The following is a 144,179-nucleotide window of genomic DNA, read 5'->3' as shown; positions in this document are numbered from 1 at the left end:
GCCCATCCATCCTAAAGACTCGGTATCCCCCTTGTGCTACAGTGCAGTTGTGGAAACCATTAAACTGTGTCCCCATGGTCCAAACAGGAGCTCAGGCCTGCAGCTCTACCAAGATTTCTAGCTTCTTGTGTGTTGGTGTTTGCATTAGTGCAAAAGCACAGAAGTAAATATCCTAATTGAAAAGCATCACTGGACATTGCCTGACTAGATAGCTAATCTATGGTATCAGTGTGCAGAAGGTGGCACACAAACATTAGACCGATCGTGGGTCTTGGAGGTGACGTAGCAGCACGGACACACCATGGGCATGGCTTTCCTGAAGGCCCTGTGCTGCTCTTGTAGCTGTGAGTGAATTCACCGGACAGCCGGTGCTATCCCCTCTCTGGCCCTCAGCTGATGCCCAGGAAGGAGGTGTCTATCTCAGGGATTTCCCACACGGTTTACAAGCACTTGCAAACATCAGGAGCAGCCCAGGCACCTTGGGCATCACCCAGTGTCTGTGTGTGAGCTGCTGCCTCCCAGCTGAAGGACCGAGGACTCAGAGCAGGAGCTCACATGCAGGCAACTCCTTGTGCACTTTTGAACTGAACCAGAGAAATCCCAGCTCCTGTGGTTCTGTGGGGAGCCGAATCCCATTTCAGCTCCAGGATTTCTGTCAAGGGATGAGACTCCTGCGCTGCCTCAGCTGGATCACTGCCCTGCACAGGGAAAGTCCAAACCTCGCCTTCCTTGTCTGGTTGCCCTTATTATTTCATCAAACGATCTCTGGGAGCACTCCCCATATGTCTCCAATCAGTCACTGACCACTGGACATGTGGTGGTTAATTGAGTGGATTTCAAAGCACAGTCATGATGCTGTTGTCTTTCAGGAGCTGTTGGCCATGAGGACCCAGGGACATGTCAGGGGAAATGAGTGGGAAGGATAAAAATGACATAATCTGCTGCTTGCTTGTCCAGGTTCCTGGGACACAGGGAGCTCATAAAAGTGGGCAGAGCTGCAGAGAGACAGCTGTGCCCAGGAGCAGATCTCGTGCACAGCACAGCCTGCAGGTGACAGAAGGAGAGGAGAGAAATTGGAGAGAGCTTGCAGGATGTGTGTGGTGTGAGCGGGCTGTGAACTCACTGCAGGAGCATTGCTCACAGACCATGACAAGGTAAGTCTCACAGCTGACCATGAGCTGCTTTTAATTAAGGGGTAACTATAACTGGGACATCCCATAGGAGATCTGACTGCAGGCACTGCATGTTTCTTTACTGTGGAAAAAGCTTTCTGCTCCAGCTGAGACGGGTGCCCAGGGCTGTCCTGCAGAGCAGGGTCCCTGCTGTGCCCCAGGGGCTGTGTGCCGGGTATGGGACTCTGCCGCCTGCCAGGCTCAGCACTCAGCCTGCCCGGGGAGCTGCCCAGGGCGCTGCGGGGAGACGTGTGGGGTAAGGAGCCCCCGGCAGGGTTTGTGCTGCCACAGCTGCTGCCTGGGGCAGGGGATCACAGCTCCACTGCACAACTGAATGTTTCTGAGGGCACTTTGCAAGAGGAGAGCCAAGGCAGGGGGTTTCCATTTCCTGTTCTGAGGCAAAGAGGTTTGGAGTCAGAAATCTAAAAGGGGCAATAAGAGTTCTGAGAATTTTTCATCAATCAATTGCTTGTTTTGTGAACACTCACACATGATGTGCTTTCAGTCTCCCCTTTCTCGAAGGATGGAATTATCTTCATTTTCTGTAGGCATGAATAATTCACTTATCCTACAAACAGGCAGCATTTTCTAACTGAAACTGAATGCCACAGAAGCTCGGGTAGGGGGCTCTAAGAGCACTTGGGGTAAAGATATGAGACATGAAACAGATGAAAATATCCAGGGAGAAGGGATAAGAAAATAAGAGGAAGGTTAGAGCTCCATATGCTGCTTCTGCTTAAGGAATGCTGATCTACATGAAATTAAATGCAAGTAATGGTGCTAAATGTACACTGTTGTAGGAGAATTAAAACATTTCATAGTATAGCAGGAGTAGTGCCTCTGAGAATGGTCTGGACTTGTCATTATCTTCTGCACTCTGAGCAGGACTCCAAGCCCAACAACAGCAGATGCCCAACAGCAGCTCCATCAGTGAGTTCCTCCTGCTGCCGTTGGCAGACACGCGGCAGCTGCAGCTCCTGCACTTCTGGCTCTTCCTGGGCATCTACCTGGCTGCCCTCCTGGGCAACGGCCTCATCAGCACAGCCGTAGCCTGCGACCGCCGCCTGCACACCCCCATGTACTTCTTCCTCCTCAACCTGGCCCTCCTCGACCTGGGCAGCATCTCCACCACTCTCCCCAAAGCCATGGCCAACGCCCTCTGGGACACCAGGGCCATCTCCTACACAGGATGTGCTGCACAGCTCTTTTTCTTTACCTTCTTCATGTCAGCAGAGTATTCCCTTCTCACCATCATGTCCTATGACCGCTATGTTGCCATCTGCAAGCCCCTGCACTACGGGACCTTGATGGACAGCAGAGCTTGTGCCACCATGGCAGCAGCTGCCTGGGGTACTGGGGTTCTCTATTCCCTGCTGCACACTGCCAGTACGTTTTCACTGCCTCTCTGCCAAGGCAATGTTGTCAACCAGTTTTTCTGTGAAATTCCCCAGATCCTCAAGCTCTCCTGCTCAGAATCAAATCTCAGGGAAGTTGTGTTTCTCATTTTTACTATCAGTTTAGACGTAGGCTGCTATGTTTTCATAGTTGTGTCCTATGTGCAGATCTTCGTGGCTGTGCTGAGGATGCCCTCTGAGCAGGGACGGCGCAAAGCCTTCTCCACGTGCCTCCCTCACCTGGCCGTGGTCTCCCTGTTTCTCAGCACTGGTGCTTTTGCCTACCTGAAGCCCCCCTCCATTCCCTCCCCACTCCTGGATCTGACAGTGGCACTTCTGTACTCAGTGGTTCCTCCAACACTGAACCCTATTATCTACAGCATGAGGAACAGGGAGATCAAGCACGCTCTCAGGAAGGTGTTGCAATACTCACTATTCCCGCTTCAATAAAGTGCACATCTTCATCGCATGATTCCCAGTGATGGTTCTTCATCTTTTATGCATCTTTGATTGATTGATTATGTGAGATATAGCAACGTGCAAAAAAATGTTATTGAACTTATAAATAAAAATTTGTTTCACTTCTTTCACACCTACTATCCATTTTCTCACTCCAAGAGCTCATGTAAACATGGAACCAGATTCCCCGAATAGGTTAAGAGATAAATAAATAGCATTCAAAATACGCTTTTCCTTAGCTCTTCTCTTATCCAACTTTGTCTGGATTTGGGGAAGGTACAGCCACAGATAGAAGCACATCTAGTTCTTTTCATTCCTCCTCTCTTTACACTGATACAGTGCACAGAGGATTCGAGTCCTCTCATTTCTACAGGCCTGAAGGTCTTGTGTGTCTCACAGCAGTCCCGTCGTCTCTACAGCAGCACTCAGTGGTTTGCTTAATTTTCTTATCTCAATACTTGGAACAGCTACAGGACCTGTAGCATAAGTGACCGCAGAGCTCCTTATGAGGGGTGGAGTGACAGTGGGATCTGTCCAGAGCTTGGAGCAACTGCAGGATGTGTAGCAAAAACTTGGAGCTATTGCAGGGACTGTGCCAGGAGTTGCAGAGGCTGCAGCAATGTCAGCAGATCCAGCTCTCTTCCCCTTGAAGATGCTGAATAGTGTTGAACACAGCTCAGTAGGTGTGGGCCAGGCCCTGGCACACTGCAGTCATTTGGGCCTTTTTAGGATTACCAGTGCCACAGCAGACCTGTCTCCAATATTCTACCAGTTTCTCAGGATCCTGCAGTTGCTCGGAGATGAAGTTCCAAAGCCCTGGGGGTGCCCACCACTCCAGGCAGCTGCCCAGACTGTCCCACACCCCCTGCCATGCAGAGCCTTCTCACCTTGGGGCAGATCTCTCACTGATATTCCTGAATAATTGTTTAACCTCAATCCTAGAATCATAGAATCACCAAGGCTGGAAAAGGCCTGAAAGATCATCCAATCCAACCGTTCACCTATTACCAATAGCTCCCACTTAACCATGTCCCTCAACACAATATCCAGTCTCTCCTTGAATACCCCTGGTCTCCCAGAGACGACAGTGTAAAATGTGTAATTCCTAATCATACCAACAATATTACTTCCAAAACCCAAAGATGTCCAAAGAGCTGAATGTGCACAAAACTTCACTTTGCCAATTTTATCGTGGTACAAACCAAGGTCAAACAGCATAGCAAAATAAATACCCTAATCCAGCATCCAGAGTTGACAAATGATGCAGCAGGGAAAACAAGCAGCAAGCAAGGAGCTGTGAAATGCAGCTTCATGAGAAGACTCAGCAAGCTTCACAAATAGGGAAACTATCAGCACCATGGCCTGCACATCTCCAACTCCCACAAAGCCCTGTCCACTCTGGACAGATGTGCTGTTACCACAACCCTTGGAGCCTCACATCAGGCACCAAAATGACTGTGGTTGTTGAACCCAACATGTGGCTCAGCAGCTCACAGTGCTTTGTGCACTGCCCCATTCCCAGTGGGATGGGGATGAGAACTGGGAAAAAGAGTACAACTTCTGGGTTGTAACAAAGCAGTTTACTAAGAGAGATAAAAGGAGAGGAGTAATAGTAATCACTATATATCCGTTGATATAGAATCGTATGTAACAACTGATGCACAAGCACTTGCTCAGCACCACCAGACTGATGCTCAGCTGGGCCCTGAGCAGTGAAGAGACTGAGATGAACTCCCACCCCTTTCAATACAATTTCTGCTTGCTGTCAGCTGATAGAGAACGTCCCTTTGGCCACTATCAGTCAGCTGTCCTCACTCTGTTCCCTCCCAGCTCCATGTGCCCTCCACTGACCATGGCCTTGGCTCTGTACAACACTGCTTAGCAGCAGCTGTAAACATCAGAGTGTTATCAATGGTTTTCTCCTAGAACCAAAACACTGCACCACAGCAGACAGTCTGAAGAAAACAATTCCATCCCAGCTGTAACTCAGATTCCTGCCTGTCCCCTCTTCTTGTTCTTCCTGATCAGGAAGCAAGGAACAGAATCTGCCGCTCTCCTCTCTGAGCCCTTTCCATCAGTTCTCAGCTGGCTCCTCTGCCATCCCCAGGCAGAGCTCAGTGCCCTCTCATGGATGGCAGCAGCCTTTTCTCTTCTTCCTTGCCCATCCGTCATGCAGAATCTGTACCCCATTTGCTACAGTACAGAGCTGAGAATCAACCCACCGTGTCTCTGTGAACCAAACAAGACCCTAGGCCTGCAAAGGCACAGAGATTTGGAGTTCGCTGAGTGAATGTTTGTGGTCCTCTCATTAGTGTAAGGATTCTTCAGAAAGCATCCCCTTCCAGAAGCATGCTTTGATTTAGCCTGTCTGGGTCTTGCATCTACACTGTGGTACTGATGTTCAGGGCCTTGCTCAGAATCAGCAGCCTGCATGAAAGGAAAAGCTCTGTGGTTTTCTCTTGATTTGTCCCGTTTATTTCCCATGCTACCCGCACTGGTCTACAGGCACTTTAGGGCAGCAGTAGGTTGGGGTTACCCCCAGAGGGTACACAGTAAGATTTAGGACGGGGTATTGGCAACAAGACTTTCTCTGAGGAATCCTCACACAATCCTATAGAACAACTCAGAGGCTTTCCATTCAATCTCCAACAGCAACAATATCCCTCAGCCCTTCTCTGTCACATCCAATTCCCCACCCTTCCCCATTTGGACCTGGTTTAAAGCCCTATAATCAATCAGTGCAGGAGCATTTCAGATGGGGTCATGGAGGAGGCAGACTGCCATTCTTGGGGTGGCCATTTTCCCAGGAGGGCATGGTGGGAGGGCTTTGTCCCATCTGGTTCCACCAACACTTGCATCCACCCAGCAGAAGGCTGTGCCCTCTGTGTCCCACTTGAACTCTGCATGGAGCTTACAGTTGGCAGTGACATGGCTGAGAAGCTCTGGGCATGGATTAAGGGACAGGGAATTAATGTGCCTTCCTAACTTCCTCCCTGCATGCCTTAGCAACTTCCTTGTAATCTCCCCAAGTACCCAGCCCCTTCTTCCAGAGGACGGAGATTCTCTTTTTCTTCCTGAGTCTCAATAGTTTTCCCCAGTTCATCTGCACTGGTCTTCTTCCCCTGTGGCTCACCTTATGGCATTCAGGGACAGCCTGATCTCGTGCCTTTAAGATTTCCATCTTGAGGAGTGTCCAGGCTTCCTGGACCCCTTTACCCATAAGGAGCGACTCCCAAGGGACCTGTGCTACAAGTGTCCTGAACAGGTCAAAGTCCGCCCTCTAGAAGTTCAGGATAGTAGTTTTGCTAGTCACCCTTCTGACATCTCCAAGAATAGAGAATTCTACCATTTCATGGCCACTCTGCCCAAGACAGTCCCCAACCTTCTCAACTCCTACCAGTCCTTCACTGTTAGTGAAGAGCAGGTCTAGCAAGGAACCACCCCTGGTAGGACTTCATACCAGCTGTGTAAGGAAGCTGTCTTGCATGCAATCTATAAACCTCTTGGACTCATTCCTCTGCTATTTATTATATTCCCAGCATATATCAGAGAAGTTGTAGTCTCCCAAGAAAATGAGTGCTGGCAATCTTGCGACTTCAGTAAGCTGCTCATAGAATGCCTCACCCATCAATTAGGCGGTCTATAAGAAACCTTTAGCAAGATGTCACACTTACAGGCCTTTCCCCCGATCCTTACAAACATGCACTTCATTCTGAAGCACAAGCTCTTCAACATCAAAACTCTCTTTAATATAAAGGGCCACACCACCACCCTTCCTTCCTCCTCTATCCCTTCTGAAGAGCTTGTAACCATCCATCACAGCACTCCAGTCATGGCAGTGGTCCCACCATGGGTCGGTAATAGCAACTAGGTCATGGTTTGTCAGATGCACAGTTGCTTCCAGCTCCTCTTGCTTGTTGACCAAGCTGCGTGCGTTGGTGTAGACGCACTTCAGCTGAGGCATCTGCCTCTCTCCCAGCTCAAACAGCATTTCCCTAGGCTTATCTCTGGTAAGCCCTGTTTTGTCCACTCCCCCATCGTAGCTAGTTTAAAGCTCTTTCGATAAGCCCCGCTACCGTCTATGCTAGGATTCACTTCCCTCTTTGAGACAGTTGGGTTCCATTCATGGATAACAGACCGTGGGCCAAGTAAACTGTCCTGTGATCAAAGAACTCAAAGTTTCTGGCTCAGTACCAACCTCTGAGACAATTGTTCATTGCTTTGCTTTCCAAGCCTGCTCTGTGTCCCTCACTGCCACTGAAGGTATAGAACAAAAAATCACTTGATCTCCCACTTTGTGAACTAAATGGCCTAAATTCCTGAAATCTCTTTTTATAGTTTGTAGTCTTATCTAAGAAATTTCATCACTGCCCACCTAAACTATGAGTAGTGGAAAATAATCAGTGGACCTAACCAGCATTGGGAGTTTCCTCATTATGTCCCTGACCTGAAACCAAGAAGGCAGCAGACTTACTGACAACTGGGGTCCAGTCTGCAAATGGGGCCCTCTATTCCTCTGAGAAGGGAGTCACCCACCACGGCCACCCTTCTTTCTTTCATGGCAGAGGAAGTCACAAGGCTTGGTAGTGACTGCCTTGCATTAGGTTTCCTCCTAGGCAGATCCTCCATTGCCTCCCCATTCTTATCTCCTTCAGATTTCAGAGTGTCAAACCTGTTGCTTAGACGGATCAGGGGTCGAGGGCTAGGCAGGCATGGGGGGGCTCCTGTGATGTTGAGTTGGGACTCTCTTCCAACCCTTCTCATCAGTCAGGTCTGTCTGACTGTGACAGGGCAGGGAGTCAACCACTTTTCTGGGGGTATCTGCCTGGCAGCCTTCCCTCGGGGATGCCAGCAAGTCTCTCCACCAGCCCATCTCCCGATCACACTCCCTGATGGTAAACTGTGAGTAAAACCTTGAGTAAAGTGAGAGTTCACCTAGACAAAAGTATGACTAGGTATGAAACATGGACTGACGTGAGGGTAAACCCAGAGTAAACCCAGGATCCCATCCATTGGGCATGCACAGCCTCTGAGGGCAACTTTTTCCAGTGTTGCTGTGTAAAAATATAGGTTCCTCACATCTAACCTATGTCTCCCCTTTTTAATTTAAATCCGTTTCCATTTGTCCTGTTATCAACAGACCATCCCATCCTTATTCTAGCGTTAGGCATCTCATCCTCAGATGGAAACCCTGGGGCTGAATTGGGATCAGTTTTTCAAAGAACCACAGGAGCTACAAGTTCACCTAGCTGAGTTCAGATGTGCACAGTGAGGTGTCTGTGTGTGAGTCCCTCATCTGAATCCTTGGTTTTTATTCCACAGGGACTGCACTACTCATACACAGTCTCTCAGTGATGCCCAAGATGCCTTGGGTGATCCTAGTTTTGTGCTAGTGCTTGTAAACTGTGACGGAAAATCTATGAGATAGACACCTCCTTCTGGAGCATCAGCTGAGGGCCAGAAGGGAGGTATTCTTGGCCATCCTAAATACCACCTCAGCCACGTGCTTAGGGCACCCATTGTGTCTTTTGCACCTGACCCCATGGAGTATGTAGTGATATTCAGCTTATCAAAAGGATGAGCTCAGAACAGAAGAGGCAGATCTTCCTCTCTGCTCCATCTGTGGCATAGTCTGGATTTCAAGGCATTGCAAAGCTATGGCACATCTACGTTCTTGCACTGATGACACTTTAGCATGCTCTGGGCTCGCATTTCAATGGCATCTAATAAATCTAGGGTCATACCTGTTGACAGGAAGCTGGCAAATGTTGTCTCATTGTAAGGAAGAGCAAGAAAGATGACACGGGCAACTATGGACCTGTCAGTCTCACTACAGTGCTTGGTAAAATTATGGAGAAAATGATGGTGGGAGTTATGGAAAAACAACTGAAGGACAGGTCACAGACAACACAAGATACAGAGGGGAAGGTCCTATTTAATTTCAGGTCTTTTTATGACACCTTTATCCATTGAGCTGAACAAGGGAAGGCAGTTGATGTAATCCTTGAGGATTTCAGTAGAGCTTTTGATACTATTTCTCCAGCACCCTTCTGGACAGAAATTCCTGCATACAGCTAGACAGAAACAGAACGTGGTGTGTTGTAATACAAGAAGAATTTTACAGAGCAGCAGCCATGGATTGAGATAAGGAGTTCACAGAGCAGCAGCTGCGGAGCAGGATAAACAGCATGAGAACAAAGGACATCTCTAGGAAAAGAATGAATGGCTCGTGGCTTTGAAGGGGTGTTATAGGGTTGTTATTGCAGTAGCTTTCCTCCAATTAGCGTGTGTGATTTTTGGACACCCTTGTCTGTCTCCTATAAAAGTCTGGCTTTCGGGCAATAAATTGATGCAGCTATATGTAACTATATTGGTGTTTCTCTGTTTGACCCAGCACGCTGACATTTTGCCTTTCAGGTTCACCAGCAGTGGTGGGTGAGCAGTTGGCCAGTAGTTCTGTCCCAAAGGATTATAGTCAGTGGGTTCCATTGGGCTGGTAGATGGTCACTGTCAGAGCTCCCCAGGGTTCCATTTTAGGGCCACTTTCCTTTCATGTTTATGCAGATGACTTGCATGCAGGACTAGAAGATGTTCTGAGCAAGTTTGCTGATGAGACCAGATGAGGAGGTGTTGTTGCCTCCACTTAGGGTGGAGAGGACTTGCAGAGAGATGTGGACAAGTCAGAGAAGTGGGTACCAGTTGGTACTAAGCACCAAGTGCATAAAGTATAACAAGAACAAGTGCCTGATTGTGCACCTGGGTATGGGCAACCCTGGACATAGACACTGTCTGTATATTGGACACATGAGAGACGTCTGACTGAAAAGGATTGGGGGTCCTGCTCAACATAAAATTTTAAGTGAGTCAGCAGTGTGCCCAGCCAGCCAAGAAGGCCAACAGTCCCCTAAAGTGCATCAAGCAATTTATTGCCAGCTGGGTGGGAGAAAGGTTTGTCCCTCTTTGCTCTGCATTGCTACTGCCTCACCTGGAGCACTGGGTGCACTTCTGGGCAATGCAGAACATAAAGAACATCAAACTATGGGAGAGTGTGCACAGGAGGGCACTGGAACTGAGAGATCTGAAGTTCAGAGTTTCACTGGGATTGACTGCTTGTTCAGACTGGGCCCTTCTCACACCCCACATCCTGTGATGAGACACAGGGCACATGTGGGATATGAACTTTAACAGCATCCTTGCACCACATGCAAATGCTTTTCCCAGTGCTTCAGTGTTCCACCACCCATTGCTTTCAACATAGTTTTCAACACCCCATTGTATCTTTTAATTTTACCAGAAGCTGGTGCATGGTAGGGGATATGATAAATCCACTCAATGCCATGAACTTTGGCCCAAGTATTTATTAAGGGAATTTTTGAAATGTGTCCCATTATGAGACTCAGTTCTTTCTGAGGTGTCATGTCTCTATAGGACTTGTTTCAAACAACCCAATATTGTGTTTCTGGCAGTAGCATGGGGTACTGCGTATGTTTCAAGCCACCCAGTGGTTGCTTCCACCATGGTAAGCACAAAACGCTTATCATTATGAGATCCTGGCAAGGTAACATCATTCACCTGTCACTCCTCCCCATATTTATACTTTTGCCTTGGCCTTCCCCCCAGAGAGGCTTCATATTCTTGGCTTGTTTAATTATGGCACATGATTCACAGTCATGAATAACCAGTGCAATAGCATCCATAGTTAAGTCCACCCCTCAGTCTCTAGCCCAATTATATGTTATGTCCATTCCTTGATGGCCTGAGGTCTCATGGAACCATCAAGCTTGAAATAATTCACTCTTGTTCTGCCAGTCCAAGTCTATTTGAGCCACCTCAATTCTGGCAGCTCGACCTACCTGATGGTTGTTTTGTTGTTCTGCAATAGCCCGACTCTTGGGCAAGTGTGCATCCACGTGACACACCTTTACAATCATATCTTTTTTTTGAGCAGTTATGTTTTTCTACAGTTCAGCAGCCCAAATAGGTTTACACCTCCGTTGCCAGTTATTTTGTTCCCACTGCTGTAACAACCCCCATAAGGCATTTGCCACCATCCATGAGTCAGTATAAAGATAAAGCATTGGCCACCTCTCCCGTTCAGCCACATCTAAGGTCAGCTGGACAGCTTTTACCTCTGCAAACTGACTTGATTCTCCTTTACCTTCAGTGGCCTCTGCGACCTGTCGTGTGGGGCTCCAAACAGCAGCTTTCCATCTCCGATGCTTCCCTACAATATGAAATGATCCATCAGTGAAAAGAGCATATTTCTTTTCATTTTCTGGTAGTTCGATGTATGGTGGGGCCGCTTTAGCACATGACACCTCTTCTCCTGGTGATGTTCCAAACTTTTTATCTTCAGTCCAGTTCATGATCACTTCTAAAATTCCTGGACGATTGAGGTTCCCCATCCGCGCTTGTTGTCTAATCAGTGCAATCCACTTGCTCCAGGTGGCATCGGTAGCATGATGGGTGGAGAGAACCTCCCCTTTCAACATCCGGTTCATCATTGACAGTCGAGGTGCCAGAAAGAGCTGCATTTCAGTACCAGCTACTTCGGAAGCAGCCCGAGCCCCCTCATACGCGGCTAAGATCTCCTTCTCAGTTGGAGTGTAGCACTCTTCAGACCCCTTGTACGCTCAGCTCCAGAATCCCAGGGGTCGGCCTTGGGTCCCTCCTGAGGCTCTTTGCCACAAACTCCAAGTGGGACCTTTCTCTCCAGCAGCAGTATAGAGGATGTTCTTTACATCCTGTCCAGTCCGTACTGGCCCCAGGTCCATGGCACAGGCTATCTCCTGTTTAATCTGTTCAAAAGCCTGCTGCTGCTCTGGGCCCTATGCAAAATCATTCTTCTTCTGCATCACCTGATAAAGGGGGCTTACAATGAGGCTGTAGTTTGGAATGTGCATCCTCCAAAAGCCCACTGCACCCAGGAAAGATTGTGTCTCTTTCTTGCTAGTTGGTGGAGACATGGCAGTGATTTTGTCAATCACTGTTGGGATGTGATGACATCCATCCTGCCACTTTATACCTAAGAACTGAATTTCCTGGGCAGGCCCTTTTACTTTGCTTCACTTAATAGCAAAACTGGCTCATAGAAGAATTTGAATTATTTGCTCTCCAGCACAGCAGCACTCAGTGGGGGTGTGACCTCATTCAGGCCACGGTAGTCTACTGTCAGCCTCCATTCTCCACTGGCTTTACGCACTGGCCATATGGAGCTGTTAAAAGGTGAGTGAGTTTTACTGATCACTCCCTGATTCTCCAACTGGCGAATCAAATCATGAATGGGGAGCAAGGAATCCCTATTGGTGCGATACTGCCGTCTGTGCACTGTCTTTGTAGCAATCGGTACCTGCTGCTCTTTTATTTTTACTCGTAGCAGCCTCACAACAGACGGGTCCTCTGACAGGCCAGGCAAAACAGACAGCTGCTTAATGTTGTCCATATCTACAGCAGCGATTCCAAAGGCCCAGTGATACCCCTTAGTATCCTTGAAATGCCCTCTTCTGAGGTATCCTCAATACCAAGTATGAACGGAAACCCTGGACCACTCACATAGGATGTTTTTTCCAGTCTTTACCAGTGAGGCTTATTTCAGCCTCCAACACAGTCAATTCTTGAGAGATATCCAGAAATATGGATTGATTCTGTCCCTTCATGACTGGAGGGCATTAGGGTGCACTGTGCACCAGTATCCACCAGTGCCTTATATTTCTGTGGTTCTGATGTGCTAGGCCATCAAATCCACACAGTCCAATAAACTCTATTATCCCTTCCACTCCCTTGAATGAGGGCAGGGCCCCTCTATTGGTTACCTGTGATAACTGGAGCAGCCGTACTGGTGGTTGGACTGTTTTGTAGTTCCCTCACCCGTGCTCATAGTACAGGAGTAGGCTGGTCATGCCACTTCCTCGTGTCTTCTCTGTGGTCACGTAGGTAACACCACAAGGAAACACACAGTGCAATTTACTGTTGTTCCTTGCTCAATCTGGAAAGCACTTGTGTCTAATAGCTGAGAATTTTAATGATACACATGAAGGCTTTATGGTCGTTAATTTCTTTACGATCTCTCGCCTTCAACTGAAGCAGCAGCTAGGCCAATTACCAAGTGACACCAAGGAGATGAAGTGGCAAAATGGCGATTTATTGAAACAGACACATCCTTATATAACCTACGCCTTTTTGTCTACACCCACTGTATTACACTAAGATTCTTCCAGAATATGGGGAAGGGCCTGTCACATCACAACAAGCTACCGTCCCAGCTGTCCCAACAGCGAAGCAACCAGGTAACAAGAGATTCATTCTGGTGCCGTGTGAACTCCTTTCTTACGCCTTCGATTTCAGTCATCTTCAGGGATCGACAAACAGTAACAGAGATTTCCTCCTCATCACTCTCTTCTTCATGACACTTTTCCTTTTTCCTTTCTCGGTACTTATCCAGACCTGTCACCTGGATCTTCTGTTGCCTCCTCCTCCACTTCTTTTTTCCGTTCTAGACGTGAGGACACCCATTTCCATTTCTTGCCTTCCACAAGGGCAACTGATATTGTTACTGGTGCCTCCTGTGACTGATCAAAATTGACTTGGGGATTTCCCTTTTTGGCTAGAACCTCAGCTCGGAAATTCTCTCTTTTCGGAACAGTGTTATATAGAGCACGGTAAGCACAAGCCAAGCCCCAAATAAGTCATACCCCCTTAGATCTATCTAGGCTGCGCCATCCCTGACTCAAATACTGGCTTAGTTTCTCGGGATCCCACAGGTGTTCAAGAGTTAAATCCCATGACATTGCGGGCCCCCATGTGTTGGCGAACCTGAAGGCAAAAGTCAGCGTTCTAGGACAAACAACCACACACCAATATAGTTAAATATAGCTGTGTCCATCTATTGCCTGAAGAGCCGTACTTTTATAGCAAACAAACAAGGGTGTTCAAAAATCACACGTACTAATTGGAAGAAAGCTTCTGCAATAAGAACCCTAAAACCCCGCTTCAAAGCCACGAGCCTTTCACTCTTTTGCTAGAGGTGTCCTTGGTTCTCATGCTGTTTATCCTGCTCTGCAGCTGCTGCTCTGTAAAGTGCTTATCTTGATCCATGGCTGCTGCTCTGTAAAATTCTTCTTGTATTACAACAGAATGGCAGTTCCCTGGGGTCTCCAGCACACCCCCAGCCAGCTGGCAAATGCCACTGAGGACCTTTAGGAAAGACATGCCCTGGGTAGTGACAATGTTCACTGGACAACTGTGAGCCCCACAATGGGTCTCGTACCTGTGTGCCATCTTCTGAACACCAGTAGCACGGTGTAGATGCAAGGCCCAGCCAGGCAAAATCAAAACATGCTTCTGGAAGGGGATCCTTTCTGAAGAGTCGTTACACTAATGAGAGGACCACAAACATTCACTCAGCGAACTCCAAATCTCTGTGCCTTTGCAGGCCTAGGGTCTTGTTTGGTTCACAGAGACATGGTGGGTTGATTCTCAGCTCTGTACTGTAGCAAATGGGGTACAGATTCTGCATGACGGATGGGCAAGGAAGAAGAGAAAAGGCTGCTGCCATCCATGAGAGGGCACTGAGCTCTGCCTGGGGATGGCAGAGGAGCCAGCTGAGAACTGATGGAAAGGGCTCAGAGAGGAGAGCGGCAGATTCTGTTCCTTGCTTCCTGATCAGGAAGAACAAGAAGAGGGGACAGGCAGGAATCTGAGTTACAGCTGGAATGGAATTGTTTTCTTCAGACTGTCTGCTGTGGTGCAGTGTTTTGGTTCTAGGAGAAAACCATTGATAACACTCTGATGTTTACAGCTGCTGCTAAGCAGTATTGTACAGAGCCAAGGCCATGGTCAGTGGAGGGCACATGGAGCTGGGAGGGAACAGAGTGAGGACAGCTGACTGATAGTGGCCAAAGGGACGTTCTCTATCAGCTGACAGCAAGCAGAAATTGTATTGAAAGGGGTGGGAGTTCATCTCAGTCTCTTCACTGCCCAGGGTCCAGCTGAGCATCAGTCTGGTGGTGCTGAGCAAGTGCTTGTGCATCAGTTGTTACATACAATTCCATATCAACGGATATATAGTGATAACTATTACTCCACTTCTTTTATCTCTCTTAGTAAACTGCTTTGTTACATCCCAGAAGTTGTACTCTTTTTCCCAGTTCTCATCCCCATCCCACTGGGAATTGGGCAGTGCACAAAGCACTGTGTGCTGCTGAGCCACATGTTGGGTTCAACAACCACTGTCATTTTGGTGCCTGATGTGAGGCTCCAAGGGTTGAGATAGCAGCACATCTGTCCAGAGCGGACAGGGCTTTGTGGGAGCTGGAGAAGTGCAGGCCATGGTGCTGATATGTGTGGATGTGCTCCCTATGTGTGGAGCTTGTTGAGTCTTCTCATGAAGCTTCACTGCACAGCTCCTTACTTGGTGCTTGGATGCTGCATTAGGGTATTTATTTTGCTATGCTGTTTGACCTCAGTTTGTACCACGATAAAATTGGCAGCTGACAAAGTGAAGTTTTGTGCACATTCAGCTCTGCGGTCATCTTTGGGTTTTGGAAGTAATATTGTCCATATGATTAGGAATTACACAATTTACATTGTCGCCTCTGTGAGTCCTGGGGTGTACTGGATATTGTGTTGAGGGACATGGTTTAGTGGGAGCTATAGGTAATAGGTGAACGGTTGGACTGGATGATCTTTTAGGCCTTTTCCAACCTTGGTGATTCTATGAATCTATGATTGAGGTTAAACAATTATTCAGGAATATCAGTGAGAGATCTGCCCCAAGGTGAGAAGGCTCTGCATGGCAGAGGGTGTGGGACGGTCTGGGCAGCTGCCTGGAGTGGTGGGCACCCCCAGGGCTTTGGAACTTCATCTCCGAGCAACTGCAGGATCCTGATAAACTGGTAGAATATTGGGGGCAGGTCTGCTGTGGCACTGGTAACCCCCAAGAGGCACAAATGACTGCAGTGTGCCAGATCCAGAGAGCTGGATCTGCTGACAGTGCTGCAGCCTCTGCAACTCCTGGCACAGACCATGCAGCAGCTCCAAGGTTTTGCTACACGTCCTGCAGTTGCTCCAAGCTCTGGGCAGATCCCTCTGTCACTCCACCCCTCATAATGAGCTCTGCAGTTACTCCTGCTACGGGTCCTGTAGCTGTTCCAAGTATGGTAATAAGAAAATGGTACAAATTCCTCCCAAGGGAGGAAGTACAGCCCTGCGGTGGCTCCAACCCCTCCAATGAGCCCAGTGGCTGCTCCAACATAGTCACAGGTCCTGTGGTGGTTCCAGCTCTGGCAATGAACTCTGAGGTCACTTCAACTCCTGCAACAGCCCAACAGCCACTTCAGCTCCTACAGTGAACCCTGTGGCTGTTAAAACCCCTGCAACTAATCCTGGACTTGCAGACAGATGCGCATAGGGATTAGTTCATATATGTTTGCAACTGCATATGTTGTATATGTGTGAAAATACACTAAATATATTATATATGTATAAATACATTTGTCATAATTATTATCCTTTTCTTTTTCTCTTTGTCTCAACCCATAAACCTTAAACCACAGCACTGCCTTGAGATGCTTACGGATCTCCTTGGGACTATTCAATCTGATCTGGTCACACAGTGAAGAGCACCTGAAGATCTCAAGGTTTTCTCAGGGAGCAGCTCCTGAGGTATATTCCTTACACCAGCTTTGGAAGAGGCCTCCCTCCAGTTCTCTGGTCCTGCTCTAAAGGGGCCCTCTTGTTATGGCAGTGCCAGCAAGGAGACCAGCTCTGACAGACCTGTTCATATTGCCGGCTACTGACTGCAGCCCTGGATTGCTGCTGTAGAGGCAACAGGACTGTTGTGAGACACACAAGACCTTCAGGACTGCACAAATGAGAGGACTCAAGAGCACTGCAGCACTGGTAAGAGCACATGAATGAAAAGAGCACGTTGAGCTGCTGTCTGTGGCTGTACCTCCCCAAATCCAGGCAAAGTAGGAAGAAAGAAAATCTAAGTAAGTCTATTTTGAAAGCTTTTTAGGTATCTTATAACATATTCAGGGAATCTGGTTCCATGTTTACATGAGTTCTTGGAGTGAGAAAATGGAAATTAGGTAGGAAAGAATTTAAATACATTTTTATTTATAAGTTCAATAACATTTTTTTTTTGCACATTCCTATATCTCACATAATCAAACAGACAAAGATGCATAAAACATAAAGAAACACCACTGGGAATCCTATTGAGGAAGTTGTGCATTTTATTGTAGCTGGAATAGTGCTTATTGCAACACCTTCCTGAAAGCGTGCTTGATCTCCCTGTTCCTCATGCTGTAGATAATAGGGTTTAGTGTTGGAGGAACCACTGCATACAGAAGTGCCACTGTCAGATCCAGGAGTGGGGAGGAAATGGACGGGGGCTTCAGGTAGGCAAAAGCACCAGTGCTGAGAAACAGGGAGACCACAGCCAGGTGAGGGAGGCACATGGAGAAGGCTTTGTGCCGTCCCTGCTCAGAGGGCATCCTCAGCACAGCCATGAAGATGTGCACATAGGACACAACTATGAAAACAAAGCAACCAAAGCCTAAACTGACACCAAAAAAGAGAAATACAAATTCCATGAGGTAGGAGCCAGAGCAGGAGAGCTTGAGGATCTGTGGGATTTCACAGAAAAACTGGTTGACAACATTGCCTTGGCAGAGAGGCAGTGAAAACGTACTGGCAGTGTGCAGCAGGGAATAGAGAACCCCAGTGCCCCAGGCAGCTGCTGCCATGGTGGCACAAGCTCTGCTGTCCATCAAGGTCCCGTAGTGCAGGGGCTTGCAGATGGCAACGTAGCGGTCATAGGACATGATGGTGAGAAGGGAATACTCTGCTGAGAGGAAGAAGGAAAAGAAAAAGAGCTGTGCAGCACATCCTGTGTAGGAGATGGCCCTGGTGTCCCAGAGGGCGTTGGCCATGGCTTTGGGGAGAGTGGTGGAGATGCAGCCCAGGTCGAGGAGGGCCAGGTTGAGGAGGAAGAAGTACATGGGGGTGTGCAGGTGGCGGTCGCAGGCTACGGCTGTGCTGATGAGGCCGTTGCCCAGGAGGGCAGCCAGGTAGATGCCCAGGAAGAGCCAGAAGTGCAGGAGCTGCAGCTGCCGCGTGTCTGCCAACGGCAGCAGGAGGAACTCGCTGATGGAGCTGCTGTTGGACATCTGCTGTTGTTGGGCTTGGAGTCCTGCTCAGAGTGCAGAAGATAATGACAAGTCCAGACCATTCTCAGACACACTCCTCCTGCTATAATATGAAATGTTTTTATTCTCTTACAACAGTGTACATTTAGCACCATTACTTGCATTTAATTTCATGTATTTCAGCATTCCTTAAGCAGAAGCAGCATATGGAGCTCTAACCTTCCTTTTATTTTCTTATGCCTTCTCCCTGGATATTTTCATCTGTTTCATGTCTCATATCTTTACCCCAAGTGCTCTTAGAGCCCCCTACCCGAGCTTCTGTGGCATTCAGTTTCAGTTAGAAAATGCTGCCTGTTTGTAGGATAAGTGAATTATTCATGCCTACAGAAAATGATGATAATTCCATCCTTCGAGAAAGGGGAGACTGAAAGCACATCATGTGTGAGTGTTCACAAAACAAGCAATTGATTGATGAAAAATTCTCAGAACTCTTATTGCCCCTTTTAGATTTCTGACTCCAAACCTCTTTGCCTCAGAACAGGAAATGGAAACCCCCTGCCTTGGCTCTCCTCTTGCAAAGTGCCCTCAGAAACATTCCGTTGTGCAGTGGAGTTGTGATCCCCTGCCCCAGGCAGCAGCTGTGGCAGCACAAGTCCTGCCGGGGGGCTCCTTCCCCCCACCCGTCTCCCTGCAGCACCCTGGGCAGCTCCCCGGGCAGGCTGAGTGCTGAGCCTGGCAGGCGGCAGAGTCCCATACCCGGCACACAGCCCCTGGGGCACAGCAGGGACCCTGCTCTGCAGGACAGCCCTGGGCACCCGCCTGCAGCCCCGGCTGCACAGCCTGCAGCCGTGCTGGGACATGCAGCCCTCAGGGCTGTGATTTCATACTGCAGTATGGAAGCCCTCAGCTGGAGCAGAAGGCTTTTTCCACAGTAAAGAAACATGCAGTGCCTGCATCCAGATCTCCTATGGGATGTCCCAAATTAAGTTGACCCTCTATGAAAAGCAGCTCATGGTCTGCAGTGAGACTTACCCTGTCATGGTCTGTGAGCAATGCTCCTGCAGTGAGCTCACAGCCCGCTCACACCACACACATCCTGCAAGCTCTCTTCAGTTTCTCTCCTCTCCTTCTGTCACCTGCAGGCTGTGCTGTGCACAAAAGCTGCTCCTGGGCACAGCTGTCTCTCTGCAGCTCTGCCCACTTTTATGAGCTCCCTGTGTCCCAGGAGCCTGGACAGATTAAGCAGCAGATTATGTCATTTTTATCTTTCCGACTTGTCTCCCCTGACATGTCCCTGGGTCCTCATGGCCAACAGCTCCTGAAAGACAACAGCATCATGACTGTGCTTTGAAATTCGCTCAATTAACCACCACATGTCCAGTGGTCAGTGACTGATTGGAGACATATGGGGAGTGCTCCCAGAGATCGTTTGATGAAACAATAAGGGCAACCAGACAAGGAAGGCAAGGTTTGGACTTTCCCTGTGCAGGGCAGTGATCCAGCTGAGGCAGTGCAGGAGTCTCATCCCTTGACAGAAATCCTGGAGCTGAAATGGGATTCAGCTCCCTACACACCCACAGGAGCTGGGATTCCTCTGGTTCAGTTCAGAAGAGCACAAGGAGTTGCCTGCATGTGAGCTCCTGCTCTGAGTCCTCGGACCTTCAGCTGGGAGGCAGCTGCTCACACACAGACACTGGGTGATGCCCAAGGTGCCTGGGCTGCTCCTGATGTGTGCCAGTGCTTGTAAACCATGTGGGAAATCCCTGAGATAGACAGCTCCTTCCTGGGCATCAGCCGAGGGCCAGAGAGGGGATAGCACTGGCTGTCTGGTGAATTCACTCACAGCTGCAAGAGCAGCACAGGGCCTTCAGGAAAGCCATGCCCATGGTGTGACCATGTTGCTGTGTCAACTCCAAGGCCCACGATCAGTCTAATGTTTGTGTGCCACCTTCTGCACACTGATACCATAGATTAGCTATCCAGTCAGGCTATGTCCAGTGATGCTTTCCAATTAGGATGTTTACTTCTGTGGTTTTGCACTAATGCAAACACCAACACACAAGAAGCTAGAAATCTTGATAGAGCTGCAGGCCTGAGCTCCTGTTTGGACCATGGGGACACAGTTTAATGGCTTCCACAACTGCACTGTAGCACAAGGGGGATACCGAGTCTTTAGGATGGATGGGCGAGGAGATAAAGAAGGGTGAATGCCCTCTGTGAGAGTGCACTGAGCTCTGCCTGGGGATGGAAGAGCAGACAGGTCAGAGCTAATGGAAATGGCAAACAGAGGAGACCATCAGTGTCTTTTCCTGTCTTCCTGATCAGGGAGAGTAAATGGAAGGTGCCCTCTGCAGACAGATGGGAATCTGATGTTGTCTGTCCCTTGTCCCATTTGGTGGCCTTTGTCACTCCATTATCTGCAGCAGGGACAGCACAGCAGGGCATGTGGCATCCAGCAGATCCCTGGAGAGCACAGATGGCAGCTTCTTGACCAAGCAGTGGAGGAACCAAAGAGGAGAGGTGCTCTGCTGGATCTCATACTCTCCGGCATGGAAGGACTTGTGGGAACTGAGAAGGTGAAAGGGGCATCAGGCCACGTGCAAGATGCAAATGTATCTCTTTTTATTTATTTTGAGGCTGTAAGCTTAATAGTTGATCATAAATGTCAATAAAACTGAAACAAATAATTGAAGACAAAGATGGAAATCATTGAAATTGTGTTAACCCTTCTCAACATGAAAAATTCTCATGAGTCTTGTTCCATTTTAAGTTGTAAATATGAATCTTTGAGGTGATTTGATGTCTTTTTTTTTCTTTTACTGAAACTACAATGTTTTCCAGAACTGTGTTCGCTGGACACAAATGTCTTCAGATTCAGAGACACAGACAGTGGTGCCAGTGCCAATGCCCTGTGACTATAGCCCGGTGCCCAGCACTACTCTTCCCTGCTGCCTATTTGATGTGTCTCATCCTCCAAGTTTTTTCAGCTCTCCTAAAGAAATGGCCATGGTTAAGGGCATGTTTTCAGCAGGCCATTTGGGCACAAACTACTCCCACTGCCCTCCAGATTTCTCCATCCCTTGCTCTTTGTTCAGTCAGATACCTCCCAATTATCTGTCTGATTTCTGACTTTCAGGGGGATTACTGGAATTTGTTCCATCTCACCAAAGTCTGAGAATCAGTGAGAATGTGTTAACCCGTCTCAATGTGTGAAATACTCACAAGTCCTGATCAATTTTAAGTTGATACCTCTCAACTACCTGGCTGATCTATCCCAGGGAGATTACTGGAATTTGCTCTATCTACCAGAGTCTGATGGCCTCTGTTGTCAACTACTTCACTGTGATTCAATCTATCCTATCCTACCTCAGAATAAATCATTTCTTTTAAAAGTATTCCATATGAAAGACAAACTTCAATAGATGCAGCTTGAACATGGCATGCAGTTGATCACTGTGTTTTACTGTTCATTCAATTGCATCACCTTTCTTTCCATTTGCTGGCCAGATAAAAAAGAGAAATCTTTCCTTTTCCATGTGTAGCTGGTTCTCTGAGGAAAGCCAGTGGGAGTTGGTGCAAAGCAGTTTTAACACTGAGCGGATGAATGCAGAGGAGAAGAGTGATGTGAAGAAAAGTGATGCAAGTCCCATAGGTCCATTGTGAGCAGAAATTGGGTGGGGAGGTTGAGAAGGACCTTTGTCAACACAGTAACAGTACAGAACTCATTGGGACATCCTGGATTGGTATCAGTTGCACAGTGCTGCTTTAATGTCTTCTTTAAACCCAACTATAAATAAATAGACAATAAATTTATACTGGATTCTTTAAGCTCTCTCCAGATATCCCTCCTTTTTGCTGAACAAGTTCTGATAACCTGAAGAAGATAACAAGATGGCATAAGGCACAGGAGATTCTTTAGGTTATAATGGTCCCAGGGTGCATTTGATGCTGAGTTCATCAGCCTCTAGTGCAGAGAGAAGTTTGCACAAAGTGCTCAACAAGACAAAGTCAGAAGTAACAGTGAAGTTTCTTGGAGTATTAATGGGCCCGCTGAGGAACATTACCAAGTAAGCTTCCCAAGGGACTTGTTAGAGAAGATAACTGGAAGCCATGACTACAGGCAGGCAAAGGCACTGGCATGCTAAGAAACCTCTCCTTTGCCTTACAAAGCAGACAGGTCAAGCCCTGATTGCAAGACCAGTGGTAGAGAGGTCCTGTATGTCATGTTGGCTCTGGGCATTTCCTGGGGCAATGTGTTGGAATTTTGTATGATGTTAAATGAAAGACATGGGGACAGAAGATCCCAGGCTCTACATGTGGTGCAAGGACGCTGTGAGGTTCATGTCCCATATGAGACCTATGTTTCATTGCAGGATGTGAGCAGGGATGTGAGAAGGGCCCAGTCTGAACAAGCAGCCAATCCCTGTGAAACTCTGAACTTCAGATCTCTCGGTTTCAGTGCCCTCCTTTGCACATTCTCCCAGAGTTTGAAGTCCTTTATGTTCTGTGGTGCCCAGAACATAGTGAGGCAGTAGCAATGCAGAGCAGAGGGACAACCCTTTCCCTCACCCAGCTGGCAATAAGTTGCTTCATGCACTCCAGGGGACTGTTGTCTTTCCTGGCTGCCTTGGCACACTGCTGACTCACATTCAGTGTGATGCTGACCAGCACCCCAACCCTTTCCAGTCAGAATCCTCTCCAGTGTCCCATATCCAGTCAGTGTGTATGTCCAGCATTGCCCCTACCCAGGTGCACAATCAGGCACTTGTTCTTGTTATACTTTATGCACTTGGTGCTTAGTACCAACTGGTACCCACTTCTCTGACTTGTCCACATCTCTCTGCAAGTCCTCTCCACCCTCAGTGGAGGCAACAGCACCTCCTCATCTGGTCTCATCAGCAAACTTGCTCAGAACGTCTTCTAGTCCTGCATTCAAGTCATCTGCATAAACATGAAAGGAAAGTGGCCCCAAAATGGAACCCTGGGGACCCCGACAGTGACCATCTACCAGCCTGATGGAAAAAACTGACTATAATCCTTTGGGACTGACCTACTGGCCAACTGCTCACCCACCACATTGTGTTTCTGTCTAGCCATATGCAGAACATTCTGTCCAGAAGGTTGTTGTGAGAAACAGTATCAAAATCTCCACTGAAATCCTCAAGGATTACATCAACTGGCTTCCCTTGGTCAACTAAACGGATAACTGTGTCACAAAATGAGCTTAAATTAAACAGGACCTTTGCCTCACAAACTTGTGTTGGCTGCGACCAATGACAGAATTGTCCTTCAGCTGTTTTTCCATAACTCCCACCATCATTTTCTCCATAATTTTACCAGGCTCTGGACTGACAGGTCCATAATTGCCCATGTCATCTTTCTTGCTCTTCCTTACAATGAGACAACATTTGCCAGCTTCCTGTCAGCTGGCATGACCCTAGACTTCTTTAGATGCAATTGAAATGAGAGCCCAGAGCACACTAAGTTTTCATCATTGAAAGAAAGTAGATGTGCCATAGCTTTGCAATGCCTTGAACTCCAGAGTATGCCACAGATGCTGCAGAGGGGAAGATTTGCCTCTTCTGTAGTGAACTCATTCTTTTGGTAAGCAGAATAACACTACCTGATACATGGGGACTGTGTCTCTGCTCTGCTCTGCTCAGCTCACAGGGCAGCGGTCGGGCAGGGTGTTGCTCTCATGTCAATGCAGGTAAACTCACTTTAATCCTTTTTCCTCTGTAAATGCTTCCTCTATTTCTATGCTCAGATACACTTCCACATTCCCTCAACTACACTTTCATATATCATTAACAATTACACTTTCTTATACCATCAAAACAGTTTGTCAAAACGTACAGTTCTTCAGTTCACATAAACTCCCTTAATACAGTCTGTATTCTTCAGTTATAAACACTGTGCCACAGAACCAGCACTGATTGAACCACCTCCCTCACACACTTCCTCGCAAGCAGTACATAGTATTACATAAATGGGTTGACATTCATTGGTCGGGTGGAATGTACACCTCTCCTCAGGACAATCTTACTAATCTACAGAGTACAAACTCCCGTCTTCTTACATACAAGCAGAAAGTACATATGAGTGGACACACAACACAGTCTTTCACTTTGTCCGTGTCTGGCCATTTCCCTCACAGGAGGAAGGAAACATGGATCGGGACTCGGCACTCACCCTGCAGCTGTTCTGTGTCTCACTCACACCACACTCACTCTGACATTTAGATCAAAAACCATGGTTTATTCATACTACACAATGCTGACAACGTTTTCTAGCTGGAATCTTAATAACACTCATACTCTGGTCGACCAGTTGCAAACGTTAATGTTTTTCCCAGAGTCGGCTTGACACACGGTACCAAACACTTAAAGCAGATGATAATATTGAACATACAACCTATAACCCCCGTGATTACAACTTGGAGAACCCAGGCTACCATTTGACAGGCTATCCACTATATCCCATACCCGTAGGAGAGACCAACCTAGGTCCCTCCTATTGTCACCCACCTGGGAGAGAGTACTTGTTTCCATTCATATGACATACAGTTCCCTTTCATAGGAACTCACCCAAGGAGTCTTCCTACCCCAGCTGGCAACCAAAGCCATGAGCTCACCTCCCTGGGAGCAGCACGTATGGCTGTAAACTGTGTAGGATGTCTCCTCAAGACATATGGGCTCCACTTACCATACACATACCTGGTCCACCTATGGGTGGTCCTTGTCTGTCCCTGCAGTGATCAGGTGAGGAAGGGAGTCCTTCAGAGAAATCTCAGGGTGCGCCAAAAGTGTCTCCCTCTCAGCTGGTCCTGCAGCGAACAGAGCTGGTCCCACCTGGGCCGCCAAATTGACTACAGGAATTGAACTCTATAACCTCTATAACTGATACAGTCTCCCATGACATCCCTATAACAAAGCTGAGGAAGTATGGGATAGGTGATTGGACAGTGAAGTGGGTCGAGAATTGGCTGACTGGCAGAGTGCAGAGTGTTGTCGTTGGCGGTGCAGTGTCTGGCTGAGGGCCTGTAACGAGCGGCATCCCCCAGGGGTCTGTGCTCAGTCCGGTCTTGTTCAACATCTTCATCAATGACCACCCTCAGCAAGTTTGCTGATGACACGAAGTTGGGAGGATTGGCTGACACACCTGAAGGCTGTGCTGCCATTCAGCGAGACCTTGGACAGGCTGGAGAGCCGGGCAGTAAGAAACCGGATGAGGTTTAACAAAAGCAAGTGTAGAGTCTTGCACCTAGGGAGAAATAATTGCATGCACCGGTACAGGCTGGGGGAAGAGCTGCTGGGGAGGAGCTCTGCTGAGAGGGACCTGGGCGTCCTGGTGGACGACAGATTAACCATGAGCCAGCAGTGTGCCCTTGTAGCCAAAAAAGCCAATGGCATCCTGGGGTGCATTAAAAAGAGCGTGTCCAGCAGGTCGAAGGAGGTGATCCTCCCCCTCTACTCTGCCCTGGTGAGGCCTCATCTGGAATATTGTGTCCAGTTCTGGGCTCCCCAGTAAAAAAAAGACAGGGATCTCTTAGAAAGAGTCCAGCAGAGGGCCACTAAGATGGTGAAGGGCCTGGAGCATCTCCCCAATGAGGAGAGACTGAGGGAACTGGGTCTGTTTAGCCTTGAGAAAAGAAGGCTGAGAGGGGACAGGATCCAGGTTCTATAAATATTTGAGGTGTGGGGGGCAAAGTGTTGAGGCCAGACTCTTTTCAGCAGTGTGTGGAGACGGGACAAGGGGAAACAGACAGAAACTGCAATATAGGAAATTCTGCACTAATGTGTGCAATAACTTCTTTACGGTGAGAGTGACAGAGCACTGGAACAGGCTGCCTAGGGTGGTTGTGGAATCTCCTTCTCTGGAGATATTCAAGACCTGCCTGGATGCTGAGCTGTGCAACGTGGTGTAGGGAACCTGCTTTGGCAGGGGGCTGGACTCAGTGGTCTCTGGAGGTCCCTTCCAACCCCTACAATTCTGTGATTCTGTGAATATCATGGAGTTGTTTGGATGGGGAAAGACTACCCCTTTGAATGACCTTTTGTCAGGGCATGTCCTGGGATTCCTAGGATCCTCAAAATGCAGCACTGCTTCTGTCACTGAAAAATGGGGCCCTGTGTGGGACGGAGGGAGGGTCCATGAGTCCCTGGCCCACCTGACTGAGTATTTCCATGGTCTTAGCAAAGACATACTTACAACTTGAGAATGACAGTTAGCTGTGTTCATGGTGGCATGGCCACTTTTAATGGCCTTGAACTGTCTGAACATAACTGAAGAGGCTCAGGCTGATGCAAATCAGCTATTGAATGATAGTGTTGAAAAACTGGAAAGACAGGTGGCAGTTTTGATGGGGAAAAAACCTAATTCAATCATTCTCCTATGGAAGATCAGGAACATCTCTCTGGAAGACCATGGGGACCCTGTACAAGGGAATCTGTATAAAATGGACTCTGTAAATGAAGGCACTAAAAGGTCAGATTTTGAGGTTCCATTTGGACTAGATCTATTTGAGATCTGACTGATTGTAACCCAAAAATGAAAAAAAAAAAAAAAAAAATGCAGGATAGGCTGGTGGGAGTGCCCTGACCAGTATCCAACCCCCCAAACCCTGCTGCCCATAATACAGCAGCTGAACTGATGGATATAGTACAGTGGTTTAGACAGAAACCAAGAGAGCATGCCAGCATAGCTGCTCTGGTTATGGGACATGGAGGCAGAAAGCGCTGTGGTGAATGGACTGGAAATTTCAAAACTGACATCCATTACTACTCACCCTGCCCTCAGGCAAAGACTGTATGCTCTGTCCAACATAATGAGGATAGCCATTTGATCAGTGAATGATTTATGGCTGTGTGTCATATAACATGGCCAAATAAGAATGACATACCATTAAATATCAGCCTGTGGTCCTCTATGGAGGACTAACAAAATTATATTAGAGAATTAGGCATGAAAGAGGCAATCTATGAAGATGATTTTGAGAGCCCAGTCAATAAATTTTTCATCAGGAACGAGGGATCTCATCCTACAGCCATCACCTTTACATCAGTATGGGTCTATGTTATCCATACTGAACCCCCCAGTGGCCCTCAGGTGCTGTAATACAACAGGCTGCCCAATTGATGGGGAGACAAGAGTGCCTACGGCCAGATGCAGGCTCTGAATGGTGGTGGAAAGGTCTGAGAAAGGCAGAGAACCATCTGCTGCCATGACTTAGGCGTCCAGCCCCTAAGGTAATCCAGTCTGCACCCATTAGGGTCTTGAGACAACAAATGTTTAAAGACCAGATTAGAGCAGGAGTTCAGTTTAAAAAGATCGATGGACAGCATAATCAGGAAAAAATATCTGTTAAACAGGCCAAAGCACTGAGTATTTATAGTCCAACCTTTTCAGCCAAACTAGATGTGAATGTAACTCAAGAAGGGTCTGGATGGGGGCTCTGGCAGAGCCAGAGTTCTTTGTGAACCCCTATGAGGTTTTGGCCACAGGTTTGGCATGGAGCAGAATAAAGATACATCACAGTTGAAAAGCATTTATTGGCTACCTATTCTACACTACAGGTGGTAGAACCAGTAGCTCAGATTTCAGAGGTTATCGTTAAACAACAAGGCCAGTCCAGGGGTGGGTAAAAGATCTAACACACATCTCTATGATGGGGGTGGCCCAATCACAAGCAGTGGTGCGCTCAGTTGTTCTGCTTGCCTGCTCCTCAAGGAGTTAAGAGAAATCTATGCCTGTTGCGTGTTCGAGTGCATGCGCAATGCCATGTGGAGGGCTTATCACAATAAAGATTGGCGGATTTGCTGCGTAGACCGGTCAGAACTCAGATCTGCGTTGTGCTTCCTGTGGCACCAAACGCCCAACAGTGGCAGTTCCGTGTATTGGCCAGCAGGTGGCAGCAGAGACCACGGAAAGAACGTCTGCGGGACAGACCCTGGGGATCCGTTCTCTTTTGATTATAGGGGAAGAACACAAAGATGGAAGAGGAGGGAAGGGGGAAAAAAAAAAGAAAAAAAGAAAAAACCAAACCACAGCAAACAAATAAAAACTTCTCCAAACGTAGCAAACTTGAATGTCTGTCAATAAATAAATGAGTAATTGAATTGATGTCCGTTTCAGACAGTCCCCTGTAGAATCAGGGTAAGGGTTAGGATTAGAGTTACATTGCTGGTTAATGCTGTTATCTTTACAGCTCCTGTGAGGGTCGGGGTCTGGGTCAGGTGTTTAAAAATGAAATGAAAAAAGAATTAAAAAAATATATTGAAAGCTTCAGATTTCCTTAATCTTTGTGGGAATCATATAATGTGCAACTCAGATCTACCTCTTCGTGCAGTGACTGCCTGTAAATTTGCTGGAGCCTAATATAATATGGCCTTGTGCTTTCCACTAACTCACCTTCATTTCATTTTCATTACATTTGCTTGGTAGTCAGATTTTGGTGTGTGGATATTTTAAAACAATCTAACTGACATTAGCAAAAAATTAAAAATAAAATTAAAAAAAAATGCACAACAGCATCGTATCAATTTTTATAGATAAGATAAAGAAGAGCAGTTTCCCTTAGTTTTCTGTGCCTCTTTACTTTCTTACCCTCTCCCCTTGTGTGAGAAACTCTCAAAGTCAAAGATTTCTAGTTAGGCAAAGATGGCAGCGATAGCAGCAGTGCTTATTCATTATTGCAATACTGCGCGCACATCCCCTATTGGCAAGGGAGAAACTGCACACCAGTCAGTGAAATCAATTCTGTTCTGTGCCCTAAACCCACTGCAGGTGATGCTCTCATGGCTCTCATTGGTTGAGCATCTCAGGCTCACAGACTCCTCGAGACTGTGGCTAGGATTCATTTCCATAGAAGGTCAATTACCAACCTCTTGTTTTTAGGTCTGCCTTGTACTTTTCTGCGGACAGAGAAGGGCAATGTTTCCAAAAGTCAGTACATTCATTCTGTCCTGTGCTGGGCTCTACCCACCCTGTATTTATCTTGTGCTTGTCTCAATTCTCCCCATGTCAGAATGCTCCTAGTCTGAACTTAATTCTGTTCAGCAACTTTCTTGGTGGAAAAACTACTTATACAGCTGTTTTACAAGAGGGTTATACATTCAGTTAGGGCCTACACTATGTACTGAAAATACTGGAAACTTCCACTGCAAAAACACAATCTACCTCTCCCATCTGTGCAGCCTTGCAGACCCAGAGCATGCCAGGTTATTTCTGCTTTCATAGCATTTGCATGCTGTAGGGTGAGCACAAGGTTCTGCTGCTTGATTCTTCTGCAAGAGCTGCCTACCGGCAAATGGTTGCAGGGATGGAGGATGTGACAGAAAGCATTTGCCTCCACAAGAGCAGAGTTACATTCAGTGCAGAGTGTGAGTGTCAGGTTGGTGTGGAAAAGCACTGACACGCTGGGGATGATGCAGTGCTCACATGTCTAACACTCACAGACATTACTGTCAGAAGGATGGTGCTGTGTTGTGCTTCTACCTTTGGCAGCCCCTGGAGAAATGCTATGGCACACAGAACACCTTTGTATTGCACTGACTGCTGCCATGCAGCATGGATTTAACACACCAAATCCAGAGGAGCATGACTGCATCTAACTGCCCTGAGAAAAACTACTGTAGCTGAAGAGATGAGGAGGCAGCTGCTCATCTGCAGAACAAGCAGTACTGCCAGACATTGGGCCAGGTGAGCACCTCCTGCTGCAGCGTGATGATGACAGGGCTGGAGATGATCTGCAAAGCCAGCTTAAAAGTGGGAGACGTGAGTCAACATGGCAGGAGGACAGAAGTGTTAGGGAGCAGCCAAGGCATCAAAGAGTATCAGAAGGCTTTGAAAAGTATCACAAAGTGACAGCCAGGAAGACTGGGATATATCATGAGCAGCAACCTGGATGCTAGAGATTATTTGCTCCCATACAAAATGGTAGAGATCTTGCTGCAGACATCCCAAAGCCAGGCAAAATGGGAACCCAGAGCTCTGCCTGCACGAACCCCACAGCCATAGCATTGCAAGCTGAGCTGCCTTGCTGTTTGTTGCATTCATCCCAATCCCTGTGATTGAAGACTCAGAATGCAGTCGAGGCGATGACTGAGCATGAGAGTGACTTTATTCAATAAAAGACAGGAGGGCTTGAGAGGTCAAGGGTGAAGATGGGACTCCTCTTGTCAAGATGAGAGTGGCTCAGAGCTGGTGCTGCTGCCTGGTGCCTGGGACTGGCAGCCTGACTCTCAGTCCCCATCTAAGATGCTCAGCTTCACCTCACTGATGCTGCCCTGCTCCTGCATGGTGGTGCTGCTGCTGGGACACTCGGGCTGTGCTTGGGATGGGCAGCACTGCAAAGGCGCTGGGTCACAATCCAGGCAGGTGACTGCTGTGTCTGGCAGGCTCAGGTCACGAGCTTCAGCAGAGCCAGGAGATATGAGAGCATGAACGTGGATGAGCCCCTTGTGTCCATCACTGTTACCATGTGGAAGGCTGTCATCCGAATTGCAGCGATTCATGCTTAATAAGAACTCTCCATTGATGGAAAGACACTGCTTGGTTTGGATCTTTGGGGTTGACAAGGGCTCGAATCACCTAGGAAGGCATAGAAACACAAGGGTTAGTTTCAAACATTTGCAAGTTGAATCATGAAAGGTTGTTGATACTTGGTAATAGAGTGGCGGCAGGAAGAAGCAAGTAGGCTTGAAGCAGCATAGCCACTGTCTTGAAAGTGATCCTCATTCAGGTCCAGCTCGTGTGTTGTTTCACTGTAATCTGCTTCTTTGGGTCTACCTAGTGGGCAGCAACACTCGAGCTGTTACTGATATCATTGAAAAGAACTGGAGACAATTGTTCTATTCCTAAGAGCTTCAAGGTGCCTAGAAGCACAAATAGAAACCAGCAGTATTTCATCACTTCACCAAAAGGAAGGTCAAACACCTGAGCTGTGAAGAGCAGTTACAGAACCTATGCATAAGATCACACCAGACATACTTTGTTCTAACAACAGTTATGGCACATAGTCCATTTCCTTCAATATTCCCAAAATGAAATGATGTGGAGCATTACAGGGAAAGAAACACTGCACACAGACACTATGACCCTGATTAGACTCAAGCAGCAGACTTAAAACAAGTCAGAGTTTTTGATTCCAGGATATTTCAGGACCTATCGTGTGAAATTCAGTTACACAACAGTGCCTAGGTGCCTGCGTTTCAAGCAACTTTCAGATCACAGCCATGTAAAATAAAAACAAATTCAGTGCAGAAATAGCAAGCCTGTACCTTAATACTCATGAGATTATCCATTTTTTACAGCACTCTGACTAAGTTCTAAAACTTGCTCATCCCAGTTCACTTCAACAAGTTCCACCAATTCAAGCAACGCAGTTCTGAGATCCTGTGTATGTTGTGCAGATAGAATTGAACAGTGCAGAAATAGTCGCTGACAGCTTTAAGAGCTCTGTTCTGCTTACAAACTCTCAGTCCAAAACTATTCAGTTTTAAGGAAATGAACACCTGAAGCAGTTGGATCATCTGCCATTTGCCGCATTCTGCTTCTTGGCATCATGATTAGCACAAAGGGTTTTCTGCTGTCCTGCAGAGATGGAAAAAGTCCTGCTTACAAATGGACCAAGTTTCAGTGTACAGCAGAGTTTGTACCAGACTAATAAGCCACGTCATTCAATTCATTTGCTCAGGTTGTTATGCACTCCGAAAGGAAACAGAACTAACTGCTGGATTCTGAAGGCAATCTGTGGGGTCCTACATTACCTCCTGATTCTGGAAGAGGAAATTCTAATAGCAAATGCAGAACTTTGATCTTTGTAGACATGAGAAGAGCTGGCATTTAGGAACATTCATTTCAGGGAAATCAAATGATGTGTCTGTATTTTTACTACAGATAGTATAGGGAGCAGCCAGTTGAAGAACCAGATACAAAAAATCCAGACCATTGGCAAGAAAATACTTCTCCTTAAATTCTGTATGCTATCATGGTACAGAATTAGGCTACAGTGCCACATAGGCCAACCAAGCGTAGAACCAATTCCACTAAATACTGGTAGACAAAGCAGCAAAAACAGGGACAATATTCAGCAGACAGGCCTTTCTACTCACAGCTCAGCATGTTCTGCCATCCGAAAAGCAAGGCCTCTTGTCAAGCTCAGCTATTTCCCTTCTCAGTGTATTCTAGCACCACTGATACCCACTGGTATCCTCCTGTAGAGTGCCATCATATTGTCATCATCCAAAGGGAAAACCCACACAGCAGAGCATACAGCACTACACCCATGCTCCAAATATCCGCCTGAAAAACAAAAAGACAAGCTTACAAACCTGAAGCACCTCAAATGGCTTCCTGACAGACTGGATTGTCTGCCCTTGCCAAAGCCCACATATAGCCCATGAAAAGCTGGCTCTTTCCCTCAGGAAAAAGAGCCTTATCGTCCCAGAGAAAGCATATAACCCTCATTCAATTGCCCTTTCACTCAGCTTAGAGCACTACTAAAACCAGCATCTTCACCTTAGCTCATCACACTGCTGCACTTCCTTTTACAAGGATTTCACTGGCAAAAATGAAATCAAAGCTGTCACAAGGGATTTAGCACAGTTACGTGTTACTGGCTACGAGAGCTGTCAGCACAGTCACCTGTCTGGCTTTGCTGCTGTTCTATTTATGTACAGGCACAACAAGGTTCAGACACCTCACAGTGCAGTTCTCACTTTGACTGTAAAGAAAAAGGAGGCTTGAAAAGCAGCGTGTGGAAAACAAAGAAACAAGAATTAGAACAACAGTGGGGCCATGGCACTTGTAGGAATTGCTCCGCCTTTAACAGCGATTCAAGAAGGATGAGGGCATTCCAAACCAGACCAGTTTGGACAGATTAACAACTGCAAGTAGTGGGTTCCAAAATTCCAGACATGAAATCAAAGCTGGAAAAACTCTTCACATTTTCATCTCTCAATTTTTAGTACATTGTGCATTACAACGGAAACAATTCTTCACATACAACTTGGAAGCTAAAGACAAGTCTGACAAAACAGACTGCACAAAAATGATGGATAATTAACAGAGCAAATTGCTCTTTCTAAAACTTAGTAATAGAAAGAGATCTCTGAAGTTGCTGTTCTGTAGAGCACCAAAGCAGTCGCTTGAGGCAGTTCAGGATTAGCCTGAGACAAACCAGCCAGCTGTGTGAACTGAGACCAATTGCACTTCTTCTATTTTACTTTCATTCTATGTGACCTCACTAAGCAAATATTGTCTAAGACCATGAGTATCACATAAATGTGCAGATCTCAAGCTGCTCACTTATCTAGTACCCTTGGCATGATGCTTTATTTTCCTCAGCTATTCATCTAGTTTGTGCCTGTTGATTGTGCAACAACAGCCTGTTGGTCTCGATTACCTGTAAGAGGCTTTAAATTTGGCCAGGAAAAATCATTTGAGGATAAGTAATTATCTGGGACTCAGTAAGGCAGTCTTCCCATGCTTTCATAACAGCCGAGATACACACACACACAAACTCATGGAACCCCACTGCTTTGCACAATCCTGTGCACACTCACGTGTGTCATGCACTGATTTCCCAGCCAGTCCTCATGGGGTCTATTACTTAGGACAGGAGTGCAGGGGAGCAGCCAGGAGCTGTTTGCATTCCCTGCTGTCTGCTGGGCAGCTTTGCTGGAGATGCTTGGGTTGCTTTGCTTTTCCTTGGGAGGTGGGAAGGAGCTTTGGGTTGGAGGCACATCCCGTGCCAGAGCATCTCGATGGCACGTGTGTGGCACTGATCTGCAGCAGATGAAGGGGAGGAGGTCCCAGCACAGCCCTGCACCATGCTCTGCCACACTGGGCAGCTTGTTCCTGGCTCAGCAGCGTCATCAGACAAGAAGCTGGGAAGGAAATCAAGGATGGGGGGTACCATCAAACGCAGTTAGTGCATGCCTGTGCAAGACAAACAGACCCAGAGCTTGCGGGTTATTCCTGCTTTTGTAGCATTTGTGTGCTGTAGCTGAGCAAAAGGTTCTGCTGCTTGAATCTTCTTCTGCAAGAGCCACCTACCGGTAAATGTCTGCAGGGATGGAGGATGTGACAGAAAGCATTTGTCTCCATGACAGCGTAGTTACACTTGGTCTAGAGAGTGAGAGAGGCAGGCAGCACTGCCTGATGTTGGTCAGGGCGAGCTCCTCCTGCTGCAGCGCGATGATGGCAGGGCTAGAGATGATCTGCAGGGACAGCTCACAGGTGGGAGCCAGGAATGGACACGGCGGGAGGACAGAGGTGTTAGGGAGCAGCCACAGCATCAAAGAGCATCAAAAGGCCCTGAAAAGCATCACAGCCACAGCCAGGAAGCTTGGGGTTTTCATGAGCAGCATCCAGGATGCTAGAGACTATTTGCTGCCATACACAACGGCAGCAGAGCTCTCGCTGCAGGCATCCCAAAGTCAGGCAAAATGGGAACACACCCAGAGCTCGGCCGCACAAACCCCACAGCCAGAGTGTTGTAAGCTGAGCTGCCTTGCAGTTTCTTGCACTCATCCCAATCTCTGCGAATGAAAACTCGGAATTCAGTCAAGGCATTGATTGAGCACGAGCGTGCCTTTATTCAATAGGAGAAAGGAGGGGGTGTGAGGTCTGGAGGAAAGATGGGACTCATCCTCTCTTGTAATCATGAGAGCTGCTCAGAGACCGTGCTGTTGCCCGGAGCCTGGGACTCGTGTCCTGATTCTGTGCCCCCCTGCGAGATGCTCAGCTTCTCCTCGGTGATGCTGACCTGAGCCTGCATGGTGGTGCTGCTGTCGGGGCACTCGGGCTGTGCTTGGGCTGGGCTGCACTGCAGAGACATTGAGTCCAGGCTGGTGCCTGAGGTGTCTGGTGGGCTCAGGTCAGCAGCTTCAGTAGGGATGGGATGAATGAAGGCTTCAACGATGATGACCTTCTTCTCTTGATAGCTGATGTTATACGGAAGGCTTTCATCTGAACTGCAGCATTCTGTGCTTAGTAACAACTCTTCATTGATGGAAGATGCGTCATCGTAACATGCCCTGCGTCTTGGGGATATACAAGGGCTCGGGTCACCTAGGAAGGAGCAGATGTACAGCAGTTAGTGTCGAACGTTCGCAAGATGAACCATGGAGATTCTTGACATTTGGCTATGTAGTGGTGGTGGGCAGAAGCAAATAGGCTTCTAGCAACAGTGTCACTGTCTTGAAAGTGATCCACGTGCAGGTCCAGCTCTTGTGTTGACAAGAGACTCATTTGGGAAAGACAGGGATCAACTGAAGATGTCAGGCACGGGCTTGAACGCCAGAAGGAGGTACAAGCCCACTGAAAGCATGAATTCTACCTGTGTTGCTGACAAGCAGTGTTTTGTAAGCTGGACTTGCACCCTTACCTGCCAGGACCAAGACTTCTGCTTCAGAGGGCTCCCTGGCACTGCTCTGCAGTTGGTGTTCGGCCACAGGGGATGGTTTGCCCAGGCAGAAGCAGGAACACCAACTGCCAGCTGCTGACTCTGCCCTCTTCCTGGGAGAACTCATTCTGCAGAGAAAACAGAGCATGCTGTCAGACGTGGTGCAGGGTGATGGAAGAGCTGCACCGAGCCCTGGCCAAAAGTTGCCTGTTCTGGGCACTGCCTGCTTTCTGCTGAAACACAGCTTAGAAACGCCCTCTGTTTCAAACAGCAGAGGATTCTTCCATTCCTACAGCTCAGCCCTCAAGTCCTGAAGGCTAAATACCTCTCAACGATGTCAAGCAAGGACATGGATCCGGAGAATGTCGGAGGCTCAGGCTGCTTTGCTCTCCCAGGGCTGACCTTCACCAGGGAACAAAGGCCGTTGATGAGCTTGCCCCATTTCTTTGGCTCTGCGCAACAAAACAAAGAAACCAGTTCATTTCAGGCCTGGCTCGGTTGGACGAAGCTGAGCGCAATGCATTCGACAGAGCATGTAACAACGGGAAGAACATTCCCAACAAGGACACGCAAGAATGGATTTTCCCCATCCCTGGAGGTGCCCAAGGAGATTACTGTAGTTCTCTTTCTAAGCTTGCTGAACTTGGGCATAAACAAACCCCCTGAAAGTAACGTTCTGACCCTATTTGACTAACTCGCATTGTCAAATGTAAATTACGCACCTGGCTTTGGCAATGAATTGAGGAGGGAATCGGGAACTTTTCCGCTGATGAGTTCCATGCACTCACCAGGGAAAAGCCCAACCTGTAATTAGAACAAAAAGACAGGTGAGCATTAGCCCGAGCCCAGAGCCAAAGGGAAGGTCCACTGACAGTGACACAGGGCAACTGTTTGCATCCAGCAGCCATCCTGTGCAGGCAGAGCAGCTCCAAGCTGAGATTCCCAACTCTACTGAAGTTGTGCTCTCTAGTCAAAAACGTGTGCCTACCTCAAAGCCACGCTTGCCTCTCCACCAGGGGCTCAGCCTGTTGATATGTCCTCATATCAACAATGCTCACCAGATCTCCGACCTGAAAGAGATTGAAACATCAATCCCAGATTCAGCAAATCTGGTAGGAAAACAAAGCAGAAAGGACTGCCCTCTTCTATGCACGACAACACGGAACGCCTGGAACTGCTTACCTCCAGAGAGAGCTCATCTGGCCCCTGGGCGACGTGGCTCTTAATAACATGGGCTGCCGCAAATGCTGGTACGTTTAAAGATGACATAGCACGCACCAGCTGCGGCTTCTGCATGTTATCAGCCTGCAAAACAGAGAACAGGCCGTGGTCAGGAGCTGAGGACAAACCACGAGGATTTCAAGGTGAGGAGCACATCTGCAGAGAAAGCTGCAGCAAATGCGCTCCGTCCTTCTCAGGAGCACTTCAGAAGGAGCTGCACGTCTCATAGCTCTGGAGCAGCACTTCTTCCCCACCCTTCACTACTCCAAGCAGCTCCAACAAACTTCTCAGAAGAAATCCAGGCCAGCACAGACCTGGCAGACCAGAACCAAGTGCAGCTTGTGTGACGGCAGTGCCCACTCCTTGCTTCCACCCTGCTCCAGCAGGTTAAGGAGTCTGAGCCTCACTGGCTGTCACGGGTTACTTAGATTTACCTATGCCCGTGACAGGGGAAGCCACCCCACGCCCCCCCCCCCGGGGCCTGGAACGGAGGGGGAAAAGGGGAGTGGGATAAAACAGCGACAATCTAAGGAGGAAAAACTTATTTTACTAAATATGATATCGAAATACAAGATAACACAATATAATATAATTAAGGCTAACAAAATCGAACGAAACAGAGAGAGAGAGAGTCTCCGAAAACCGAGAGGCCTACTGTGAACTCTGGGCGACACGGCTGGAACGCTTCCCACTCTCCGAGAAGTTCGAGAGAAGAAGGAGGGCACTCCAGCCTGGGAACGAGATTATATAGAGTCCTGGTCCCGTGACTTATTGTTACTCCTGTTGTTCTCTGGGATATGTAGTCTTCTTCTGTGGACTGCACATTCAACAGAAGTATCCATATGATGTTATGATGTGGAATACTGATAGCAAAATTACAAAATTACAAAACCATGACATTCCACCCCTTATTCTACATTATTACATCATGGTTAATATATACATATATATACATATATATACACATATGTAAAATTGTGATAGCTAAATAGTAGAATTGCATGTTACATAACTAAATGTACAACTATAATAACTAAAATACACTACACATGCAAACATATATATATATAGATAGATATATAAAATTATTGACTGCACTCCCCCAGCATCAAATTCCCTTGTGGCACACATTGAACATCCCCATCCTTCTGCATTACCCACCAAGTGCACCCAGGTCCCTGGGCAAAGACAGTTCCACGGATAGGTTTGCCCTTTCCAGAAGCTGGAAGGACCCAAACAGCTTTTCCCAACATGTTCTTTACATGTATAACAGGGACCTTATCTCCTTCTACAGTGTGTAGGGGGCTAGATTGACTAGGACCATCACGATTGAGAGATCCTCTAGTATTGACCAGCCAAGTGGCTTCTGCCAGATTCTTCTCCCAGTGCTTAAATGTTCCACCACCCATTGCTTTCAACATAGTTTTCAACAACCCATTATATCGTTCAATTTTACCAGAAGCTGGTGCATGGTAGGGAATATGATAAATCCACTCAATGCCATGATCTTTGGCCCAAGTATTTATAAGAGAATTTTTGAAATGTGTCCCATTATCAGATTCAATTCTTTCTGGGGTGCCATGTCGCCACAGGACTTGTTTCTCAAGACCTAATATGGTGTTTCGAGCAGTTGCATGGGGTACTGCATATGTTTCAAGCCACCCAGTGGTTGCCTCTACCATAGTGAGTACATAACACTTACCACTGCGAGATCGTGGCAAGGTGATATAATCAACCTGCCACGCCTCCCCATATTTATACTTTTGCCATCGCCCTTCCTCCCAGAGAGGTTTCATCCTTCTGGCTTGTTTAATTATGGCACATGTTTCACAATCATGAATAACCTGCGCAATAGCGTCCATGGTTAAGTCCACCCCTCGGTCTCTGGCCCACTTATATGTTGCGTCTCTTCCTTGATGGCCTGAGGTCTCATGAGCCCATCGAGCTAGAAATAATTCGCCCTTATTCTGCCAATCCAAGTCGATTTGAGCCACCTCAATTCTAGCAGCTTTATCTACCTGATGGTTGTTTTGTTGTTCTTCAGTAGCCCGACTTTTGGGCACATGTGCATCCACATGACGCACCTTTACAACCATATTCTTTGTTCGGGAAGCAATGTCCTTCCATAGTTCAGCGGCCCAAACAGATTTTCCCCTCCGTTGCCAGTTATTTTGTTCCCACCGCTGTAACCACCCCCATAAGGCATTTGCCACCATCCATGAGTCAGTATAAAGATACAGCATTGGCCACCTCTCCCGTTCAGCAACATCTAAGGCCAGCTGGACAGCTTTTACCTCTGCAAACTGACTTGATTCTCCCTTACCTTCAGTGGCCTCTGCAACCTGTCGTGTGGGGCTCCACACAGCAGCTTTCCATTTGCGATGCTTCCCTACAATGCGACATGATCCGTCAGTGAATAGGGCATATTTCTTTTCATTTTCTGGTAATTCATTGTATGGTGGGGCCTCTTTAGCACGTGATACCTCTTCTGCTGGTGATGTTCCAAACTTTTTATCTTCAGGCCAGTCCATGATTACCTCTAGGGTTCCTGGACGATTGAGGTTTCCCATTTGCGCTCGCTGTGTAATCAGCGTAATCCACTTGCTCCAGGTGACATCGGTAGCATGATGGGTGGAGGGAACCTGTCCTTTGAACATCCAGTTCAGTACTGGCAGTCGAGGTGCCAAAAGGAGCTGTGTTTCAGTCCCGACTACTTCGGAAGCAGCCCGAACCCCCTCATACGCGGCTAAGATCTCCTTCTCAGTTGGAGTGTAGCACTCTTCAGACCCCTTATATGATCGACTCCAGAATCCCAGGGGTCGGCCTCGGGTCTCTCCTGAGGCTCTTTGCCACAAACTCCAAGTGGGGCCTTTCTCTCCAGCAGCAGTGTAGAGGATGTTCTTTACATCCTGTCCAGTCCGTACTGGCCCCAGGGCTACAGCATGGGCTATCTCTTGTTTAATCTGTTCAAAAGCCTGCTGCTGCTCAGGGCCCCATGCAAAATCATTCTTCTTCCGCGTTACCTGATAAAGGGGGCTTACAATGAGGCTGTAGTTTGGAATGTGCATCCTCCAAAAACCTACTGCACCCAGGAAAGATTGTGTCTCTTTCTTGCTAGTTGGTGGAGACATGGCAGTGATTTTGTCGATCACATCTGCTGGGATGTGACGACGTCCATCCTGCCACTTTATACCTAAGAACTGAATTTCCTGGGCAGGTCCTTTTACTTTGCTTCGCTTAATAGCAAAGCCAGCTTGTAGAAGAATCCGGATTATCTGCTCTCCTTTTCTGAAAACTTCTTCTGCTGTATCGCCCCACACAACAATGTCATCAATGTACTGCAGGTGTTCAGGAGCACCACCCTGTTCCAGTACAGTTTGGACCAACCCATGGCAAATGGTTGGGCTGTGTTTCCACCCCTGGGGCAAACGGTTCCAAGTATACTGAATGCCCCTCCAGGTGAAGGCAAACTGTGGCTTGCATTCTGCAGCCAAAGGAATAGAAAAGAAGGCATTGGCAATGTCGATGGTGGCATACCATTTGGCTGCTTTTGACTCCAGCTCGTACTGGAGTTCCAACATGTCCGGCACAGCAGCACTCAATGGGGGTGTGACCTCATTCAGGCCACGGTAGTCTACTGTCAGCCTCCATTCTCCACTGGCTTTACGCACTGGCCATATGGGACTGTTAAAAGGTGAGTGAGTTTTACTGATCACTCCCTGATTCTCCAACTGGCGAATCAAATCATGAATGGGGAGCAAGGAATCCCTGTTGGTGCGATACTGCCGTCTGTGCACTGTCTTTGTAGCAATCGGTACCTGCTGCTCTTTTACTCGTAGCAGCCCCACAACAGACGGGTCCTCTGACAGGCCAGACAAAACAGACAGCTGCTTAATGTTGTCCATGTCTACAGCAGCTATCCCAAAGGCCCATCGATACCCCTTAGGATCCTTGAAATGCCCCCTTCTGAGGTAATCAATACCCAGTATACATGGAGCCCCTGGGCCAGTCACAATAGGATGTTTTTGCCAGTCTTTGCCAGTGAGGCTTATTTCAGCCTCCAGCACAGTCAATTCTTGAGAGCCCCCAGTCACTCCAGAAATATGGATTGATTCTGTCCCTTCATGACTGGAGGGCATTAGGGTGCACTGTGCACCGGTATCCACCAGCGCCTTATATTCCTGTGGTTCTGATGTGCCAGGCCATCGAATCCACACAGTCCAATAAACTCTATTATCCCTTTCCCTCCCCTGACTGAGGGCAGGGCCCCTCTATTGGTTACCTGTGATGACTGGAGCAACTCCACTGGTGGTTGGTATGTCTAGCAGTTCTTTCACCCGTGCTCGTAGTGCAGAAGTAGGCTGATCATGCCACTTCCTCATGTCTTCTCCACGGTCACGTAGGTAGCGCCACATGGAAACACGCGGTGCAATTGTACTGTTGTTCTTTGCTCGAGCTGGGAAGCGTGTGCGTTTAACAGCTGAGACTTTTGATGATGCAGGTGGGGAGTAGGACTGGACTAGTTTGATCAGATCCTTCATTAGACCTGGTGGCCCGTACGAGGATTGACCTTCATCAGTTGTTTCTGATACTATTACAGGATCATTACAATTAGTTGATGGAAACAATTTCTTGCACATTTCATCTACTCGGTTTTCTAGCCGTGAGATGGCAGAAACTGCGGCATGCAGTTGGGGGAGCTGCTGATCGATGGTTTGAAGCATTATAATCAGCTCAACAACTCGGGGCCATCTGTCCACGAATCCTTTAGATCCTGATACCAATGACTGTGCAATTCTCTCTGGTGCTGTACTTGTGATTTTCTGCCACATGTCAGGATCGGCCCTCACTCTCTCAGGGTCAAGTTCACTTGGATCAGGGCTGTACAACATTTTCGCCATGGCCAATTCCCTCAGGCGCTGAATACCTTTTTGGACGGTATTCCAACTATCAAATTTAGGCTTCAAAGCATCCTTATAGGGGTACCTTTCTCTCACGGCTTCTAACAGCCGCAACCAGAGAGTGGCAGCTCCATCCGAACATCTGCTAATCCCTCTGTCGATACCTGCATCTTGGGCAATGCTTCCTAGTTGGCGAGCTTCATTACCATCTAGAGACAAGCTGTTGGCCCCGTTGTCCCAGCAGCGAAGCAACCAAGCAAGGATACCTTCATCTTGACGCCGTGTGAACTCCTTTCTTGAGCCTTGGATTTCAGTCAGCTTCAGAGGTCGACAATAGGTGATTTCCTCCTCATCATCAGTCTCTTCTTCATGCCTCTTGGTTTTTGCCTTTGCTTTTTTCGGTACTGCTCCATGCCCGGCACCTGGGTCTTCTGCTGCCCCCCCCTGTGCTTCTCCTTCTTTTCGTTCTAGACGCATGGACACCCGTTTCCATTTCTTGCCTTCCACAGGGGCAACTGATATTGCTACTGATGCCTCCTGTGACTGATCAGAATTAACTTGGGCTTGAATCTCAGATCGGAAACTCTCTCTCTCCAGAATAGTATGATACAAAGCACGGTATGCATAAGCCAAACCCCACATAAGGTTTACCTCCTTAGATCTCTGACCCAAATACTCACTTAATTTCTTAGGGTCCCTTAGGTGTTCAAGAGTGAAATCCCATGACACTGTGGGTCCCCATGCTTCTAAGACTTTTCCTAAACCTTTCCATATTCCCTGCCAGTCATCATTCTCTGGTTCTGGAGGAGACTTCCGCATAGAACGAATGCATAGGAACATATATGCATGCATTGATAGTGATAACATGAATGCAAGTATGAACCCTATCTCAGTTATTGAAAAGCGTGTGGAAATCTGAGAGTACAGCCTAAATAAAAAGGGTTTTTTTAGCCTGTACAATGAATTAAACATGGTGGCGTTTGTAAAATTGCCTGTTCCATCTGGGATGCAAGTATTTGTAAAATTGCCTGTTCCATCTGGGATGCAAGTGTTTGTAAGATTCACAATTCCATCTGAGGTGTAGATGCCAAAATTCTGACCATACCACATCTCGTAAAAGTACCAGGCAGGTGTCTCCATCAGTATCCACCTTATTAGGCTATATATCTGCACAATTCCACAACACCAAATTATGGTGTTAATAGTTGACCAATACTTTAAGAAGATCATAATTGCTTTCAATCCCTTAAACAGAGCAACTGGGATGAAGAGTGGATTCATAGCTGGCAGGCTCTGTAAAAGTCAGAGCTAGCTAGCTTTGCTCTAAGGGAGAAAGAAATCCCTTTGTTTTCTACACAAAAGTTAGATAGCAATGCTGAGAATGTGCAGCAGCCCTTAATGTTGACAATTTGTCTGGTATTTCAAGGTCACGTTCTCCGTGAGCAGCTACGGAAAGATAACACTCCCAACACTCCCGTAACGAAGCTCTTTAAGAGCAAAGAGAGAGTTGTTCTAAAAGCTAAAAAGCTCTATGCCCGCATTCTCCACCAAAAATCTGTCACGGGTTACTTAGATTTACCTATGCCCGTGACAGGGGAAGCCACCCCACGCCCCCCCCCCGGGGCCTGGAACGGAGGGGGAAAAGGGGAGTGGGATAAAACAGCGACAATCTAAGGAGGAAAAACTTATTTTACTAAATATGATATCGAAATACAAGATAACACAATATAATATAATTAAGGCTAACAAAATCGAACGAAACAGAGAGAGAGAGAGTCTCCGAAAACCGAGAGGCCTACTGTGAACTCTAGGCGACACGGCTGGAACGCTTCCCACTCTCCGAGAAGTTCGAGAGAAGAAGGAGGGCACTCCAGCCTGGGAACGAGATTATATAGAGTCCTGGTCCCGTGACTTATTGTTACTCCTGTTGTTCTCTGGGATATGTAGTCTTCTTCTGTGGACTGCACATTCAACAGAAGTATCCATATGATGTTATGATGTGGAATACTGATAGCAAAATTACAAAATTACAAAACCATGACACTGGCCTTTGACAACTCAAGACTTTCAGCACCTCATGCCAACATTTCTCACTAAGATACACCTCAGGCATTGAATTCTCTTCTCACTACCTCCTCCCAGTCCTCCCCTAGGAACAGAAACCATTCAGATTCTACAGCAAACACATCTACCCTGCAAGAGCACACTGAACCACCTGCAACAATGAAACATGGTTTTGGAGAGTGGGTTTGAAAACACACCTTTAGACAGCTGTCTCCCTGTAGCCAAAAGGAAACCAAGCAGCAAAAGAAGAGTCCAGCCTGAAATATGCCCATGCTACTAGCCCAGGTTTTTCACAGTCAATGCAGAATCCATCCTGCTCTTGAGTTAACAAATGACCAGTGGGTCTCCCCTTGCTCCACCCCTTCTCCTTCAAAGCCAGAAAAAGAAAGAAAAACAAGTAGAAGAAAACCCAGACGTACCTTTCCACACACAAAGCAGAAAGTGGAACAGCAGTTGTCTCCTTCCTGAGACATGGTGGGGCGCATCCCAGAGGAAGCCCAAGTTCTTTGCTTCTCTCCACAGGGACTTCAAGCACTCTTGGCAAGAGCTGCTTTGGTTCTTTCTTCAATTGCTTCCATCACCAGAATCTCCTTTGGAAAAGGAACCCGAATGAAAGAATCAGCAAATGAAAAAGAATGAGCAATAGCCACTTTACCAGCTTTCTTCTGACACTCAATTTAGACTCTTGACTCGGGCAAGGTCTTAAAATCAGCTGGTTACAAGAACTGTCCCAAAATATATCCAACATCTGTACAGCTGCCGTTATTTCTGACAGCGAGTGTAATCACAGAATGGCCTGGGTTGGAAGGGACCTCAAGGATCATGAAGATCAATCACCTCCCTGTCCCTGCTGGCCATCCCCTCTTCTGATGGAGCCCAGGGGACCATTTGCTCTCTGAGCTGCAAGAGCACGCTGATGGCTCACGTTCTGTTTTTCATCCACCAGGACCCCCAGGTCCTTCTCTGCGGGGCTTCTCTTAAGGACTGCTCCTCCCAGTCTGTAGAAATGCCTGGGATTCCTCCAGCCCAAGTGCAAAACCTTGCACTTTGCTGTGTTGAACCTCATTAAATTCACCTAGGCCAACCTCTCGGTTGAGCTCCCTCTGAATGGCATCCCTTCCTTCCACTGCGTCAGCCGCACCACTCAGCAAACAGCAGAGGGTGCACTCCATTGCATCATTGGTGTCTCTGATAACCATGTAAAAAAGCACTGGTCCCAAGACAGACTCCTGGATGACACCACTTGTTATCGGCCTCCACCTGGACATCAAACCATGAGTCACCACCCTCTGTCCTCTACAAAACCTCTTTGTCTTCTACTCCTGCTGCAGCTGCAATGGCTGCACCAGCATGACTCACGTGTTTGACAATCCTCCAGCTCTGGCCTAGCCATGCACAGCAGCAGTCCGTCTCCCTCCCAGCTCACTCACCAGTGTGCTGCTGTGCCCCAAATTCAGTGCAGCAGCATTGAGAGCAGGCAGCACCCATCACCCTCCTCTAACTCTCTCTGCCAGCTGCGATGAGGACTGACACAGCACGCCCACCCCAGCCCAGCTTTTCTGCTGAGACACCTCCCAGCAACCACCCAGCACCAATCCCAGTTGCTGCAAGCTGTCTGAGAGCCTGCTGGAGTGCACTGACAATACCTTTGTGGGCCAAGCATTAAGCACACCAAGCAGAAGGGAAGCATTACTGGACATGCTGAACAGCAGGGGTTAAGACTGGAGGTGGTCAGGGCTGTAGTGACCATGCCCTCCTAGAGTTCCTCATCTCAAGGAATGTGTGCCTGGCAAAAAGCAAAGTCAGGACCCTGAGCTTCAGGAGAGTCAGCTGCAGGCTGTTCAAAGAATTCTTGCATGAGAGACACTGGAAAACTGTTTTTAGGGGTAAAGGAATGGAAAAGAGATGGTAACTTTCTCAGAAAACCTTTCTCAGAGCTGGAGCTCTGAGCTCCATCCCGACCACACGAAACACAGCAGAGGAGGCAGGAAAGCAGCATGGCTGAACCTGCTGGTTACAGGGAGCAACAAGAAGGAAATGGAGAAACAGCGGAAACGGAGACATGCAGCCTGGTCGCTTTGGTGGCCTTCTACAGTGGAGTGACAGCATCAGTAGGGAAAGGAAAAGCAACTGACATCACTCAGCCAGACTTTTGCAAGGCCTTCGATGTTGAGCAAGTTTCCTGTTAGAACTCAGTGTGAACAAATCTACCACTGAGCAACACCCTGAGCCCCCACTCACCTCAGTAGAGGAAAGCCTGCACCCCAGCCTTCCGCCTATTCTGCTCCATTGATGGAAGCACACCGGGCATCATTGCTACTCACCCGACCAATGATGATAGGGGCAGAAAAGGGAATTCCTCTTTACCTTTCAGATGAAAAATTGATGACTGTGTGGAACCTTCCCAGTACCGCTGCGGGGCCTTCCTTTACTTGTATCCTGCTGCTCCGTGTCACAGTGGGAGAGCTGCTCTGGCCTCTCCTCTCAGCCTGTGCCTCCTGCAGTGTGAGCAGCTTTGTGGATAGAGGAGACACCCACACAGACTTGGGCCTGGATAGAGAACTGTGCCCTACAACATAGGTACATTTACATCATGCTCTTTTCCTTGTGTGTGAGCAATCCTTGCTCTTTTCAGATGGTACTATGAGCGTGTGACACCCCAAACACATAGTTAGCATCTGTCCATATCATTAAGGCTCTCGTCAAGGCAGTTATTTCAGCCTTCTGAGGGGTAGTCCCCACGGCTGATGGTTGTGCTTCCATTCCCTGCTCAGTAGCAGTTACTGCATGTCCTGCCTTACAGCCTCCTTGTCTCACAAAACTGCAGCTGCTGGTAAACCAGGCGTCTTCTGCATCTTCTAGGGGTTCGTCCTTCAGCTCCGACCGACTGGATGTAATGTGCAGCATCAGTTGTTTCAAAGCAGTGATGTCATCCTGGTTCTCCACCAGGGGAGTTCCGCTAAGGAAAGATACTGGGTTGGCAATAGTAGTTACAATTATTTCTATATCACCCTGCTCTACCAGGATGGCCTGGTATTTCGGGAATCTTTGGGGTGAACAGATGCCATTCAGAGGGACCTTGACAGGCTGGAAAGCTGGGCTCGGGTGAACCTAATGAGGTTCAACACAGCAAAGTGCAAGGTTTTGCACTTGGGCCGGAAGAACCCCAGGCACCTGTACAGGCTGGGAGGAGTTGTCCTTGAGAGCAGCTCGGCTGAAAAAGACCTAGGGGTCCTGATAGATGAGAAACTTAACATGAGCCAGCAGTGCGCTCTGGCAGCCCGGAAAGCAAATGGGATCCTGGGCTCCATCAGGAGAGGGGTGGTCAGCAGGGATAGGGAGGTGATCGTCCCTCTCTACTCTGCTCTTGTGAGGCCCCATCTGGAGTACTGTGTCCAGGTATGGAGCCCTCAGTACAAAAAAGATATGGAGATTTTGGAAAGGGTCCAGAGGAGGGCCACAAAGATGATCAGGGGGCTGGAGCACCTCCCCTATGAGGACAGGCTGAGGGAGTTGGGTTTGTTCAGCCTGGAGAAGAGAAGGTTGCGAGGTGACCTCATTGCAGCCTTTCAATACCTGAAGGGAACTTACTCCCAGGAGGGGAGTAAACTCTTCGAAAGGGCTGATAATAGCAGGACTAGGGGAAATGGTTTTAAGTTGAAGGAGGGAAGATTTAGGTTGGATGTTAGGGGAAAGTTCTTTACTAGAAGGGTGGTTAGGTCCTGGAACAGGCTGCCCAGTGAGGTTGTGGATGCCCCGTCCTTGGAGGTGTTCAAGACCAGGTTGGACAGGGCCCTGGGCAACCTGATCTAGTAAATGTGTATGTTTGGTGGCCCTGCTAGGCAGGGGGGTTGGAACTACATGATCCTTGAGGTCCCTTCCAACCCGGGTAATTCTGTGATTCTGTGATTCTGTGAAGGGAAGCATTACTGGACATGCTGCACAGCAGGGGTTAAGACTGGAGGTGGTCAGGGCTGTAGTGACCATGCCCTCCTAGAGTTCCTCATCTCAAGGAATGCGGGCCTGGCAAAAAGCAAAGTCAGGACCCTGAGCTTCAGGAGAGTCAGCTGCAGGCTGTTCAAAGAATTCTTGGACGAGAGACACTGGAAAACTGTTCTTAGGGGCAAAGGGTTCAAACATCCCTTTGTGTGCACCTGTGTGCAGCCCAACTCCTCAGCACAGCCCTGTGCAAGCACACATTTGTGCCACCGCATCCACGCACTATGTGCTCACACACACTCACACAACCACATCCCTTAGTGCAGCCCTGTGCGCACACACACTCACACATGTGTAACCCCTTCCTTTCACTCCCAAAGTGCACGCACACACCGGTACCACAATGTCCTTGTGCAGCTCCAACACTCTGCACACCCCTGTGCACGTACATATATGTGCATGCTCGTCCTTGCACACATACCCACAGACCTACACACACCTGAGCAACACCACTGGTTTGTACACTCATGGACACAAATGTGTGTACAACACCATCCATGCACAAATACACACACACGGATCCCCACTGCTTTGCACAATGCTGTGCACACTCACGTGTGTCATGCACTGATTTCCCATCCAGTCCTCGAGGGGTCACTTACTTAGGACAGGAGTGCAGGGGAGCAGCCAGAAGCTGTTTGCATTCCCTGCTGTCTGCTGGGCAGCTTTGCTGGAGATGCTTGAGTTGCTTTGCTTTTCCTTGGGAGGTGGGAAGGAGCTTTGAATTTGAGGCACATCCCGTGCCAGAGCATCCCGATGGCACAAGGGGGATCAGGGCCCCTCTATTGGTTACCTCGGTGGCTTGCAGCAACTGGAACTTTTTGCCTATTGAGAAAGCTAAAAAGTGTGAGTTCCTCCTGACCCATATCAACAAAAATCTCAACCATAAAAAAGAGACGTCTTCGTATTCAAGCAAATGACAACAGTAAGACCATGCATGTTGTTTTGTTGTATTTCCTCTGTAATCATGGGGAGGATATGAAGAAGTGGTATAATTCATCCACTTCTGCACTTCAGGCACAAGTTCCTTAGAATTGGAAGAGACCCTTAAAGGCCATCTAGCCCAGCTCCCCTGCAATAAAAAGGGACATTCACAGCTAGATCAGGTTGCTCACAGCCTGGTCATTAGTCATCCCAGAGGCAAAACACACACTGAATGATCTCTCCTTCAGTCATAAATCCTTGGAGACAACAGCATTGACACTGCATGTTACTGAAGCAGTAAAAGAAATTGCTCCTGTAACTCTCCTTGTGTTAAGTAAAATGATGATAAAAAGCAATGGAATGCTTTGGCAGGACACCAAAACCATCCTCCTTCCTTGATATCTGCTGCAATGGAACCTTCCACTGGAAGAAAGCCTCTGATGACTTGTCACCCCAGAGAGGTCAGCTTTAGAAGCAGGACTGCTGCACAATAGAATGAACTGGAGCTCCTTAGCATCTCTTACATCCAGGAGGGGTGTGATCAGACCCACCTATCACCTTCAGGTGCGCTTTCTGACACCTTGTCTGACTTCACTGTCACTGTGCCAGCATCCTCAGGCTTAACCTGCTTCATTGTCAGTGTGCAGCAATTGCCAACGTTCTTGATGTCATTGTAATTGTTGGTGTAAAGGAGGTTGCCATTCAGGAACCATTCCACGTCCTCGTCATTATGGGACAGCTCGCAGGAGAAGACAGCAGAGCTCTCTTCTTCAATTTCTACATCCTGCAGGTGCTTCGTTACTTCTACATTGCGGGCTGTGGGGAAACAAGGTGAACTGTTACCACTGTTACTATAAATCATACTGGGATGTGGTAGAATGGTTGGACTAGATGATCTTTGTGTAATCATCTATGTGAAGATAATACATGTATAAAGTTAGCAGGAGAGAACGGCAGAAGTCAACCTCAAGAAGAGAAATCTGAGGTGAAATAGGACATGGAAGAGGCCACCCTCCCTGCTCATACCTTCAGCTGTCAGCGTGGCCTCAGTCTCTGCAATTCCTGCCTTGCACTTGTACACACCAGCATCATCGGGCTTCAGCTTCAGAATTCTGAGCTCTACTGAATGCTTATCCCTCTTGATCTTGTACTTCTCAGAGGGCTCGATGGGTGTGCGGCCCTTGAACCATTTCACAACCTTTGGAGAAGGCCTGAAGTCACAGGACAGGATGACAGAATGACGTTCCAAAGCTGTCTTGTCCTCCAACTTCCTGGTGATTTCTATATGGTAATCTGCAAAGCAGGGGTGGAAGAGAAGAAAGGATGAGGACAATTGGAAGAAGAGGAAAGTCTCTTGCGTGTATTCCATTCCAATTAATGTCAAGTTCACAATGGTTCTTTGAACGACTCTAAAGATAAAACAAACGATTGTCTATAGGGAATGCCATTGACTACATTTCTATGAAGTAATACTGTACAGTATCTACCAAATGCAAGGTCCAGCTCTTGTTCTGTGCTTATTAAATTGCTCCCAATTGTTGAGGCTTTTATTCAAATAAGAGTGAGTTGAAAATATAACAAGTACTTTAGGATGTGAATGGATAATCTTACGCTGGGGACAACAGCAGATAAAAAGCCTGCAAGTTTCTTTCAGATGAAATCAATGACAAACCGCACCAAATTTAGGTGCTACCAAACTTAAACTTGTCTAGTTCAGAAATACAATTAATTTCACCTGATTTGACTTCTTTGCTATAGCCAAGGACAAAACCTCAGCTCTGTAAATCTGAATAGTAAGCACATCACAGCTATTCAAACACATCTTTTACTGAGATGCAGCTGTCTCATTTAGTGTCCAATGACTTTGAACTGGAAACGGAGCAGACCAAAGCAGAATCTAAACATGGCTTCTACAAGGACTGATCAAATGCGGCCACCGTCAAATTCAAAGTATCTGATACAGAAGGATCACACTCACTGTCAGACAAAACCTCTTTGGAGAGGTGAACTGACTGCCCTGTTCACCCCCACTTTGGAAATAACTGCACTCATTTCCTACCTGCTCCCAGCAGTGTGGGATGGTGGGATAGCATCACACTTCCCACACTAAGCATCCCACCATGTCACTTGTTCCACCTAAACCTCAGTCCCAAAACAAAAGGGGAACTCGCTTCTGAACCCTCTTCACTTCATTTCAGATGTCTTATATGCTTGATCTCCAACCCACCCCCCACTCAGGAGAAAGACCCCCCGCTTACACCCTACCATCTTGTTGCATTCTGATGTTGTCATCAGCCTTCAGCTTGTTGTCCTCTTTGTACCACTGGGTCTGAACCTCATCGTGTGAAATCTCACAGACAAAAGATGCACTCCCATATTCATTCACTTCCACATCTTCCAGTGCTTTAACAATCTTGATATCTCCAGCTGTGAAACAGTAGAGATATATTTGTCAGGGTATTTCCAGAACTGAGTGCAGCATCTTTTCCTTACACATATTTGCATAGAAAATAAGTAGGATTATGTTTTATTCTAAACCATCATCCATTCCTGAGTCATTTCTCTCTTCAACACAGTCAATGCATTATTGCCCTTGAACTTAAAGACAGACCTACTAGCTACAATGGAGCTTCCTGCAAACAGTTTTCATGGAAACCAGAATCTCATTTATTCTAAAACCTTTCAAGCAAAATTAAGGGTAGAAAAACAATAGAACTGACTGAATCTTTAAGGTCATTTAGTTCCAGTCCCCCTGCTATAGGCAGGGACACCTCCCTCCACACCAACTCTTCTCCTCAGGGTCAAGGCTTCTCTCAAATCATTCTCCTCTAAGCCTGTGCCTGTGCTTGGGATTGCCCTGACCCAGGTGCAGGGCCTTGTACTTGGCCACACTCAAGTTCATGAGGCTGCCAAGGGCCCACCTCTCCAGCCTGTCCAGGTCCCTCTGAGTAGCATCCCTTCCCTCTAGCACATCAACAGCACCGCTCAGCTTGGTGTCATCTGCAAACTTGCTGAGGCTGCATTTGATTCCACTCTCCATGTTGCCTACAAAAATGTTAAATAACACTGGTCCCAACACCACCCTCCACCTGGACACTGAGCTATTGACTGCAGCTCTCTGAGTGTGACCATCCAGACAGTTCCCTATCCTGCAACTGGTCCATCCATCAAAACCATTTTTCTCCAGTTTGGTGACCAGGATGTCATGCAGGACGGGATCAAATGCTCTGCACAAGTCCAAGTAGATGATGTCAGTTGCTCTCCCATTATCCACTGATGCTGTTACTCCATCATGAAAGGCCACCAAGTTTGTCAGACATGGCTTGACCTTGATGAAGCCATATTGGTTACCACCAATTACCTCATCTTTATTTTCCAAACTATGCCAAGGAGAACTAGACAGAACTCTACAGTGTTGTGTCACTACAAACCTGTCTGAACCATTGGCTTCTCTGCATGCTCATCACTAGTCTCTCCTTAGCTTGTGTGCCTACAAACAATGTATGGGGAATGTCAGCCACAAATCTTACCTAGGGGACATCTTTGCTTCAAAATCCTTTGAACATCACACAATCCCTTTTAACTCTCCAGGTCTGCATTTAGTTATGTCAGAATCAGGCCATATTTCTGTGCTGCTATATCCCTTTCCTTCTGAAGGGCCTGGATACAACTTGGATTAACCTCAGGAGAAGAGTTCCTGCATAGAATCATAGATTTACCCAGGTTGGAAAAGACATTGAAGATCATCAAGTCCAACCGCAGCCTAACCAGTACCCTAACTCTAAAAACCCTACACTAAACCTTATCCCTGAGTACCACATCCAAAAGGCTCTTAAACACAACCAGGGATGGTGATTCAACCACCTTTCTGGGGAGCCTATTCCAGTACCTAAAATCTCTAGTATCTAAATCTCTCTAAAAGAGCACAGGTATTAATCTGACCAGAAAGGTTCCTGTTTGTTCATAAAATGAGCCTTTTCCGCTCCATCTTGCATAGGCCACTGGGCACAGGGTAGCTGGGAGACCACAGAAAAAGTGGTTCTGTGAGCAATAGGGAAACTACTGCCTAATCCAACTCCTCCAATCTCTGCGCTCTGCCAGCATGTCTAAATAGGGTGGCAGATACACACAGGAGATAAATATTTCCACTTCCCTCAGCCAACACTGCTCTGAATTTCTATGGGACACACAGTTAGATGAAAAGGCATTTGACAAAGAAGGAAATGAAAGAGTTTAATCTGCTGTGTCATTCTCTCGGTAGCCAGAATAACTAACCCTCGCCAGTGTTAGTTCAAAGAATAGGCAGATTTTATCTCCTGACATGAGCAGTAATTCAAAGAAGCTGGTATATGATCCAGTATCCTGCATATTCACTGCAGGCAGGAAAAGACATTATGAGATAAGGGAGATCTACACATCACTTGTTATGAACACCTCATAAAAATAAAACCACACACAAGAGGAGAGTTTATGAAGAGGACCACTCTTGGACTACTTTCCAAGAGGCATCAATTAGTAACTCTCTTCGCTCATTTTTCACACTACTCCACAGTGTCCTCCTGAGCCCCCTTACTCCTGTTGCCAACTGCTGATGCAGGGAATCCTGAGGAACCAAGGATTCATAGTTGTTCCATCAGTAGTCCTTGGTCAGCTCTCCCTCCCTGCCCCTTCTGTTTTGATCACACTAACCAAATTTTAGTTAGTCTGAAAAGAGGATGGAAACCTCCGCAGCAATTAGTTTCTAAATATCTTGCAATGGGCAGCTTGTAGGAGCCCCATCTCAATGCCCACAGCACAGGAGGCAGGACTGCTTAGCCCATGCACTAGTGCATTTACCAGCACAGATGTAAGCCCAGATCTATGCACACCAAATACAGGCTCTCAGTTTGCACAAGGAGGCATCCATGGAGCTGAAGTATTAGGCAGATATTGTGGTGGGGCAGCAGTTATTGAGACGCCAGACAGAAAGGACACAGATAACGTGGCAACTCAGCTTTACCATTATGACTGATGATGGAACATCTAATTTCACTGCTCAAAAGAGAACTTCCATATAACTGGAAAGAATGAAATTCACAGGGGAAACCACACACAGACACACACAAAAGCAATACAAAGGAGATGAAGGATGGTTCACATACTAGTGATTCACTCTGAGACGCAAGCAAATGAAAGAGTATCCCCAACCATTTGCCTCCTGAAATGCTAAGTATATAAACTCATTGCTGTGATAACTCTGCCAGACGTGAGTCATACACTGTAAAACCTTATGGGGTCAATCAGTTTAACTTCATAAATTCATTACACCAACAAAAACAGACCATCGTGTCCAGGCTGGTTCATTTCAGCTCTTCAAAGCTGTTGGTAAAACTGCCTGAGAGCTGAAATGCTTACCAGCAAAAGCTAAAAACTGTAAATCAAATGTAATAGGCTGGCTTTGTCTACTGTATAGAAATGATGCCTGAAAAAAAGAAAATAAAAAAGAACGTAAACCAGAACAAATGGAATGGCTACATAAAACAGCCAGTACTGAAACAGCAACCCAACCTGGTTGCAGAATGAGAGAGAAAATGAGAGTTCACCAAAGTCATGGGACAGGACACATGTTCATGTTCATGCTAACACTGAACCCAAGTGGCCACATGAGGACAGCATCTAGTAGGAAATCAGAAAAAAGCATCCTTTCATACGTCCCTTGGGAAGGTGGCATCTACCAGGGCACAGCAGACCCATGTGTTCAGTAACAAGTCTGATGCTTCAGAGCCCAATGATGAGCTACAAACTGGGGTTTAACCAATGCAACACATGGAGGGAAAATCTGTCTTGAGCATAAAGAAGAAAGAGAAAGGTATCCAAAAGGACTAACCAAGAAATGCCCAAACTGCCCATGAAGCATTTCTTCCCGTGGTGCAAAATACCACAAGAGGATTTATTTGCTCTTTCAGTTAAACATAAAATGAACCTTTAGGGTAGCTGATGTCTTGTCTTAGGCTGCTCAGCATGTGGATGTTCCCTGATCTTCATATTCACACTTGTGAATAATGAGACTTCTCTTATTTCCCTGGGAAGTAATGCCCACTTTTTTACTTTGACAGAGCTCCTTCCCATCCTAGAAGGGAAAATATCAAGTCAGATCTCCATTAGTCCTTCCATCTCTGCACTCAGCAAAGGGAGCCTTCAGATCTATGCTTAATTCACCCACTCCCCTAGAATTAATGGAACTGTGCTTACTGGAACATATGCTGAAGCTTAAGCACAGTGCAGTGTTTTCAACATGAAGGAATGGCTATAGAACATGCATAAATTCTGGCTGACCTATGACAGCTTAAAGCACTGCGGAGGACTGTTAACAAGCCTGTTTGGACATCACCTTGAATAAATGACGTTATCCCCAAGTAAGGGAAGGAACAGCTGAGCACCAGGGAGGTACACAAAGTGCCAGAGCAAATTCTCACACTGTCAGGTGCAAAGAAAACTGAGATTTCACCCCAAAAACCCAGTTCACAACAAGGCTACAAAATCCCGGCTGAGATTTCTGTGTTAGACTTGAAGCTCAAGACTGTACTGTAGTTCAACCAACAATATTTTGTGCAGCATGACCTAAAAAGTTCACAATAAAACCAAAACAAACTTCAATTTCAACTTGATAAATGAACTCAGGACATAATAACAAAGAGTGCTGATCTGGGCAAATAAAAGAGCATAAAGAAAAGAGAGCAGTGAAAAAGCTATCAAGGAAAAGCTCAGACTCGCATCCCTTGGAAGTGAAATTAAAGGCTCTCATTCATTTCCAGAGAAGTCAGAAAGGAAAATACCATTACATGCCATACATTGAACCACTTGACGTCCATGTTGGGCCTGGACAGCTCACACTCAAATGTGACCTTGTCCTTCTCAATGACGCTACTGTCTGCCAATGGTTTGCTGATTTTCACAGGCAATTCTGAGAAGGAGAAAGAAGAATGTGGATTTAGTTGGGAACTTAGTTTTGTTCATAACCAGGTCCATGGGTGCTGTTAAATGGATCCTTCCAGATGGAAAAAACATTTCAGGTGGCCTCCTAGATTTTACCCCTTTTTGTGTTGCACGCAAGACTGAAAAAAAAAATTACTTCTGCAAAGTTCTTCTTGTCATAAGGAAACAAATATTTGGGGAATGGCAGAACCAGGTAAAATTTTCCTTCACGTCAAGAAAGTATAAATTTCACTCTCATGCTCTTGGTGTGGTTTCTGCTATGATTATTTGGACTAATTAAGCTTCTCCCTGATGAAAGCCTAGAAGTATATCACAAGAAGGACCAACTTACCCGTGACCTTTTATTTGTCTTACTCAAGCATCTCCTCCTGACCAAAACTGACAATAAAAGATTCAGCCAGACTACAGGTTTGAGCAGCTGAGTTGTTTCTAGGATCTCCTGCAATCTCAAGCTTGGAACACACACTTGTCTTTTGACTAAGTGTCTCTTATAGTGCAGTAAAACAACAGGTTTTCACACAGCGATTCCTCATTTACCTTGATCTGAAATCATTCTCAAACCATGTGGGATCAGTCCAGGGAGAAGGGGAGGAGAGGGGAAGGGAAAGGGGAAGTCCACAGTCCTCTAAAATCAGGCTTCTTAGCCTAAAGCTCAACAGCAAATAGCAGTCCACTTCCCCACATTGCTAGACTCCGAGCATTTAAAGAACATCAGCTGACCTCATTATGAGCTCTAACATAGCCAAAGGAATTCATATATTCAAATATTCTCTTGAGTGATGAGAAATATGGAGCATAACTTCAGACTTCTGCTGTTAAACTCTCACTTCTATCATAAACCAGAGTAAGAGTTCAATGCTGTTTTAGATGGAGGACTCATATTTTAAATAACTCATCTCATTAAGGCTTGGATTCCCTACTACAATTAGTTAAATTCCAGTTTGGATCATGCTTCACCTTGGATCACTTAGGGCTTCAGCCACTTATTGGAACTAACTCAATTTGTCTACAGAGAAGCTGTTTTCTATAGCAACAATAAGCTGTGATTGCAACTGGATGTCGGGAGAGCACAAATCCCGCAGTTATCCTGTACCAACATCCTCTCCTTCCATCAGAACAGCAAGTTTTTAAACCAGACTCATGCAAGCTTGCATGACACACCTTGTGTAAAACTGTTGGCAGCCATCAGGACAGCCAGTTGCTTCCTGTATAGACACTGTTCCATCAGTTTTGGTTTTTTGTCTCGCTAGAACAACAGCCAGTGTCTGAAAACTCCCACAACTGAAGCAACCACGCTGATATACCGCAGTCACTGGAGGTGCTCAAGAGCCACGGGTATGTGGCACTGGGGACGTGGTTAGTAAGTCCAGTGAGGGTGGGCTGGGTTGGACTCAGCTATCTCAGTGGTCTTTTCCAGCCTTGGGTGCAACTTGTAAGAGGGAATGAAGCAGCAAACTGCCCAGCACTGAGCTGCATGCTTCTGACACATGGTATCAGTGAACTGCTGTATTTCCCTATCTTCTCTGGAGCTATTGATCTAACCTAACTGAAAAAGTAAGCCTGAACCTAGATATAAATCAGGATCATAGTCACCCATGGTTGCTTATATATTCAGAAAGACACTCCAGAGGGTAATTCAGCGCATCTAGAAATTAAAGTAGAAGTTCCTTAGTCAAAAATATTCCACAGCCAGATTTTCACCTCGCTACCACTACATTAAAAAGGAGAATCCAACTTGTGGTGTGGGTCATTGATGTTGTTCCGGGGGGAAATTGTGGCTGTTCCATGCCCACAGGGTAGAAGACAGCCAGTCTTCCTCTAAGCCACATAAAAAGCTGCTTAGTGCTCCCAAAGCGAATGCTCACCAGTTGTTTCCAACTTGAAGGTCATCTTCTGGCCAGCAGCCTCGCAGATGTATTCTCCAGCATCTTTCTTCTCCAGCTGCTCCACAACCAGACGCCGTGTTTTGCCCACAGATTCCATTCTGAACTTTCTGGAGGAGGCAAGCAGTCTTCCATCCTTGTACCATTTTACTTCTGTTGGATCCTGTGCTACTTCACAGCTGAGGGAGGCACTTGCTGCCAGGGCAGCACTCACCTCTTTCTGCACCTGCTCCTGGTTTATAAACACAGGTTTTGGCTCTGAGGGAAGAAAAGAAAAAGTATTGACTGAGGGACCGAAATGAGACCAACTTGCAGGTTTGTATGTACAGGTTGGAACAGGTTTAGGTTACCACTTGTGCCCAAACTAATAGCCTTCACTAGAGAATATCAGCTCTTCTGTTGAAACAAAGTGTCAAATCTAGGCAAGAAAGAACCTAGGAACTGAAGGAACCAAGAGGGTCCTTGAACACCAGTCCCATGGTTGCAAGTCACTATGCAAACATATTGAACCCAAAAGAACATCTGTCCTGCAGGCAACCAAAACCTGAGTTCCTTTTACTTAAGACCCACTGTGAAACATCAAAACACATAAACATGTGATAGTCAAACCACTGGCTGCCTTTTCATGACCCAGAACAGTACTCCTGGCTTCCTGAACAGACTCCTCATGGCCTCTACCATTGCCACAACTGTGACTGTCAAAGGCACAAAGGAAATATGCTCACCAACGCAGTCCTTTGTTCTTTGTGTGTGATTTGCAGATATCTATCTTACTTTGAGCTCTGGCAATAGTCAGCTCTACCAGGTCTCTTACTGGGAGTAGCAGACTCACCTATCCAGATGCAGCCTCCAACATAAAGGCATAGTAAAAAGGCAGTGTACTACTAGGAGAAGTTCCTGCTTCTCCTGCCATGAAAGGCTGCACGTAGAACATGCACTCCAGCCTCACTGCACATACTTATCTTAGTCAAATGTTTAGGTGAACAAGAATTACAGTTTGGGATCTCAGGCACAGGAGAGATTTGAATAATATCTTGAATATTGCTTCCACTGTACATATATTACTAATTATTGCTCTACAGACAGACTGAAACAGGTCTTTGTGTCATACTGAAACCAAATACTTTCTACAAACCCAGGCAATCAAGTCTAGGGAAAAAACCTCAGCACAGACTACAGTGATCCAGGTGCAGTATAATAGAAACTAGATTTTACTTTACTGTTCTCTGCTGTATTTCATACAACACCTGTCTTACCTGTGACATGAATCTTGAAGGTGAGTTTCTGGCCAGCAGCCTCGCAGCTGTACTCCCCTGCATCTTTCTTCTCCACCTGGCTCACCACCAGCCGACGCTGTTTGCCCTCCGACTCTACCTTGAACTTCTTGCTCGAGGTGATCAGTTTCCCCTCCTTTTATCACTTGACCTCTGTGATAAAATGTTTGCTCATTAAGACCGGGATGTGGTAGCATTGTGGTGGAGTGCTTGTTCATTAGGACCGGGATATAATGGTGGAATATGGAGGCCACAAAGGTTGCAGAACACTCTAATTTTATGGGTAGATTGTGTACTCTGCATAGTTACAGGCAAAGCGCGCCCCGATGGATACAAAGTTCCACGGAAGGACCAACCAAGGAACGACACACCAAGTCGCATGATCACAACCGACCAATTAAAGGACAATACGCTCGGGATGGACAATACAAAAGAAGTTGCAAGGGACGGGACGGCGCGGCAGTTGGAGGAACAATAATCCCCCTGTCGCCCAGCGCTGAATTGCCTTTTAGTTTTACCCGCTACAATTAATAAAAGTTTATAATTGGAACATTATTGGCTCATTGCTTATAAATTGATGACAACCTCCATCTTCTCCTGCGCCACCTCGCAGCTCAGCGTGGCATTTTTCTGTTGTTGCAGCCTTCACCACCTTCTGTACCTTCTCCTTGTTTGTAAATACAAATTCTGGCTCTGAAAAGAGAGAGATACATTAGTTTGGCCTCTTGAAAGAAGAGCAGGTTTTGGGGAAGGAGTCAGAAAAATGAATCAGTTCTCCCAGTCTGATGCCCCAAGAGAATGATGTGGAGAGAAGTTGTGCAATTTATGGATGCCCCATCCCTGAAAACATTCAACTCTAGGCTGGATGGGTGTTAGAGCAACCTAGTCTCAAAGAATGTGTTCCTTTCCAGGACAGAGATTGGAACTGGATGATCCTCCAGGTCCCTTCCAACAAAAGGCATTCTGTGATGCTTCTTGTATGACTCTCATGACTCTTTCGTCCCCTAGCTGCCATTTACTTATGTCTTCAAAACATCAACTTATACAAAACATTCCTGTAGTATTCTCTCCCATGCTAAATGAGCCCTTCCAAGACAAAAACATGTTACATAGAGCACACCCCCTAGTGCTTGACACAAAGCCCCTGTTCTGAAACTTCCTGAGACGCAGCTGCATTGCAGAGTTGTTCTAGTGGTACAGGCACGTGGGAATGGAGAAGTGCAATCAGAACTTTCTTGTCTATGGCCTCATTCCCACAGCAAAAGGAAATTCCTGAAGATTTTAAAAGATGGAGCTGCCTCACAACTGTATTTAGAATAATTTGTTCAATTTCCTCATCAGAAATTAACCACCCCAAAGTTCAGCTCCAAGAATTTTAAGCATAGCAGGGAAAACTTACAAACTAATGACCGTTTTCTAAAACATTCTAGAATGAAAGGCCAAAATGTGTTCTCTCTCACCTGTGACATGAATCTTGAAGGTGAGTTTCTGGCCAGCAGCCTCGCAGCTGTACTCCCCTGCATCTTTCTTCTCTACCTGGATCACCACCAGCCGACACTGTTTGCCCTCTGACTCCACCTTGAACTTCTTGCTCGAGGTGATCAGTTTCCCCTCCTTGTACCACTTCACCTCCATCTTCTCCTGGGCCACCTCGCAGCTCAGCGTGGCATTTTGAGTCAGTGCAGCCTTCACCTCCTTTTGTACCTTGTCCTTGTTTGTAAACACGTCTTCTTTCTCTGCAGGGACATCACAACAGTCACACCATTTTGCTGTAGTCTGCTGCAGAGCTTAATCCAGTTCCCCATTTTCATTATACTTGCCCTTCACAGGGACCATCATGATGCCTCATTAAGACAGGAAAATACTTTCCCCTCTATTTTGCCTTGGGAAATGAATAGGCATATCATTTCATATCATATCATAAATCTAAACATTTCGCAGTCTGATAGCAGATTTGGACATGAGATTTAGAACACCTGCATGCACTGCTGAACCTCCTCCTCCCTTCTCTTTGTTTCTTCTGATGTCTCTCTACATTTCCAGTAAATCAGAAGGGAATGGCCCTCTAGAACAGGTTGCCCAAGGAGACTGTGGATGCTCCATCCCTGCAGGCATTCAAGGCCAGGCTGGATGTGGTTCTGGGCAGCCTGGGCTGCTGCTTGGCAACCCTGCACATAGGAAGAAGGGGGTTGGAACTGGATGAGCACTGTGGGCCTTTGCAACCCAGGCCATTTATGAGTCTGATTAGTGGCATTTTCCACCTCATTGTGTCATTCAAATTTTGTAACCAGATCTCATCAAACACCTCCCCTTTTCTCACTCCTTGCATGCCTGGTGTGCTCTTGCACTGTAACCCTGCAGACACCAGCTGACTACAAGAGCTGCACAAGTTACCCTCCTTGCCTATTGTTTGTTGCAGTAATTCATTCCTGGATGGAAAAGCACATGTAGAAAAGTGTTGCTATGACACTAGATGACAAAGAAAGTCCTATAGCCAAAATGTTTTGCACCAGAGAGGCTGTAAGTTGATCCTCCAAATGCAAGACACACAAAATGAAGTGTTCCTTTATCTCTGGGATTCCAAGCATTTTCTCACCTCTGACTTTCACTTGGAATGTTGCTTTGTCATCTTTTGTTTCACAGCTGTAGCTCCCTTGGTCTTTCAGGGTCACATTTTTGACCATGAGCTTGCGGTGCGTCCCCTGGGAGATGATGGTTGTCCTCTGGTCCTGCTTCACCTCTATTTGATCTTTCTTCTATACGACAGCTCCGCTTGCAGCTGACACCTCACACACCAGCTCCAGGTCTTCAGAAGGACTGACTGATATTTCTGGAGTCGTTTTGGACTTGCTGACAAAATTAATGGCTTCATCTGAAGAAAAAAAGAGAAAGTGGTTTACATCCTGACTCAGGCTTATTCAGCACAGCATTAAGATACAGTTAGAACTGATTGTAATGTCTCTGCTCATTACATCTGGGGGATCAAGTTTCACCTCTGGAGGTACTCACATACAAACGTGTGCTTGATTCTCCTGTGTAAGGAAAGAGTAAGTTCTATGCAGACAGTTCTTATTTCTTCTAATCAATTCTGTATTCTGCACATGTTCTTCTGAAGCTAAAATGAAGGCAGCTAAGTAACCTGTTTGCAATACATGAACAAACCAATTCAACACCTTGTCTCTAAGCTAACAAGCAGCGTTTGATGAGCACATCAGTATTTCATGCCCTTCATTCCATCCAGACTGTATTGGCAATAACTATGCTGGTATTAACAAGGATAGCAATTACAAGCAAAATGGTAGAAATACAGAAGATATAAGGAAAAGGGAACTCACCAGAGCTGAGGCGATCCTCCCTGGTGAGCGATCTCCAAGAGATGCTGCCTCAGTGAGGGTCAGCCCTTAAATGAGGTCTCAGAGGAGGTGGAGTTGAACTCCACCCCTCCAGGGAGCACAGCTACATAACTTTCACCTGTGCTCCCACAGCTGACCCCACACTTGCCTCAGCTGATCAATCAGTGGTTCACATTGTGATCTCCCATACACTCCACCCCTTCACAACGTGAACCAATGATTAGGTGAGTTCCCCTTATTACAGAGACCCAATCACGACGCTGATACAATCTCCCGTCGCATTAGATGTTGATATTATTCAAATGATGATGATTGGATGGGTGTTTATGATCTTCCACGGGCCAGTGCTTGATAGATGTTACCGGAGACAAATCATCTTGAAGTGCAGGTCCGTCTGCGTTTCATCAGTCCAGAGTAATGGTCCTAGAGGCTTAGAATCAATCTTAAGGGGAGTAATATAGATGTTTCAAGGGTACTAGGAGGGGAAGATCCACCCTCCAGGGCAAGATACAGGCCGTATTCTTATCTTGGGTCAATACTTCTGCTTGTACTGGATTATGTCCCGGCCTCCGATACCATACCCTCTGGCCAGATATCTGTGGCTGTATAACTATATCTGGCACCAGAGGAGGAGTCTTGATCTGCCATAGGGACATAATAGGTGTTCCTTTAGCAATAAAGGCCGGAGTATTGACCACGATGTCAGTAGGCCATGTACCTATCACCGAGGGGGTGACTGAACCTCCCACCTCCAATAATCTCCCCCAAGGTGCAAGTAGGCCACACCATTTGGGTCCTACCTGCACCTTCCAAGGCCAATTTATCTTATGGATTCCCGGTTCTAAATTCTCAGGGGCAGGGAGCAGAAGATTATTTTCAGTACCAACCTGCGGTTTTACCTTATTATCAGTGCCTGTAATTTGGATCCTAAGAGGGGAGGCCCATATAGTTTGTAACATTTTCAGGGCACTGGGTCTGCCATCCCGAGGTCTTTCATTCAGGTCCCGCACAGTTTCATATAATCTTTTTGTCCACTCTGCAGGGACTGAGAGTCTGTTTTCAGGGCAGCCTTAAGGATACCATTATAACGTTCAATAAGGCCTGCCCCTGTTGGGTTATATGGCAGGTGGAATCGCCATTCAATGTTGTTTTCTTCTGCCCAGCGCTGTATCATCGCTCCAGTGAAGTGAGTCCCTTGGTCACTCTCGATAACTTGAGGTGTCCCGTATGCAGACATCAGTTTAGTAAGTGCCTTAATTGTGTATGCTTGATTTGCCTTTGGTACAGGATAGGCTTGCAGCAGTCCACTTACAGTGTCAACGCAGGTCAGGGCATATCTCGCCCCCTCAGACCGAGGGAGGGGCCCAATGTAGTCGACCTGCCATCTCTGAAGAGGACTATATCCTCTAGCAATGTGGGATGTTGTTTCAGGCAACGGTCTCGGTCTCATCTTTGAGCAAGCATCGCAATCCTGACATGCTTGAACGATATCAGATAGTTGTACAGGCAGCCCCCATGCTTTAGCAGCTGCCCACATTATCTTCTGTCCAGCATGCCGTAGCTTCTGATGTAACCAACGGGCAATATTTTCAGATTGTGAATTCTCAATCCATCGGATTCGGGCCAGTGTGTCAGCTTCATCATTTCCTGGTGACTGCAAGGGTTGATGACCAGAGACATGGTAGACACATACTGTCCTGTGTTTGACCGTATTCCAAATGTCTACCCACATGTCTTTACCCCAAATCGGTCGGGCGTGGATAGTCCATTCCTGGGTAGCCCATTGCGTAATCCACAGAGTGAGCCCCCGGTACACAGCCCAACTATCTGTACAGATGTTCAGGACGCCGTCACCAGGTTCTTTAGTTATAACCATCCACACGGCTCGCAATTCTGCCCATTGGCTGCTTTGACCATCCCCCTCATCAAACCAGATGGTCTCAGTAGAGGGATGGTATGCTATTGCTCGCCACTTGCTCGGTTCGCCTCTGCTGGACCCATCCGTATACCAGGCATCTTCAGGAATAGGATATCTTCCTTCCTGAACGGGACTCTTCTCTGGTGGAGCAACCATCGGTTCTTTTGATGTATCACTGTGATACGTCACTGGGCCTAGGATCTTCTGTAGTTCTTCTTTAAGTGGAGATGAAGACAGACTGCTTCTCTGGCTTAGATAGGCGACCCATCGTGCCACCGTTTGTGCTTGGGCCACCCCCGTCTTAGGAAGGTGAGTCAAATCTCTCACCCACCCCTGGATTGGTAATGAAGTCTTAACTATGACCTCTGCTGTTTGCGTTATCGGCTCTACTGCTTGTAATGCCGAATAGGCAGCCAATAACTGTTTCTCAATCATGCTATATCGTTCTTCTGCTCCGTGCCAAACCTGAGACCAGAATCCAACGGGGGTTCGAACAGAACTCTGGCGTTGCCACAGGCCCCAGCCAAAACCATCTTGAGTAACATGAACATCTAGTTCAGCTGGGAGGGTCGGATCAAATATACCCAACGCCTGAGCTTGTTTAACTGCCAGTTTTGCCTGTTGGAAAGCATCCTGTTCTATCTTTCCCCAATTCCATGATTGACCCTTCTTTGTAAGCTTGTATAATGGCCTTAATAGCTGAGCTAAATGAGGTATAAAGGAGCGCCAATACCCCAATATACCCAAACATTCTTGCAATTGTTTTGATGTTGTAGGGACTGGAAACGCTTGGACTTTATCTACTACCGCACTGGGTAGTACTTTGGTTTTCCCGGACCAAATTACTCCCAGGAATTTTACAGATAGCCCCGGACCTTGCACCTTCTGTGGGTTTATAGCCCACCCTCTTTTCTGCAGGTAAGCTATCAACAAATCTGCTGCTTGTCTCACCGCCTCTAACGAATCGGATGTTAACAGGAGGTCATCAATATAATGATATAAATTGACATTATTTGGCTTTTCCCACTTAGCCAGATCACGTGCCACTAAATTATGACAAAAAGTGGGCGAATGTACGTACCCTTGGGGTAGGACCTGGAAAGTCCATTGCCTCCCTTCCCATGTAAATGCAAACTGATCTCGCGATTCTTCACTGATTGGAATACTGAAGAATGCATTCGCCAAATCCAAGACACAGTGATATGTTTTGATTTCCCTGCTTAGTGTGTCCATTAGGGAGGCAATATTGGGTACAGCTGCATGAACAGGTGGCGTGACCTTATTTAATTCCCTATAGTCTACTGTCATCCTCCATGTTCCATCCGGTTTTCGCACTGGCCATATTGGGGAGTTATATGGGCTATGTGCAGGCCTTATAATACCCACTCTTTCTAATTCCTGCACCGTCTTTGTTATTTCATCCTGCCCACCCGGGAGTCTGTACTGTTTCACATTAGTAATCCGGCGTGGCTTCGGCAAACAAATAGGCTCATGTTTTGCATGGCCTCTCAATATTGTCTGGATTGCCCGGATACTAATGCATCTCTGCCGCAATCGGAACTCTCCCACTGTTGTATGGAGAGCCAGACCCCACAGGATATCAATTCCTAATATATACTCTGGAATTGGGGCAATGGATACCTTGTACTCCCGTGGTGGAAGACGCCCGACCCCCAGTTTTACCCAGGTTTGGGTGACCGGAATGGTTTGTCCCCCAAAACCTCCAATCATCACTCTATTACCTTTAAATTTAGTTGGGTCTCCATATATTATAGATGTCTCTGCCCCGGTATCAACTAGGGCCATAACCTTCTGTATATTCTTTCGGGACCAGTATATCGTCAGTTCCACATAGGGCCTCCGGTCCCGTCTAGAGGCCCTAGGAGGACTGACATCCCTCGTCAAGCCATGAACTGAGCCAGATTCAAGTCTTTTACCTCCGATACCTCCGGTGTCATAACCCGAGGCACCTGAGGTGGCTTCTTTTTCCTATTTGGAACTATAAAATCTTCTAAATTCCATGTTGTTGTTGGTCGCCGCTCTATAAATCTTATCCCTGGCCTTTTGGGTTTATTCTGAAATTTTTGTTCATCCTTCAGTTGCTTCCACAACTGAAGGAGAACCTGATTGGGCTGCCCATCAATTTTTGAAAACTGAACGCCTGCCCGGAGCAGATCATTAAACATTTGTTTCCGGGATACCCTAACAGGTCCTGCCCGAGAAGTTCGCGGGGCCGATCTTCTGGCTCGCACTATTGGAAAAGCCTCGGCATCCTCAATCACCCTGATATTGCGCTTAGCTCGTAAACGCTCAGTTTCTCCGAGGTCTGCTACCAATTGGGCAGCTTGTTGGACTACTGCCTCTGCGGATACTACTGGATTAAGTATGGAAACCAAGGTTCCATACATATGAGAGGGTGCTTACTGTAAAATTAGGTCCCTCATTCCCGCAGAAAATTTAACCATATCAGGGCTATCGAATGTGTCTTCGTAGATAGCCTCTCTCATACCTAATTCGCGTATATAATTTTGAAGGTCTTCCATAGAAGACCACATCCCTGTGTTTACTGGCATGTCAGTTTTATTTGTCCACACCATGCGGCAAGCAGCCATTATCCATTCTACAATTGAATGGTTTTCTTCAGGGAACTGAGTCCCAGCATACAGTCTCTGCCGAAGGGCAGGATGTACTGTTATTGTGGCCAACTTAGATACTTCGGGGCCACTAACCAGTACACTATCTGCCCCTGAATCCCATAACCGTAATAACCAAGCCGGAACACTTTCCCTTGGCCTTTGCCTAAATCGTTGCACTAGGTCCATGAGTTCAGTAGGCGTATATGGACGGGCTGTTACATGTAAAACAGATTCGGCAGGGGGCCATTGATCAGGAGGCACTCCTGCTGGTCGATCTTGAATTTTCTTTGTTTTTTGAGTTATTACTGGACGGACTTCTAGTGAGTCCGTCTCAGATGGTTTTTCGAGATCAGATTTAGTGATCTTATTTTGATTCATTTCTTCAGGATCTTGATCGTCATTAAATGAAATGTATCTAATTTGAGGGTTGGAGGAAGAAAATGACGGTTTTTTTCCTGTCAATAGATTGATCTCACCCTCCAATTTTTCAATACGGGCCTTTAACAATTCATTTTCATGTGCAATGTTGTTTGATTTTATCTCTGCCCGATTTAAAGCATTTAATAATGGCCAGGCTGCCATAGATGCAGCCATTCGCTTTTCTTTTGTAATTAAGATATCTTTTTGTAGTCCTAGAAAGTAATCAGTTAGACAATAGGCGTCCATGTTATTTGGTACTCTTAAAGGGCCCCATTGTTCAATAATTGTTGCTAATTGGTAATATGGGGACGCCTCAAAACCTGGAATTTGTCCAGGAAGGCATGTCCCTAAGGGGGTGGTCTTCTCCCCCTTGTACCAATTAAAGATTTTCCACGCAAAGGACATTTTTTTTTTTCCTTATATTTCTAGATGCCAAGTCAGTGGCTCCTGCCTGGCTTGCCAAATGTATTGGCAATAACTATGCTGGTATTAACAAGGATAGCAATTACAAGTAAAATGGTAGAAATACAGAAGATATAAGGAAAAGGGAACTCACCAGAGCTGAGGTGATCCTCCCTGGTGAGCAATCTCCAAGAGATGCTGCCTCAGTGAGGGTCAGCCCTTAAATGAGGTCTCAGAGGAGGTGGAGTCGAACTCCACCCCTCCAGGGAGCACAGCTACATAACTTTCACCTGTGCTCCCACAGCTGACCCCACACTTGCCTCAGCTGATCAATCAGTGGTTCACATTGTGATCTCCCATACACAGACAGAACCTGCCTGAGGAGCAAGCTGATGGCTGTCAGCTACAGGCAGACCTAGCTTTGTACTGCATTTCTTAGACCAACAACTGTTGCTTTCAGTCACTGAATATACCAAGGCCAATTACTATGCCAGGAACATTTATGGCATCAGTGAACAAAAAATGCGTTAAAAATTGTAATAGACAGGAGCCATTTATTCTTTTATAACTAGGTGACCAAAGAACAACAGTCCTTCTAGAGTCAAGCTGTTAAGAACTAATAGCATCAATCAATATCACATAGATAGATTACTTCCCTGCCCTAAGACCATCTTGCGACCATTTGGTGCTCCTAATTAAGCCCTCTTGATGGCATTTTGTCTGAGCCATGCGACATTTTGTGATAGGAGTTACTGCTAGTGTTCCCTTAACCCTACACCAAAGTAGGAGGCATCCATTCTCAGGGAATCATGCAGGCTTCCTCTGTATTTGATGCTCAGAGACAGCCCCAGAACTTTTTAAATCTTAGCTTAGCTCTCATCCAATAATGTTCATCAAACAGTGCAACTTGTCCTTTGGGGATGCCTTTGTTCTGCATCAACCAGTTCCAACGGAGTCTTCTTGGCTTGTTTTAGATCAGTTTTTCAACAGATAAAGCCAGGGTCTTTGAATTACAAAGTGAAATTGCAGAATGCATGATTCTCAACCAAACAGAACAGCAGGTGGGATGCAGGGTGAATACCTGAACCAACACCACCTGCAAGCAATCCTTCAATATCTTAGGAATCTCTAGCCACCCCAAATCCAGTGTTGTGCTTGATCTATCATCTCTGCTGAGTTTTTAGCTAAGCTGATGGTGAGCATCACGGTGGTGATGGGTGAGCAGTCAGACTAGAGGGTCTTAATCAACCGTAAGGATCCTGTGATCAGAGGAACGTGAATGTGCTGTTAAAGGTCACAAGCGCTGCACTGCAGCATGAGCATACACAGCGAAAGGCTTTCAGTAGAGCTTCAGTTCATAAATGAGGACTGGGTTATGGAAAATAGGCTCAAGATATAAAACAGAAAACAGATCTTAACGCCAGGTTCTGTGAATGCAACCAGCTGAATTTCACAGATATTGAATTTCAATGACAATTTCTTGTGTTATTTTACCCTCCAGCTCCACCCTGAACAGGAACATGTCAGTGACAAGCATTACTCCTCCAGGCTTGACCTAACAGTGCTTTACTTGCACTATGAGCTAATGGCTGTGCTTACAGCACCTCAGGGAGACACCTCAGAGATCACAATGTCCTTCGGGTACAGCAGGAGACACTCAACTCTCCAAATGTGGAGTTTAATTTGTCCAAAGAGGAGACAGGATTCCCATGCTAATAACTTAGGACCATTTCAGTCATAGGTTTAAAGATGATGTAAGTGCTGAGGCAATACATGAACTAGATGAATGAAGCCCAGATGTCAGGGCTCAAGTCGTGACTCCAGCCCCAGCTGGAGCTAAGGCTGTCTTGAATTCATCACAACACAGTTACATTATTTGCTCATACTGTGGATTTGCATAGGGACAACAGGAAGGTCAGAATTGCTTCAATAGAGCTATGCAATCTTTGTCCTAAATACTGGAAACCCACAGCGTTGGACAAATAAAATGAATTAAGTCTGAAGTGCTTTACATGGATTGTGATCCTATGTTTGCCTCACAAACTTACCTGAGACTTTCCAATCAAAAATCAGAGTGTCATCTCCAATTGTGTAGATGTATGTTCCCTCGTCTTCTTTCGTTACAGCTGAAGCCACAAGCTTATGCAGTTTCCCTTTATCTTCCATTGTGAATTTCTTACTGGTCTTGATTTCTTTGCCATTTTTGTACCACTTCACCATGACATTGGCTTCAGAGGTCTCAGAAACAAATTCAGCTTGTTTTCCAGCAACGGCCCTGATTACTCCTCCACTTGTCTCTTTGATTACGAAGTTTGCCAGTGCTGAAACAAAATATGAAGACACAAAATACATATGATGGTAAAGAACTGCAGGGACATTGGTGACCATGAGGCATTCATTTATCATAAGATCAAACGTGCACGTTTAATCCTAGTTCTAATTGCTAGATTCTAATTCAGAAGCTGGCAAATTGGCAGCTTTTATAAACCACGTACCAGATTACCTTATCTCCACAAGTTGAAGGACGTACACTGTACAGGGGACAGAGCCAAAGGAAGAAGCCCAAGGCTTCAAGAAAATGTCTAAAATAGGAAAACTGAGGAAAGAATTGGAACAAGCAAACTAGAAGGAAATCAATGGAGGGGGTATCTATTACTGCACTGTAACCCCCTGGCAAACAAATCAAGCCTAAAAGATAGAGATATCACTTAGGACTGAAAAGAAAAAGAAAAAAAAGAATTCCTTTATGGAAATTAATTGGAGTGCAAAAGTTAGATGATAAAACTGGCCCTTATTAACACACAGTGGAATAATTGACTTCAAAGATTCAAAATCTCACCACTGTCTTAGCCAAAAGTTTAAGCCTAAGGTCATGGTCCTATTTTACTGAGGGTAATTGAGCTTGTTTTCCAACTTCTTGTTAACATATCATTTTAAAACAGCGCACACAACTGAGTTGGGTCTGTTGAGACAGCGCAATCAGAGCTGCTAAAATCAAAGTCTGGATTATGCATGCATTTGTTCTGCAGTTCCAAGAACACGCATGTATAATACAAATTCAACAACGTTCTACAGAATGCCTGTATTTAGGAGCTCGAGAGCCAGCTGATGGACACTGGGATGACTGAGATCCTGTCAATACATTTAACTCCATCCTATCATACAGTCAAATTTCATTCATTTTTTCAGGAACTGTCTCTTATCATTGTAGTCCCGTCACCACTGCTGGATGTGAGCCCAACCACACAAAAGCAGCTGCTGGTTTTCACTGCAGATACTGCAGTAAGGAGAAACAGCCTCCAGACTGGACCAGCTGAGCGTGGCCCTACCAGGATTTGCTCCAAAGGTCTTATTACCAGTAGTGCTTCCCGATGAAATACATGGGGGTCCTCCTTTGATTCCAACCCCAACCCACCCCACCATGCCCCCTGATAACATCCATCAGGGCCACATCTCGACAGCTCCTGAACACCTCCAGGGATCCCACCACCTACCTGGGCAGCCTGTGCCAGTTAATTCTATGGGCAGACCTGCCAGTATGAAATATTATGCTAACATGACAAAGAGAGAGAAGAAAAGCAAAATTAAGACTAGCTGACAAGCCTTGGCAGGAAGTTCTGCTCTCCATCAATTTAGTCCCTGTGACTCTTCACAGGTGTTTTCTACATTTGGGATCACTGCTACAAAAAGAGATGTTGACATCATCTCTTGTGGCCACCCTGACAGAAGAGCAGGAAGGCTGGGATGCTCTTTTTCCTGTCTTTCCCTTGATTTCCTCTATATCTTAGGGACGAATCACAGGACAGAACACAGAAATCAAATGGCTCTACAAAGCAGATTGGCCAGTTCAAGTCAAAACAGCCACTGAAAACACCCCAGATGCTGTCTGACAACAGCTGGACTGTCGGGGAGTCAGGTGAATGCAGTCTGCTGGCCCTGGGCAGGAAGAGGACAGCCCAGACTGTCACATACCTTTCACTGAAAGCTGATAGAGCATTTTATCCCCCTCACAGATGCACTGATAACTTGCAGCATCATCCATTGAGTCGTTGTGAATTTTCAGGGTGTGTTTCTTCCCCACAATTTGCAGTTCATAATTTTCACTGGCCTTGAGCTCCTTCCCATCCTTCATCCACTCCACAGTAGCGCCTGTGTCTGAAAGCTCAGCCTGCAGTTTGGCTTCCTCACGCAGCCAAGCGCAGATCTTTTCTACATCTTTGCTCTTCTTGGTAAATCTCACTGCAGCACCTGTCAGGAGCAAAGGCCTCGTTATTTCAATTTATATCAGGCTAACGTGGTCAATGTTTGCTGCAACATCTCTGAAAAAGTATCACCTTCTGTTCCTGCACTCATCATTGTGTCAGTGCTGAGCAATTCACGATATTTCATTTGGTCTTCTTGCTGGATTTACTAAGTAAAAATCAACCAAACATCTCCTTCTACTGATTAATAATGCTCTAAACATGCTTCTGCAGAGGTTTCCACCCAATGACAAACAGGTCCTCCCATCATGAATGTTTATTTGTTCTACTTTGTCATGCAAAGCTGATTGATAGAGATATTATTGGAATGATTGCTCCCCTACTTCTAAACTATTCCAGTGCAATCAGAAAGGCTGTCTGAACCTGCAGCTGAAAGTACTGCTCTATGGTCATGCAGTGGTAAACCTGGTGACTGAATGCACTGGCCAATAGCTGTGAACTGCAGACATTCATCAGCTGGCATGCTTGCACGTTGTTGTAAGGTCAATAGTAAACATGGCATCCCCTCCAGGTACAGCTTCACCAGTTGTTAGGGGGGATTTCACAGCCAGGACTGGGTCTGAGGAAGAACATGTATGTCTTAATGCTCTTTAGATGCAAGTCTGGTATCTCATTTAGAGATGGAAGATTAAATCATAGGTACATTTCTACTTCTCCCTTTGCATGAGTGCTAGAAGAAGCACTTCTGTGCTTAAGATCTGTTACAGAAAGTTCTGCCTCTTGCACATGTGAGATATCAAAAGATAAGGATATTCATGTCTCTGTCACAGAAACAACTCGTATCACTTTAGTGGTAGCTGGAGGTTGATAGGAGATAGGAGAACTAGGAATAAAGGAAAGCCTTTGGTGTGTTAATGCACTGCTAACCTTAAAGTCAAAGGAAGCATCTTTAGGGAACCAACACAGCTGCTCAGCACACACTGACCCATTTCCATTGGGGTTTTTGTGCTTACCAAGGTGCACGCTCCCTGGGAATTCCAGAGACGGGCTCTGTCCATGCGCATTGACTGCAGACACTCGGAACTGATCATCAGCCTCTTCAGACAGATTGCTCACCGTGAACTCTGGGACGGGGACATGAGACTCGTGGCACCTCACCCAGGTGAAGCCAGTTAGTTTCTTGCATTCCACAATGTAGCCATCGACTGGAATGGGGCGGTGCATCTTCGGAGGGGACCATGCCAGCGTCACTGAGGTTTCTGTTTTATTTTTCACCACGGGGTCAGCTGGGGGCTGGGTGGGAGGTTTTCTGGGAGCTGAACAGAAATAAATTTCAGAAATATTAGCATAAGGTCATGTAGGCTGGAAAAGACCTTCAAAAGACCTTCAAAATCAGCAGACTCAACTTTCAGCATGACCTACTGAGTCCCACCATTAACTACTGTGGTACCTGAGGACATACATGACAAGCTTATTCCTGCAGGTATTTACATAGTGAATATATTCACCCTCTGGTTGCTTTGGAACATTTTAGAGGTTAAAATCCCATCAGACTTTTTCACTGTGTGCAGCCACTGATACAGGCAGGAGGCTGGGAATTACCTGATGGGCTCTAGTTACAGACTACTGACACAGTAAAGGATTGATTTCATTTAATTTTGGCCATCAGAAAGTTTGGTGTCTGGTTTCAGTCACCCATCTGGACTCCAATTATAATCATATGGAGAACAGCACATTCAGGAGAACTCATCTCAATAAACCTGAATGAAATCACAGAATCATAGGATCATGGGAGGGCTTGGGTTGGAAGAAACCTTCAAGATCATTAAGTGCTAGATGCCAAAGGTCCCACTAACACAGTATTAAGCCAAAAGCTAGATGCTGGAATCAGATCTCCTGACCTTACCATCAGAAACTGAGATGTCATATTTTGCTCAGAGGTGCCTGCTTGTAGGAGGGACAGCTTCCGAGCTTTTTCTGCTCCAGGAACCAGCTCGAGCTTCAGAATTTAAACAGCAGTCAGAAATTAAACTGAGCTTTGTCACCTCCATCAAATAGAAGGAGTGGTTGGGTGGTACAGCTTTCCAAATCGCTTAGAAACTGTCACAACAATCAGATGCCTACCTTTTCTTTTTTAACTTGTTAATACATAGAGCTTAATAGCATCAGAATGCCCCAAGCACTTCAGACAACAGGACAGCTGTAAACCCTTCTTTAAGGATTCCTTTGTTTAACCACTGAGTAACTGTAATTCAGTGGTGCTGGTAGGAGAAGGGAAGTCCTAATCTTCCCAGATGGTGAACAGAGTTGATGTTCACATGCAGACTGGTGCTGCAGCAGAGCCAGAAACCACTCATTTGGGAAACACAGCACCAAGAAAATAATGGGAATAGCTTCATAAAATCAGGAGCTTCACTCAAATTTCATGTCAGATCTATAATTCTTCCTATTTTCAGGAAGAAATGATTTCCCTTTTTCTTGTAGTTTTATTTTCTTTTCCTTTCCAGCAAGCAGCTTTGTAGCTTACAAATTGTTTTCTAATCACCTCCTGGTGTGGACAAATCACACAGGTCTGACTCCATGTTTTACATAGTTAGCATATTATATTTGTTCCACTATGGAACTGTACAGTCATAGAATGGCCTGGGTTGAAAAGGATCCCAAAAATCATCCAGTTCCAACCCCCTGCTATGTGCAGGGACGCCATCCACCAGACCAGGCTGCCCAGAGCCACATCCAGCCTGGCCTTGAATGCCTGCAGGGATGGGGCATCCACAGCCTCCTTGGGCAACCTGTTCCAGTGCGTCACCACCCTCTGAGTGAAAAACATCTTCCTAAGATCCAACCTGATCCACAACCCCTACACACCCTCAGAGCCCCCTAGAGCCCCTAGTCCTCCTATTGCCCACCACAGCCCCATATGCCCACTAGAGTCCCCCTCAACTCTCTTTACAGGCCCTGCACAGCTCTATATAACAGTCTTATAGAACTACCTCTAGTAGAAGCAATCTCCACACAGAGATCCTTTCCCAGCACACTGCGCCACGGGGGGAGCAAAACGGGGGGGGGGCACATACACACACAGCGCCGGGGGGGCCCGTAACCGACCCCCACCCATCCTTTAAAGGGGTGGGGGGTCCGTTTTAATGGGGGGGGGGGCGAGATCACCTTCACCCCCCACCCCCCCATCCCCACCCCATCCTTTAAAAGGGGGGTGTCCATTTTGGTGTTGGGGGGCAGTGATAATCCGCCCCCCCACCCCATCGTTTAAAGGAGGGGGGGTCCGAGACCACCCCCCCCACCCCATCTTTTAAGGGGGGGGTCAGGGGCTCATGGGGGGCAGCACATCGTGCACAACATTGTGGGGGCGAGGGCTTTAAAAGGGGGGGGTTACAAAAAGCATAGCTCTCAACTATAGATGGGATTGGGGGGGGCTCAATCGATGGGGGGGGGCCCTTCATGCAGGGGGGGCACAGCGTAAGTAAGCGGCTTTGAGGGGGGGTGTTGGGGCTGTTTGGCCTTTGGGGGGGTTATTGTGTGCCCCACCCCCACCACCCCCACACACAATGGGGTGTTAATGTGGGGGGGGGGGCTTAGATTAGTTGCGTTCCCTATAGCACTGCCCCCCCCCGTCATTAACCCCCCCGCTTTATCCTTACGGCTGAGCCCCCCCCCGACAGCGCCCCATTCATCTTGATGGGGTGGGGGGTTTGTCACACGACCCCGGCGCGGCTTACGGCACATCGTCGACCCCACCCCACCCCCCATAACCCCACCCGGGGGGGGAGGGGGCGATGTGGTGAGTGGGGGGGGGGTTCCGGAGGTGGGGGTGAGCAAAGCGCAATATGGGGGGGGGGGTCCTATAACTGGAGGGCAGCGGCTGCACAAAGAGCCCGCGGGGGTCGGAGAGCAGCACTTTGGCTGGGGGGGGTCCACGGGGTCCGGGGGTAATGCTGCCCCACCCCCTCCCCCACCCCCCACTGCCGACCCCCCCCCGCGTTGCCCCCCCGCCCCAACGTCAGCTCCTGCGGCAGCTCCTCGTCGCTCTCCTCCTCCTCTTCCTCGTCTGGGGGGTCAATATGTGGGGGAGGGGGTCCCATCGGGCAGCGGCAGCTCCGCCGGCTCCGATTGGCTGAGCCGCAGTGCGCGGGAGCGGCTGTTGTGTGCCGGTCGGTGGAGGGGAGGCTCTTCATGGAGCTGCCCCGCAGCCAACAACAGCCTGAATGAGATCCTGGAGTCCCAGACGCTGGAGGATGAGCTGGGAAAGAGCAGAGGCTCCCCACAGAAGGGCAAATCACGTCTGATAACGTGAGTGTGGAGCACAGCCAGCCCCTTCCTCACATGTGTGGGGCTTCCATGTTCCTCTGTGCCCATTGCAATGTGCCACCCCAATCCTGCTGCCCAGCCAGGAGTGGATGGGATGAGCAGGTTGGGATGCACAGAGCAGTGCTCAGACATTGCTGGGACATTTGTGCACTGCTGTTGAGCTTCCCTTTGTGCAGCAGGGGAGAGGATGGAGGTTTACAGGTGGATGGTTGTTATTTCTATGGCATTGCACAGGTGGTAGAACCATGTCCATTCCCAAACTTATTCCAGGGCATGCGGGAATTTGTGCAGTTGTAGTTCCTGAATTGTGCTATTTAAAACCCTCCTGTAAATGGGGATGTTTTGTAATGCCTGCTGGGGCTGCAGGCAGCATTGCCTTCCTCCTTAGGGGGCAGGTTTAATCACAAGCCTCCCTATTTCCTATCACAAACGTCCTACAAACCATGTCTGGGCATTGCTGTCTCGGCCTGGATCTCAGCTCCTGAGACTGTCAGATGTGAAGCAGCAGCAGCTGGGACAGGGCTGGCTCTGTGTGCCCTCTCTGGGTCTGTGGGCACAGAGTGGGGCAGAGGGATGACTGTGAGAGGGAGGAATTGCCCAGCCACAAGAAAGAGGAAATCAGCTGAAAAGGGGAGATTTGAGAAGCACTGAGGCTGTGGCTGCTTTGACAGTAAGAAGAAACCAAGCTGTCACTGTGCAGATGGGAACTCCAGTAGGAGAGCTGTGGTGGCTTTACAGATGGCAGACAGCAGCTGGAGTGTAGAGCCAAGGGTAGGGGGGGGATCTTCCTCTTAGCAATGCCATGCAAAGAATGATGCAGACTCCTGCAGGGTCGGCTTTGCTGTGTGACCCTGGGTGGAAGCAGCTGGAAGGTCTCAGCCCTTCTGCATTATCCCAGGAGCTGGGGCAGTGCTCGGTCTCATCCCACCTCTGCTAATAGCAAATGCAGAATCCCTTATCTGAGTGCCCTTTTCTCTCATGTAGAGTCACCAACCCTGGGAAGTTCACAAAAAGTTTGGGTGTTGTGTTGAGGGATGTGATTTAACTGGGAAGTATTGGTGATGGTTGGACTGGATGATCATAAGATCATCCAGATCATAAGATCTGAGATCATAAGATCATAAGATCATCCAGGTCTTTTCCAACCTTGAAAATTCTATGGAGTTGTAGCAGATTGTGGGGGTGTAGGTGTGGTATATATATGTACACAGATGGGAATATCCGTATGGAAAAGATAGATCCATGTGTGTTCTGGGCTGCACTGAAAAAGGGGTGGCCAGCAGGAGAGGGAGGTGATTGTCCACTCCTGCTCAGCTCTTGTGAGGCCATATTTGCAGCACTGTGTCCAGGCCTGGGAAGGATGTGGAGCTGTTGGGGGGGGTCCAGAGGAGGGCCACTGTGATGATCAGAGGGCTGGAGCAGCTCTCCTATGAGGAAAGGTGGAGGGATCTGGGCTTGTTTAGCCTGGAGAATGGAAGGCTGTGGGGAGACCTCATTGTGGCCTTTGAGTACTTGAAGGGAGCGTATAAACAGGAGGGGGAATGGCTGTTTATGAGGGTGGATAATGATAGGACAAGGGGGAATGGTTTAAAACTGAGACTGGGGAGGTATAGGTTGGATCTTAGGTAGATGTTTTTTGCTCAGAGGGTGGTGACACACTGGAACAGGTTGCCCAAGGAGGCTGTGGATGCCCCATTCAAGGCCTGCAGGCATTCAAGGCCAGGTTGGATGGGCTCTGTCCATGAGCATTGACTGCAGACACTTGGAACTGATCATCACCCTCTGCAGACAGATTTACAGCCCCTGCACAGCTCTATATAACAGTCTTATAGAACTACCTCTAGTAGAAGCAATCTCCACACAGAGATCTTTTCCCAGCGCCCCTTTGTGACATCATAATGCCCCTTTGTGACATCATAACACCCTTTGTGACATCATAATGCACCTTTCTGATGCCATAATGCCCCTTTCTGACGTCATAATGACCCATTGTGATGTCTTAATGCCCCTTTGTGACGTCATAATGCCCTTTGTGATGTCATAATGCCATTTGAGACGTCATAAGGCTCCTTTGTTTTCATAATGCCTCTTTGTGACGTGATAATGCCTCTTTGTGACGTCATAATGCCCTTTGTGACGTCTTAATTCCCCTTTGTGATGTCTTAATGCTCTTTTGTGATGTCACAATACCCCTTTGTGATGTCATAACACCCCTTTGTGACATCACAATGCCCCTTTCAGACGTCATAATTCCCCTTTTTGACGTCATAATTCCCCTTTGTGATGTCATAATGCTTCTTTGTGGTGTCATAATGCTTCTTTGTGATGTCATAATGCTACTTTGTGACGTCACAACGCCCTTTGTGACGTCATAATGCCCTTTGAGACGTCATAATGCTCCTTTGTGATGTCATAATGCTCCTTTGTGATTCATAATGCCCTTTGTGATGTCATAATTCCCTTTCTGACGTCATAATGCCCCTTTGTGGTGTCATAATGCTTCTTTGTGAGGTATCTGTGGTGCCATTGATAATGAAGTGTGATGAACTGGAAGGCTTTCAGTAGAATTGCAGCCCTAACATAAACAATGACTTGAACTCTGGAATTCTGTGTAAAATCATTAGCTAGCTTGTGGTCCGGGTCTTCAAACCAAAGGCTGTGAGGTGCTGCTCTTGTTGACGCAGGCTGTGAAAGATGACTTGAGCTCTAAGAGTAATTTCCCTTCTGCTCTTTATATGAACGTCAAATCCACAATTAGAATATTAAGAAGATAATATAAAATTTTGTGCTGCTGGACTGAGGACTTCCATTAGCTGTTAGCCATAGTTTGGAACTTGCAAAGCAATCATATTGGAGCCTTGCTGGGCAACCTGCTCCAGTGTCTCACCACACCCACAGTAAAGCATTTCTTCCTAATATCCAATCCTAATCTACCTTCTTCCCATGTAAAGCCATTTCCCCTCATTCTGTTGCTACCTGCCCTTATGAAAAGTCCCTCCCCAGCCTTCCCTGTAGGCCCTCTTCAGATACTGGAAGGCCACTCTAAGGTCTCCTTGGAGTCTTCTCCAGGCTGAAGAGCCCCATCTCTCTCAGCCTGTGCACATAGTAGAGGTGCTTTCAGCCCTCTCTGATCACCTTCATGGCCCTCCTCTGGACCTGCCTGAACATCTCCAAGTCCTTCTTGTGTTGAGGGCTCCAGAACTGCGTGCAGTGCTCCAGATGGGGTTTCAATGAGAGGAGTGTGGAGGGGCAGCACCACCTCCCTCGACCTGCTGGTCATGCTTCTGTGCTTTAAGCTTATGCTTTAAGGTCCTATATGCTTTAAGGTTTAGATAGTGCAGTCGCCTCACCTCTTCAGGTTTATCTGTGAAGGTCCCTTCCAAGTGAACCGTGCTGATCCAGACAGTTCGGATTGCTCATTAAAGTGTTTTAGTAAGTTGGGCTGGTCCTACGAAGCAGTATGACTGCAGTAAGCAGTGTACATGGTGCGCTGTGAGTACTGCACACATTCCTCTTGGCAGCTTGTGGAACAGAAACTGTGCATTGTTTGGATTGTGTAAGTATTCCTGTTGGTCTCTTGTGATGCTTACCTTCTTAGAGCACCTTTCCTCGTTTGGCTCTACATATTTTGGTACCTTACTTGTTCTGTTTGGCTTAGCAGGGAAGGTCTTCTTCTGAAGCATCCTCAGTCTTGGTCTGGGCAGCATACTTAGAAATGACATGGACGTTACATGAGTGGGTGGTCAAAGGGGGGAAGAACTCACCTTTCTGATCTGTTTCCTTTTAGAACACAGTCCTGGAGAGGATTTGCTTTCCTTGTTTCCTGGAGACTTGGATTCTTAGATGGTTTTGACTGCAGCTATTTCTGATGTTAATTCCTTTTTCTGTACTTTAGTAGCCAAGTGCAAGTGGAGTGCTTTGGGAATTGTCTGAAGTTGCCAGGTTGCGTGTGATCACATATGTAACGTGGAGTTATGTGTGGTGCCAGTGATAATTAAGTGTGATGAACTTGAAGGCTTTCAGTACAATTTCAGCCCTAATGTAAACAGTGACTTGAACTCTGGAATTCTGTGTAAAATCATTAGCTAGCTTGTGGTCCAGGTCTTGAAACCAAAGGCTATGAGGTGCTGCTCTTGTTGACGCAGGCTGTGAAAGATGACTTGAGCTCTAAGAGTAATTTCCCTTCTGCTCTTTATATGAACGTCATATCAACAATTAGAATATTAAGGACATAATATAAAAGTTGTTGCTGCTGGCCTGTGGACTTCCATTAGCTGTTAGCCATAGTTTGGAACTTGCAAACCAATCTTATTTAGACTTTAGTGGTGAAATCTTCTGATGAAATCTTCCTTCTAATTCTGCAAAAGAATCTCGGTGGAACATTTCTGTCTGAAAAGGCTCTGGCATATGAAGATGTGCCAGACTGCAGCCATGTGCCAGATGCGTTTGGATCCATGGAATTTTCTGATGTAGCTTCAGTGTTTGAAGAATCTCCACTCGATCTAAATACTCAGAAAACAAAGCAGGTGTGTGAAGATGTACAGCTAGTTTCTTACAGAAAAAATACAGCTCTTAATCTAGAAATCTGCTTCTCATTGTATCTAGTGCTTACTCCATATTTAAGTATCTAGTGGACCTTGACCAAAGGAAGATAAAGATAGAGCAAAGAAGTATGTTAAGCATAAATTTTGTTGCCTTCTACCTGTAGGCCATGGTTGGTTTGACGTGATCCCTAACTCCAGTGTTTGGTTTGCACAGAAACAGCAAGCAAGGGAACAAGTAAAGGAGTCAGTGAGGATTTTAAAACACAATGGGAAGCGATAAGGCACAGTTAATAAGATTCTGGAGTTAGGCTGGAGGTAGGCAGAGGTTGAAAGGTACCGAAAGAAATTCAATCTTACTGTGTTGGACAACAAAATCCACTGTGATATTATTCAAATTTTTAACTAAACCAAGTGATAATTCATATTTATGTTTAGATAAGCTGGTGAAGGTTAATCCTCAATGGAGAATTGAGATGAACAAATAAAAAAATGGTGTTTGACAGTCTATAAGAAACGAACTTATTCTAGGAGAGAATCAGAGTTTTCAACTGTTTTGTTCAATAGCCAAATAATGTATGATATTTTTATAAGCATTGTGTCTGACCTTCTCAGCTGTTAGAATTTCTTTGACAGTAACTTCTCCGGCTGTGATCAGAAAACCTTTTGTTCCGTCTCTGGCACCATTCGAGGCATGATACTCAACTGGGTGATATGGAATTCACACTGTCAACTCCAGTGACAAGAAAAGTGGCATCTAAGAAGCGTGCAAACACAGAGAATGTTGATGCAGAGTCAGTGTTAAGAAATGAGCTGCCCTTTGCATTTCCTGCTCCAAAGGCCTTCTTTTCGAAGAGCCAGACAGAGAAGCAAGTAGAAGGCATATCTTTTTAGGTGCCTACTTCCAAAGGTATGTTGTATCTAACAAATGGAAACCTAGAACATGTGTAGCTTAGGAATTTTTTACTTTTAATATGAATGCAGTACTTGTAGGTCCTAAAATTCTGAAAGGTTTCAGTGTGGGGTTTATTTGGTCACAGCACATACAGCTGCCATCCTGTACATCTGACAGTGCACTGCAAGCGGTTTAACCATATATCAGGGCATGGTACACGTCTGTTAATGATAGAAGTTCTCACAGTTTCACAAGGAGCATGCCTTGAGATGCATTCAGATAATGAGATAAGTGCTGTGTTCCTAAAACTAGCATGTGTCTCCACTCTCCATCGAGATTTAGTAGATAATTTCTTTAACAATTATGATGAGAGTTTTGTTTTGTTTTTATTTTTTTCTGGGCTATTATTTTGAGTGAAAGAAAAGGGTATGCTTTTATTTAAGCGAGCTTTTGATTGCATCATGCTTCTAAATTAAATGTAACCTACTGAATTCCTCATGATAGCATACGAGTACTTGCGTGTATCTGTTCTCCCTAATAGAGGGAGAAGAGACTCAGTGAACCTGGACAGTGTTACCCAGGGTTGTGAGAACAGCTAAATGATTGTTGAGAACTGGTCAACTCGTGAGCCTGAGACCTGGGATCCTCCATCCTAGGGTGGAACTTTCCTGGAGCACGTGGGTGCCACAGCAACAAAAGGACTGTGTACAATAGACTGAGAGTTTGCTGAGTTTCTTGGTTTACAGAAAGCACAACTAACTCAGCAGCAAGTGACGTATTTGGGATAGGAGATGACAGCTGGACTTTGAACCTTAAGGACTGCCAAGAAAGAAGCCATCTGCTCAACCCCTGAGCTGCAAACTGCCAAGGAACTCCATACGTTGCCAGGAATGACAGGAGGGTGCCGACCATGGATACACAGCTACGGACTGATGGTAAACTTGAAACAGCTTGAAGTGAGTAAGGGATATCCAGGGTGCACTGGTGCTCAATATTCAAGAAGCCCATCAATCTACACTGGGCCAAAGGATACCAGTTTTAATATCTCATGCAGTGTTTACTGTATTGGAGGCAAAAGGGGGACATTGGCTTTCACCCCACAGAATCACAGAATCACAGAATTACCCGGGTTGGAAGGGACCTCAAGGATCATGTAGTTCCAACCCCCCTGCCTAGCAGGGCCACCAAACATACGCCTTTACTAGATCAGGTTGCCCAGGGCCCCGTCCAACCTGGTCTTGAACACCTCCAAGGACGGGGCATCCACAACCTCACTGGGCAGCCTGTTCCAGGACCTAACCACCCTTCTAGTAAAGAACTTTCCCCTAACATCCAACCTAAATCTTCCCTCCTTCAACTTAAAACCATTTCCCCTAGTCCTGCTATTATCAGCCCTTTCGAAGAGTTTACTCCCCTCCTGGGAGTAAGTTCCCTTCAGGTACTGAAAGGCTGCAATGAGGTCACCCCGCAACCTTCTCTTCTCCAGGCTGAACAAACCCAACTCCCTCAGCCTGTCCTCATAGGGGAGGTGCTCCAGCCCCCTGATCATCTTCCTGTCCCTCCTCTGGACCCTTTCCAAAATCTCCATATCTTTTTTGTACTGAGGGCTCCATACCTGGACACAGTACTCCAGATGGGGCCTCACAAGAGCAGAGTAGAGAGGGACGATCACCTCCCTATCCCTGCTGACCACCCCTCTCCTGATGGAGCCCAGGATCCCATTTGCTTTCCGGGCTGCCAGAGCGCACTGCTGGCTCATGTTAAGTTTCTCATCTATCAGGACCCCTAGGTCTTTTTCAGCCGAGCTGCTCTCAAGGACAACTCCTCCCAGCCTGTACAGGTGCCTGGGGTTCTTCCGGCCCAAGTGCAAAACCTTGCACTTTGCTGTGTTGAACCTCATTAGGTTCACCCGAGCCCAGCTTTCCAGCCTGTCAAGGTCCCTCTGAATGGCATCTGTTCACCCCAAAGATTCCCGAAATACCAGGCCATCCTGGTAGAGCAGGGTGATATAGAAATAATTGTAACTACTATTGCCAACCCAGTATCTTTCCTTAGCGGAACTCCCCTGGTGGAGAACCAGGATGACATCACTGCTTTGAAACAACTGATGCTGCACATTACATCCAGTCGGTCGGAGCTGAAGGACGAACCCTTAGAAGATGCAGAAGACGCCTGGTTTACCAGCAGCTGCAGTTTTGTGAGACAAGGAGGCTGTAAGGAAGGACATGCAGTAACTGCTACTGAGCAGGGAATGGAAGCACAACCATCAGCCGTGGGGACTACCCCTCAGAAGGCTGAAATAACTGCCTTGACGAGAGCCTTAATGATATGGACAGATGCTAACTATGTGTTTGGGGTGTCACACATCTGAAAAGAGCAAGGATTGCTCACACACAAGGAAAAGAGCATGATGTAAATGTACCTATGTTGTAGGGCACAGTTCTCTATCCAGGCCCAAGTCTGTGTGGGTGTCTCCTCTATCCACAAAGCTGCTCACACTGCAGGAGGCACAGGCTGAGAGGAGAGGCCAGAGCAGCTCTCCCACTGTGACACGGAGCAGCAGGATACAAGTAAAGGAAGGCCCCGCAGCGGTACTGGGAAGGTTCCACACAGTCATCAATTTTTCATCTGAAAGGTAAAGAGGAATTCCCTTTTCTGCCCCTATCATCATTGGTCGGGTGAGTAGCAATGATGCCCGGTGTGCTTCCATCAATGGAGCAGAATAGGCGGAAGGCTGGGGTGCAGGCTTTCCTCTGCTGAGGTGAGTGGGGGCTCAGGGTGTTGCTCAGTGGTAGATTTGTTCACACTGAGTTCTAACAGGAAACTTGCTCAACATCGAAGGCCTTGCAAAAGTCTGGCTGAGTGATGTCAGTTGCTTTTCCTTTCCCTACTGATGCTGTCACTCCACTGTAGAAGGCCACCAAAGCGACCAGGCTGCATGTCTCCGTTTCCGCTGTTTCTCCATTTCCTTCTTGTTGCTCCCTGTAACCAGCAGGTTCAGCCATGCTGCTTTCCTGCCTCCTCTGCTGTGTTTCGTGTGGTCGGGATGGAGCTCAGAGCTCCAGCTCTGAGAAAGGTTTTCTGAGAAAGTTACCATCTCTTTTCCATTCCTTTACCCCTAAAAACAGTTTTCCAGTGTCTCTCATGCAAGAATTCTTTGAACAGCCTGCAGCTGACTCTCCTGAAGCTCAGGGTCCTGACTTTGCTTTTTGCCAGGCACACATTCCTTGAGATGAGGAACTCTAGGAGGGCATGGTCACTACAGCCCTGACCACCTCCAGTCTTAACCCCTGCTGTTCAGCATGTCCAGTAATGCTTCCCTTCTGCTTGGTGTGCTTAATGCTTGGCCCACAAAGGTATTGTCAGTGCACTCCAGCAGGCTCTCAGACAGCTTGCAGCAACTGGGATTGGTGCTGGGTGGTTGCTGGGAGGTGTCTCAGCAGAAAAGCTGGGCTGGGGTGGGCGTGCTGTGTCAGTCCTCATCGCAGCTGGCAGAGAGAGTTAGAGGAGGGTGATGGGTGCTGCCTGCTCTCAATGCTGCTGCACTGAATTTGGGGCACAGCAGCACACTGGTGAGTGAGCTGGGAGGGAGACGGACTGCTGCTGTGCATGGCTAGGCCAGAGCTGGAGGATTGTCAAACACGTGAGTCATGCTGGTGCAGCCATTGCAGCTGCAGCAGGAGTAGAAGACAAAGAGGTTTTGTAGAGGACAGAGGGTGGTGACTCATGGTTTGATGTCCAGGTGGAGGCCGATAACAAGTGGTGTCATCCAGGAGTCTGTCTTGGGACCAGTGCTTTTTTACATGGTTATCAGAGACACCAATGATGCAATGGAGTGCACCCTCTGCTGTTTGCTGAGTGGTGCGGCTGACGCAGTGGAAGGAAGGGATGCCATTCAGAGGGAGCTCAACCGAGAGGTTGGCCTAGGTGAATTTAATGAGGTTCAACACAGCAAAGTGCAAGGTTTTGCACTTGGGCTGGAGGAATCCCAGGCATTTCTACAGACTGGGAGGAGCAGTCCTTAAGAGAAGCCCCGCAGAGAAGGACCTGGGGGTCCTGGTGGATGAAAAACAGAACGTGAGCCATCAGCGTGCTCTTGCAGCTCAGAGAGCAAATGGTCCCCTGGGCTCCATCAGAAGAGGGGATGGCCAGCAGGGACAGGGAGGTGATTGATCTTCATGATCCTTGAGGTCCCTTCCAACCCGGGCCATTCTATGATTCTGTGATTACACTCGCTGTCAGAAATAACGGCAGCTGTACAGATGTTGGATATATTTTGGGACAGTTCTTGTAACCAGCTGATTTTAAGACCTTGCCCGAGTCAAGAGTCTAAATTGAGTGTCAGAAGAAAGCTGGTAAAGTGGCTATTGCTCATTCTTTTTCATTTGCTGATTCTTTCATTCGGGTTCCTTTTCCAAAGGAGATTCTGGTGATGGAAGCAATTGAAGAAAGAACCAAAGCAGCTCTTGCCAAGAGTGCTTGAAGTCCCTGTGGAGAGAAGCAAAGAACTTGGGCTTCCTCTGGGATGCGCCCCACCATGTCTCAGGAAGGAGACAACTGCTGTTCCACTTTCTGCTTTGTGTGTGGAAAGGTACGTCTGGGTTTTCTTCTACTTGTTTTTCTTTCTTTTTCTGGCTTTGAAGGAGAAGGGGTGGAGCAAGGGGAGACCCACTGGTCATTTGTTAACTCAAGAGCAGGATGGATTCTGCATTGACTGTGAAAAACCTGGGCTAGTAGCATGGGCATATTTCAGGCTGGACTCTTCTTTTGCTGCTTGGTTTCCTTTTGGCTACAGGGAGACAGCTGTCTAAAGGTGTGTTTTCAAACCCACTCTCCAAAACCATGTTTCATTGTTGCAGGTGGTTCAGTGTGCTCTTGCAGGGTAGATGTGTTTGCTGTAGAATCTGAATGGTTTCTGTTCCTAGGGGAGGACTGGGAGGAGGTAGTGAGAAGAGAATTCAATGCCTGAGGTGTATCTTAGTGAGAAATGTTGGCATGAGGTGCTGAAAGTCTTGAGTTGTCAAAGGCCAGTGAGGCTCAGACTCCTTAACCTGCTGGAGCAGGGTGGAAGCAAGGAGTGGACACTGCCGTCACACAAGCTGCACTTGGTTCTGGTCTGCCAGGTCTGTGCTGGCCTGGATTTCTTCTGAGAAGTTTGTTGGAGCTGCTTGGAGTAGTGAAGGGTGGGGAAGAAGTGCTGCTCCAGAGCTATGAGACGTGCAGCTCCTTCTGATGTGCTCCTGAGAAGGACGGAGCGCATTTGCTGCAGCTTTCTCTGCAGATGTGCTCCTCACCTTGAAATCCTCCTGGTTTGTCCTCAGCTCCTGACCACGGCCTGTTCTTTGTTTTGCAGGCTGATAACATGCAGAAGCCGCAGCTGGTGCGTGCTATGTCATCTTTAAACGTACCAGCATTTGCGGCAGCCCATGTTATTAAGAGCCACGTCGCCCAGGGGCCAGATGAGCTCTCTCTGGAGGTAAGCAGTTCCAGGCGTTCCGTGTTGTCGTGCATAGAAGAGGGCAGTCCTTTCTGCTTTGTTTTCCTACCAGATTTGCTGAATCTGGGATTGATGTTTCAATCTCTTTCAGGTCGGAGATCTGGTGAGCATTGTTGATATGAGGACATATCAACAGGCTGAGCCCCTGGTGGAGAGGCAAGCGTGGCTTTGAGGTAGGCACACGTTTTTGACTAGAGAGCACAACTTCAGTAGAGTTGGGAATCTCAGCTTGGAGCTGCTCTGCCTGCACAGGATGGCTGCTGGATGCAAACAGTTGCCCTGTGTCACTGTCAGTGGACCTTCCCTTTGGCTCTGGGCTCGGGCTAATGCTCACCTGTCTTTTTGTTCTAATTACAGGTTGGGCTTTTCCCTGGTGAGTGCATGGAACTCATCAGCGGAAAAGTTCCCGATTCCCTCCTCAATTCATTGCCAAAGCCAGGTGCGTAATTTACATTTGACAATGCGAGTTAGTCAAATAGGGTCAGAACGTTACTTTCAGGGGGTTTGTTTATGCCCAAGTTCAGCAAGCTTAGAAAGAGAACTACAGTAATCTCCTTGGGCACCTCCAGGGATGGGGAAAATCCATTCTTGCGTGTCCTTGTTGGGAATGTTCTTCCCGTTGTTACATGCTCTGTCGAATGCATTGCGCTCAGCTTCGTCCAACCGAGCCAGGCCTGAAATGAACTGGTTTCTTTGTTTTGTTGCGCAGAGCCAAAGAAATGGGGCAAGCTCATCAACGGCCTTTGTTCCCTGGTGAAGGTCAGCCCTGGGAGAGCAAAGCAGCCTGAGCCTCCGACATTCTCCGGATCCATGTCCTTGCTTGACATCGTTGAGAGGTATTTAGCCTTCAGGACTTGAGGGCTGAGCTGTAGGAATGGAAGAATCCTCTGCTGTTTGAAACAGAGGGCGTTTCTAAGCTGTGTTTCAGCAGAAAGCAGGCAGTGCCCAGAACAGGCAACTTTTGGCCAGGGCTCGGTGCAGCTCTTCCATCACCCTGCACCACGTCTGACAGCATGCTCTGTTTTCTCTGCAGAATGAGTTCTCCCAGGAAGAGGGCAGAGTCAGCAGCTGGCAGTTGGTGTTCCTGCTTCTGCCTGGGCAAACCATCCCCTGTGGCCGAACACCAACTGCAGAGCAGTGCCAGGGAGCCCTCTGAAGCAGAAGTCTTGGTCCTGGCAGGTAAGGGTGCAAGTCCAGCTTACAAAACACTGCTTGTCAGCAACACAGGTAGAATTCATGCTTTCAGTGGGCTTGTACCTCCTTCTGGCGTTCAAGCCCGTGCCTGACATCTTCAGTTGATCCCTGTCTTTCCCAAATGAGTCTCTTGTCAACACAAGAGCTGGACCTGCACGTGGATCACTTTCAAGACAGTGACACTGTTGCTAGAAGCCTATTTGCTTCTGCCCACCACCACTACATAGCCAAATGTCAAGAATCTCCATGGTTCATCTTGCGAACGTTCGACACTAACTGCTGTACATCTGCTCCTTCCTAGGTGACCCGAGCCCTTGTATATCCCCAAGATGCAGGGCATGTTACGATGACGCATCTTCCATCAATGAAGAGTTGTTACTAAGCACAGAATGCTGCAGTTCAGATGAAAGCCTTCCGTATAACATCAGCTATCAAGAGAAGAAGGTCATCATCGTTGAAGCCTTCATTCATCCCATCCCTACTGAAGCTGCTGACCTGAGCCCACCAGACACCTCAGGCACCAGCCTGGACTCAATGTCTCTGCAGTGCAGCCCAGCCCAAGCACAGCCTGAGTGCCCCGACAGCAGCACCACCATGCAGGCTCAGGTCAGCATCACCGAGGAGAAGCTGAGCATCTCGCAGGGGGGCACAGAATCAGGACACGAGTCCCAGGCTCCGGGCAACAGCACGGTCTCTGAGCAGCTCTCATGATTACAAGAGAGGATGAGTCCCATCTTTCCTCCAGACCTCACACCCCCTCCTTTCTCCTATTGAATAAAGGCACGCTCGTGCTCAATCAATGCCTTGACTGAATTCCGAGTTTTCATTCGCAGAGATTGGGATGAGTGCAAGAAACTGCAAGGCAGCTCAGCTTACAACACTCTGGCTGTGGGGTTTGTGCGGCCGAGCTCTGGGTGTGTTCCCATTTTGCCTGACTTTGGGATGCCTGCAGCGAGAGCTCTGCTGCCGTTGTGTATGGCAGCAAATAGTCTCTAGCATCCTGGATGCTGCTCATGAAAACCCCAAGCTTCCTGGCTGTGGCTGTGATGCTTTTCAGGGCCTTTTGATGCTCTTTGATGCCGTGGCTGCTCCCTAACACCTCTGTCCTCCCGCCGTGTCCATTCCTGGCTCCCACCTGTGAGCTGTCCCTGCAGATCATCTCTAGCCCTGCCATCATCGCGCTGCAGCAGGAGGAGCTCGCCCTGACCAACATCAGGCAGTGCTGCCTGCCTCTCTCACTCTCTAGACCAGGTGTAACTACGCTGTCATGGAGACAAATGCTTTCTGTCACATCCTCCATCCCTGCAGACATTTACCGGTAGGTGGCTCTTGCAGAAGAAGATTCAAGCAGCAGAACCTTTTGCTCAGCTACAGCACACAAATGCTACAAAAGCAGGAATAACCCGCAAGCTCTGGGTCTGTTTGTCTTGCACAGGCATGCACTAACTGCGTTTGATGGTACCCCCCATCCTTGATTTCCTTCCCTGCTTCTTGTCTGATGACGCTGCTGAGCCAGGAACAAGCTGCCCAGTGTGGCAGAGCATGGTGCAGGGCTGTGCTGGGACCTCCTCCCCTTCATCTGCTGCAGATCAGTGCCACACACGTGCCATCGAGATGCTCTGGCACGGGATGTGCCTCCAACCCAAAGCTCCTTCCCACCTCCCAAGGAAAAGCAAAGCAACCCAAGCATCTCCAGCAAAGCTGCCCAGCAGACAGCAGGGAATGCAAACAGCTTCTGGCTGCTCCCCTGCACTCCTGTCCTAAGTAATAGACCCCATGAGGACTGGCTGGGAAATCAGTGCATGACACATGTGAGTGTGCACAGGATTGTGCAAAGCAGTGGGGTTCCATGAGTTTGTGTGTGTGTGTATCTCGGCTGTTATGAAAGCATGGGAAGACTGCCTTACTGAGTCCCAGATAATTACTTATCCTCAAATGATTTTTCCTGGCCAAATTTAAAGCCTCTTACAGGTAATCGAGACCAACAGGCTGTTGTTGCACAATCAACAGGCACAAACTAGATGAATAGCTGAGGAAAATAAAGCATCATGCCAAGGGTACTAGATAAGTGAGCAGCTTGAGATCTGCACATTTATGTGATACTCATGGTCTTAGACAATATTTGCTTAGTGAGGTCACATAGAATGAAAGTAAAATAGAAGAAGTGCAATTGGTCTCAGTTCACACAGCTGGCTGGTTTGTCTCAGGCTAATCCTGAACTGCCTCAAGCGACTGCTTTGGTGCTCTACAGAACAGCAACTTCAGAGATCTCTTTCTATTACTAAGTTTTTGAAAGAGCAATTTGCTCTGTTAATTATCCATCATTTTTGTGCAGTCTGTTTGTCAGACTTGTCTTTAGCTTCCAAGTTGTATGTGAAGAATTGTTTCCGTTGTAATGCACAATGTACTAAAAATTGAGAGATGAAAATGTGAAGAGTTTTTCCAGCTTTGATTTCATGTCTGGAATTTTGGAACCCACTACTTGCAGTTGTTAATCTGTCCAAACTGGTCTGGTTTGGAATGCCCTCATCCTTCTTGAATCGCTGTTAAAGGCGGAGCAATTCCTACAAGTGCCATGGCCCCACTGTTGTTCTAATTCTTGTTTCTTTGTTTTCCACACGCTGCTTTTCAAGCCTCCTTTTTCTTTACAGTCAAAGTGAGAACTGCACTGTGAGGTGTCTGAACCTTGTTGTGCCTGTACATAAATAGAACAGCAGCAAAGCCAGACAGGTGACTGTGCTGACAGCTCTCGTAGCCAGTAACACGTAACTGTGCTAAATCCCTTGTGACGGCTTTGATTTCATTTTTGCCAGTGAAATCCTTGTAAAAGGAAGTGCAGCAGTGTGATGAGCTAAGGTGAAGATGCTGGTTTTAGTAGTGCTCTAAGCTGAGTGAAAGGGCAATTGAATGAGGGTTATATGCTTTCTCTGGGACGATAAGGTTTTATTTCCTGAGGGAAAGAGCCAGCTTTTCATGGGCTATATGTGGGCTTTGGCAAGGGCAGACAATCCAGTCTGTCAGGAAGCCATTTGAGGTGCTTCAGGTTTGTAAGCTTGTCTTTTTGTTTTTCAGGCGGATATTTGGAGCATGGGTGTAGTGCTGTATGCTCTGCTGTGTGGGTTTTCCCTTTGGATGATGACAATATGATGGCACTCTACAGGAGGATACCAGTGGGTATCAGTGGTGCTAGAATACACTGAGAAGGGAAATAGCTGAGCTTGACAAGAGGCCTTGCTTTTCGGATGGCAGAACATGCTGAGCTGTGAGTAGAAAGGCCTGTCTGCTGAATATTGTCCCTGTTATTGCTGCTTTGTCTACTAGTATTTTGTGGAATTGGTTCTACGCTTGGTTGGCCTATGTGGCACTGTAGCCTAATTCTGTACCATGATAGCATACAGAATTTAAGGAGAAGTATTTTCTTGCCAATGGTCTGGATTTTTTGTATCTGGTTCTTCAACTGGCTGCTCCCTATACTATCTGTAATAAAAATATAGACACATCATTTGATTTCCCTGAAATGAATGTTCCTAAATGCCAGCTCTTCTCATGTCTACAAAGATCAAAGTTCTGCATTTGCTATTAGAATTTCCTCTTCCAGAATCAGGAGGTAATGTAGGACCCCACAGATTGCCTTCAGAATCCAGCAGTTAGTTCTGTTTCCTTTCGGAGTGCATAACAACCTGAGCAAATGAATTGAATGACGTGGCTTATTAGTCTGGTACAAACTCTGCTGTACACTGAAACTTGGTCCATTTGTAAGCAGGACTTTTTCCATCTCTGCAGGACAGCAGAAAACCCTTTGTGCTAATCATGATGCCAAGAAGCAGAATGCGGCAGATGATCCAACTGCTTCAGGTGTTCATTTCCTTAAAACTGAATAGTTTTGGACTGAGAGTTTGTAAGCAGAACGGAGCTCTTAAAGCTGTCAGAGACTATTTCTGCACTGTTCAATTCTATCTGCACAACATACACAGGATCTCAGAACTGCGTTGCTTGAATTGGTGGAACTTGTTGAAGTGAACTGGGATGAGCAAGTTTTAGAACTTAGTCAGAATGCAGTAAAAAATGGATAATCTCATGAGTATTAAGGTACAGGCTTGCTATTTCTGCACTGAATTTGTTTTTATTTACATGGCTGTGATCTGAAAGTTGCTTGAAACGCAGGCACCTAGGCACTGTTGTGTAACTGAATTTCACACGATAGGTCCTGAAATATCCTGGAATCAAAAACTCTGACTTGTTTTAAGTCTGCTGCTTGAGTCTAATCAGGGTCATAGTGTCTGTGTGCAGTGTTTCTTTCCCTGTAATGCTCCACATCATTTCCTTTTGGGAATATTGAAGGAAATGGACTATGTGCCATAACTGTTGTTAGAACAAAGTATGTCTGGTGTGATCTTATGCATAGGTTCTGTAACTGCTCTTCACAGCTCAGGTGTTTGACCTTCCTTTTGGTGAAGTGATGAAATACTGCTGGTTTCTATTTGTGCTTCTAGGCACCTTGAAGCTCTTAGGAATAGAACAATTGTCTCCAGTTCTTTTCAATGATATCAGTAACAGCTCGAGTGTTGCTGCCCACTAGGTAGACCCAAAGAAGCAGATTACAGTGAAACAACACACGAGCTGGACCTGAATGAGGATCACTTTCAAGACAGTGGCTATGCTGCTTCAAGCCTACTTGCTTCTTCCTGCCGCCACTCTATTACCAAGTATCAACAACCTTTCATGATTCAACTTGCAAATGTTTGAAACTAACCCTTGTGTTTCTATGCCTTCCTAGGTGATTCGAGCCCTTGTCAACCCCAAAGATCCAAACCAAGCAGTGTCTTTCCATCAATGGAGAGTTCTTATTAAGCATGAATCGCTGCAATTCGGATGACAGCCTTCCACATGGTAACAGTGATGGACACAAGGGGCTCATCCACGTTCATGCTCTCATATCTCCTGGCTCTGCTGAAGCTCGTGACCTGAGCCTGCCAGACACAGCAGTCACCTGCCTGGATTGTGACCCAGCGCCTTTGCAGTGCTGCCCATCCCAAGCACAGCCCGAGTGTCCCAGCAGCAGCACCACCATGCAGGAGCAGGGCAGCATCAGTGAGGTGAAGCTGAGCATCTTAGATGTGGACTTAGAGTCAGGCTGCCAGTCCCAGGCACCAGGCAGCAGCACCAGCTCTGAGCCACTCTCATCTTGACAAGAGGAGTCCCATCTTCACCCTTGACCTCTCAAGCCCTCCTGTCTTTTATTGAATAAAGTCACTCTCATGCTCAGTCATCGCCTCGACTGCATTCTGAGTCTTCAATCACAGGGATTGGGATGAATGCAACAAACAGCAAGGCAGCTCAGCTTGCAATGCTATGGCTGTGGGGTTCGTGCAGGCAGAGCTCTGGGTTCCCATTTTGCCTGGCTTTGGGATGTCTGCAGCAAGATCTCTACCATTTTGTATGGGAGCAAATAATCTCTAGCATCCAGGTTGCTGCTCATGATATATCCCAGTCTTCCTGGCTGTCACTTTGTGATACTTTTCAAAGCCTTCTGATACTCTTTGATGCCTTGGCTGCTCCCTAACACCTCTGTCCTCCTGCCATGTTGACTCACGTCTCCCACTTTTAAGCTGGCTTTGCAGATCATCTCCAGCCCTGTCATCATCACGCTGCAGCAGGAGGTGCTCACCTGGCCCAATGTCTGGCAGTACTGCTTGTTCTGCAGATGAGCAGCTGCCTCCTCATCTCTTCAGCTACAGTAGTTTTTCTCAGGGCAGTTAGATGCAGTCATGCTCCTCTGGATTTGGTGTGTTAAATCCATGCTGCATGGCAGCAGTCAGTGCAATACAAAGGTGTTCTGTGTGCCATAGCATTTCTCCAGGGGCTGCCAAAGGTAGAAGCACAACACAGCACCATCCTTCTGACAGTAATGTCTGTGAGTGTTAGACATGTGAGCACTGCATCATCCCCAGCGTGTCAGTGCTTTTCCACACCAACCTGACTCTCACACTCTGCACTGAATGTAACTCTGCTCTTGTGGAGACAAATGCTTTCTGTCACATCCTCCATCCCTGCAACCATTTGCCGGTAGGCAGCTCTTGCAGAAGAATCAAGCAGCAGAACCTTGTGCTCACCCTACAGCATGCAAATGCTATGAAAGCAGAAATAACCTGGCATGCTCTGGGTCTGCAAGGCTGCACAGATGGGAGAGGTAGATTGTGTTTTTGCAGTGGAAGTTTCCAGTATTTTCAGTACATAGTGTAGGCCCTAACTGAATGTATAACCCTCTTGTAAAACAGCTGTATAAGTAGTTTTTCCACCAAGAAAGTTGCTGAACAGAATTAAGTTCAGACTGGGGGCATTCTGACATGGGGAGAATTGAGACAAGCACAAGATAAATACAGGGTGGGTAGAGCCCAGCACAGGACAGACTGAATGTACTGACTTTTGGAAACATTGCCCTTCTCTGTCCGCAGAAAAGTACAAGGCAGACCTAAAAACAAGAGGTTGGTAATTGACCTTCTATGGAAATGAATCCTAGCCACAGTCTCGAGGAGTCTGTGAGCCTGAGATGCTCAACCAATGAGAGCCATGAGAGCATCACCTGCAGTGGGTTTAGGGCACAGAACAGAATTGATTTCACTGACTGGTGTGCAGTTTCTCCCTTCCAATAGGGGATGTGCGCGCAGTATTGCAATAATGAATAAGCACTGCTGCTATCGCTGCCATCTTTGCCTAACTAGAAATCTTTGACTTTGAGAGTTTCTCACACAAGGGGAAAGGGTAAGAAAGTAAAGAGGCACAGAAAACTAAGGGAAACTGCTCTTCTTTATCTTATCTATAAAAATTGATACGATGCTGTTGTGCATTTTTTTTAATTTTATTTTTAATTTTTTGCTAATGTCAGTTAGATTGTTTTAAAATATCCACACACCAAAATCTGACTACCAAGCAAATGTAATGAAAATGAAATGAAGGTGAGTTAGTGGAAAGCACAAGGCCATATTATATTAGGCTCCAGCAAATTTACAGGCAGTCACTGCACGAAGAGGTAGATCTGAGTTGCACATTATATGATTCCCACAAAGATTAAGGAAATCTGAAGCTTTCAATATATTTTTTTAATTCTTTTTTCATTTCATTTTTAAACACCTGACCCAGACCCCAACCCTCACAGGAGCTGTAAAGATAACAGCATTAACCAGCAATGTAACTCTAATCCTAACCCTTACCCTGATTCTAAAATCGTCCCTAACTCCAAATGCAACAACAAAAATGATGCTAGAAGTCTGTAGCAAAAGGAACCTTAACCCTGATCATAATCCAAAAAAAAAATCATTATGGTAACAATAATCTTTACCTTAAGAGTAATATTAATCAGAGCCCAGATGATGCCTGCATCCAATCAGAAGCATGCTTTGCATTATTTAAGAGTTGTATTTTTTCCAATGAACTCTCTCTATTATCACGTTTATAAAGTAACAGAGTCTGTTCTTTTTCTCCTGACACTGTGCCTTACTCCTGACATCCCCTGGAAATGACCCAGATAGGGCACCATCAAAGTAATGCTAATAGTAATGTCAATCCTAAGGGTATCTCTAGCCTCAGTGTTAATGGGACGCTAACAACAATCCCAACAGCCTTAAATATTCTGGTGGTGTGAAAGAGGTGCTGCCTTGCACATGCTGGGCAGTCCCATTGCCTGTTAAATGCAGGCGGCAGCGTAGAAACATGATGCCCGTGGTCAGAATGCCCTGTGGCAGATCCTGGCACCGGAGAACTGACCGGAGAACCATGAGAGAACTGACAACAAATCACGCGACATCAGAACCGACCCAGTGGTTATTTACAAGACTTGGGAGACCCAGACGGGATCTCAGAGTGGTGAATGTAGGTACAGAAGTTGTTACTACTCTGTTTTCTTCTAAAAGAAGTGTTTTTTTTTCATCTCAGAAGTTGGGGGGGGGGGGGGGGCGGGAAAGGGATATCAATTTAATTACTCATTAATTTATTGACAGACATTCACGTTTGCTACGTTTGGAGACGTTTTTATTTGTTTGCTGTGGTTTGATTTTTTTTTTTTTCTTTTTTTTTTCCCCCTTCCCTCCTCTTCCATCTTTGTGTTCTTCCCCTATAATCAAAAGAACGGATCCCCAGGGTCTGTCCCGCAGATGTTCTTTCCGTGGTCTCTGCTGCCACCTGCTGGCCAATAAGCGGAACTGCCACTGTTGGGCGTTTGGTGCCGCAGGAAGCACAACACAGATCTGAGTTCTGACCGGTCTACGCAGCAAATCCGCCAATCTTTATTGCGATAAGCCCTCCAGACAAGAGCATAAAGTCTTTGCCTGAGGGCAGGGTTAGTAGTAATGGATGTCAGTTTTGAAATTTCCAGTCCATTCACCACAGCGCTTTCTGCCTCCATGTCCCATAACCAGAGCAGCTATGCTGGCATGCTCTCTTGGTTTCTGTCTAAACCACTGTACTATATCCATCAGTTCAGCTGCTGTATTATGGGCAGCAGGGTTTGGGGGGTGGACACTGGTCAGGGCACTCCCACCAGCCTATCCTGCATTTTTTTTTTTTTTTTTTTTCATTTTTGGGTTACAATCAGTCAGATCTCAAATAGATCTAGTCCAAATGGAACCTCAAAATCTGACCTTTTAGTGCCTTCATTTACAGAGTCCATTTTATACAGATTCCCTTGTACAGGGCCCCCATGGTCCTCCAGACAGTTGTTACTGATCTTCCATAGGAGAATGATTGAATTAGGTTTTTTCCCATCAAAACTGCCACCTGTCTTTCCAATTTTTCAACACTATCATTCAATAGCTGATTTGCATCAGCCTGAGCCTCTTCAGTTATGTTCAGACAGTTCAAGGCCATTAAAAGTGGCCATGCCACCATGAACACAGCTAACTGTCATTCTCAAGTTGTAAGTATGTCTTTGCTAAGACCATGGAAATACTCAGTCAGGTGGGCCAGGGACTCATGGACCCTCCCTCCGTCCCACACAGGGCCCCATTTTTCAGTGACAGAAGCAGTGCTGCATTTTGAGGATCCTAGGAATCCCAGGACATGCCCTGACAAAAGGTCATTCAAAGGGGTAGTCTTTCCCCATCCAAACAACTCCATGATATTCACAGAATCACAGAATTGTAGGGGTTGGAAGGGACCTCCAGAGACCACTGAGTCCAGCCCCCTGCCAAAGCAGGTTCCCTACACCACAAAAGAGGTACGAAGAGGTAGATCTGAGTTGCACATTATATGATTCCCACAAAGATTAAGGAAATCTGAAGCTTTCAATATATTTTTTTAATTCTTTTTTCATTTCATTTTTTAAACACCTGACCCAGACCCCAACCCTCACAGGAGCTGTAAAGATAACAGCATTAACCTGCAATGTAACTCTAATCCTAACCCTTACCCTGATTCTACAGGGGACTGTCTGAAACGGACATCAATTCAATTACTCATTTATTTATTGACAGACATTCAAGTTTGCTACGTTTGGAGAAGTTTTTATTTGTTTGCTGTGGTTTGGTTTTTTCTTTTTTTCTTTTTTTTTTTCCCCCTTCCCTCCTCTTCCATCTTTGTGTTCTTCCCCTATAATCAAAAGAGAACGGATCCCCAGGGTCTGTCTCGCAGACGTTCTTTCCGTGGTCTCTGCTGCCACCTGCTGGCCAATACACGGAACTGCCACTGTTGGGCGTTTGGTGCCACAGGAAGCACAACGCAGATCTGAGTTCTGACCGGTCTACGCAGCAAATCCGCCAATCTTTATTGTGATAAGCCCTCCACATGGCATTGCGCATGCACTCGAACACGCAACAGGCATAGATTTCTCTTAACTCCTTGAGGAGCAGGCAAGCAGAACAACTGAGCGCACCACTGCTTGTGATTGGGCCACCCCCATCATAGAGATGTGTGTTAGATCTTTTACCCACCCCTGGACTGGCCTTGTTGTTTAACGATAACCTCTGAAATCTGAGCTACTGGTTCTACCACCTGTAGTGTAGAATAGGTAGCCAATAAATGCTTTTCAACTGTGATGTATCTTTATTCTGCTCCATGCCAAACCTGTGGCCAAAACCTCATAGGGGTTCACAAAGAACTCTGGCTCTGCCAGAGCCCCCATCCAGACCCTTCTTGAGTTACATTCACATCTAGTTTGGCTGAAAAGGTTGGACTATAAATACTCAGTGCTTGGGCCTGTTTAACAGATATTTTTTCCTGATTATGCTGTCCATCGATCTTTTTAAACTGAACTCCTGCTCTAATCTGGTCTTTAAACATTTGTTGTCTCAAGACCCTAATGGGTCCAGACTGGATTACCTTAGGGGCTGGACGCCTAAGTCATGGCAGCAGATGGTTCTCTGCCTTTCTCAGACCTTTCCACCACCATTCAGAGCCTGCATCTGGCCGTAGGCACTCTTGTCTCCCCATCAATTGGGCAGCCTGTTGTATTACAGCACCTGAGGGCCACTGGGGGGTTCAGTATGGATAACATAGACCCATACTGATGTAAAGGTGATGGCTGTAGGATGAGATCCCTCGTTCCTGATGAAAAATTTATTGACTGGGCTCTCAAAATCATCTTCATAGATTGCCTCTTTCATGCCTAATTCTCTAATATAATTTTGTTAGTCCTCCATAGAGGACCACAGGCTGATATTTAATGGTATGTCATTCTTATTTGGCCATGTTATATGACACACAGCCATAAATCATTCACTGATCAAATGGCTATCCTCATTATGTTGGACAGAGCATACAGTCTTTGCCTGAGGGCAGGGTGAGTAGTAATGGATGTCAGTTTTGAAATTTCCAGTCCATTCACCACAGCGCTTTCTGCCTCCATGTCCCATAACCAGAGCAGCTATGCTGGCATGCTCTCTTGGTTTCTGTCTAAACCACTGTACTATATCCATCAGTTCAGCTGCTGTATTATGGGCAGCAGGGTTTGGGGGGTTGGATACTGGTCAGGGCACTCCCACCAGCCTATCCTGCATTTTTTTTTTTTTTTTTTTTTCATTTTTGGGTTACAATCAGTCAGATCTCAAATAGATCTAGTCCAAATGGAACCTCAAAATCTGACCTTTTAGTGCCTTCATTTACAGAGTCCATTTTATACAGATTCCCTTGTACAGGGTCCCCATGGTCTTCCAGAGAGATGTTCCTGATCTTCCATAGGAGAATGATTGAATTAGGTTTTTTCCCCATCAAAACTGCCACCTGTCTTTCCAGTTTTTCAACACTATCATTCAATAGCTGATTTGCATCAGCCTGAGCCTCTTCAGTTATGTTCAGACAGTTCAAGGCCATTAAAAGTGGCCATGCCACCATGAACACAGCTAACTGTCATTCTCAAGTTGTAAGTATGTCTTTGCTAAGACCATGGAAATACTCAGTCAGGTGGGCCAGGGACTCATGGACCCTCCCTCCGTCCCACACAGGGCCCCATTTTTCAGTGACAGAAGCAGTGCTGCATTTTGAGGATCCTAGGAATCCCAGGACATGCCCTGACAAAAGGTCATTCAAAGGGGTAGTCTTTCCCCATCCAAACAACTCCATGATATTCACAGAATCACAGAATTGTAGGGGTTGGAAGGGACCTCCAGAGACCACTGAGTCCAGCCCCCTGCCAAAGCAGGTTCCCTACACCACGTTGCACAGCTCAGCATCCAGGCAGGTCTTGAATATCTCCAGAGAAGGAGATTCCACAACCACCCTAGGCAGCCTGTTCCAGTGCTCTGTCACTCTCACCGTAAAGAAGTTATTGCACACATTAGTGCAGAACTTCCTATGGTGCAGTTTCTGTCTGTTTCCCCTTGTCCCGTCTCCACACACTGCTGAAAAGAGTCTGGCCTCAACACTTTGCCCCCCACACCTCAAATATTTATAGAACCTGGATCCTGTCCCCTCTCAGCCTTCTTTTCTCAAGGCTAAACAGACCCAGTTCCCTCAGTCTCTCCTCATTGGGGAGATGCTCCAGGCCCTTCACCATCTTAGTGGCCCTCTGCTGGACTCTTTCTAAGAGATCCCTGTCTTTTTTTTACTGGGGAGCCCAGAACTGGACACAATATTCCAGATGAGGCCTCACCAGGGCAGAGTAGAGGGGGAGGATCACCTCCTTCGACCTGCTGGACACGCTCTTTTTAATGCACCCCAGGATGCCATTGGCTTTTTTGGCTACAAGGGCACACTGCTGGCTCATGGTTAATCTGTCGTCCACCAGGACGCCCAGGTCCCTCTCAGCAGAGCTCCTCCCCAGCAGCTCTTCCCCCAGCCTGTACCGGTGCATGCAATTATTTCTCCCTAGGTGCAAGACTCTACACTTGCTTTTATTAAACCTCATCCGGTTTCTTACTGCCCGGCTCTCCAGCCTGTCCAGGTCTCGCTGAATGGCAGCACAGCCTTCAGGTGTGTCAGCCAATCCTCCCAACTTCGTGTCATCAGCAAACTTGCTGAGGGTGGTCATTGATGAAGATGTTGAACAAGACCGGACTGAGCACACACCCCTGGGGGATGCCGCTCGTTACAGGCCCTCAGCCAGACACTGCACCGCCAACGACAACACTCTGCACTCTGCCAGTCAGCCAATTCTCGACCCACTTCACTGTCCAATCACCTATCCCATACTTCCTCAGCTTTGTTATAAGGATGTCATGGGAGACTGTATCAGTTATAGAGGTTATAGAGTTCAATTCCTGTAGTCAATTTGGCGGCCCAGGTGGGACCAGCTCTGTTCGCTGCAGGACCAGCTGAGAGGGAGACACTTTTGGCGCACCCTGAGATTTCTCTGAAGGACTCCCTTCCTCACCTGATCACTGCAGGGACAGACAAGGACCACCCATAGGTGGACCAGGTATGTGTATGGTAAGTGGAGCCCATATGTCTTGAGGAGACATCCTACACAGTTTACAGCCATACGTGCTGCTCCCAGGGAGGTGAGCTCATGGCTTTGGTTGCCAGCTGGGGTAGGAAGACTCCTTGGGTGAGTTCCTATGAAAGGGAACTGTATGTCATATGAATGGAAACAAGAACAAGTACTCTCTCCCAGGTGGGTGACAATAGGAGGGACCTAGGTTGGTCTCTCCTACGGGTATGGGATATAGTGGATAGCCTGTCAAATGGTAGCCTGGGTTCTCCAAGTTGTAATCACGGGGGTTATAGGTTGTATGTTCAATATTATCATCTGCTTTAAGTGTTTGGTACCGTGTGTCAAGCCGACTCTGGGAAAAACATTAACGTTTGCAACTGGTCGACCAGAGTATGAGTGTTATTAAGATTCCAGCTAGAAAACGTTGTCAGCATTGTGTAGTATGAATAAACCATGGTTTTTGATCTAAATGTCAGAGTGAGTGTGGTGTGAGTGAGACACAGAACAGCTGCAGGGTGAGTGCCGAGTCCCGATCCATGTTTCCTTCCTCCTGTGAGGGAAATGGCCAGACACGGACAAAGTGAAAGACTGTGTTGTGTGTCCACTCATAAGTACTTTCTGCTTGTATGTAAGAAGACAGGAGTTTGTACTCTGTAGATTAGTAAGATTGTCCTGAGGAGAGGTGTACATTCCACCCGACCAATGAGTGTCAACCCATTTATGTAATACTATGTACTGCTTGCGAGGAAGTGTGTGAGGGAGGTGGTTCAATCAGTGCTGGTTCTGTGGCACAGTGTTTATAACTGAAGAATACAGACTGTATTAAGGGAGTTTATGTGAACTGAAGAACTGTACGTTTTGACAAACTGTTTTGATGGTATAAGAAAGTGTAATTGTTAATGATATATGAAAGTGTAGTTGAGGGAATGTGGAAGTGTATCTGAGCATAGAAATAGAGGAAGCATTTACAGAGGAAAAAGGATTAAAGTGAGTTTACCTGCATTGACATGAGAGCAACACCCTGCCAGACCGCTGCCCTGTGAGCTGAGCAGAGCAGAGCAGAGACACAGTCCCCATGTATCAGGTAGTGTTATTCTGCTTACCAAAAGAATGCGTTCACTACAGAAGAGGCAAATCTTCCCCTCTGCTCCATCTGTGGCATACTCTGGAGTTCAAGGCATTGCAAAGCTATGGCACATCTACTTTCTTTCAATGATGAAAACTTAGTGTGCTCTGAGCTCTCATTTCAATTGCATCTAAAGAAGTCTAGGGTCATGCCAGCTGACAGGAAGCTGGCAAATGTTGTCTCATTGTAAGGAAGAGCAAGAAAGATGACATGGGCAATTATGGACCTGTCAGTCCAGAGCGTGGTAAAATTATGGAGAAAATGATGGTGGGAGTTATGGAAAAACAGCTGAAGGACAATTCTGTCATTGGTTGCAGCCAACACAAGTTTGTGAGGCGAAGGTCCTGTTTAATTTAAGCTCATTTTGTGACACAGTTATCCGTTTAGTTGACCAAGGGAAGCCAGTTGATGTAATCCTTGAGGATTTCAGTGGAGATTTTGATACTGTTTCTCACAACAACCTTCTGGACAGAATGTTCTGCATATGGCTAGACAGAAACACAATGTGGTGGGTGAGCAGTTGGCCAGTAGGTCAGTCCCAAAGGATTATAGTCAGTTTTTTCCATCAGGCTGGTAGATGGTCACTGTCGGGGTCCCCAGGGTTCCATTTTGGGGCCACTTTCCTTTCATGTTTATGCAGATGACTTGAATGCAGGACTAGAAGACGTTCTGAGCAAGTTTGCTGATGAGACCAGATGAGGAGGTGCTGTTGCCTCCACTGAGGGTGGAGAGGACTTGCAGAGAGATGTGGACAAGTCAGAGAAGTGGGTACCAGTTGGTACTAAGCACCAAGTGCATAAAGTATAACAAGAACAAGTGCCTGATTGTGCACCTGGGTAGGGGCAATGCTGGACATACACACTGACTGGATATGGGACACTGGAGAGGATTCTGACTGGAAAGGGTTGGGGTGCTGGTCAGCATCACACTGAATGTGAGTCAGCAGTGTGCCAAGGCAGCCAGGAAAGACAACAGTCCCCTGGAGTGCATGAAGCAACTTATTGCCAGCTGGGTGAGGGAAAGGGTTGTCCCTCTGCTCTGCATTGCTACTGCCTCACTATGTTCTGGGCACCACAGAACATAAAGGACTTCAAACTCTGGGAGAATGTGCAAAGGAGGGCACTGAAACCGAGAGATCTGAAGTTCAGAGTTTCACAGGGATTGGCTGCTTGTTCAGACTGGGCCCTTCTCACATCCCTGCTCACATCCTGCAATGAAACATAGGTCTCATATGGGACATGAACCTCACAGCGTCCTTGCACCACATGTAGAGCCTGGGATCTTCTGTCCCCATGTCTTTCATTTAACATCATACAAAATTCCAACACATTGCCCCAGGAAATGCCCAGAGCCAACATGACATACAGGACCTCTCTACCACTGGTCTTGCAATCAGGGCTTGACCTGTCTGCTTTGTAAGGCAAAGGAGAGGTTTCTTAGCATGCCAGTGCCTTTGCCTGCCTGTAGTCATGGCTTCCAGTTATCTTCTCTAACAAGTCCCTTGGGAAGCTTACTTGGTAATGTTCCTCAGCGGGCCCATTAATACTCCAAGAAACTTCACTGTTACTTCTGACTTTGTCTTGTTGAGCACTTTGTGCAAACTTCTCTCTGCACTAGAGGCTGATGAACTCAGCATCAAATGCACCCTGGGACCATTATAACCTAAAGAATCTCCTGTGCCTTATGCCATCTTGTTATCTTCTTCAGGTTATCAGAACTTGTTCAGCAAAAAGGAGGGATATCTGGAGAGAGCTTAAAGAATCCAGTATAAATTTATTGTCTATTTATTTATAGTTGGGTTTAAAGAAGACATTAAAGCAGCACTGTGCAACTGATACCAATCCAGGATGTCCCAATGAGTTCTGTACTGTTACTGTGTTGACAAAGGTCCTTCTCAACCTCCCCACCCAATTTCTGCTCACAATGGACCTATGGGACTTGCATCACTTTTCTTCACATCACTCTTCTCTGCATTCATCCGCTCAGTGTTAAAACTGCTTTGCACCAACTCCCACTGGCTTTCCTCAGAGAACCAGCTACACATGGAAAAGGAAAGATTTCTCTTTTTTATCTGGCCAGCAAATGGAAAGAAAGGTGATGCAATTGAATGAACAGTAAAACACAGTGATCAACTGCATGCCATGTTCAAGCTGCATCTATTGAAGTTTGTCTTTCATATGGAATACTTTTAAAAGAAATGATTTATTCTGAGGTAGGATAGGATAGATTGAATCACAGTGAAGTAGTTGACAACAGAGGCCATCAGACTCTGGTAGATAGAGCAAATTCCAGTAATCTCCCTGGGATAGATCAGCCAGGTAGTTGAGAGGTATCAACTTAAAATTGATCAGGACTTGTGAGTATTTCACACATTGAGACGGGTTAACACATTCTCACTGATTCTCAGACTTTGGTGAGATGGAACAAATTCCAGTAATCCCCCTGAAAGTCAGAAATCAGACAGATAATTGGGAGGTATCTGACTGAACAAAGAGCAAGGGATGGAGAAATCTGGAGGGCAGTGGGAGTAGTTTGTGCCCAAATGGCCTGCTGAAAACATGCCCTTAACCATGGCCATTTCTTTAGGAGAGCTGAAAAAACTTGGAGGATGAGACACATCAAATAGGCAGCAGGGAAGAGTAGTGCTGGGCACCGGGCTATAGTCACAGGGCATTGGCACTGGCACCACTGTCTGTGTCTCTGAATCTGAAGACATTTGTGTCCAGCGAACACAGTTCTGGAAAACATTGTAGTTTCAGTAAAAGAAAAAAAAAGACATCAAATCACCTCAAAGATTCATATTTACAACTTAAAATGGAACAAGACTCATGAGAATTTTTCATGTTGAGAAGGGTTAACACAATTTCAATGATTTCCATCTTTGTCTTCAATTATTTGTTTCAGTTTTATTGACATTTATGATCAACTATTAAGCTTACAGCCTCAAAATAAATAAAAAGAGATACATTTGCATCTTGCACATGGCCTGATGCCCCTTTCACCTTCTCAGTTCCCACAAGTCCTTCCATGCCGGAGAGTATGAGATCCAGCAGAGCACCTCTCCTCTTTGGTTCCTCCACTGCTTGGTCAAGAAGCTGCCATCTGTGCTCTCCAGGGATCTGCTGGATGCCACATGCCCTGCTGTGCTGTCCCTGCTGCAGATAATGGAGTGACAAAGGCCACCAAATGGGACAAGGGACAGACAACATCAGATTCCCATCTGTCTGCAGAGGGCACCTTCCATTTACTCTCCCTGATCAGGAAGACAGGAAAAGACACTGATGGTCTCCTCTGTTTGCCATTTCCATTAGCTCTGACCTGTCTGCTCTTCCATCCCCAGGCAGAGCTCAGTGCACTCTCACAGAGGGCATTCACCCTTCTTTATCTCCTCGCCCATCCATCCTAAAGACTCGGTATCCCCCTTGTGCTACAGTGCAGTTGTGGAAGCCATTAAACTGTGTCCCCATGGTCCAAACAGGAGCTCAGGCCTGCAGCTCTATCAAGATTTCTAGCTTCTTGTGTGTTGGTGTTTGCATTAGTGCAAAACCACAGAAGTAAACATCCTAATTGGAAAGCATCACTGGACATAGCCTGACTGGATAGCTAATCTATGGTATCAGTGTGCAGAAGGTGGCACACAAACATTAGACTGATCGTGGGCCTTGGAGTTGACACAGCAACATGGTCACACCATGGGCATGGCTTTCCTGAAGGCCCTGTGCTGCTCTTGCAGCTGTGAGTGAATTCACCAGACAGCCAGTGCTATCCCCTCTCTGGCCCTCGGCTGATGCCCAGGAAGGAGCTGTCTATCTCAGGGATTTCCCACATGGTTTACAAGCACTGGCACACATCAGGAGCAGCCCAGGCACCTTGGGCATCACCCAGTGTCTGTGTGTGAGCAGCTGCCTCCCAGCTGAAGGTCCGAGGACTCAGAGCAGGAGCTCACATGCAGGCAACTCCTTGTGCTCTTCTGAACTGAACCAGAGGAATCCCAGCTCCTGTGGGTGTGTAGGGAGCTGAATCCCATTTCAGCTCCAGGATTTCTGTCAAGGGATGAGACTCCTGCACTGCCTCAGCTGGATCACTGCCCTGCACAGGGAAAGTCCAAACCTTGCCTTCCTTGTCTGGTTGCCCTTATTGTTTCATCAAACGATCTCTGGGAGCACTCCCCATATGTCTCCAATCAGTCACTGACCACTGGACATGTGGTGGTTAATTGAGCGAATTTCAAAGCACAGTCATGATGCTGTTGTCTTTCAGGAGCTGTTGGCCATGAGGACCCAGGGACATGTCAGGGGAGACAAGTCGGAAAGATAAAAATGACATAATCTGCTGCTTGCCTGTCCAGGCTCCTGGGACACAGGGAGCTCATAAAAGTGTGCAGGGCTGCAGAGAGACAGCTGTGCCCAGGAGCAGCTCTTGTGCACAGCACAGCCTGCAGGTGACAGAAGGAGAGGAGAGAAACTGAAGAGAGCTTGCAGGATGTGTGTGGTGTGAGCGGGCTGTGAGCTCACTGCAGGAGCATTGCTCACAGACCATGACAGGGTAAGTCTCACTGCAGACCATGAGCTGCTTTTCATAGAGGGTCAACTTAATTTGGGACATCCCATAGGAGATCTGGATGCAGGCACTGCATGTTTCTTTACTGTGGAAAAAGCCTTCTGCTCCAGCTGAGGGCTTCCATACTGCAGTATGAAATCACAGCCCTGAGGGCTGCATGTCCCAGCACAGCTGCAGGCTGTGCAGCCGGGGCTGCAGGCGGGTGCCCAGGGCTGTCCTGCAGAGCAGGGTCCCTGCTGTGCCCCAGGGGCTGTGTGCCGGGTATGGGACTCTGCCGCCTGCCAGGCTCAGCACTCAGCCTGCCCGGGGAGCTGCCCAGGGTGCTGCAGGGAGACGGGTGGGGGGAAGGAGCCCCCCGGCAGGGCTTGTGCTGCCACAGCTGCTGCCTGGGGCAGGGGATCACAACTCCACTGCACAACGGAATGTTTCTGAGGGCACTTTGCAAGAGGAGAGCCAAGGCAGGGGGTTTCCATTTCCTGTTCTGAGGCAAAGAGGTTTGGAGTCAGAAATCTAAAAGGGGCAATAAGAGTTCTGAGAATTTTTCATCAATCAATTGCTTGTTTTGTGAACACTCACACATGATGTGCTTTCAGTCTCCCCTTTCTCGAAGGATGGAATTATCATCATTTTCTGTAGGCATGAATTATTCACTTATCCTACAAACAGGCAGCATTTTCTAACTGAAACTGAATGCCACAGAAGCTCGGGTAGGGGGCTCTAAGAGCACTTGGGGTAAAGATATGAGACATGAAACAGATGAAAATATCCAGGGAGAAGGCATAAGAAAATAAAAGGAAGGTTAGAGCTCCATATGCTGCTTCTGCTTAAGGAATGCTGAAATACATGAAATTAAATGCAAGTAATGGTGCTAAATGTACACTGTTGTAAGAGAATAAAAACATTTCATATTATAGCAGGAGGAGTGTGTCTGAGAATGGTCTGGACTTGTCATTATCTTCTGCACTCTGAGCAGGACTCCAAGCCCAACAACAGCAGATGTCCAACAGCAGCTCCATCAGCGAGTTCCTCCTGCTGCCGTTGGCAGACACGCGGCAGCTGCAGCTCCTGCACTTCTGGCTCTTCCTGGGCATCTACCTGGCTGCCCTCCTGGGCAACGGCCTCATCAGCACAGCCGTAGCCTGCGACCGCCGCCTGCACACCCCCATGTACTTCTTCCTCCTCAACCTGGCCCTCCTCGACCTGGGCTGCATCTCCACCACTCTCCCCAAAGCCATGGCCAACGCCCTCTGGGACACCAGGGCCATCTCCTACACAGGATGTGCTGCACAGCTCTTTTTCTTTTCCTTCTTCCTCTCAGCAGAGTATTCCCTTCTCACCATCATGTCCTATGACCGCTACGTTGCCATCTGCAAGCCCCTGCACTACGGGACCTTGATGGACAGCAGAGCTTGTGCCACCATGGCAGCAGCTGCCTGGGGCACTGGGGTTCTCTATTCCCTGCTGCACACTGCCAGTACGTTTTCACTGCCTCTCTGCCAAGGCAATGTTGTCAACCAGTTTTTCTGTGAAATCCCACAGATCCTCAAGCTCTCCTGCTCTGGCTCCTACCTCATGGAATTTGTATTTCTCTTTTTTGGTGTCAGTTTAGGCTTTGGTTGCTTTGTTTTCATAGTTGTGTCCTATGTGCACATCTTCATGGCTGTGCTGAGGATGCCCTCTGAGCAGGGACGGCACAAAGCCTTCTCCATGTGCCTCCCTCACCTGGCTGTGGTCTCCCTGTTTCTCAGCACTGGTGCTTTTGCCTACCTGAAGCCCCCGTCCATTTCCTCCCCACTCCTGGATCTGACAGTGGCACTTCTGTATGCAGTGGTTCCTCCAACACTAAACCCTATTATCTACAGCATGAGGAACAGGGAGATCAAGCACGCTTTCAGGAAGGTGTTGCAATAAGCACTATTCCAGCTACAATAAAATGCACAACTTCCTCAATAGGATTCCCAGTGGTGGTTCTTTATGTTTTATGCATCTTTGTCTGTTTGATTATGTGAGATATAGGAATGTGCAAAAAAAAAATGTTATTGAACTTATAAATAAAAATGTATTTAAATTCTTTCCTACCTAATTTCCATTTTCTCACTCCAAGAACTCATGTAAACATGGAACCAGATTCCCTGAATATGTTATAAGATACCTAAAAAGCTTTCAAAATAGACTTACTTAGATTTTCTTTCTTCCTTCTTTGCCTGGATTTGGGGAGGTACAGCCACAGACAGCAGCTCAACGTGCTCTTTTCATTCATGTGCTCTTACCAGTGCTGCAGTGCTCTTGAGTCCTCTCATTTGTGCAGTCCTGAAGGTCTTGTGTGTCTCACAACAGTCCTGTTGCCTCTACAGCAGCAATCCAGGGCTGCAGTCAGTAGCCGGCAATATGAACAGGTCTGTCAGAGCTGGTCTCCTTGCTGGCACTGCCATAACAAGAGGGCCCCTTTAGAGCAGGACCAGAGAACTGGAGGGAGGCCTCTTCCAAAGCTGGTGTAAGGAATATACCTCAGGAGCTGCTCCCTGAGAAAACCTTGAGATCTTCAGGTGCTCTTCACTGTGTGACCAGATCAGATTGAATAGTCCCAAGGAGATCCGTAAGCATCTCAAGGCAGTGCTGTGGTTTAAGGTTTATGGGTTGAGACAAAGAGAAAAAGAAAAGGATAATAATTATGACAAATGTATTTATACATATATAATATATTTAGTGTATTTTCACACATATACAACATATGCAGTTGCAAACATATATGAACTAATCCCTATGCGCATCTGTCTGCAAGTCCAGGATTAGTTGCAGGGGTTTTAACAGCCACAGGGTTCACTGTAGGAGCTGAAGTGGCTGTTGGGCTGTTGCAGGAGTTGAAGTGACCTCAGAGTTCATTGCCAGAGCTGGAACCACCACAGGACCTGTGACTATGTTGGAGCAGCCACTGGGCTCATTGGAGGGGTTGGAGCCACCGCAGGGCTGTACTTCCTCCCTTGGGAGGAATTTGTACCATTTTCTTATTACCATACTTGGAACAGCTACAGGACCCGTAGCAGGAGTAACTGCAGAGCTCATTATGAGGGGTGGAGTGACAGAGGGATCTGCCCAGAGCTTGGAGCAACTGCAGGACGTGTAGCAAAACCTTGGAGCTGCTGCATGGTCTGTGCCAGGAGTTGCAGAGGCTGCAGCACTGTCAGCAGATCCAGCTCTCTGGATCTGGCACACTGCAGTCATTTGTGCCTCTTGGGGGTTACCAGTGCCACAGCAGACCTGCCCCCAATATTCTACCAGTTTATCAGGATCCTGCAGTTGCTCGGAGATGAAGTTCCAAAGCCCTGGGGGTGCCCACCACTCCAGGCAGCTGCCCAGACCGTCCCACACCCTCTGCCATGCAGAGCCTTCTCACCTTGGGGCAGATCTCTCACTGATATTCCTGAATAATTGTTTAACCTCAATCATAGATTCATAGAATCACCAAGGTTGGAAAAGGCCTAAAAGATCATCCAGTCCAACCGTTCACCTATTACCTATAGCTCCCACTAAACCATGTCCCTCAACACAATATCCAGTACACCCCCGGACTCACAGAGGCGACAATGTAAATTGTGTAATTCCTAATCATATGGACAATATTACTTCCAAAACCCAAAGATGACCGCAGAGCTGAATGTGCACAAAACTTCACTTTGTCAGCTGCCAATTTTATCGTGGTACAAACTGAGGTCAAACAGCATAGCAAAATAAATACCCTAATGCAGCATCCAAGCACCAAGTAAGGAGCTGTGCAGTGAAGCTTCATGAGAAGACTCAACAAGCTCCACACATAGGGAGCACATCCACACATATCAGCACCATGGCCTGCACTTCTCCAGCTCCCACAAAGCCCTGTCCGCTCTGGACAGATGTGCTGCTATCTCAACCCTTGGAGCCTCACATCAGGCACCAAAATGACAGTGGTTGTTGAACCCAACATGTGGCTCAGCAGCACACAGTGCTTTGTGCACTGCCCAATTCCCAGTGGGATGGGGATGAGAACTGGGAAAAAGAGTACAACTTCTGGGATGTAACAAAGCAGTTTACTAAGAGAGATAAAAGAAGTGGAGTAATAGTTATCACTATATATCCGTTGATATGGAATTGTATGTAACAACTGATGCACAAGCACTTGCTCAGCACCACCAGACTGATGCTCAGCTGGACCCTGGGCAGTGAAGAGACTGAGATGAACTCCCACCCCTTTCAATACAATTTCTGCTTGCTGTCAGCTGATAGAGAACGTCCCTTTGGCCACTATCAGTCAGCTGTCCTCACTCTGTTCCCTCCCAGCTCCATGTGCCCTCCACTGACCATGGCCTTGGCTCTGTACAACACTGCTTAGCAGCAGCTGTAAACATCAGAGTGTTATCAATGGTTTTCTCCTAGAACCAAAACACTGCACCACAGCAGACAGTCTGAAGAAAACAATTCCATTCCAGCTGTAACTCAGATTCCTGCCTGTCCCCTCTTCTTGTTCTTCCTGATCAGGAAGCAAGGAACAGAATCTGCCGCTCTCCTCTCTGAGCCCTTTCCATCAGTTCTCAGCTGGCTCCTCTGCCATCCCCAGGCAGAGCTCAGTGCCCTCTCATGGATGGCAGCAGCCTTTTCTCTTCTTCCTTGCCCATCCGTCATGCAGAATCTGTACCCCATTTGCTACAGTACAGAGCTGAGAATCAACCCACCATGTCTCTGTGAACCAAACAAGACCCTAGGCCTGCAAAGGCACAGAGATTTGGAGTTCGCTGAGTGAATGTTTGTGGTCCTCTCATTAGTGTAACGACTCTTCAGAAAGGATCCCCTTCCAGAAGCATGTTTTGATTTTGCCTGGCTGGGCCTTGCATCTACACCGTGCTACTGGTGTTCAGAAGATGGCACACAGGTACGAGACCCATTGTGGGGCTCACAGTTGTCCAGTGAACATTGTCACTACCCAGGGCATGTCTTTCTTAAAGGTCCTCAGTGGCATTTGCCAGCTGGCTGGGGGTGTGCTGGAGACCCCAGGGAACTGCCATTCTGTTGTAATACAAGAAGAATTTGACAGAGCAGCAGCCATGGATCAAGATAAGCACTTTACAGAGCAGCAGCTGCAGAGCAGGATAAACAGCATGAGAACCAAGGACACCTCTAGCAAAAGAGTGAAAGGCTCGTGGCTTTGAAGCGGGGTTTTAGGGTTCTTATTGCAGAAGCTTTCTTCCAATTAGTACGTGTGATTTTTGAACACCCTTGTTTGTTTGCTATAAAAGTACGGCTCTTCAGGCAATAGATGGACACAGCTATATTTAACTATATTGGTGTGTGGTTGTTTGTCCTAGAACGCTGACTTTTGCCTTCAGGTTCGCCAACACATGGGGGCCCGCAATGTCATGGGATTTAACTCTTGAACACCTGTGGGATCCCGAGAAACTAAGCCAGTATTTGAGTCAGGGATGGCGCAGCCTAGATAGATCTAAGGGGGTATGACTTATTTGGGGCTTGGCTTGTGCTTACCGTGCTCTATATAACACTGTTCCGAAAAGAGAGAATTTCCGAGCTGAGGTTCTAGCCAAAAAGGGAAATCCCCAAGTCAATTTTGATCAGTCACAGGAGGCACCAGTAACAATATCAGTTGCCCTTGTGGAAGGCAAGAAATGGAAATGGGTGTCCTCACGTCTAGAACGGAAAAAAGAAGTGGAGGAGGAGGCAACAGAAGATCCAGGTGACAGGTCTGGATAAGTACCGAGAAAGGAAAAAGGAAAAGTGTCATGAAGAAGAGAGTGATGAGGAGGAAATCTCTGTTACTGTTTGTCGATCCCTGAAGATGACTGAAATCGAAGGCGTAAGAAAGGAGTTCACACGGCACCAGAATGAATCTCTTGTTACCTGGTTGCTTTGCTGTTGGGACAGCTGGGACGGTAGCTTGTTGTGATGTGACAGGCCCTTCCCCATATTCTGGAAGAATCTTAGTGTAATACAGTGGGTGTAGACAAAAAGGCGTAGGTTATATAAGGATGTGTCTGTTTCAATAAATCGCCATTTTGCCACTTCATCTCCTTGGTGTCACTTGGTAATTGGCCTAGCTGCTGCTTCAGTTGAAGGCGAGAGATCGTAAAGAAATTAACGACCATAAAGCCTTCATGTGTATCATTAAAATTCTCAGCTATTAGACACAAGCGCTTTCCAGATTGAGCAAGGAACAACAGTAAATTGCACTGTGTGTTTCCTTGTGGTGTTACCTACGTGACCACAGAGAAGACACGAGGAAGTGGCATGACCAGCCTACTCCTGTACTATGAGCACGGGTGAGGGAACTACAAAACAGTCCAACCACCAGTACGGCTGCTCCAGTTATCACAGGTAACCAATAGAGGGGCCCTGCCCTCATTCAAGGGAGTGGAAGGGATAATAGAGTTTATTGGACTGTGTGGATTTGATGGCCTAGCACATCAGAACCACAGAAATATAAGGCACTGGTGGATACTGGTGCACAGTGCACCCTAATGCCCTCCAGTCATGAAGGGACAGAATCAATCCATATTTCTGGATATCTCTCAAGAATTGACTGTGTTGGAGGCTGAAATAAGCCTCACTGGTAAAGACTGGAAAAAACATCCTATGTGAGTGGTCCAGGGTTTCCGTTCATACTTGGTATTGACTCAGAAGAGGGCATTTCAAGGATACTAAGGGGTATCACTGGGCCTTTGGAATCGCTGCTGTAGATATGGACAACATTAAGCAGCTGTCTGTTTTGCCTGGCCTGTCAGAGGACCCGTCTGTTGTGAGGCTGCTACGAGTAAAAATAAAAGAGCAGCAGGTACCGATTGCTACAAAGACAGTGCACAGACGGCAGTATCGCACCAACAGGGATTCCTTGCTCCCCATTCATGATTTGATTCGCCAGTTGGAGAATCAGGGAGTGATCAGTAAAACTCACTCACCTTTTAACAGCTCCATATGGCCAGTGCGTAAAGCCAGTGGAGAATGGAGGCTGACAGTAGACTACCGTGGCCTGAATGAGGTCACACCCCCACTGAGTGCTGCTGTGCTGGAGAGCAAATAATTCAAATTCTTCTATGAGCCAGTTTTGCTATTAAGTGAAGCAAAGTAAAAGGGCCTGCCCAGGAAATTCAGTTCTTAGGTATAAAGTGGCAGGATGGATGTCATCACATCCCAACAGTGATTGACAAAATCACTGCCATGTCTCCACCAACTAGCAAGAAAGAGACACAATCTTTCCTGGGTGCAGTGGGCTTTTGGAGGATGCACATTCCAAACTACAGCCTCATTGTAAGCCTCCTTTATCAGGTGATGCAGAAGAAGAATGATTTTGCATAGGGCCCAGAGCAGCAGCAGGCTTTTGAACAGATTAAACAGGAGATAGCCTGTGCCATGGACCTGGGGCCAGTACGGACTGGACAGGATGTAAAGAACATCCTCTATACTGCTGCTGGAGAGAAAGGTCCCACTTGGAGTTTGTGGCAAAGAGCCTCAGGAGGGACCCAAGGCCGACCCCTGGGATTCTGGAGCTGAGCGTACAAGGGGTCTGAAGAGTGCTACACTCCAACTGAGAAGGAGATCTTAGCCGCGTATGAGGGGGCTCGGGCTGCTTCCGAAGTAGCTGGTACTGAAATGCAGCTCTTTCTGGCACCTCGACTGTCAATGATGAACCGGATGTTGAAAGGGGAGGTTCTCTCCACCCATCATGCTACCGATGCCACCTGGAGCAAGTGGATTGCACTGATTAGACAACAAGCGCGGATGGGGAACCTCAATCGTCCAGGAATTTTAGAAGTGATCATGAACTGGACTGAAGATAAAAAGTTTGGAACATCACCAGGAGAAGAGGTGTCATGTGCTAAAGCGGCCCCACCATACATCGAACTACCAGAAAATGAAAAGAAATATGCTCTTTTCACTGATGGATCATTTCATATTGTAGGGAAGCATCGGAGATGGAAAGCTGCTGTTTGGAGCCCCACACGACAGGTCGCAGAGGCCACTGAAGGTAAAGGAGAATCAAGTCAGTTTGCAGAGGTAAAAGCTGTCCAGCTGACCTTAGATGTGGCTGAACGGGAGAGGTGGCCAATGCTTTATCTTTATACTGACTCATGGATGGTGGCAAATGCCTTATGGGGGTTGTTACAGCAGTGGGAACAAAATAACTGGCAACGGAGGTGTAAACCTATTTGGGCTGCTGAACTGTAGAAAAACATAACTGCTCAAAAAAAAGATATGATTGTAAAGGTGTGTCACGTGGATGCACACTTGCCCAAGAGTCGGGCTATTGCAGAACAACAAAACAACCATCAGGTAGGTCGAGCTGCCAGAATTGAGGTGGCTCAAATAGACTTGGACTGGCAGAACAAGAGTGAATTATTTCAAGCTTGATGGTTCCATGAGACCTCAGGCCATCAAGGAATGGACATAACATATAATTGGGCTAGAGACTGAGGGGTGGACTTAACTATGGATGCTATTGCACTGGTTATTCATGACTGTGAATCATGTGCCATAATTAAACAAGCCAAGAATATGAAGCCTCTCTGGGGGGAAGGCCAAGGCAAAAGTATAAATATGGGGAGGAGTGACAGGTGAATGATGTCACCTTGCCAGGATCTCATAATGATAAGCGTTTTGTGCTTACCATGGTGGAAGCAACCACTGGGTGGCTTGAAACACTCGCAGTACCCCATGCTACTGCCAGAAACACAATATTGGGTTGTTAGAAACAAGTCCTATAGAGACATGACACCTCAGAAAGAACTGAGTCTCATAATGGGACACATTTCAAAAATTCCCTTAATAAATACTTGGGCCAAAGTTCATGGCATTGAGTGGATTTATCATATCCCCTACCATGCACCAGCTTCTGGTAAAATTAAAAGATACAATGGGGTGTTGAAAACTATGTTGAAAGCAATGGGTGGTGGAACACTGAAGCACTGGGAAAAGCATTTGCATGTGGTGCAAGGATGCTGTTAAAGTTCATATCCCACATGTGCCCTGTGTCTCATCACAGGATGTGGGGTGTGAGAAGGGCCCAGCCTGAACAAGCAGTCAATCCCAGTGAAACTCTGAACTTCAGATCTCTCAGTTCCAGTGCCCTCCTGTGCACACTCTCCCATAGTTTGATGTTCTTTATGTTCTGCATTGCCCAGAAGTGCACCCAGTGCTCCAGGTGAGGCAGTAGCAATGCAGAGCAAAGAGGGACAAACCTTTCTCCCACCCAGCTGGCAATAAATTGCTTGATGCACTTTAGGGGACTGTTGGCCTTCTTGGCTGGCTGGGCACACTGCTGACTCACTTAAAATTTTATGTTGAGCAGGACCCCCAATCCTTTTCAGTCAGACGTCTCTCATGTGTCCAATATACAGACAGTGTTTATGTCCAGGGTTGCCCATACCCAGGTGCACAATCAGGCACTTGTTCTTGTTATACTTTATGCACTTGGTGCTTAGTACCAACTGGTACCCACTTCTCTGACTTGTCCACATCTCTCTGCAAGTCCTCTCCACCCTCAGTGGAGGCAACAACACCTCCTCATCTGGTCTCATCAGCAAACTTGCTCAGAACATCTTCTAGTCCTGCATGCAAGTCATCTGCATAAACATGAAAGGAAAGTGGCCCTAAAATGGAACCCTGGGGAGCTCTGACAGTGACCATCTACCAGCCCAATGGAACCCACTGACTATAATCCTTTGGGACAGAACTACTGGCCAACTGCTCACCCACCACTGCTGGTGAACCTGAAAGGCAAAATGTCAGCGTGCTGGGTCAAACAGAGAAACACCAATATAGTTACATATAGCTGCATCAATTTATTGCCCGAAAGCCAGACTTTTATAGGAGACAGACAAGGGTGTCCAAAAATCACACACGCTAATTGGAGGAAAGCTACTGCAATAACAACCCTATAACCCCCCTTCAAAGCCACGAGCCATTCATTCTTTTCCTAGAGATGTCCTTTGTTCTCATGCTGTTTATCCTGCTCCGCAGCTGCTGCTCTGTGAACTCCTTATCTCAATCCATGGCTGCTGCTCTGTAAAATTCTTCTTGTATTACAACACACCACGTTCTGTTTCTGTCTAGCTGTATGCAGGAATTTCTGTCCAGAAGGGTGCTGGAGAAATAGTATCAAAAGCTCTACTGAAATCCTCAAGGATTACATCAACTGCCTTCCCTTGTTCAGCTCAATGGATAAAGGTGTCATAAAAAGACCTGAAATTAAATAGGACCTTCCCCTCTGTATCTTGTGTTGTCTGTGACCTGTCCTTCAGTTGTTTTTCCATAACTCCCACCATCATTTTCTTTATAATTTTACCAAGCACTGTAGTGAGACTGACAGGTCCATAGTTGCCCGTGTCATCTTTCTTGCTCTTCCTTACAATGAGACAACATTTGCCAGCTTCCTGTCAACAGGTATGACCCTAGATTTATTAGATGCCATTGAAATGCGAGCCCAGAGCATGCTAAAGTGTCATCAGTGCAAGAACGTAGATGTGCCATAGCTTTGCAATGCCTTGAAATCCAGACTATGCCACAGATGGAGCAGAGAGGAAGATCTGCCTCTTCTGTTCTGAGCTCATCCTTTTGATAAGCTGAATATCACTACATACTCCATGGGGTCAGGTGCAAAAGACACAATGGGTGCCCTAAGCACGTGGCTGAGGTGGTATTTAGGATGGCCAAGAATACCTCCCTTCTGGCCCTCAGCTGATGCTCCAGAAGGAGGTGTCTATCTCATAGATTTTCCGTCACAGTTTACAAGCACTAGCACAAAACTAGGATCACCCAAGGCATCTTGGGCATCACTGAGAGACTGTGTATGAGTAGTGCAGTCCCTGTGGAATAAAAACCAAGGATTCAGATGAGGGACTCACACACAGACACCTCACTGTGCACATCTGAACTCAGCTAGGTGAACTTGTAGCTCCTGTGGTTCTTTGAAAAACTGATCCCAATTCAGCCCCAGGGTTTCCATCTGAGGATGAGATGCCTAACGCTAGAATAAGGATGGGATGGTCTGTTGATAACAGGACAAATGGAAACGGATTTAAATTAAAAAGGGGAGACATAGGTTAGATGTGAGGAACCTATATTTTTACACAGCAACACTGGAAAATGTTGCCCTCAGAGGCTGTGCATGCCCAATGGATGGGATCCTGGGTTTACTCTGGGTTTACCCTCACGTCAGTCCATGTTTCTACTCATACTTTTGTCTAGGTGAACTCTCACTTTACTCAAGGTTTTACTCACAGTTTACCATCAGGGAGTGTGATCGGGAGATGGGCTGGCGGAGTGACTTGCTGGCATCCCCGAGGGAAGGCTGCCAGGCAGATACCCCCAGAAAAGTGGTTGACTCCCTGCCCTGTCACAGTCAGACAGACCTGACTGATGAGAAGGGTTGGAAGAGAGTCCCAACTCAACATCACAGGAGCCCCCCCATGCCTGCCTAGCCCTCGACCCCTGATCCATCTAAGCAACAGGTTTGACACTCTGAAATCTGAAGGAGATAAGAATGGGGAGGCAATGGAGGATCTGCCTAGGAGGAAACCTAATGCAAGGCAGTCACTACCAAGCCTTGTGACTTCCTCTGCCATGAAAGAATGAAGGGTGGCCGTGGTGGGTGACTCCCTTCTCAGAGGAATAGAGGGCCCCATTTGCAGACTGGACCCCAGTTGTCAGTAAGTCTGCTGCCTTCTTGGTTTCAGGTCAGGGACATAATGAGGAAACTCCCAATGCTGGTTAGGTCCACTGATTATTTTCCACTACTCATAGTTTAGGTGGGCAGTGATGAAATTTCTTAGATAAGACTACAAACTATAAAAAGAGATTTCAGGAATTTAGGCCATTTAGTTCACAAAGTGGGAGATCAAGTGATTTTTTGTTCTATACCTTCAGTGGCAGTGAGGGACACAGAGCAGGCTTGGAAAGCAAAGCAATGAACAATTGTCTCAGAGGTTGGTACTGAGCCAGAAACTTTGAGTTCTTTGATCACAGGACAGTTTACTTGGCCCATGGTCTGTTATCCATGAATGGAACCCAACTGTCTCAAAGGGGGAAGTGAATCCTAGCATAGACGGTAGCGGGGCTTATCGAAAGAGCTTTAAACTAGCTACGATGGGGGAGTGGACAAAACAGGGCTTACCAGAGATAAGCCTAGGGAAATGCTGTTTGAGCTGGGAGAGAGGCAGATGCCTCAGCTGAAGTGCGTCTACACCAACGCACGCAGCTTGGTCAACAAGCAAGAGGAGCTGGAAGCAACTGTGCATCTGACAAACCATGACCTAGTTGCTATTACCGACCCATGGTGGGACCACTGCCATGACTGGAGTGCTGTGATGGATGGTTACAAGCTCTTCAGAAGGGATAGAGGAGGAAGGAAGGGTGGTGGTGTGGCCCTTTATATTAAAGAGAGTTTTGATGTTGAAGAGCTTGTGCTTCAGAATGAAGTGCATGTTTGTAAGGATCGGGGGAAAGGCCTGTAAGTGTGACATCTTGCTAAAGGTTTCTTATAGACCGCCTAATTGATGGGTGAGGCATTCTATGAGCAGCTTACTGAAGTCGCAAGATTGCCAGCACTCATTTTCTTGGGAGACTACAACTTCTCTGATATATGCTGGGAATATAATAAATAGCAGAGGAATCAGTCCAAGATGTTTATAGATTGCATGCAAGACAGCTTCCTTACACAGCTGGTATGAAGTCCTACCAGGGGTGGTTCCTTGCTAGACCTGCTCTTCACTAACAGTGAAGGACTGGTAGGAGTTGAAAAGGTTGGGGACTGTCTTGGGCAGAGTGGCCATGAAATGGTAGAATTCTCTATTCTTGGAGATGTCAGAAGGGTGACTAGCAAAACTACTATCCTGAACTTCTAGAGGGTGGACTTTGACCTGTTCAGGACACTTGTAGCACAGGTCCCTTGGGAGTCGCTCCTTATGGGTAAAGGGGTCCAGGAAGCCTGGACACTCCTCAAGATGGAAATCTTAAAGGCACGAGATCAGGCTGTCCCTGAATGCCATAAGGTGAGCCATAGGGGAAGAAGACCAGTGCAGATGAACTGGGGAAAACTATTGAGACTCAGGAAGAAAAAGAGAATCTCCGTCCTCTGGAAGAAGGGGCTGGGTACTTGGGGAGATTACGAGGAAGTTGCTAAGGCATGCAGGGAGGAAGTTAGGAAGGCACATTAATTCCCTGTCCCTTAATCCATGCCCAGAGCTTCTCAGCCATGTCACTGCCAACTGTAAGCTCCATGCAGAGTTCAAGTGGGACACAGAGGGCACAGCCTTCTGCTGGGTGGATGCAAGTGTTGGTGGAACCAGATGGGACAAAGCCCTCCCACCATGCCCTCCTGGGAAAATGGCCACCCCAAGAATGGCAGTCTGCCTCCTCCATGACCCCATCTGAAATGCTCCTGCACTGATTGATTATAGGGCTTTAAACCAGGTCCAAATGGGGAAGGGTGGGGAATTGGATGTGACAGAGAAGGGCTGAGGGATATTGTTGCTGTTGGAGATTGAATGGAAAGCCTCTGAGTTGTTCTATAGGATTGTGTGAGGATTCCTCAGAGAAAGTCTTGTTGCCAATACCCCGTCCTAAATCTTACTGTGTACCCTCTGGGGGTAACCCCAACCTACTGCTGCCCTAAAGTGCCTGTAGACCAGTGCGGGTAGCATGGGAAATAAACGGGACAAATCAAGAGAAAACCACAGAGCTTTTCCTTTCATGCAGGCTGCTGATTCTGAGCAAGGCCCTGAACATCAGTACCACAGTGTAGATGCAAGACCCAGACAGGCTAAATCAAAGCATGCTTCTGGAAGGGGATGCTTTCTGAAGAATCCTTACACTAATGAGAGGACCACAAACATTCACTCAGCGAACTCCAAATCTCTGTGCCTTTGCAGGCCTAGGGTCTTGTTTGGTTCACAGAGACACGGTGGGTTGATTCTCAGCTCTGTACTGTAGCAAATGGGGTACAGATTCTGCATGACGGATGGGCAAGGAAGAAGAGAAAAGGCTGCTGCCATCCATGAGAGGGCACTGAGCTCTGCCTGGGGATGGCAGAGGAGCCAGCTGAGAACTGATGGAAAGGGCTCAGAGAGGAGAGCGGCAGATTCTGTTCCTTGCTTCCTGATCAGGAAGAACAAGAAGAGGGGACAGGCAGGAATCTGAGTTACAGCTGGAATGGAATTGTTTTCTTCAGACTGTCTGCTGTGGTGCAGTGTTTTGGTTCTAGGAGAAAACCATTGATAACACTCTGATGTTTACAGCTGCTGCTAAGCAGTGTTGTACAGAGCCAAGGCCATGGTCAGTGGAGGGCACATGGAGCTGGGAGGGAACAGAGTGAGGACAGCTGACTGATAGTGGCCAAAGGGACGTTCTCTATCAGCTGACAGCAAGCAGAAATTGTATTGAAAGGGGTGGGAGTTCATCTCAGTCTCTTCACTGCTCAGGGCCCAGCTGAGCATCAGTCTGGTGGTGCTGAGCAAGTGCTTGTGCATCAGTTGTTACATACGATTCTATATCAACGGATATATAGTGATTACTATTACTCCTCTCCTTTTATCTCTCTTAGTAAACTGCTTTGTTACAACCCAGAAGTTGTACTCTTTTTCCCAGTTCTCATCCCCATCCCACTGGGAATGGGGCAGTGCACAAAGCACTGTGAGCTGCTGAGCCACATGTTGGGTTCAACAACCACAGTCATTTTGGTGCCTGATGTGAGGCTCCAAGGGTTGTGGTAACAGCACATCTGTCCAGAGTGGACAGGGCTTTGTGGGAGTTGGAGATGTGCAGGCCATGGTGCTGATAGTTTCCCTATTTGTGAAGCTTGCTGAGTCTTCTCATGAAGCTGCATTTCACAGCTCCTTGCTTGCTGCTTGTTTTCCCTGCTGCATCATTTGTCAACTCTGGATGCTGGATTAGGGTATTTATTTTGCTATGCTGTTTGACCTTGGTTTGTACCACGATAAAATTGGCAAAGTGAAGTTTTGTGCACATTCAGCTCTTTGGACATCTTTGGGTTTTGGAAGTAATATTGTTGGTATGATTAGGAATTACACATTTTACACTGTCGTCTCTGGGAGACCAGGGGTATTCAAGGAGAGACTGGATATTGTGTTGAGGGACATGGTTAAGTGGGAGCTATTGGTAATAGGTGAACGGTTGGATTGGATGATCTTTCAGGCCTTTTCCAGCCTTGGTGATTCTATGATTCTAGGATTGAGGTTAAACAATTATTCAGGAATATCAGTGAGAGATCTGCCCCAAGGTGAGAAGGCTCTGCATGGCAGGGGGTGTGGGACAGTCTGGGCAGCTGCCTGGAGTGGTGGGCACCCCCAGGGCTTTGGAACTTCATCTCCGAGCAACTGCAGGATCCTGAGAAACTGGTAGAATATTGGAGACAGGTCTGCTGTGGCACTGGTAATCCTAAAAAGGCCCAAATGACTGCAGTGTGCCAGGGCCTGGCCCACACCTACTGAGCTGTCTTCAACACTATTCAGCATCTTCAAGGGGAAGAGAGCTGGATCTGCTGACATTGCTGCAGCCTCTGCAACTCCTGGCACAGTCCCTGCAATAGCTCCAAGTTTTTTCTACACATCCTGCAGTTGCTCCAAGCTCTGGACAGATCCCACTGTCACTCCACCCCTCATAAGGAGCTCTGCGGTCACTTATGCTACAGGTCCTGTAGCTGTTCCAAGTATTGAGATAAGAAAATTAAGCAAACCACTGAGTGCTGCTGTAGAGACGACGGGACTGCTGTGAGACACACAAGACCTTCAGGCCTGTAGAAATGAGAGGACTCGAATCCTCTGTGCACTGTATCAGTGTAAAGAGAGGAGGAATGAAAAGAACTAGTTGTGCTTCTATCTGTGGCTGTACCTTCCCCAAATCCAGACAAAGTTGGATAAGAGAAGAGCTAAGGAAAAGCGTATTTTGAATGCTATTTATTTATCTCTTAACCTATTCGGGGAATCTGGTTCCATGTTTACATGAGCTCTTGGAGTGAGAAAATGGATAGTAGGTGTGAAAGAAGTGAAACAAATTTTTATTTATAAGTTCAATAACATTTTTTTGCACGTTGCTATATCTCACATAATCAATCAATCAAAGATGCATAAAAGATGAAGAACCATCACTGGGAATCATGCGATGAAGATGTGCACTTTATTGAAGCGGGAATAGTGAGTATTGCAACACCTTCCTGAGAGCGTGCTTGATCTCCCTGTTCCTCATGCTGTAGATAATAGGGTTCAGTGTTGGATGAACCACTGAGTACAGAAGTGCCACTGTCAGATCCAGGAGTGGGGAGGGAATGGAGGGGGGCTTCAGGTAGGCAAAAGCACCAGTGCTGAGAAACAGGGAGACCACGGCCAGGTGAGGGAGGCACGTGGAGAAGGCTTTGCGCCGTCCCTGCTCAGAGGGCATCCTCAGCACAGCCACGAAGATCTGCACATAGGACACAACTATGAAAACATAGCAGCCTACGTCTAAACTGATAGTAAAAATGAGAAACACAACTTCCCTGAGATTTGATTCTGAGCAGGCGAGCTTGAGGATCTGGGGAATTTCACAGAAAAACTGGTTGACAACATTGCCTTGGCAGAGAGGCAGTGAAAACGTACTGGCAGTGTGCAGCAGGGAATTGAGAACCCCAGTGCCCCAGGCAGCTGCTGCCATGGTGGCACAAGCTCTGCTGTCCATCAAGGTCCCGTAGTGCAGGGGCTTGCAGATGGCAACATAGCGGTCATAGGACATGATGGTGAGAAGGGAATACTCTGCTGACATGAAGAAGGTAAAGAAAAAGAGCTGTGCAGCACATCCTGTGTAGGAGATGGCCCTGTTGTCCCAGAGGGCGTTGGGCATGGCTTTGGGGAGAGTGGTGGAGATGCTGCCCAGGTCGAGGAGGGCCAGGTTGAGGAGGAAGAAGTACATGGGGGTGTGCAGGCGGCGGTCGCAGGCTACGGCTGTGCTGATGAGGCCGTTGCCCAGGAGGGCAGCCAGGTAGATGCCCAGGAAGAGCCAGAAGTGCAGGAGCTGCAGCTGCCGCGTGTCTGCCAACGGCAGCAGGAGGAACTCACTGATGGAGCTGCTGTTGGGCATCTGCTGTTGTTGGGCTTGGAGTCCTGCTCAGAGTGCAGAAGATAATGACAAGTCCAGACCATTCTCAGACACACTCCTCCTGCTATAATAGGAAATGTTTTAATTCTCCTACAACAGTGTACATTTAGCAACATTACTTGCATTTAATTTCATGTATTTCAGCATTCCTTAAGCAGAAGCAGCATATGGAGCTCTAACCTTCCTTTTATTTTCTTATGCCTTCTCCCTGGATATTTTCATCTGTTTCATGTCTCATATCTTTACCCCAAGTGCTCTTAGAGCCCCCTACCCGAGCTTCTGTGGCATTCAGTTTCAGTTAGAAAATGCTGCCTGTTTGTAGGATAAGTGAATTATTCATGCCTACAGAAAATGATGATAATTCCATCCTTCGAGAAAGGGGAGACTGAAAGCACATCATGTGTGAGTGTTCACAAAACAAGCAATTGATTGATGAAAAATTCTCAGAACTCTTATTGCCCCTTTTAGATTTCTGACTCCAAACCTCTTTGCCTCAGAACAGGAAATGGAAACCCCCTGCCTTGGCTCTCCTCTTGCAAAGTGCCCTCAGAAACATTCCGTTGTGCAGTGGAGTTGTGATCCCCTGCCCCAGGCAGCAGCTGTGGCAGCACATGCCCTGCCGGGGGGCTCCTTCCCCCCACCCGTCTCCCTGCAGCACCCTGGGCAGCTCCCCGGGCAGGCTGAGTGCTGAGCCTGGCAGGCGGCAGAGTCCCATACCCGGCACACAGCCCCTGGGGCACAGAAGGGACCCTGCTCTGCAGGACAGCCCTGGGCACCCGCCTGCAGCCCCGGCTGCACAGCCTGCAGCCGTGCTGGGACATGCAGCCCTCAGGGCTGTGATTTCATACTGCAGTATGGAAGCCCTCAGCTGGAGCAGAAGGCTTTTTCCACAGTAAAGAAACATGCAGTGCCTGCATCCAGATCTCCTATGGGATGTCCCAAATTAAGTTGACCCTCTATGAAAAGCAGCTCATGGTCTGCAGTGAGACTTACCCTGTCATGGTCTGTGAGCAATGCTCCTGCAGTGAGCTCACAGCCCGCTCACACCACACACATCCTGCAAGCTCTCTTCAGTTTCTCTCCTCTCCTTCTGTCACCTGCAGGCTGTGCTGTGCACAAGAGCTGCTCCTGGGCACAGCTGTCTCTCTGCAGCCCTGCACACTTTTATGAGCTCCCTGTGTCCCAGGAGCCTGGACAGGCAAGCAGCAGATTATGTCATTTTTATCTTTCCGACTTGTCTCCCCTGACATGTCCCTGGGTCCTCATGGCCAACAGCTCCTGAAAGACAACAGCATCATGACTGTGCTTTGAAATTCGCTCAATTAACCACCACATGTCCAGTGGTCAGTGACTGATTGGAGACATATGGGGAGTGCTCCCAGAGATCGTTTGATGAAACAATAAGGGCAACCAGACAAGGAGGGCAAGGTTTGGACTTTCCCTGTGCAGGGCAGTGATCCAGCTGAGGCAGTGCAGGATTTGTCACGGTTTGAACTAAAAATCCACCTGCGTCCGTGACAGGGGGCCGTGGGCCCCGGAGGGGCCCTGGGCCGAAAGGAAAAAGTTAATTAGGAAAAGAAAACAGCGGCAACGATCTAAGGAGGCACACTTATTTACTAAATACTATATCGAAATACAGGATAATAAAATATAATATAATATAATTGAAAATTGAGCTAACGAATCAGACAAAATAGGAGAGAGAATGAGTCCCGTAACCGAGAGGCCTACTGTGAAATTTAGGCGAGACGGTGAAGGCTCCCACACACTCCCCTGAACGCCAGAACTCGAAAAGAGATCAGTCTGTTCTGCGACAGAGTTAATGTAGAGTCCAGGTCCCGTGACCCATCGTGTTGTTCCCTGGGAGATGTAGTCTTCTTCTGTAAGTTGCAGATTCAGTAAAATTATTCATGCTTTAAATGATGTTATGATGTGGAATACTGATAGCAAAAATTACAAAATTATTAAACCATGACATTCCACCCCTTATTCTACATCATTACATTATGTTTATACATGCATACACACTCATATGTATAATTGTGAATAATCAGCAACCTTATTTTCCTCAACAATTTATATTCATTCCATACAAATCCCTAAGTTGAGAACAAAACTCTATAACCTAACCTACTATTTTATTAATTTTGAGAAAATGGCAAAACTGCCAGAAAAAGGAAAACACATCAGCGGTAGAGGGGAAAGGCAGCGCTAGTAGGGCGTCCCCCACATCAAGGTGCACTCATCCTTTCCCAGCCACCACAGCAGATCTCCTTTTGACTTATACTTCTTTCCAGGTGTGCTCTACACATGCATGGCCAGTGCACGATATAGAGTCCAGATGGAAAACTTGCTTACAGAATGCCTAATTAAGGTATATAGAGAAAAAAAGTGTTTCCTTAACATTAATCCACTCTATCTTAAGCCCTGTACCTAATTGGACATTCGTCAAATATTTTCTGAGATTCTACCTATATATCTACAAGAAATCATTGGCTGCACTCCCCCAACATCAAATTCCCTTGTGGTACACATTGAACATTCCCATTTTTGTCCATCACCCACCATGTGCACCCAGGTCCCTGGGCAAAGACAGTACCCCGGAGAGGTTTGCCCTTTCCAGACGCTGGAAGGACCCAAACCGTCTTTCCCAACACACTCTTTATGTGTACTACAGGAACCTTATCTCCCTCCACGGTACGTAGGGAGCTGGATTGGTTAGGACCATTGCGATTACTAGATCCTCGAGTGTTGACCAACCAGGTGGCTTCTGCTAAATGGTTCTCCCAATTTTTATACGTTCCGCCACCCATTGCTTTCAACATAGTTTTCAACAACCCATTGAATCGTTCAATCTTACCAGAAGCTGGTGCATGATAGGGAATATGGTAAATCCACTCAATGCCATGATTTTTGGCCCAAGTGGTTACAAGGGAATTTTTAAAATGGGTCCCATTATCTGATTCAATTCTTTCTGGAGTGCCATGCCGCCACAGGATTTGCTTTTCCAACCCTAATATGGTGTTTCGGGCGGTAGCATGGGGTACTGCGTATGTTTCGAGCCACCCAGTGGTTGCCTCCACCATGGTGAGTACATAATGCTTACCATTGCGAGATCGTGGCAAGGTGATATAATCAACCTGCCATGCCTCTCCATATTTATACTTTTGCCATCGCCCTTCCCCCCAAAAAGGTTTCATCCTCTTGGCTTGTTTAATTATGGCGCATGTTTCACAGTCATGAATAACTTAAGCAATAGCGTCCATAGTTAAGTCCACCCCTCGGTCTCTGGCCCACTTGTATGTCGCATCCCTTCCTTGATGACCTGAAGTCTCGTGGGCCCACCGAGCTAGGAATAATTCACCCTTGTTCTGCCAATCCAAGTCTATTTGAGCTACCTCAATTTTGGCAGCTCAATCAACCTGATGGTTATTTTTATGTTCTTCAGTAGCCTTACTTTTAGGCACATGAGCATTTACATGGCGCACCTTTACAACAATGTTCCTTATTCGGGCAGCAATGTCTTTCCACAGTTCAGCAGCCCAAACAGGTTTACCCTTTCGTTGCCAATTATCATCTTCCCACTGTTGCAACCACCCCCATAAGGCATTTGCCACCATCCATGAATCAGTATAAAGATGAAGCATTGGCCACCTCTCCCGTTCAGCTACATCTAAAGCCAGCTGAACAGCCTTTACCTCTGCGAATTGACTTGATTCTCCTTTACCTTCAGTGGCCTCTGCAACTTGTCGTGTGGGGCTCCATACAGCAGCTTTCCATCTGCGATGCTTCCCTACAATACGACATGATCCATCTGTGAATAGGGCAAATTTCTTTTCGTTTTCTGGTAGCTCATTGTATGGTGGTGCCTCTTTAGCACGTGATACCTCTTCTGTAGGTGGTTTTTCAATTTTTTTACTCTCAGGCCAGTCCATGATCACTTCTAGAATTCCAGGACGGCTGAGTTTTCCCATTCGAGCTCGTTGAGTAATTAATGAAATCCACTTACTCCAAGTGGCATCAGTAGCATGATGGGTGGAGGGAACCTGTCCTTTAAACATCCAGTTTATTACTGGCAAGCGAGGTGCTAGAAGAAGCTGAACCTCTGTCCCAACTACTTCAGAAGCAGCCCGAACCCCCTCATACACGGCTAAGATCTCCTTCTCAGTCGGAGTGTAGCGCTCCTCAGACCCTTTATATGCTCGACTCCAGAATCCCAGGGGTCGGCCTCGGGTCTCTCCTGAGGCTCTTTGCCACAAACTCCAAGTGGGACCTTTCTCTCCAGCAGCAGTGTAGAGGATGTTCTTCACATCCTGTCCCGTCCGTACTGGCCCCAAGGCCACGGCACGGGCTATCTCTTGTTTTACCTGCTCAAAAGCCTGCTGCTGCTCAGGACCCCATGAGAAATTATTCTTCTTCCGTGTTACCTGATAGAAGGGGCTCACTATGTGGCTGTAGTTTGTGACATGCATTCTCCAAAAGCCCACTACTCCCAGAAAAGATTGGGTCTCTGTTTTGTTGGTGGGCGGAGACATAGCAGTGATTTTGTCAATCACATCTGCTGGGATGTGACGACGTCCATCTTGCCATTTTATACCTAAGAACTGAATTTCCTGGGCAGGCCCCTTCACCTTGCTGCTCTTAATGGCAAAACCAGCTTTCAAAAGAATTTGGATTATCTGTTTTCCTTTCTGGAAAACCTCTGCTGCTGTATGGCCCCACACTACAATATCATCAATATACTGCAAGTGCTCAGGAGCATTACCCTGTTCCAAAACAGCTTGGATCAATCCATGGCAAATTGTTGGGCTGTGCTTCCACCCCTGAGGTAAACGGTTCCAGGTATACTGAATACCTCTCCAGGTAAAAGCAAACTGTGGCCTACATTTTGCAGCCAATGGGATGGAAAAGAAGGCATTAGCAATGTCAATGGTGGCATACCACCTAGCTTCTTTTGACTCCAATTCATACTGGAGTTCTAGCATGTCTGGTACAGCAGCACTTAATGGAGGTGTGACTTCATTCAGGCCACGGTAATCTACCGTCAGCCTCCATTCCCCACTGGTTTTACGCACTGGCCATATGGGGCTGTTAAAAGGCGAGTGAGTTTTGCTAATCACTCCCTGATTTTCTAATTGGCGAATTAGCTTGTGAATGGGGAGCAATGAGTCCCTATTGGTGCGGTACTGCCGTCTGTGAACCACTTTGGTGGCAATTGGTACCACTTGGTCTTTTACCTGGAGCAACCCCACAGCAGAAGGATCATCTGACAGACCAGGTAAAGTTGACAGCTGCTTAACACCGTTTGTGTTAACAGCAGCTATCCCAAAGGCCCATCGATACCCCTTGGGATCCTTAAAATGTCCCATCCTAAGGTAATCGATTCCCAGTATACATGTTTACAATTCCATAGGAAAAAGTGGCTAGCTTAAACATGCTCCAATATGTTTGGAGCATCACAAAAGAGGAACTAATGAAATGCAGTCCCTGGTAGAACAAACTTACTAGAGGGAACATATTTTTCTTTTTTTTTTTTCTTTTTTTTCTTCAATAGAGAGAAAAAAACTAAAAGAAAACAAAGCTCAGCAGTGTTTATAAAATATACCGGAGTATTGGCAGTCCGCCTGGACTTTCAAGGTCAAGCTCGCAGGCGCAGAATCGCAAACCTAAGATAGCTCCTTAACAAAGAAAAACAACTTGTAGCTCTGTTAAAAGCTAAAAGAGCAACAGAAGAAAACACAGAAAAACAGCAACTCAATATGCCCGCATTCTCCACCAAAATCTGTCACGGTTTGAACTAAAAATCCACCTGCGTCCGTGACAGGGGGCCGTGGGCCCCGGAGGGGCCCTGGGCCGAAAGGAAAAAGTTAATTAGGAAAAGAAAACAGCGGCAACGATCTAAGGAGGCACACTTATTTACTAAATACTATATCGAAATACAGGATAATAAAATATAATATAATATAATTGAAAATTGAGCTAACGAATCAGACAAAATAGGAGAGAGAATGAGTCCCATAACCGAGAGGCCTACTGTGAAATTTAGGCGAGACGGTGAAGGCTCCCACACACTCCCCTGAACGCCAGAACTCGAAAAGAGATCAGTCTGTTCTGCGACAGAGTTAATGTAGAGTCCAGGTCCCGTGACCCATCGTGTTGTTCCCTGGGAGATGTAGTCTTCTTCTGTAAGTTGCAGATTCAGTAAAATTATTCATGCTTTAAATGATGTTATGATGTGGAATACTGATAGCAAAAATTACAAAATTATTAAACCATGACAAGGAGTCTCATCCCTTGACAGAAATCCTGGAGCTGAAATGGGATTCAGCTCCCTACACACCCACAGGAGCTGGGATTCCTCTGGTTCAGTTCAGAAGAGCACAAGGAGTTGCCTGCATGTGAGCTCCTGCTCTGAGTCCTCGGACCTTCAGCTGGGAGGCAGCTGCTCACACACAGACACTGGGTGATGCCCAAGGTGCCTGGGCTGCTCCTGATGTGTGCCAGTGCTTGTAAACCATGTGGGAAATCCCTGAGATAGACAGCTCCTTCCTGGGCATCAGCCGAGGGCCAGAGAGGGGATAGCACTGGCTGTCTGGTGAATTCACTCACAGCTGCAAGAGCAGCACAGGGCCTTCAGGAAAGCCATGCCCATGGTGTGACCATGTTGCTGTGTCAACTCCAAGGCCCACGATCAGTCTAATGTTTGTGTGCCACCTTCTGCACACTGATACCATAGATTAGCTATCCAGTCAGGCTATGTCCAGTGATGCTTTCCAATTAGGATGTTTACTTCTGTGGTTTTGCACTAATGCAAACACCAACACACAAGAAGCTAGAAATCTTGATAGAGCTGCAGGCCTGAGCTCCTGTTTGGACCATGGGGACACAGTTTAATGGCTTCCACAACTGCACTGTAGCACAAGGGGGATACCGAGTCTTTAGGATGGATGGGCGAGGAGATAAAGAAGGGTGAATGCCCTCTGTGAGAGTGCACTGAGCTCTGCCTGGGGATGGAAGAGCAGACAGGTCAGAGCTAATGGAAATGGCAAACAGAGGAGACCATCAGTGTCTTTTCCTGTCTTCCTGATCAGGGAGAGTAAATGGAAGGTGCCCTCTGCAGACAGATGGGAATCTGATGTTGTCTGTCCCTTGTCCCATTTGGTGGCCTTTGTCACTCCATTATCTGCAGCAGGGACAGCACAGCAGGGCATGTGGCATCCAGCAGATCCCTGGAGAGCACAGATGGCAGCTTCTTGACCAAGCAGTGGAGGAACCAAAGAGGAGAGGTGCTCTGCTGGATCTCATACTCTCCGGCATGGAAGGACTTGTGGGAACTGCGAAGGTGAAAGGGGCATCAGGCCACGTGCAAGATGCAAATGTATCTCTTTTTATTTATTTTGAGGCTGTAAGCTTAATAGTTGATCATAAATGTCAATAAAACTGAAACAAATAATTGAAGACAAAGATGGAAATCATTGAAATTGTGTTAACCCTTCTCAACATGAAAAATTCTCATGAGTCTTGTTCCATTTTAAGTTGTAAATATGAATCTTTGAGGTGATTTGATGTCTTTTTTTTTCTTTTACTGAAACTACAATGTTTTCCAGAACTGTGTTCGCTGGACACAAATGCCTTCAGGTTCAGAGACACAGACAGCGGTGCCAGTGCCAATGCCCTGTGACTGTAGCCTGGTGCCCAGCACTACTCTTCCCTGCTGCCTATTTGATGTGCCTCATCCTCCAAGTTTTTTCAGCTCTCCTAAAGAAATGGCCATGGTTAAGGGCATGTTTTCAGCAGGCCATTTGGGCACACACTACTCCCACTGCCCTCCAGATTTCTCCATCCCTTGCTCTTTGTTCAGTCAGATACCTCCCAATTATCTGTCTGATTTCTGACTTTCAGGGGGATTACTGGAATTTGTTCCATCTCCCCAAAGTCTGATGGAATGTGTTGTCAACTCCTTCACTGTGATTTGATCTATCCCTTCCTATCTATTCTTTTTCTTTTTCTTCTTATACTTTTTCTTTTTCTCAATCACTGTCTCTTTTTTATTAAGGCACGAAGTCTGAAAGATGTTCATTAATGTCAGTAAAAGTGAAAAACAGAGTTGGAGACAAAGATATAAATCAATGAGAATGTGTTAACCCATCTCAATGTGTGAAATACTCACAAGTCCTGATCAGTTTTAAGTTGATACCTCTCAACTACCTGGCTGATCTATCCCAGGAAGATTACTGGAATTTGCTCCATCTCTCAGAGTCTGATGGCCTCTGTTGTCAACTACTTCACTGTGATTCAATCTATCCTATCCTACCTCAGAATAAATCATTTCTTTTAAAAATATTCCATATGAAAGACAAACTTCAATAGATGCCGCTTGAACATGGCATGCAGTTGATCACTGTGTTTTACTGTTCATTCAATTGCATCACCTTTCTTTCCATTTGCTGGCCAGATAAAAAAGAGAAATCTTTCCTTTTCCATGTGTAGCTGGTTCTCTGAGGAAAGCCAGTGGGAGTTGGTGCAAAGCAGTTTTAACACTGAGCGGATGAATGCAGAGGAGAAGAGTGATGTGAAGAAAAGTGATGCAAGTCCCATAGGTCCATTGTGAGCAGAAATTGGGTGGGGAGGTTGAGAAGGACCTTTGTCAACACAGTAACAGTACAGAACTCATTGGGACATCCTGGATTGGTATCAGTTGCACAGTGCTGCTTTAATGTCTTCTTTAAACCCAACTATAAATAAATAGACAATAAATTTATACTGGATTCTTTAAGCTCTCTCCAGATATCCCTCCTTTTTGCTGAACAAGTTCTGATAACCTGAAGAAGATAACAAGATGGCATAAGGCACAGGAGATTCTTTAGGTTATAATGGTCCCAGGGTGCATTTGATGCTGAGTTCATCAGCCTCTAGTGCAGAGAGAAGTTTGCACAAAGTGCTCAACAAGACAAAGTCGGAAGTAACAGTGAAGTTTCTTGGAGTATTAATGGGCCCACTGAGGGCCATTACCAAGTAAGCTTCCCAAGGGACTTGTTAGAGAAGATAACTGGAAGCCATGACTACAGGCAGGCAAAGGCACTGGCATGCTAAGAAACCTCTCCTTTGCCTTACGAAGCAGACAGGTCAAGCCCTGATTGCAAGACCAGTGGTAGAGAGGTCCTGTATGTCATGTTGGCTCTGGGCATTTCCTGGGGCAATGTGTTGGAATTTTGTATGATGTTAAATGAAAGACATGGGGACAGAAGATCCCAGGCTCTACATGTGGTGCAAGGACGCTGTGAGGTTCATGTCCAATATGAGACCTATGTTTCATTGCAGGATGTGAGAAGGGATGTGAGAAGGGCCCAGTCTGAACAAGCAGTCAATCCCTGTGAAACTCTGAACTTCAGATCTCTCAGTTTCAGTGCCCTCCTTTGCACATTCTCCCAGAGTTTGAAGTCCTTTATGTTCTGTGGTGCCCAGAACATAGTGAGGCAGTAGCAATGCAGAGCAGAGGGACAACCCTTTCCCTCACCCAGCTGGCAATAAGTTGCTTCATGCACTCCAGGGGACTGTTGTCTTTCCTGGCTGCCTTGGCACACTGCTGACTCACATTCAGTGTGATGCTGACCAGCACCCCAACCCTTTCCAGTCAGAATCCTCTCCAGTGTCCCATACCCAGTCAGTGTGTATGTCCAGCATTGCCCCTACCCAGGTGCACAATCAGGCACTTGTTCTTGTTATACTTTATGCACTTGGTGCTTAGTACCAACTGGTACCCACTTCTCTGACTTGTCCACATCTCTCTGCAAGTCCTCTCCACCCTCAGTGGAGGCAACAGCACCTCCTCATCTGGTCTCATCAGCAAACTTGCTCAGAACGTCTTCTAGTCCTGCATTCAAGTCATCTGCATAAACATGAAAGGAAAGTGGCCCCAAAATGGAACCCTGGGGACCCCGACAGTGACCATCTACCAGCCTGATGGAAAAAACTGACTATAATCCTTTGGGACTGACCTACTGGCCAACTGCTCACCCACCACATTGTGTTTCTGTCTAGCCATATGCAGAACATTCTGTCCAGAAGGTTGTTGTGAGAAACAGTATCAAAATCTCCACTGAAATCCTCAAGGATTACATCAACTGGCTTCCCTTGGTCAACTAAACGGATAACTGTGTCACAAAATGAGCTTAAATTAAACAGGACCTTTGCCTCACAAACTTGTGTTGGCTGCGACCAATGACAGAATTGTCCTTCAGCTGTTTTTCCATAACTCCCACCATCATTTTCTCCATAATTTTACCAGGCTCTGGACTGACAGGTCCATAATTGCCCATGTCATCTTTCTTGCTCTTCCTTACAATGAGACAACATTTGCCAGCTTCCTGTCAGCTGGCATGACCCTAGACTTCTTTAGATGCAATTGAAATGAGAGCCCAGAGCACACTAAGTTTTCATCATTGAAAGAAAGTAGATGTGCCATAGCTTTGCAATGCCTTGAACTCCAGAGTATGCCACAGATGCTGCAGAGGGGAAGATTTGCCTCTTCTGTAGTGAACTCATTCTTTTGGTAAGCAGAATAACACTACCTGATACATGGGGACTGTGTCTCTGCTCTGCTCAGCTCACAGGGCAGCGGTCTGGCAGGGTGTTGCTCTCATGTCAATGCAGGTAAACTCACTTTAATCCTTTTTCCTCTGTAAATGCTTCCTCTATTTCTATGCTCAGATACACTTCCACATTCCCTCAACTACACTTTCATATATCATTAACAATTACACTTTCTTATACCATCAAAACAGTTTGTCAAAACGTACAGTTCTTCAGTTCACATAAACTCCCTTAATACAGTCTGTATTCTTCAGTTATAAACACTGTGCCACAGAACCAGCACTGATTGAACCACCTCCCTCACACACTTCCTCGCAAGCAGTACATAGTATTACATAAATGGGTTGACACTCATTGGTCGGGTGGAATGTACACCTCTCCTCAGGACAATCTTACTAATCTACAGAGTACAAACTCCTGTCTTCTTACATACAAGCAGAAAGTACTTATGAGTGGACACACAACACAGTCTTTCACTTTGTCCGTGTCTGGCCATTTCCCTCACAGGAGGAAGGAAACATGGATCGGGACTCAGCACTCACCCTGCAGCTGTTCTGTGTCTCACTCACACCACACTCACTCTGACATTTAGATCAAAAACCATGGTTTATTCATACTACACAATGCTGACAACGTTTTCTAGCTGGAATCTTAATAACACTCATACTCTGGTCGACCAGTTGCAAACGTTAATGTTTTTCCCAGAGTCGGCTTGACACACGGTACCAAACACTTAAAGCAGATGATAATATTGAACATACAACCTATAACCCCCGTGATTACAACTTGGAGAACCCAGGCTACCATTTGACAGGCTATCCACTATATCCCATACCCGTAGGAGAGACCAACCTAGGTCCCTCCTATTGTCACCCACCTGGGAGAGAGTACTTGTTCTTGTTTCCATTCATATGACATACAGTTCCCTTTCATAGGAACTCACCCAAGGAGTCTTCCTACCCCAGCTGGCAACCAAAGCCATGAGCTCACCTCCCTGGGAGCAGCACGTATGGCTGTAAACTGTGTAGGATGTCTCCTCAAGACATATGGGCTCCACTTACCATACACATACCTGGTCCACCTATGGGTGGTCCTTGTCTGTCCCTGCAGTGATCAGGTGAGGAAGGGAGTCCTTCAGAGAAATCTCAGGGTGCGCCAAAAGTGTCTCCCTCTCAGCTGGTCCTGCAGCGAACAGAGCTGGTCCCACCTGGGCCGCCAAATTGACTACAGGAATTGAACTCTATAACCTCTATAACTGATACAGTCTCCCATGACATCCTTATAACAAAGCTGAGGAAGTATGGGATAGGTGATTGGACAGTGAAGTGGGTCGAGAATTGGCTGACTGGCAGAGTGCAGAGTGTTGTCGTTGGCGGTGCAGTGTCTGGCTGAGGGCCTGTAATGAGCGGCATCCCCCAGGGGTCTGTGCTCAGTCCGGTCTTGTTCAACATCTTCATCAATGACCACCCTCAGCAAGTTTGCTGATGACACGAAGTTGGGAGGATTGGCTGACACACCTGAAGGCTGTGCTGCCATTCAGCGAGACCTGGACAGGCTGGAGAGCCGGGCAGTAAGAAACCGGATGAGGTTTAACAAAAGCAAGTGTAGAGTCTTGCACCTAGGGAGAAATAATTGCATGCACCGGTACAGGCTGGGGGAAGAGCTGCTGGGGAGGAGCTCTGCTGAGAGGGACCTGGGCGTCCTGGTGGACGACAGATTAACCATGAGCCGGCAGTGTGCCCTTGTAGCCAAAAAAGCCAATGGCATCCTGGGGTGCATTAAAAAGAGCGTGTCCAGCAGGTCGAAGGAGGTGATCCTCCCCCTCTACTCTGCCCTGGTGAGGCCTCATCTGGAATATTGTGTCCAGTTCTGGGCTCCCCAGTAAAAAAAAGACAGGGATCTCTTAGAAAGAGTCCAGCAGAGGGCCACTAAGATGGTGAAGGGCCTGGAGCATCTCCCCAATGAGGAGAGACTGAGGGAACTGGGTCTGTTTAGCCTTGAGAAAAGAAGGCTGAGAGGGGACAGGATCCAGGTTCTATAAATATTTGAGGTGTGGGGGGCAAAGTGTTGAGGCCAGACTCTTTTCAGCAGTGTGTGGAGACGGGACAAGGGGAAACAGACAGAAACTGCACCATAGGAAGTTCTGCACTAATGTGTGCAATAACTTCTTTATGGTGAGAGTGACAGAGCACTGGAACAGGCTGCCTAGGGTGGTTGTGGAATCTCCTTCTCTGGAGATATTCAAGACCTGCCTGGATGCTGAGCTGTGCAACGTGGTGTAGGGAACCTGCTTTGGCAGGGGGCTGGACTCAGTGGTCTCTGGAGGTCCCTTCCAACCCCTACAATTCTGTGATTCTGTGAATATCATGGAGTTGTTTGGATGGGGAAAGACTACCCCTTTGAATGACCTTTTGTCAGGGCATGTCCTGGGATTCCTAGGATCCTCAAAATGCAGCATTGCTTCTGTCACTGAAAAATGGGGCCGTGTGTGGGACGGAGGGAGGGTCCATGAGTCCCTGGCCCACCTGACTGAGTATTTCCATGGTCTTAGCAAAGACATACTTACAACTTGAGAATGACAGTTAGCTGTGTTCATGGTGGGATGGCCACTTTTAATGGCCTTGAACTGTCTGAACATAACTGAAGAGGCTCAGGCTGATGCAAATCAGCTATTGAATGATAGTGTTGAAAAACTGGAAAGACAGGTGGCAGTTTTGATGGGAAAAAAACCTAATTCAATCATTCTCCTATGGAAGATCAGGAACATCTCTCTGGAAGACCATGGGGACCCTGTACAAGGGAATCTGTATAAAATGGACTCTGTAAATGAAGGTACTAAAAGGTCAGATTTTGAGGTTCCATTTGGACTAGATCTATTTGAGATCTGACTGATTGTAACCCAAAAATGAAAAAAAAAAAATAAAAAAATGCAGGATAGGCTGGTGGGAGTGCCCTGACCAGTATCCAACCCCCCAAACCCTGCTGCCCGTAATACAGCAGCTGAACTGATGGATATAGTACAGTGGTTTAGACAGAAACCAAGAGAGCATGCCAGCATAGCTGCTCTGGTTATGGGACATGGAGGCAGAAAGCGCTGTGGTGAATGGACTGGAAATTTCAAAACTGACATCCATTACTACTCACCCTGCCCTCAGGCAAAGACTGTATGCTCTGTCCAACATAATGAGGATAGCCATTTGATCAGTGAATGATTTATGGCTGTGTGTCATATAACATGGCCAAATAAGAATGACATACCATTAAATATCAGCCTGTGGTCCTCTATGGAGGACTAACAAAATTATATTAGAGAATTAGGCATGAAAGAGGCAATCTATGAAGATGATTTTGAGAGCCCAGTCAATAAATTTTTCATCAGGAACGAGGGATCTCATCCTACAGCCATCACCTTTACATCAGTATGGGTCTATGTTATCCATACTGAACCCCCCAGTGGCCCTCAGGTGCTGTAATACAACAGGCTGCCCAATTGATGGGGAGACAAGAGTGCCTACGGCCAGATGCAGGCTCTGAATGGTGGTGGAAAGGTCTGAGAAAGGCAGAGAACCATCTGCTGCCATGACTTAGGCGTCCAGCCCCTAAGGTAATCCAGTCTGCACCCATTAGGGTCTTGAGACAACAAATGTTTAAAGACCAGATTAGAGCAGGAGTTCAGTTTAAAAAGATCGATGGACAGCATAATCAGGAAAAAATATCTGTTAAACAGGCCCAAGCACTGAGTATTTATAGTCCAACCTTTTCAGCCAAACTAGATGTGAATGTAACTCAAGAAGGGTCTGGATGGGGGCTCTGGCAGAGCCAGAGTTCTTTGTGAACCCCTATGAGGTTTTGACCACAGGTTTGGCATGGAGCAGAATAAAGATACATCACAGTTGAAAAGCATTTATTGGCTACCTATTCTACACTACAGGTGGTAGAACCAGTAGCTCAGATTTCAGAGGTTATCGTTAAACAACAAGGCCAGTCCAGGGGTGGGTAAAAGATCTAACACACATCTCTATGATGGGGGTGGCCCAATCACAAGCAGTGGTGCGCTCAGTTGTTCTGCTTGCCTGCTCCTCAATGAGTTAAGAGAAATCTATGCCTGTTGCGTGTTCGAGTGCATGCGCAATGCCATGTGGAGGGCTTATCACAATAAAGATTGGCGGATTTGCTGCGTAGACCGGTCAGAACTCAGATCTGCGTTGTGCTTCCTGTGGCACCAAACGCCCAACAGTGGCAGTTCCATGTATTGGCCAGCAGGTGGCAGCAGAGACCACGGAAAGAACATCTGCGGGACAGACCCTGGGGATCCGTTCTCTTTTGATTATAGGGGAAGAACACAAAGATGGAAGAGGAGGGAAGGGGGAAAAAAAAAAGAAAAAAAGAAAAAACCAAACCACAGCAAACAAATAAAAACTTCTCCAAACGTAGCAAACTTGAATGTCTGTCAATAAATAAATGAGTAATTGAATTGATGTCCGTTTCAGACAGTCCCCTGTAGAATCAGGGTAAGGGTTAGGATTAGAGTTACATTGCAGGTTAATGCTGTTATCTTTACAGCTCCTGTGAGGGTTGGGGTCTGGGTCAGGTGTTTAACAAATGAAATGAAAAAAGAATTAAAAAAATATATTGAAAGCTTCAGATTTCCTTAATCTTTGTGGGAATCATATAATGTGCAACTCAGATCTACCTCTTCGTACCTCTTTTGTGGTGTAGGGAACCTGCTTTGGCAGGGGGACTGGACTCAGTGGTCTCTGGAGGTCCCTTCCAACCCCTACAATTCTGTGATTCTGTGAATATCATGGAGTTGTTTGGATGGGGAAAGACTACCCCTTTGAATGACCTTTTGTCAGGGCATGTCCTGGGATTCCTAGGATCCTCAAAATGCAGCACTGCTTCTGTCACTGAAAAATGGGGCCCTGTGTGGGACGGAGGGAGGGTCCATGAGTCCCCGGCCCACTTGACTGAGTATTTCCATGGTCTTAGCAAAGACATACTTACAACTTGAGAATGACAGTTAGCTGTGTTCATGGTGGCATGGCCACTTTTAATGGCCTTGGACTGTCTGAACATAACTGAAGAGGCTCAGGCTGATGCAAATCAGCTATTGAATGATAGTGTTGAAAAATTGGAAAGACAGGTGGCAGTTTTGATGGGAAAAAAACCTAATTCAATCATTCTCCTATGGAAGATCAGTAACAACTGTCTGGAGGACCATGGCGGCCCTGTACAAGGGAATCTGTATAAAATGGACTCTGTAAATGAAGGCACTAAAAGGTCAGATTTTGAGGTTCCATTTGGACTAGATCTATTTGAGATCTGACTGATTGTAACCCAAAAATGAAAAAAAAAAATAAAAAAAAAATGCAGGATAGGCTGGTGGGAGTGCCCTGACCAGTGTCCACCCCCCAAACCCTGCTGCCCATAATACAGCAGCTGAACTGATGGATATAGTACAGTGGTTTAGACAGAAACCAAGAGAGCATGCCAGCATAGCTGCTCTGGTTATGGGACATGGAGGCAGAAAGTGCTATGGTGAATGGACTGGAAATTTCAAAACTGACATCCATTACTACTAACCCTGCCCTCAGGCAAAGACTTTATGCTCTTGTCTGGAGGGCTTATCGCAATAAAGATTGGCGGATTTGCTGCGTAGACCGGTCAGAACTCAGATCTGTGTTGTGCTTCCTGCGGCACCAAACGCCCAACAGTGGCAGTTCCGCTTATTGGCCAGCAGGTGGCAGCAGAGACCACGGAAAGAACGTCTGCGGGACAGACCCTGGGGATCCGTTCTTTTGATTATAGGGGAAGAACACAAAGATGGAAGAGGAGGGAAGGGGAAAAAAAAAAAAGAAAAAAAAAAAAATCAAACCACAGCAAACAAATAAAAACGTCTCCAAACGTAGCAAACGTGAATGTCTGTCAATAAATTAATGAGTAATTAAATTGATATCCCTTTCCCGCCCCCCCCCCCCCCAACTTCTGAGATGAAAAAAAAACACTTCTTTTAGAAGAAAACAGAGTAGTAACAACTTCTGTACCTACATTCACCACTCTGAGATCCTGTCTGGGTCTCCCAAGGCTTGTAAATAACCACTGGGTCGGTTCTGATGTCGCGTGATTTGTTGTCAGTTCTCTCATGGTTCTCCGGTCAGTTCTCCGGTGCCAGGATCTGCCACAGGGCATTCTGACCACGGGCATCATGTTTCTACGCTGCCGCCTGCATTTAACAGGCAATGGGACTGCCCAGCATGTGCAAGGCAGCACCTCTTTCACACCACCAGAATGTTTAAGGCTGTTGGGATTGTTGTTAGCGTCCCATTAACACTGAGGCTAGAGATACCCTTAGGATTGACATTACTATTAGCATTACTTTGATGGTGCCCTATCTGGGTCATTTCCAAGGGATGTCAGGAGTAAGGCACAGTGTCAGGAGAAAAAGAACAGACTCTGTTACTTTATAAACGTGATAATAGAGAGAGTTCATTGGAAAAAATACAACTCTTAAATAATGCAAAGCATGCTTCTGATTGGATGCAGGCATCATCTGGGCTCTGATTAATATTACTCTTAAGGTAAAGATTATTGTTACCATAATGATTTTTTTTTTGGATTATGATCAGGGTTAAGGTTCCTTTTGCTACAAACTTCTAGCATCATTTTTGTTGTTGCATTTGGAGTTAGGGACGATTTTAGAATCAGGGTAAGGGTTAGGATTAGAGTTACATTGCTGGTTAATGCTGTTATCTTTACAGCTCCTGTGAGGGTTGGGGTCTGGGTCAGGTGTTTAAAAATGAAATGAAAAAAGAATTAAAAAAATATATTGAAAGCTTCAGATTTCCTTAATCTTTGTGGGAATCATATAATGTGCAACTCAGATCTACCTCTTCGTGCAGTGACTGCCTGTAAATTTGCTGGAGCCTAATATAATATGGCCTTGTGCTTTCCACTAACTCACCTTCATTTCATTTTCATTACATTTGCTTGGTAGTCAGATTTTGGTGTGTGGATATTTTAAAACAATCTAACTGACATTAGCAAAAAATTAAAAATAAAATTAAAAAAAATGCACAACAGCATCGTATCAATTTTTATAGATAAGATAAAGAAGAGCAGTTTCCCTTAGTTTTCTGTGCCTCTTTACTTTCTTACCCTCTCCCCTTGTGTGAGAAACTCTCAAAGTCAAAGATTTCTAGTTAGGCAAAGATGGCAGCGATAGCAGCAGTGCTTATTCATTATTGCAATACTGCGCGCACATCCCCTATTGGCAAGGGAGAAACTGCACACCAGTCAGTGAAATCAATTCAGTTCTGTGCCCTAAACCCACTGCAGGTGATGCTCTCATGGCTCTCATTGGTTGAGCATCTCAGGCTCACAGACTCCTCGAGACTGTGGCTAGGATTCATTTCCATAGAAGGTCAATTACCAACCTCTTGTTTTTAGGTCTGCCTTGTACTTTTCTGCGGACAGAGAAGGGCAATGTTTCCAAAAGTCAGTACATTCAGTCTGTCCTGTGCTGGGCTCTACCCACCCTGTATTTATCTTGTGCTTGTCTCAATTCTCCCCATGTCAGAATGCCCCCAGTCTGAACTTAATTCTGTTCAGCAACTTTCTTGGTGGAAAAACTACTTATACAGCTGTTTTACAAGAGGGTTATACATTCAGTTAGGGCCTACACTATGTACTGAAAATACTGGAAACTTCCACTGCAAAAACACAATCTACCTCTCCCATCTGTGCAGCCTTGCAGACCCAGAGCATGCCAGGTTATTTCTGCTTTCATAGCATTTGCATGCTGTAGGGTGAGCACAAGGTTCTGCTGCTTGATTCTTCTGCAAGAGCTGCCTACCGGCAAATGGTTGCAGGGATGGAGGATGTGACAGAAAGCATTTGTCTCCACAAGAGCAGAGTTACATTCAGTGCAGAGTGTGAGAGTCAGGTTGGTGTGGAAAAGCACTGACACGCTGGGGATGATGCAGTGCTCACATGTCTAACACTCACAGACATTACTGTCAGAAGGATGGTGCTGTGTTGTGCTTCTACCTTTGGCAGCCCCTGGAGAAATGCTATGGCACACAGAACACCTTTGTATTGCACTGACTGCTGCCATGCAGCATGGATTTAACACACCAAATCCAGAGGAGCATGACTGCATCTAACTGCCCTGAGAAAAACTACTGTAGCTGAAGAGATGAGGAGGCAGCTGCTCATCTGCAGAACAAGCAGTACTGCCAGACATTGGGCCAGGTGAGCACCTCCTGCTGCAGCGTGATGATGACAGGGCTGGAGATGATCTGCAAAGCCAGCTTAAAAGTGGGAGACGTGAGACAACATGGCAGGAGGACAGAGGTGTTAGGGAGCAGCCAAGGCATCAAAGAGTATCAGAAGGCTTTGAAAAGTATCACAAAGTGACAGCCAGGAAGACTGGGATATATCATGAGCAGCAACCTGGATGCTAGAGATTATTTGCTCCCATACAAAATGGTAGAGATCTTGCTGCAGACATCCCAAAGCCAGGCAAAATGGGAACCCAGAGCTCTGCCTGCACGAACCCCACAGCCATAGCATTGCAAGCTGAGCTGCCTTGCTGTTTGTTGCATTCATCCCAATCCCTGTGATTGAAGACTCAGAATGCAGTCGAGGCGATGACTGAGCATGAGAGTGACTTTATTCAATAAAAGACAGGAGGGCTTGAGAGGTCAAGGGTGAAGATGGGACTCCTCTTGTCAAGATGAGAGTGGCTCAGAGCTGGTGCTGCTGCCTGGTGCCTGGGACTGGCAGCCTGACTCTAAGTCCCCATCTAAGATGCTCAGCTTCACCTCACTGATGCTGCCCTGCTCCTGCATGGTGGTGCTGCTGCTGGGACACTCGGGCTGTGCTTGGGATGGGCAGCACTGCAAAGGCGCTGGGTCACAATCCAGGCAGGTGACTGCTGTGTCTGGCAGGCTCAGGTCAGGAGCTTCAGCAGAGCCAGGAGATATGAGAGCATGAACGTGGATGAGCCCCTTGTGTCCATCACTGTTACCATGTGGAAGGCTGTCATCCGAATTGCAGCGATTCATGCTTAATAAGAACTCTCCATTGATGGAAAGACACTGCTTGGTTTGGATCTTTGGGGTTGACAAGGGCTCGAATCACCTAGGAAGGCATAGAAACACAAGGGTTAGTTTCAAACATTTGCAAGTTGAATCATGAAAGGTTGTTGATACTTGGTAATAGAGTGGCGGCAGGAAGAAGCAAGTAGGCTTGAAGCAGCATAGCCACTGTCTTGAAAGTGATCCTCATTCAGGTCCAGCTCGTGTGTTGTTTCACTGTAATCTGCTTCTTTGGGTCTACCTAGTGGGCAGCAACACTCGAGCTGTTACTGATATCATTGAAAAGAACTGGAGACAATTGTTCTATTCCTAAGAGCTTCAAGGTGCCTAGAAGCACAAATAGAAACCAGCAGTATTTCATCACTTCACCAAAAGGAAGGTCAAACACCTGAGCTGTGAAGAGCAGTTACAGAACCTATGCATAAGATCACACCAGACATACTTTGTTCTAACAACAGTTATGGCACATAGTCCATTTCCTTCAATATTCCCAAAATGAAATGATGTGGAGCATTACAGGGAAAGAAACACTGCACACAGACACTATGACCCTGATTAGACTCAAGCAGCAGACTTAAAACAAGTCAGAGTTTTTGATTCCAGGAAATTT

Source organism: Coturnix japonica, chromosome 10 (assembly GCF_054131305.1).
Source record: "Coturnix japonica strain WE chromosome 10, WE-NBRP24, whole genome shotgun sequence".
NCBI classification, from domain to species: domain Eukaryota; kingdom Metazoa; phylum Chordata; class Aves; order Galliformes; family Phasianidae; genus Coturnix; species Coturnix japonica.
Note: the sequence above shows the minus strand (reverse complement) of the source record.